The sequence below is a fragment of the Gavia stellata genome, chromosome 2, assembly GCF_030936135.1.
Source record: "Gavia stellata isolate bGavSte3 chromosome 2, bGavSte3.hap2, whole genome shotgun sequence".
NCBI lineage: Eukaryota > Metazoa > Chordata > Aves > Gaviiformes > Gaviidae > Gavia > Gavia stellata.
Window position 1 is genome coordinate 50,576,483 of NC_082595.1, and position 143,455 is coordinate 50,719,937.

At 41.8% G+C, this 143,455-nt stretch overlaps 8 protein-coding genes and 4 non-coding genes across 14 annotated transcripts; 7 read left to right on the forward strand and 5 right to left on the reverse strand.

The window, feature by feature from the left end:
• Window positions 1-42,395: 42,395 nt before the first annotated feature.
• On the reverse strand, window positions 42,396-42,477 carry LOC132322031 (small nucleolar RNA SNORD100). Its single transcript, XR_009485016.1, has one exon. It is a non-coding gene; the product is annotated as a small nucleolar RNA SNORD100 (small nucleolar RNA).
• A 289-nt stretch (window positions 42,478-42,766) lies between these two features.
• On the reverse strand, window positions 42,767-46,556 carry RPS12 (ribosomal protein S12). The gene is made up of 5 exons (XM_059835417.1): window positions 46,510-46,556; window positions 45,943-46,059; window positions 44,144-44,246; window positions 43,540-43,641; window positions 42,767-42,853 (listed from the first exon to the last, which is right to left on the reverse strand). Exons 1-5 carry the CDS (start codon window positions 46,521-46,523, stop codon window positions 42,791-42,793), a joined length of 399 nt encoding a protein of 132 aa, XP_059691400.1. The 5' UTR covers window positions 46,524-46,556; the 3' UTR covers window positions 42,767-42,790.
• Window positions 43,173-43,307, reverse strand: LOC132322029 (small nucleolar RNA SNORA33). The gene has a single exon (XR_009485014.1). It is a non-coding gene; the product is annotated as a small nucleolar RNA SNORA33 (small nucleolar RNA).
• LOC132322030 (small nucleolar RNA SNORD100) lies at window positions 43,710-43,796 on the reverse strand. Its single transcript, XR_009485015.1, has one exon. It is a non-coding gene; the product is annotated as a small nucleolar RNA SNORD100 (small nucleolar RNA).
• Window positions 45,136-45,207, reverse strand: LOC132322018 (small nucleolar RNA SNORD101). Its single transcript, XR_009485003.1, has one exon. It is a non-coding gene; the product is annotated as a small nucleolar RNA SNORD101 (small nucleolar RNA).
• A 6,211-nt stretch (window positions 46,557-52,767) lies between the features above and the next one.
• SLC18B1 (solute carrier family 18 member B1) lies at window positions 52,768-70,694 on the forward strand. Of its 2 annotated transcripts, XM_059835422.1 has the most exons (14): window positions 52,768-52,813; window positions 53,355-53,494; window positions 54,622-54,717; window positions 56,316-56,389; window positions 57,160-57,307; window positions 60,056-60,212; window positions 61,740-61,876; window positions 63,591-63,692; window positions 64,675-64,766; window positions 65,919-66,014; window positions 66,828-66,902; window positions 68,355-68,448; window positions 68,546-68,589; window positions 70,116-70,694. In XM_059835422.1, exons 1-14 carry the CDS (start codon window positions 52,768-52,770, stop codon window positions 70,186-70,188), a joined length of 1,374 nt encoding a protein of 457 aa, XP_059691405.1. In that variant the 3' UTR covers window positions 70,189-70,694. The 2 variants fall into 2 exon arrangements, with proteins under 2 accessions (XP_059691405.1, XP_059691406.1); XM_059835423.1 differs by lacking the exons at window positions 52,768-52,813; window positions 68,546-68,589 and having other exon boundaries at window positions 53,382-53,494; window positions 70,116-70,187.
• Window positions 70,695-72,585: 1,891 nt separating this feature from the next.
• On the forward strand, window positions 72,586-77,821 carry LOC104263034 (pantetheinase-like). Its single transcript, XM_009819599.2, is given in 9 exon segments — window positions 72,586-72,798; window positions 72,893-73,023; window positions 73,891-74,083; window positions 74,614-74,708; window positions 74,710-74,891; window positions 75,944-76,279; window positions 76,282-76,313; window positions 77,082-77,252; window positions 77,702-77,821. Coding segments are annotated over 9 exon segments (1,473 nt in total).
• Window positions 77,822-81,087: 3,266 nt separating this feature from the next.
• LOC104263031 (pantetheinase) lies at window positions 81,088-89,983 on the forward strand. Its single transcript, XM_009819595.2, has 7 exons — window positions 81,088-81,300; window positions 81,405-81,535; window positions 83,296-83,488; window positions 85,817-86,108; window positions 87,289-87,662; window positions 89,425-89,595; window positions 89,855-89,983. The coding sequence occupies exons 1-7, from the start codon at window positions 81,088-81,090 to the stop codon at window positions 89,981-89,983; spliced, it is 1,503 nt and encodes a 500-aa protein (XP_009817897.1).
• Window positions 89,984-92,810: 2,827 nt separating this feature from the next.
• On the forward strand, window positions 92,811-99,975 carry LOC104263032 (pantetheine hydrolase VNN2). 2 transcript variants are annotated; one of them, XM_059835540.1, is made up of 8 exons: window positions 92,811-92,873; window positions 94,293-94,448; window positions 94,553-94,683; window positions 95,761-95,953; window positions 96,554-96,845; window positions 97,849-98,222; window positions 98,390-98,560; window positions 99,856-99,975. In XM_059835540.1, the coding sequence occupies exons 1-8, from the start codon at window positions 92,811-92,813 to the stop codon at window positions 99,973-99,975; spliced, it is 1,500 nt and encodes a 499-aa protein (XP_059691523.1). The 2 variants fall into 2 exon arrangements, with proteins under 2 accessions (XP_059691523.1, XP_059691524.1); XM_059835541.1 differs by lacking the exon at window positions 92,811-92,873 and having other exon boundaries at window positions 94,236-94,448.
• Window positions 99,976-116,253: 16,278 nt separating this feature from the next.
• TAAR1 (trace amine associated receptor 1) lies at window positions 116,254-117,318 on the forward strand. Its single transcript, XM_009819598.2, has one exon. The coding sequence runs from the start codon at window positions 116,317-116,319 to the stop codon at window positions 117,316-117,318; it is 1,002 nt and encodes a 333-aa protein (XP_009817900.2). The 5' UTR covers window positions 116,254-116,316.
• Window positions 117,319-127,455: 10,137 nt separating this feature from the next.
• Window positions 127,456-128,492, forward strand: TAAR2 (trace amine associated receptor 2). The gene is given in 2 exon segments (XM_009811832.2): window positions 127,456-127,729; window positions 127,732-128,492. Coding segments are annotated over 2 exon segments (1,035 nt in total).
• A 12,091-nt stretch (window positions 128,493-140,583) lies between these two features.
• Window positions 140,584-141,608, forward strand: LOC104257136 (trace amine-associated receptor 5-like). The gene is given in 2 exon segments (XM_009811821.2): window positions 140,584-141,226; window positions 141,229-141,608. Coding segments are annotated over 2 exon segments (1,023 nt in total).
• The last annotated feature ends 1,847 nt before the right edge of the window (window positions 141,609-143,455 follow it).

The window sequence follows — 143,455 nt, forward strand, 5'->3', positions numbered from 1 at the left end:
CCTAACTCATTCTTACAATGTTTTCATTTGTGTCTTCACTTGCCTATTTTATGGAGCACACCAAGTAATGTATATATTTCTCTAAAATGTGAAGGAGATGAGAATGCAAAGGCATTGATGCAGATTAATATCTACCTTTTGACTCATATACAAAAGGAGGAAACTGAATATCAGGTTCTCCTGGTGCTCCCTGTCATCTGACATCATCATAACACAATGGCAAAGTCTGGAAATGGTATATAATCAAACATTCATACTGTAACAGTTTCCTTTCACAGTAAGACAAAAAAGTGGTGAACTAGTGAAACACAGTTATGATGATGTCCGTTTTGCAAAATTCAAACTGGTGTTCATGGATCTTGGGAAAAAAGGAAAACTTTGCTTTCGACCTTTTGGAAAAGTGGCAATCTTAAATCAATTCCGCTAGTTTTGTCTGAGAGTTGGCACAGATTTATTCAGATAACTTCATGCAAGTTCTGTTGGTTGGCCAAGGAGACCTTAAAGTTAAAAACCAGATAATCTAGTAAAACAAAATAAAAAGCCTAATTAGTGATGGTCGCTCTGGCCTCATAAGAAAATAATGTGATGGATTTGGAACACAGATCAGAGCACTAGCTCCACAGAAGTGTTATTCCAGCCACAGAAGGTCTTAAATACACCTTTTAAAATGTATAATATAATGCCAGATGGTTGAGCCACATCTGAGTTTTTCAGGGCATTCAGTATACGATCAAAGTTAGGTAATCACTGAAACAGAGTAAAGTTGCTAAGGACCTGGCATTATAGTTAATGTGAGCACTGATAAATTGATTCTTGATCTTGTTCAGAAAAACTCTTGGTGGGTGGCATTTGTGTGAAATAGGTGTTAACTGGAATAGCCCAGTTTCAGGTCACGTTTTTCAGCTGAAAATGTAGTTCTTTCTAGTAGTTTAATGAAATAAAATTAATATAAACAAATAGTTTGTCTAACTAATAGCCAAACTTCTGAATTCTCTTATTACAGCCAAAACGATGTCCAGCTCTGAATCAAAATCTGGGCAGTTTCACTCTTGAAGACAACCAATCCCTAGCTGGACAGTTTGGCTCCATCTACACTCTCTTTTGAAATCCTTATGTGAGTGGTAGTTAAACTGTTCAAGTTCTCTGATCCAGCACCTATCAATATTGCTGTCTTCAATCAACCTGTCATTTACAGGGGGAGATTCAACTTTATATTAGGACACGTAACTTCAGATATGTGCACGTAGGTGTTGAAACTGTCATTGTAGATAATGGAGATCTACTCAATGCCATCAACAGTGTCTGAATGGCAATTCACCTCAATCCAAACTAGACACTTAGGGCATGGTTGATTGCATTTAGGTGTCCCATATTATTTGAGATGATCTAGGATATCTGAAACACACCCACAGAGGAGGTAAAGGTGACACATGCCCCACAGGAGACCCGTGATTTCCTAGACTGGCAGCTAGGAGGTCTGGCAGGACACCCTGGAGCATCTTAAATGGTATCAGGCACATGTGCATGGACAGAATTCAGTGACTGGTCAACCAACTCTCTCTTTAGACTCCACAGACTGTACTGATGAGTTCTCCATTGACCAGATTTGGATTCAGACACCTAGTCCATGCATGGACAGACAGCTAAATGTAGAAGCCTTAATCTTGTAGAATCCTTGAACGTACCCAAGCTGTTAGTCTGCAGTGTGTAAAGACATATTCAATTCTGGGTGCCTAGGAGTTCGTGGTCCTTTACATGGTCTATATGGATCCCCCATAGGTAGGCTCCTGGGTTGTATTATACCCCATATTGGTTCCCTAACAAACAAATCCCACAAATATGGTTGATAAACACATAGGTGGCAGAGACAGGTGTCAAACAACTGTCCATCCAAAGGTAAATATCTGCTCAGGCCTGCATTAGGGGACAATGTGGGCTGAGATTCCAGATTCTTCCCCTTCCTGTGGGCCTTGAAGGTAGCCTCAGCCCATGTCTGAATACCAAAGTGCACCCATATGGTGTGAAGAGTCCCCACATGGACTCAAGCCCAAGCCCACTCTTGTTTCCCAAGATTATTTATTCCTCTATCCTAGGAGGCCACTAGTTGCACACAACACTGTGGAGTGGAGAGAAAATTCATGAAAAGCAGACAGGACTGCCATGGTATGAGGGTGACCATGGAGGATGTTCCTGTTCACCACTCCAGTGGTATAAAGGAGGAAGACAGAGGAGTTGTCTGGGGAAAAAAAAAAAAATCACTTAGAGCAGGAACATCATGAAGACCTTGTCAAGTGGTTTTATGTTGTCCAAGTTAAAATTGCCAAAACAGTTACCCTGGTAGAAAACTCATGTAAACAACAGGAAATAGCACCTACATTTAGCAAGTTACAATGAAAGGTAACAGGTATATTAACTAATAGGGATACAGGTATGGATATACCTTTCATAACAATAATAGACTTTTCCAAGTCACCAGTTTAAAAAAAATTGCAAAAGAACAAACTGTTTTGTCTTCAGGCCTTTATCCTTCCTCGATCACGGGTCAGGAAGCAACTAATGAGAAACCATTATTGGACAAGGAAATAGCTTGACGGTATGTTATTTATTTAGTGCCCCTGCCCCCCTGCTGTTTAGCTTGTAAACAATTGCAAACACAGGCTGATCAGCAGAGCAGGCACCGAATGTCAACTCCACAGCCCAGAGGCTGGGTATAAACATGTTTAAAAGAGATGTCCGACTAAATCCTCAGCAGGTGTCCTTCACAGTAGCTCCATTAAGGGCCTGGCTAATGCCTAATTAAGCCTCCCTATATGCCTAATCCCAATGTGGACTTGATTGATTGAAGATTTTTCTGGGCTTATCCTGTAAAGTCATGACTTGTTGCAGTTCTTTTATACAGCCCTGACATTTTGGTGGTTCATTAGTAGTAAACATAGTTGTTATAAAGTTATAGAAGTTATAGCTTAGGGCATGAAAAGCAATTTGGAAGGATTATCTGTTTATTTTTCACTCTATTTTTAATGAGATGTTTATAAAAGCCCTTAATATTAATTTTCCCCATGAATTCCACTTTTTAGTCATGCAAATGTGTCAAATATGTAGCTAGGACTTTTTTTATTTCTTTCTTTCCTTAATAGAAAAAATTTAAAATAAATAATAATGTTCAGTGTTCTTAGACTCTGTTTCTTCCCCTAAAAGGCATTTCAACTTTTCATCAGAAAATAAATACTTTTTTAGAAATCATGCTTTAAGATTTAAAAAAAAAAATTTACATTTTTAGTGAGAAGGAGGAAAAAAGAGGATTTCCTCCCACTCCAGCGAAGTAAAGCAAAGCTGCTTTATTATTAAAGGCTTGAAGTGGCTATGCCCCCCACCCCAGTAAGTTTTCTTAGGTATCTAGATTACTTGCTCTGGACACGCCTAGAACACTTGAGCCTTGGCAATGCTGAGCAGCTTGGCACCTGTGTCAGTGATATCAGGACCACTGCCGAGAGCACCCTGCAGGATCTGACCAACTAGATGGTCTCAGAGCACATCTCAGATTGGCCCCTGCACAGCACAGAGAACCTGGTACAGCTGCTATATCACCTCTTATCACTACTGGTTAAAAACGCCACTTACCTGCAGTATGGGAAAGTTGTTCCAGCTCTGTTTTTCCCAGGCTCTACAGTATCCAGGATTATGGTCCTCCCTGTCTATCCTCCTGAGGCTGTTAGACTTTTCATTGACTAAGTAATAACTGGCCATCGAAAAAGGGACCAGCAAAGCCCTAGCATCAAGATCAGTGGTTGGGACAAATACTTGGGAGAGGGGAGACCTATAATGGCTTGACCTGACTGATACTCAGGTCTCCTGTATATCACCGCCATTAGGTTCCCTAATTATTGCATTAAAAGTGCAATAGCTTCAATGAGAGGAATTAAAAAAGATCCCCATCAGAATGCTGTTGGGATGTGGCATTTAGAGAATTGGTCAAGTTGGAGGCAAATTCAGCTCCTATGCCAACGGAGGGCAAGGATGAAAGGGACTCTCCTCCTCTGGAGGACTGGCTGTCATTACCTCCCAGTGGCAGGCAGGAGCTCACACTCTCAGCCAGGACCAGAGACAGACATGTGCTTTCCACACAGCAGAGAGGACCAAGCCTGTGAGATGGGAAGGCTCTCCAGAAAGACCACATTTCACCGTGCTCTCTTCTGGTGGAGCCCCAACGCCAGTCACTGTGTGGTGAGGCTGCCCTTGCCATGCACCAACACTCCAGTTTCCTGGATCCAGCAGGTCTCTGGCTGTCTTAAAAATGTATAGGGCTATTGCCAAATTCTTCTGCTTTCCCACAGTCTTCTGCAAGCAGCAGAGCAAACTGGTGGCCACACTGCAGCTGCTTCAATCACACCCCTCTCAGCTCTGTGCCTCAGTCCATGCAGCTATACGCTACTTCTCTGCCCATCTGGAGAAACCATTCTACAGTCTAGTGGTACAAGGATGCAGGTCAGCCTGCACCTATATAATTTGCAGATATTCCTCAACATTTTTCTTCCTCAGGGCATTGCAGCATGTTTAATGAAGTCTGCAAACTTGCCAGCTCCTCGAGCCTCCCTAATTAGGCACTTGTGATATGACAAGCTTCTTAACAATATTACTTACTTTCCCTGAGACATAGCAAGGGAAGGTTATGATGTTTCACTCCCTGCAGAAACCAGTAGCATGATGGATGAAACTTCAGGAAATATTATACTGGTTGTTTAATTTTTAATATAAAACATATTTGTGTCTGGGCTGGACCTGAATTTTTCAGCAACCTGAATTCCTGTAAGGATATTTAAATTTCCTTCCTTTGATGCAATTAGGCTTTAAAATATTTCAGCTCTTTTGTTTTGCTAGGAAAGAAAAATCATTTTGTTTCACACAGCTCCTTTTGGTATTACGCTGAGATGTAAGAGGGGAGCCCTCTCTTCCACTGGTGGTGTTTTACCTCCAGCAAAAGGAAAAAAATCCCAAAACGATTCAACTAGCTTGTCAGCCATGTAAATGAGCGTACACACAATAACTGAAGGGGAAAGAGAAGAGGGCAGGTACTGAGGTGAGGAGACAAGCACCCTCAGGGGTGCCACCCTCTGCAGTGCATTCCTGTGAGGAGAGCAGAAATCCCCCATCTCTCCTCTCCCACCGCTCCCTCTTCCACCCCCAGCCAGCGCATGGTGCTGGGGTGCTGGGAACTGCCTTGGTGGCACTTCCCTCAGCAGCTTACATTAAGAACAAAGTGATGCTTTCTTTAAGCTGAGCGAAATGACGCTCTTCCCTGCAGCATCCACTTTCCTTAAGACCTGTTCAGCAAAATGAAAACCAAGAGGGTTTGGAGATGTCCTGGGATGGAGCCAATATATCTTCGACATCCAGTCCCTGAAATGCCAATAAACACAGCTACGGCATCTGAACCACAGCTCCCCAGTAAAGTCTCTGGAAGTAATGTGGAGCTGCTTCTTGCTTATCGAACTGACTGGCTCCACCAGTGCCAAGGAAGCTAGCAATACTCTGCTGGTCACCTCCATCACAGCCTTTCCAGGACTTCAAGCATCTGGGCATCACCTTTACTGTGCTACTAAACTGCTGTCATGACTAACAGCTTTTTCCAATAGTATTTTAATCTCAACTAAAATAGTAGTCTCAGGAAAAAGATAAAAAACCAAAAAGTTTACCACATTCCTGAAACCTCAAAAAAAAAAAAATCTTCAGATGATGAAATTCAGAACTTCATTTTACACCTATGGATCAACCTTAACATCAAGAGGTGCTGGGAGATGGCTTCTCTTACATTATTCTGGGGGGGAAGAAATGTATCCCAAGCAAATTTAGATAGATAGATAGATAGATAGATAGATAGACAGACAGACAGACAGATAGACAGATAGACAGATAGGAATTGCAGGGAACCTAACACTCTTCAAGACACGCTAATGAACCACCAGCCAAACCTATGTAGTTATTCAACAATACTTGGTTTCTCTCCTCTACAGCACCTCATGCCAGGGAAGGATTATAGCAATAGCAATTTGTTTCAGATTTACTCTGTCAGATCAGCTGCTGATAGCTTCAGACCACCCTAATCTGGGAGGGAAAATGAAGCTATCTGTTGACAGAAGAGTAATTTGTGATTTTCCTGAGGCACTTCATTGTTTATGTAAAAACATTAAGGAAGCCAGGGGTGATATGAGTTCAAACCCCTTTTTGAAAAGATAACCAAAGAGATTTCAGATTTACAATTCCGTCTCAGTTCTCCTCATGAGATATTGCAAGCTTCTTGACTCGGATGAAATGCAAGTCTAAACACCAATCATGACCACAGTGCCTGCTACTACAAAATATTTGGTTTCTTCTCATAGAACACTAAACAGTGGCTTAGCATTGGGAGCTGTAAATAAATGAACTGCATTTTGAAACAAACCCCAGAGTTTACATCACCTTAACTATAAACTGTAAATTAGGTGCAATGGAAGTTACATTAGATCTTTATATGCTACTTAAAGGTAAGGCTTTCAAAGATGTCTAAGGAATTTAAATATCCAATTCCTATTAATTTTAATAGACAGCTACACTCAGCTCCCTCAGGTAGTTTCAAAAACTTCATCTTAACAGACTCTGTTATAAACCCTAAACCTATTAGATCCTTGGAGAAATTCCCGCTGAGTTTAGGAGATTTGGATCAGGCTCACATCGCCTTTCCAGGACACGGTTCTCCTCCTCAGGCATCAGGGACCACAGCATAGCAGCAGGGCCCCAAATGCCTCCCTAATTGCAATCCCCTAATCTGTCATTGCAACTTTTTTTCCCTAGAAACAGAGTGAAAAAGGCCACTGTAGCGCACCAACAAACTTAGAAAGACTGCATACGACTCCTGCACCCACCCAAAGAGTCTGTAAATTTGCAGACTTTCTTGCTTGAGGAAGCCAGCCGCTGCTGTAGCCTCTTCGCGTGCCTGGAGAGAGCAAATCAGGCGATCTTGTCAGATGACGTCAATGCCAGGAGAGAGACCCGGAGGAGGGTATTACACTATTTTATACCAAGGCTGGCAAGACTGTCAAACAGCTTACATCAATGGCAAAACTCCCATTGCCTGCGGCTGTGCCGGATTTCCCCTGGCCAGAGTGCCTGAGCGCTGGGGGAATTGCAGACCCCCAGGCACCACAGGCACCCTCACGACTCAGGCCCATCTCTGCATCTTCTTACCGTAAACTCTGACTGACACAGGGAGGGTACGTCCTCAGGTCCGAGCAGTGCTGACACACTGTAGATGTGTCGCCTCCGGACCTTCACCCTAGGACCAAGCCCTGGCTGAGCAGTTTGTGTCCATTACCTATGGAGGGAGCTAGTTAATTCTCCATCTTTGCAGGAGCAAGCTCTTTTTCCACAGGACTCATTGGAAGCATAAGTTAAACTGAAGTTTCTTTCATACACAGGATTTAAGTTTGCTTTTTCATCATAGAAACAATGCTGTTTGAGAATCCAGATGACATAATGCTGTGTATTGCAAAAATGAGAAAATAACCACAGGTAATTTTAAACCGAACACAAAATTATATTAGTTGCACTTGACTTTAAAGCCAAATTTTGGATTAGGGCTCCATTTATTGGCAATTCTGGGAAAAGGTTTCAGTATAATCCCCAGTTAATGAAACCTTTGCTAGTGAATTTCCTTTGTCAACACTGCATTTAATGTGAGAAGTGCTTATACCTGCTAGATCATCAAAACCTGCAAAGCTAATAGACTCAACTGGAATGTAAAAAACAGGGAGGATTTTCATAAAACTTTAATAAAAGGTTTTGGCCTAGAATGGTGTAGGGTGATTCCTTTAAAAACAACTCTACTATTACTATTCTCCAGTTTCCAAATACTTTTTTGCCATGAAAATTGACAGACAGCTATGCTAAAAAAATATATATTGTAAAGTATTTCTTGGAAATGTTGCACAAGTAAAAGAAAAAATTCAATTGTAAAATCCCCAGAAACCTAGCCAAGCTGCCTCTGAGCTTTAGATCCTTTTGATCTTGCGCATTGCTTACGGAGTCAGATAGATGCCAAGACCCAAATAAACCGGTCAGAGAGAAAGGCAATCTTGACCACTGCTAGCAAGCAGCAAGAGGAGACACTGGTTTAGTTCAGTGAAATGCTGGGGCTCCCCTGCTGCAGTGCCGGGTTTCCCTCAGTGTCGGGACGCACGGTGACTGACAGGAGCCTGACAGAGAGGAGATCTAATCCGTTCTCCGTCCAGCACATCCATCCCACCCTGCCGCAGGGGCGGCCCAGTCTGGGTTTAGCTGGGTAGGGATATCTGCATTGGAGGCATTTCAGAAAAGCCACCTTTAATGAAAGAGCTGTAGGGTGGCTTTTCCCCGCATATTTTTGTCAGACTTCTGTGCCAAAGGTGAAGTTGTGGATTCTGTTTGTATGTCACTCAGAAATGCTTAGGGGCTATCTCTTCCTGGTAGCATTACTTACAGTTTAGGAAGAATGTTTCCTCTTTCAGGAATTCAGAATAAAAATGCTTTTGAACACCTCTACGTGACTCTCTCCCACAACTTGGAAAGCTGCAGTTTTGTAGTCAGTCCCAACACTACTTTTTTTCCCTTCATCTGACAAAATGCCTCTTGCACTATAGTGTCGTTCCCATAACTGGTTATCCACCTGAACTTTAGGTACTGCCTTCCTCCTCCGATATGAAGCCATCTGCCACAAGGGTTTGGGATGCAACAGTGAGACAGACTTTTAAAGAATCCTTCCCGCTGCATGTAGCATGTGCTGAGACAGGACTTTGGAAATTCAATTAATGCTTCCATGAACACAAGTAATGTGTGAACGTGCCTGTGGCTGTGTACTTCCCTATGAAACCTTAGAACTAGGATTAAAGTGACTTTCAGGTCAAGCTGGATGATTGCACTAAAAAAGAAACGCTTTATTTTTCCTTTAAAATTTTAAACTCTTCATTTCAACCGTGTTGACTTTGTGTTCACAAAAACAGGAATGCTCATGGAAACAGTATTAAAAATATTTTTAAATACTCGGGAAAAGCAAATTTTGAAGTCCTACAAAAAATATTTGCAGTGGAAATCTCATTCCCCTCATCCAGTCAGGAAACAGAAATACACCATATACACTGTACAGCCATTACAGCTGTTTGAAGTGTGCCAAGAACTACTCATAAATTAACTACAGACATAGAATTTTGTAAATAAGTTTGATTAATAACTAATCAAAATCTTCTCAGTGGCAACTCAACTGAAAAAAAGTGGAAACATTTGTTGGAAAATAAGGTATTACAGACTGCATCTCTAGCTTTTATCTGAACAACTGTGTTACTTTCTGCCAAACATATCCTGGCTGACTGGTAAGGAAAACTTTTGCTTTGTTTTTCTTCCCTTTTGCCTGCCTTATTGCTAGCTGACTTTCTCACGACAGTGCTGCCTGAGTGGGATATATGGGACTGCGTAGCGAAAATCCTAGGAAAACAGAGGAACTACCCTTCACCAAAGATGTATCCCTGGGTACAATCCTACACTAGCACACAGACCTCGTCCTGATTTCTCGCAAAATCCCCTTCTCACATTTATGCTTGAAGTCTCCATTTTGAAAAAACACCTATATGCATGCTTAAGTTTCTCTGTTTGAAATGTGCCTTAATGTGGTGCAGACCTGTGATGGACGTTAAGCATGCTGTAAGCTTGCTTTTCTATAGAAATGCTTTCCTGAATTTAAGCTTAAGCAGCCAGTTACTGGACAGAAAAACAGCTTCATAATCTTTTCTGCGTCTAGTTTGTTATAGTTATAATCACCATAGTGCAGCATTTTCTAACACTGTACAACTGATCATATCCTGAAAAAACTCATATCATTAGTTTGATATCAAACATTAGGTGAGAGAAAGTCAAAGGCAGGATATTTGCAGTCGGGATTCCACTTGAGCATAATATCACCCTTGTCTTCATTCTTCTAGAAGAAGAAACACAAGCAGAACAAGAGATTTCAGTCATAGATGGATGATGTGCACATCAAACTTCATACATACTCCTTGAAATAAGGACTCACCCAAACCCCCACCAAAGCCAGTTTGATGTCAATGAATTAGGGGGTTGAATTCCCCTTCAGAAGCATCACTCTCCTGGTTGGTGAGGAGAAATTAGCATCAAACCTGCCAGCAGCCAGTGCTACCTAAGTAAGCAAGGTTAAAGGAAAATTACTATCTATCTGAAATTCCAATGCTTTCTAAGTGCAAAAGTTCTCTTCCTTCCCCATGTAAAAAAAAGTTTTCAATGATACAGTAGGATTATTTTAATGACTTTCTACAGGCTGAAAGTTCAGCCATAGTGTAAACCTCCATTTTGAGTTCTGTTCTCATGAATAAAGGTAAATCAGTGACTGGACTAAAACCGAGGAGTAGTCACAGAATCAGTTTACATTTCACAAACAGGTAGAGTTTGTCCATCAGAAAAACTAGTTTTAAAAAGTAAGGAATGCTATAAGCAAAACTGGGAGGAGAAGAATAGATGGTAAAACCCGGAAGTGCTTCTTAGAAATAATTTATTACATTAAAAGGCCCAAGAACACTATTGCACAACCAAGGATGACAACTTTGGCTACAAATGCATTTTGACTCAATGGCAAAGAGGAGGAAAAAAACATGAATAGAGTCATAAATAACAACTCCAAGATAAAGACACAGCAAGCAATACACACTACAGACTGTGGAAAATTAATAGAGAAAGCCAAAGCTGTTCACCTGATCAGGCTGGTGATAAAAACAATCATAATAAGAGCAAAAGCAAACATAATGTAGAATGAGATGGCAGAGGTTAGAATATGTAATAAAAGTGCTGAAAAAGCAAAATAAATAATTCTCTTCTGTATTTTAAAGACCCAGAAAGATGAAATACTTTCCAGTGCATTTGTAATTCAGAACGTCTCTTACGGAGGAACATTTTACGCCTAGACGGATTGCACCCCTTTTCTTCAAGGAGACATTTTAAGTTGCCATAGGCGAATGGGTACATCTAGAAATAGGGGGTGCGGGTTGCAGACAGCAACATGAGAGTCGCAATCCTGGAAGGAACTGAGGCTCATGGGAACCGAGGTGTCAGTGTGGCTGACCCTGTGTGGTCCTCATTACAGCCACAGCACGAGCCCTCAGCCTGATTTTCTAGCAAAAGGGGTGAATATGGGGGTGCAGTATAACAGGGTAGATAAATAAAAAAAGCAGAGTGTGAAGCCACCAAAGCAGGAGGTACAAAGCGGATAGGGAGTAGGAGGAGGGAGTCCCAAGCTCTCTCCAAAGGCGACCATGCCCCACCAGGACAGTGAGCCGAGGTGGGGGCCCCCATCTCCTGCTTCTTGCTGCGGACAGAGACCTTACGGGGTGACGGAAGACACCGGGGCCAGGGAGTCCCCTGCTAGGTGCTATACCAGTTTGCAACAAAGACAGGCTGCCTATCCCATAAAGGTCGCGATCCAGGTATTGTCCTGATACTTCTTTTAAATACTCACCAGCCAGTCATTTTACTGCCTTTCTGGAGCCCACAAATCCATTTGTACCTCAAGTGGGATGCCCGAGCACCCTGGGGGGCTCACAGCTTTCCTCCACTCCCCCTGAAGGAGGCTCCACCAGTCCAGTGCCTTTTTGGCTGAGGGGACAGACCCCTTAGATTTACTTTCTAAACACTGGGATTTATTGTGATTTGCAGTGATTCAGCCCTCAGCACCTGAAATGTTTATGACATTTTAAAATATTAAGAAATATAATATTCACAAGTATAACATAAATAAATTTAAATATAATAAACTCCTCTTGCTTCCAGCCAACACAAACTATGAAATGAGAATCTCGGGGACTGTCTGCCTGAGGAAAAAGAGACTAAATACACTTATACACACAGAAGCCAAAGGATTTCTCCATCCTGGGAAATGTCTTGAGGCTTAACCCCATACGCCAAGAAAAGTTTTTTGCTCTTGGTTTAAAGCAATCTTCCTTCGGGCCCTTTTTCAGAAGCCCATCGCAGATGACCCAACTGAACCCTCAGACACCTCAGTAAACTGCTGCTCAAGACTTGACCAAGGAGGGACCTTTCCTAAGCCCTATGTTTTTAAGCACTGAGGGCTGACCAGCATTTCCCCCGCTCTTCTGGTATTCTCCACATTGGTGTCTGTCTCCCCATTTTATGCTTAGTCTGTAAACTCTCCACAGCAGCTACAGCACCTTGGTTTATGTTGACATCGCACTTAGCACCGCAGGACCATGACCCATGACCACCCTCTCTGGGTGCTGTCATAAGACTGGAAAGTAAAATCTGCAGGTGTAGTACTGCTACCACCACGTGCAGGCAAGAAATATAAAGAGCAAAATTAGTATAACTTGGATACTGGCTATTTCAGAGGCAAAGGTAAATTACAAATATTTAAAAGATCTGCCATGTCTCCAATAGAGAGAAATTCTCCAGAAAGATACATAACATTATACCAGTGGATAAGAAAGGGAAACACTAGAGTTAAAATTAGGGAAAAAATAGTTCTCAAGAGGCTGAGATATTAGTGTACAAAAGAATTTTCTAGGGAAGTAATATTGCCTTCAGCTTTTAGACTGTTAAGTACTGTATTGGACAAAACCATTTATAGATATGCAATAATGAAGAATCTTGTACTGTAAAAAAAACAGATAGATGATGCAGAATTTTCCTCCTCTGGAGCTGATAAATGTAAATAGCTATCTCCTTTTTCCTTTTAGATATAACATGATATGAACCTCACTCTCCTTTGAATGTACTAATTCTTCAGAAATATTGTCTAAATAGTCCAGAAGTGTTTTCAGCATAAAAGTTGCCTGTTAATGGTTCACGTTGACATTGTTCAAAAATAACAAGAAATTTCTTTGGCTCTGCTTCTATTTGAGGAAAACATTTTACATTTAGAAAAATAACAAATAAGAAATAATAATTCTTGGTTAGCTAAACACTCCACCAGATTTTTCACCCTTATATCCATGAAACTTGCAAGAATCACTGACATTTACATACATATTTTAAGGCACAGTTTGGCTCAAGGAAAGAAGCCAAACAATCCTGTCTGTTCACATGACATCATTCAAATTTAATTTTACTTTAAATTCTAATTTTTATTTTCTATAATCATGATTGTTTCCATTACAGAGAATTTAAAAAGAAACATCTCAATAACTGCAGTCACATCAGCAGGACATAGGAAAAGATATTAAACCATGTGTTTTCTGACTTGAATATTGACATTTGATACTTTTGGATTAAATTTGCATAGTACACACTTAATTACAGTCAAATCATTATTAAGTTCTTTTCAAAAAATCTAGTTTCAATGTTTGACAAGAAGGATTTCACCATTAGACTAGACAGGGTTAAGCTTGTCCATGAGCACAGGACTAGCACAGAGCCTAAATCCTTTGCCATCCTCTGAAACCCTCTGAAAGGGCTAGACTTCTGCACTGCAACCTGTGTGTCACAGAATTACCTGGTATTTGAGTATTTTTAAATTTGCTGGTTTTAAAAAAATGAAAGAACAACCCTTTATTACTTTGAAAAATGAAAGCGTTTATTAGTAAAATACCTTCTTGCAGTGCTCAAGCCCTTGAGTTCAAGTTCAACAATCTGAACTAACGCTCAAAGCTAAGAATGTTCTCGCAAACACCCAAAGAAGTGGTTTGTGTCTCTGGTTGAAAAGAACCTATGTAGTAGAGTGAAACCTAAGCCAAATTTGTTTTCTTCTCCAGCGAGGAGAAATAAAAATTAATCCTTGCATCCCTTTCTCCCAGTGCATAACAGTCTGTAAATAAGTTCTCATCACTTTATTTTGCAGAAGTACAAATAATTCTTCATAGGCGAGTTTCCCATTTATATTCACAATTGTATAGCGGCCCCACCCTCTTTCATGCAGCTGTTAGAATACTGAATCACGTCATTGTCCACTATTTACAAATTCAGAAAGAGGATGAAGTATTGCCCAGTTCTTCTAAATCAGGCTACTTGGCAAAAGTGGCTTAAAATAAAATAAAAAAGAAATAGAAACAAACCCTGGAAAATATCTTTGTGAAACCTGCAGAATTTCAAGGACAGTTCAGAATAAAATTATTTTATTTTTCCTATTGCAGAAATTTTTTCAATCAAAAACCAGGGGAGCTTCTAATCTGGAAACATATTCTCAGCAAAGATGACTTCACATTACAACAATAAATATATTAAAATATTGATTAAAATGACAGAATATATTAACAATTGCTTTATAAAATTTCATCTTTGTGAAGAAGGGATCTTCAAAAGAAATCAACTTGCATATGAAGTATTTTTACCTAGCTAAAATAGAAGGTAAAAACAAAGACATGTTGTGTTACAGCTGCTGCACTTATCAAGGGCCAGCCTCTCTGCCACTTTGGTCCCATCAGGTAGTACCCAAATTCCTTAAGTAATCCCACTGAATCCAATGGGAAACTCACAGAGTAAGGTACAACTATTGTGATTAACAGTGGCAGAATCTGACCTTAAGGTCACTTTAATAAGCATTCCGGGGACTTGCTATTTCCTAAGGACCCCTTTTCATAATACATTCCATAAAAATAAGCTCTAGAAAGATACGGTTTCTCCTGTTCCAATATTCCAGACATTTGGAAATCCTGATGAGAACAAAATACTGCCTGCTTGTCACGGTGATGGAAATGCCCAGCAGAACATCTGTACGCCGAGGGCCACGTAAATGACAACATTAAACTGTCCCCTGTGGGTCTGTCCTGGAGCTGTCCTGGCTTTTCACTGCCGACAAACCAAGATCGCAGGTCTGATGTTGTCCTCCTGGTCTGCACATCACAAAATTTCCTACCTGGCCGGCAGGTACCCGCTTTAGAGAAAAGGGAATAATAAAAACTAAAGGTGAGGAAGCTTTATTAGATCGTTTTGTTCACCATCATCCCAGGGCAAGATTATTCCCTACAGGATATTCTTCAGTACTTTGTCTAGTCTGGTTTAAAGCCTCCATGGCAGAAGGAGTATCGGCCAACACTGAGCAAGCTTGGCAAAACCACTTGGGGAAACTTACATTATCCCAGCTGCAAGCCAAAGAATATTAGTCCACCACTTTTAAGACCACAAAACCTACTGGCATTTTAAGCACTAGATTCACTTCAGCTAACATCAGCCCTCCGCACAGCTGCAGCCACGCCAGGGCCACGAATACCACACATGCCTTCAGGACCAGAGCTGGGCTGGGGAGTGGCCACACAGACAGCAGAGCGGGATTTTTCTTTTGTGTGTGCACGAACGTGAAAAAGTTAGGGAAAGCCTTTAGAAAAGCACAAAAGAGGTGTTTACTCTTCAGTATCAGGAAGTAAAGAGGACGTTAAGATACACACTTCGCTGCAGAACAAGCCGCACGGCTGCATTAGCAAGGTACTAGCTAGGCTGGCAGCCAGAGAAGCGATGCAGCTGCATCTGCTATGAAGCTCCTCTAAAGCAAGCAAATGCTCATAACGCAGAGACTGATTTCCAGCTCAGTGTTACCTTATGGGGTGGAAAAGATGCTGGTGACACTGTAGGCTTTGCCAGGGCAAAAAGTTTCCAAGTCCCTAACTTAGGGACCATTGCAGGGAAAGAACCACACGATCTCAGATTAACTTCTGCCCTTGCAGCTTCCCACGGCCGATGGATGGCTCCTGCAGCCAGCAGGTTCTGTTGGATCCGGTAACCACGATGGAGGACACCCACAAGGAATTAAATACAAGTTCCAAACATAACCATCCCCCTTCAGTATCTTTACTGATGTGTCTAAGCCTAAATACTGAAGTTTTTACTTGCTCCTCATTATCTAGCTACTTTTTGCCCAGTTTCATGAGTAAGTTTATACTCTGAGATAAAGGGAACACAAAAAAATGTCAAACTATTCCTTAAATGTCAAACTATTCCTTAAGTACCAATTTAAAGTTCTGGCATATCAACGAAAAGTGCCTTCCACAGTATAGAAATATCTTATGTAAACATAACTTGTTGATAGTATTTCCACAGTAGAAAATATAAATGTGGTGCATTCTCTCTCTGCATTATCTTCTAGCTATTGTCTCTGTGCAATAAGAAAATAGCACATGGTTTATGTACTGACCAGTCTAGCATAGAAAAAATGGAAAAGGCACAAATCAACTGGTGCTGTCGCTGAAAAAATACTTCGGGTCTTGAGTGCAAACTGTAATATCCTACAGAGATTAATATAAGCATGCCAGGTTTATGGTTATTCGTTATTAAGCTTCTGGGAAAATAGAACAATATATCCTGATAGTTTTAAATACATATTAGATCCTCTGAGTCACTGCTGATTATTTAGCCCATATTTCTGTCACCATATTTCGAAATGACCTGAGAGAGCGCATTCTGATTTTGTAAAGTTACAAGAAAAATTGACAAAAATAACATTTTTACCCTTAAAAAGGACACTTAAATGCTGACCATAGCAGACTCCCATCAAGACACCAGCCAGAAAATGGAAGGCAAGAGCAGGAGACAGCTAACAATAACTTTGAACTGACCCTCAAACGTCAGCTACCAAACAACGCTCTCAGGATCACACGGATTGTATTTCCCATAATGGGAAATAAAAGCCCATCCTGTTCTGCTCAAGTGAATTATTTCCCTTGGTCACAGGACTAAGAAGCTAAATATTTCTAGCAAACAGAGGTACTTACAAAGTCCTGTTTTAAAGTCTTGGCCTTGGGAGGGCAAGAGTAACCTGTCCCACTCCATTTCAAGTGTAAACAGATCTCTTCTAGGTAGAGAGGAAAGGCTAAATTAATTAGCCAGCTTTTCTTTTGTCTTACAAAGCTGTTTGTTGAGGTGGGGAGGAGAGGGGAGCGGGGCTGGAGAAACAAAACAGGCCTTGCATAAGAGCCTTTAGCAATACATCTGAGTAAGAAAAGATGCCAGCGAAATTCAGAGAAATAGCCCGCACACAAACCTGAGCAGAATTACAACACAATTTATGTTAACTGACATCAATTTTTATGCATATCAGAGGAGCACGGCATGGCCTGGCTTAGATCAGGCACTATCCTGATAAGTAGGGAAAACACTGCTGAGGAGTTCACGGTTTCAGTAGGCAAGACAGAGCAAGAGTGAGGGAAAATTAGTGTGTAAGATGAATTTTGCAATGAAAAAAAGAGGATTAGGTACACCACAGATGGGTGGTTGAGAGGAGGGTAAGGAGACCCGCACCAGCACATGTGATTTCCCAGCACAGTCTCCTCTCGCGCTGTTTGGGTGCCATGGGTTCAGCGGTGGTACCTGAGAGTTAGTCCCTTCTACAGACCCTGGTCTAGTTACTGGTGAAACCCTTTGGGCATGTAACCACCTCTGAAAGCCTGAGCCTGTGCTGCCCACAGACGTGGCTGCGGAGAAGAGAAAGGAACAGCCTGGTAACAGCAGCAGTTAAAAGGTAAAAATTTCATCATCTGTTGCCTTCGTTTTGCACTCACCCCACCTAGCCCATCTTCCCTGCTTCCTGAGGAAGATGTATCTGTGATCGCTAAAGAGCTGATGATTATTTTGTTTACCACACACAGCAGCTCTCACTGCAAGGACATGCCCAGCATCCCTCGGCTCCAGTTCTCCCGGGATTTGTACTGGTTTTATAGCCCTGAACCTCTCCTCTTCCTGAAGGCAGGACTTCCAAGAAGGACTGTATGTTTTATACACAACATTGGGGTTGCTAAAACAATCAGTCTACCACAGTTTTCCTCCTTCATGTATGCAGCTGATTAACCACCACAGCTTTAGGTTTATAATTCAGCAATTCTAACAAAAAAACAACCCAAAACCTGTATCAGGTAGAGGGCCACACTTTGAACTCAGCCAGTGGAGCACACCCAGTTTTATATAGCTGTATCCAAGATCAGGATTTGATTCCAGCATTGTCTTGAGCTTAAAACCTTGAGGTGGGACCTGCCAGTAACAGTGGGGGCTGAGGGGAGCAGACCTTGCTGGCTGCAAGTCTCCCTGCAGCATGCCCAACGTCCTTGGTAGCTCTTACAGGGAATCCTATGTTCAGATCTCCATCATTAAACACTCAGATCTTCTGAGTGGATATTGTGTGGGACCTTTTGACAACTGTTGATGTGCTAGCCACCAAAGAGAAGAGGACGAAGAAGATGAAGGCGAAGGTGGCAAAGGCAAAGAAGGAAGAAGGTGAAGAAGAAGAAGAAGGCGAAGAAGAAGGTGAAGAATAAGAAGAAGGCAAAGAAGAAGGTGAAGAAGAAGAAGGCGAAGAAGAAGGTGAAGAAAAAGGCAGCGAAGAAGAAGAAGGCAAAGAAGAAGAAAAAGCAACCCTGGGTTTAAAGTTTCTCAAAATTTCAGCCTGGAAATTGCACAGGGGCTAAGGATTCAGCCCAGGCCCCCCCTCCATCCTTGGCCAGATCTGCATCCAGCATTCCTCTGTATGTTTACAGCTGAGGAGAAATTGAATTACCTACATAGTATTATTTTAGCATAAACGAACAGGAAGACTGCACCAAAATTGATGACCCAGCGGGTGTTGCCCCTCCCTGACTGTACTGTATACGCAGAGCTTTCTAGACTCCAATTTATTGGTTTGTCAGAAACTTCAGTTATTTTCATCAAGTTGAGTTTTACATTAAACATTCCTCCACTTAATTGGAACCATGCGGATACATTTGGGCAGCATCCATATTCCTGCTCAAATAAAAGGGGTACTTTGTTACAAATTCAGCATACTTTGCTGTTAAATTATATTTTGCTAGCAATTACAATTAAATATGAAGTTCACACTTAATAGCAGACCTTGTAATCATGTGGGAGTAGTTCTCCTTCCGTGAACATCATGCGTGGGTGGGAGAAGGGAGAGCCCTGCAGCCTCATTTTAATAATGAAATAAACAGTTCTGCTGGTGAGTAATTCAGGGATTTTAAAACAGGGCAGTGGCAGGATGGAAATTGTTTAAGAAGCTTATTTAACCCTCTCACCTGCTACTTCTACTCTCTCAAGAATTACCCACCACCCAACTGCAGGCAGACAGGAGCAGCACCAAGAGATTTGAGAAAGGATCAGGGAGTGGGGCAGGGGGTTGTGTCATGCCTGGTTTTATTCTTGCTTTTAGTCCCCTTGTGCAAATTGTTGAGGATAGCAAAGTTAGATTTGCAGAAAGCTTTTAAAGTTCTCTTCCCCCCCCGCCCCCAATTGAATTCTAAATTATAATAATAACGTTTTTCTAAAAATGTTCTGCTTTTCTGGCATTTGCCTTGAAAAACAGGTAATGTTCCTCTGCAAATTGAGATTTCATTTTAGATTTCATTTGCGGTTTTATATTTTTACGCTTGTTCCCATTAGCCATAAGTGTGCCTGTTATGGAAAGGTATCAAGTGGTTTCATTAGAAGATGAAGAGGAGACATTTGCTATGGAAAAGAGGATTTGATACTTCAGTCAGTACAAAGCAGGCTCTTTCAATTTTAAAAATGGAATGTGAAATATTGCAACTATTACATGTTATGGTGGTATTTCTACTATCCTGAAACATTTCTACTGACATGTCATGGAACTATAGAACACAAATTACAATGAAAAATACAAAATATAAACCTTACAGGAAGACTTTCTCATTCTAAACCCAATTTTTATTTTTTTCTGAAAACAAAGCTTTAACCTTGGATTTGTACATGAGGAAAACTTCTGAAAGAATCGAGGGGACTAGGTCTGAGGAGATACTGGGATGAAATCTGCTTTACTAAAACAAAGAAAACCCAAGATTAACCTGATGAAAATATTTCTGCCCAGCTCAAGCTAATTTCCCAGTCTTTGCCCTTAAAATAGCTTGCTGTCTTGCAAATGAACCTAATTTTCATGCTGTCCATTTAGAAGCAATTGGAGCATGTCCTCCACGTACAGTTGATACTGCCCAGCTACCGTCACCCGTCATTCAACCCAAGGCATGCCCTGCTTTCCCTCCAGTAAGCCGATTCAGTATGTTTGAAAGACAGCTCCATGTGTGTCCAACTAAGAAGAAAAGCAGATGATGAGATTGATGCTGGGTCAGCAATTCAAAGAAACTGCCCTTGCTGATGATGGCAGCTGCTCACGTTTATGGTCACACATTAGTGGCCAGCTGGAGAGGTGCATGTATCAAGGGGGCTGTGGGGACACAATTTATGTCCCCAGACACACGACTTCCACACCAAGACTTGCAGCGCATACCACAGAAATCTGCACTGAGCATCTCCTCACTGCAGAGTAGAATTTAAAGGAGTGTTTTCCTTGTTTAGCCCACACACATATCCCATTTCTTTCCACCACTGTTGTTCCTGCATAAAGCGCACTTGGAGAAGCCAACTCTGTGCAGGCGTAAGCCTTTCAGTTCTCTAGGATGGGGGAATTAAATAGCTATGAGAGCTACAGAAAGCACCATCCTACAATGCTATCACCCTATTTCTGATATCACACCAGGGAATTAAATCCACAGCATCACACTATTCTCACTGTAGAGCCCATCTCACTGTTTCCCTGGAGCGAACTGCTGAACTCTTCTGGTCATCCCCAGAGCTGACATCTCTTTTGGGGGCTGGTCATCCACAGAGCTAACATCTCTCCTGGGAGTCCTGAGGGATGGTGAACTGCTTCCCCAGGTTTAGCCTCTTCTGCTTTTACCCCTCCTCTCTGCCTGTGCAGCTGCTACACCTGTAAATACTGGAAAGTCCACCTATTTCAACTACAGATGGGTGAACCTTGTGGTGTTTGAAGCACTGAAGATTCCTTGAAATACTTTGGGGATTCCCAAGCTAGTTCCAATGCAGAAAACACTTTTATTTGGTACAATTTAGCTCCATGTTTCTCTCACCGCACTGTTTTCCAGTTGCAATTTCATTTTAAGCTGGCAAAAAGATTTTCTTTACACTGGGGCTTCTCTAAAAAGATGAGAAACATGACTGCACAGACAGCACATAGAACTTTGGAATCCGTGATGTTTGACTTGTTTTGAAATTTTACAAAACAAAACAATGATCCTTAAAATATCCTAGAAGTGCCCCCGCTCTGTTACGAAGTCCTTATGGGTCCCAAATGACTTCCCTGGCCAGTGCTTCGTGGTTTATTTCCCAAAGATTCTCCGTGCCGTGCTCCAGCTCACACTTTCTCCAGAGTTGGCCAGATTTCCCCAAAGGCAGACAACACAAGAAAATTGCAGCTGAAGAGACAAAACCAGAAATATTCTACTGAACCTGAAGCACCGTATTTCTTTCAGAGCTTGAATCCAAGTCCCCAACATCCTGCAAATATGCCTGAAAAGGTACTGCACTGAAAATTACTCTGCTTTGCACTGATAGATGCCTTCTGCTCTTTAAACAAGTCCCCTTCAACAACACATATTCTCATCTGTGCATTTTTAATAGAAGCATAATTTTTGTCGTATGTTATAATGAATAACATACAACTAAACAGTGCGTATAAGACTGTAATTCCATCTGGGGGTTTGTTGACATTGACAAACCACTCGGGTTTTGCTTTTGTGGTTCATGCCATTACAGCAGCTCAACAGGATTACAGTCCTGTTAGGTATAGCTGGTTATAGGCATTATACCATATGATAATGACTGTATGTTTTATTAAAGAAAAGGTTTAAATTTAAATATGTAATTGAAAATTCTTATCAATGGTCTGATAATATGGTGTTAAAAATTATCTTTATGTTATTACCTGAGTGGCTTGTTTATTTTATTTAAGATTCCTCATCTCAGTCAATGAAAATACTTTAGTTGGATTTAATTATATCTATACTGAGGGACTGAAGCATTTCCCTTGTAATTTTGTGGCATCGCTACTTTTATAGGATATGAAAACCAGAACATTGCACTGCCCATAAAGGAAAGTGAACCAGACAAGTATAGTAATTTCATAGTCTAAACCAAGTTAAACAGATACACACAAAAGCAGATAAACAGTGAAAACTGTGGGTTTACTCTTTTTTTTTTTTTTTCATTTCCAGACACTAACAGTGATAGCAGTGGCACTGCTAGGGATTGTTTAAAATATATAATAACATTTTCCTTTAATTAGATTATAATTAATAGATCAGCCAACCCACGTGTGCATTTCCCTCAAAATGAAGCTTATGTTAAGACATATTTCCCTCTTGTCTGCAAGAAAAGCTATGAAACCTGTGTGAACAGGAGCTTTCATTCTTCTGCACTTAAGTCCCAGGTTGTTTGGATCACTACGGGATTTAAAAATTTCAGTCATACATCCTGTTTCTAGTGTGGCCTCACTCTGCTAATTGCCGTTTAGTTCACAGTGAAATAACTGCACTAATGACTTCAGCAAAGTCCAGATGTTCTAGGCTGGACAGAAGGGAAGTATTTCTCATCTGAATTTTTCTACTTGTACAAACCACTGGAAATGGCCACCGCTGCCTGACAGAAGATTGGGGGCACTAAGTCTGATGTCCTGCTATTTGGCTCTGCCCAGTGTGCTCTGTGGAAAGGTTATTATCTGTAACACCCCCTGTATTGGCTTTCCAGATTTCACCTTTTGCACCAAGTAAACATTTAGCAGCACTGGCAGGAAAATCACCGGGACGGGTGATGGCAGCCCACAGGCGCAGGGCACACAGGACAGAGTGCAGCTACACTCCTTCCCCTTCCCACTGGTGGCTTTATGGAGCCGCTGCTCGCCCAACGCCCGCACACCAGCCTCGGTGACCCGCCACTGCCCCCAGATGTTTGCTCTCTTCAGCCCCAGGCACTCTCGTATACTGGGAGAGAGCAGAGATACTCACACCATCTCCAGTCAGCAGAACTAGGGGAAGAAACTAGAGGGCAAGAATCCCCAAAGAGTCAGTGGAAGCTCTTCTGCTGGAGCCTGCATGCTCTGGATCATCATGTGGAGGCTCTGCAGGTGATGAGAAGCTTCCAGGCAGAGACATTTGCAAAGCATGTGCTCTAAAGGCCAAGCTACCATTTAAAGCATTAGGAGATATTGGGGTACATTTGCCCATTTATCCCAATTTCATGCAGTTTCAGATTCCGCCCTAGACTAGAAAAAATTCAATTCAACTTGCAACGTAATGGTTCTTCTACCCTGGGGCTAGAGCCTTCTCTGTAGTACAAGATCTTTGCAGACATAGCTTTCACAACAAACTCCCCAAGTGGAGATGGGGTGTATACTGGTAAGAGATTTTCACTAGCAGTGTTTATACCAGCTACCCAAATGACGTAAGTTATACCTCTCAATAGAGCTTTTTGCTGGTACAGGAACATTTACCAGAACTGACAATTTAATTAGTGCTATGTTTCTTTTCTTCTCTTCCCATGCTCTTAGCTGACAAAGCCGTATATGCAAAACTTTTGAATGCAGACAGACCTATTACGTATGGGGAAGCTGTGCAATGGCCAGCAAATGATTCTACCTTTATTGGGGGGGGGCGCGGGGCTGAAGCAATACAGCCATGACGTGCGGTGAAGCAGCCTTCTCATGGATCCTGGGCAATGTCCAACAGCAACACACAAAAATCTGGGGTGGGATTTAGGGCTGCAGGTTGCTCTTACAGAAGTTCTCTGGAGCCAAGATGGAAGGGAACAGAAGACAACCACGAATGAAGCTAGTTTCTCAGTGATTTGAGATGCCTAAATCCTTTCACTCAACATGTGTACTAAATTCTCATTAGCCTTAAAATATCACAATGATCAGAAAACCTTCAGTATGGCACCTTCCCACCGAATGCTGTCTTTGTCATCCAGATACACCTCCTCACTCGACTAACCAATGCAGATTTTTCCTCTGTTAACACCCTACAATTACGATGACTCCTGGGAAAGCGAGATGGAAAGAGAGAAAGGTTTGGGGGGGCAGACTCTATTCTCCCTTGCACGTCGTTAATAACATTGTCAGCTAAGTAATTAACTAATCCTCATCATAAATGCAACACAGAAAGAACACAACATGATTCCAGGTGGGATCCGCAGCACTGTCAATTTTTTAAAATATTGTTTAAAGTAGGCAAATTGGATCTGGATCCATTGTAAAAATAAATTTGAAGACCACCAGGTCATTTTTACAGAATCCCTTTTGTAAATGTAATGGCACTTTAATGGAAGTTCTACTATATACACACATAAACAAGAGAAAATTAGTGTATATCAGTTATGATAATGTTTTCTGCTGAGTACTGAAAAATTACTGGAAAACCACTTAATAACTATATAGTGTTTTATAATACTGTCAGCTGAGTGATTTCCTGCTCTAAGGGGAGACATGGCCCTGCAGTTAATTTCACCAGGTTGCATTCAGGGACTGTTCCTATGCATACAAGTGCTCTTAGTAGTTACCTGCTTATGATGACATAAAAAGGGGTACAGAACCCACCCTCTGCTCTGCCAAAACCCAGAGACATGAGATATAGTTTTGGTACTGTAGGCAGGAAAGAGAAAAGGCCATAGAGAAGTTTTCTGGTATTTAATTTTGAAGCTTTAGTTTTACCCCAGTCTGAGGGAGCACGAGCATCCCTGCCACAGCTGAATCAGGAGTGCTCCAAGCTTTATTGACAGCATCACTACTGTAATACAGCTAGTAATAATTTGTTTAGCTCAGGATTGACAGCTTAAATAATTCAGAAGAAATTAATCAGGAAGCATAAAATTAAGACTGGGTAACTCAGACACCAGGGCAGATCTGTGGCATGGGTACATCTACCAGAATTGTTGGGTGATTTGCAGTTGGCATTGCCGAGCGTAACTAGAAGATGGTGTCACCTGGAAGAGATTCAGCCATGCAGCAAACCCCCTTTAGCGCTTTCCTTCTTCTTCCCTTCATGTGGCTCACCATTTGGATCAGAGCTGCATCTTCCCTGTACCATGCTGATCTTGGCACTGATCTGGAGTGAAGAGTTTAGACATTATCTGTTCCACATTTTGTAGGGTCACGTTGTTTCCCATATTCAGTGAAAGCAAAATTGTGCATCTTTCCTAGAGTTAGACACGTTATATATTGCTATGGGTAGATACAATTCCAAGTCCTAGCAGCTGGTTTGTAAAAAGGTGAGCACACAGTTCTGATTCATTATTACAAAGTGGGGAGAAACTGAGTGTCCTCTGTGTCTTTCAAAGTTTTTCGGAGCGGAGGAAACACCCAGGATGGTATGTAAAACATACCATCCTGAATAAATATGCTGTGGAAGAGGTGGCAAGGATCTTCTGTTGTATTCGTGTTTTCATTACAAATAATTTTATTACTCAGACTAAAAAATCTCCAAACCTGATTTAAGAGTTTCCATATCACCTTCCACTGAAGCCAGTGAGGATGAAGGGCCCATCCGTGTACATCTACTTGCTAGTTCTTCCTTTAAAAGTAGGGGCAGTTACAGTGTGCTCGCATTTACTGGGATTTGTTCAACTGACTTTCAGCATACCTTACCAGCCGTGTGGTTTTGCAGTCTCATGGATTGCAATTTGAGCTTTGGGGTATATCCAGCTTGCATGGTAAGAGCAAAACTGCAACTTTGAACAGTTTTTAGGTGGTTGTGGTCAGGGCAAAGTGGCCATTTGGTACTGCATACGCACTATTTTTAAGCACTGACCCCGCCTTTGATCTCCTTCCAGTGACTTCCCCCACATACAGCTCACTAACAGAGCACAACACACTTCTGCCTCTGTGGGAATTCCTGTATTTTTTATTTGTTAAGGAGAAAGATTCTCCCTATTCTTATCAAATTTGGAGAACTGACAAATAATAGTGGCTGCTAGGTAGACTGCAGCAGAAAAAACATGGAAAAAGAAAATTAAAGGTCATTCAGCTCAGGCTTTTTCTGTAACATATGAATTCAGGGCCACTTAAATGGGAGACTCTGACCCAGACCTGGCCTGAGGTAGCTTTGTCCACAGCACCACAAGGGCCCATGCACCAGCAGTACGCAGACATCTGGGTCTGTCCTCAGAAGCTCCCTTTGCAGTTCCTGAGGAGTAGATGCTTCATCTCACTCACCATTTTAAATACCTACTTTAAGATGAGATTAAGCGACCCCCATTTTTTGTTTTCCATTGTCAATAAGGAGAGTCAGGGGTGATAACTGTACCGTGTAGATACATAGGTTTGATAAATCAGCCTTGAAGCCATAAACAGAGGCAACAAGGGAGAGATCAGGGCACTTACCAGAAGGAAGTCAATAGGATTCCTGCCGTTTTGTCCCATGGACTGCTTCTGCATTTTTCTTTGGAGAGCTGTTGAAGAAAAAAAGCCCCAAAAGAAAGTCCCAAGAAATTACTTGGACTTCAAGGATCAAACTTCGCTCTCCCCTTTCCCAGTTCAGGACTGTATCCACTGAACTACAGATGAGGATCTCTCCTGCCTCCTCTCCTTCTTGCCCCAAGACTTTAGCATTCCTGGCTACACAGGTCCACCTTCAGCAGGACAGGGGGGACACTATCTACATAGAGAGATTGAAAGGGCTGGATTAGTTCAGAAGAGAAATCAGTAGAAATGGCTGCTACAGAAACTTCCTAACACAGGAAACAGCTAATAAAATGGTCGGGTTTTTTGCTAGAATAAAAATACAGTTAAAGTATTGCACATTTAGAAATTCTTAAGGACTTCAGATTTTTAAGCACAAATGAGTGTGAAACTCTGACATCATTATTATTGAAGTCAAGAAACAAATGGGTAGAGATAACATGAGTATCTGCAAGTACACTACCTCCTTCAGGGAGGGAAACACATGCGTGTGCACATGCAGTGGGGGAGTCAGGAAAGGAAATAATTTTGTTTTCCTAGATTCCCCAGGGAAAAAAAATTCAGATTATGGTGTATTTTTCCTTAAATAAACAAATTAGAAGTTGCAAAATAACAATGCAGAAATTCCTTCTTTGTATCAGCACAGATTTCTGAAGTATTAGACTATAATGTATTTTATAATATGATGAGTTTGTAAATGTTTTCAAGAGTAAAACAAAGGATATTATCTTAATCTAATGGAATAATTTTTTTGAAATATAGCTAAAAGAAAACATTAACTGCTTGATGCAAATGGTAGCTGCTGTCTTGACTTTATGCATACAACAAATTAGCTCATGTTTAAAGCTGTAAGGATTTGTTTGGACTTCTCATACTCTTTCTGTGTGCCTTCATGTTACCCACCATACTATCTTCCAAGTACGGGAAGTTTACTTGGAAACGTTTACTTTTTTCAGTTGACCACAATATCTTGACATAATTGTTTTAACATTGCTCTTATGGCTGGGCTGTTTCAAGTCTATGTAGCATACCAAAATTATCTTGCGAGAACCTGTTGAATTTCTTTGTGAGTTTTCTCCCAGGATCCAAAACTCTTAAAATGCAATTCTTTTCTTCCCTGAGGTCATTTTCTGATGATAAGAGCTAGTGGGCTTCTAAGTTCTTGGCTCAAAGCATCTTCAAGGCATTTCCTTCCACCCTGTTCTTTGGTTTATGAATTTTCTCATGGCTACCCAAGTAATTTTCACAAAGGTTCAGCACAAAGTTTCACTAACAGCTGCTCAACAACTATCAATGAGCAGACTCTGGCTTTTCCAGGCCATTCAGATACTGCAAACAGCCTTCAGACCTGGGAACCGCTGCAGCCAGAAACAGCCAGTCCCTCAGAGACAGAGAACGTGAGGGACCACCAGGAATCCCTACAGGAACCAGGGAGACATCGCATGGGTGAGACTTGGGTGGGTCTGAACAAAATTAATTCATGATCCAGTTATAAATGAGCTCACTGCCTACATAAACATGTTTTAGGAAAATAGACTTGGTACACACTGACACTCTCTCAAACCCAAACATTATAGTAGTCACATCACAACCATGTATCTCTAGTCAGCACATCATATAACTATCCAAGTAGAGGATGATGGCAATTCATTTGTATTTTGGGGGACTCTTTACCAAACATTCCGTAGGTTAAACTTCCGTTCCATTATTGTCTGGGATTTTGTGTACAGACTTATCCAGGACTGTGATCCATGATACATACATCTAACACAAAACGGTCTATGTCCTAAAGAGCTTCCAAGCTCAGTAGATGAAACACACAGCAAAAATAAAAAGCTGTGCTACCCTCACTCTTTGTAGTCAGTGAGCTGAGGGAAGGATTTGCTCTAGGTTTCACAGTCATCACTGGCAAAGCTGGGAAATGATCCAAGACCCGTGTCCTAACCATAAAACCATGCTTGCTCTCCTGGCATAGAGAGAAACAGGAACATGCCAGAGATGCAAAGCAAAGGCCAAGTTGTACAATGGGCCCCTAAAGTATTTTGTTCCCTGGAGAGAGATTAAAGTCTTGCAGTACATATAAACACCTGCCTAATGATGACAGAATTGAATTTATTGCTTCATGCAGCAAAAATGCCTCAGAAATAAGATACTAGACTTACTATTGAGATCATCCAAAACATACCACGTGTTGTAGTTATCACAAACTTCAGGTGATCAGCCTAAAACATCTGCAGCACATGTACTATCTGGTGAACACTAAGGCACAGCTCGTAGAAACTCTGCCTGGGACCCTCCAGAGATTGTAAAGTAGCTGAGACATGATAGACTCGAAAGAACACCTCACTTCATGAACCTCCACCACTACCCCAGCATAGCAGCTCCAGTGGAAGCACTGCCAAATGCCTAAGCTGCGCACCCTCTCCTTCAGCTTATCACACTCCTAGGTTAGTGAAAACACATTTCTGAGGCTGGGATAATAAGTTTGAACAGAGACCTTAACACAGAACTGCTGCACCTTTTCCTTCGGGAATCAACTATCTTCCATAAGCACTTAAGCCCCAAAATATTTCTAAAAGAAGAAAAGTGGGCTTCAAAAATATTAATCAAATGCAACATTTTAAACAAATATTTCTAGTCCCTCTTGATAGATCCACATGGTCAAAAAACAAAGCTGTATCATAACCAGTACCTGTTGGAACAAGTAGTATCATGCCCATACAAAAAAACTTTCAGGATCTACTGGGTTTAAAGTTGGTATGAGTAAGGGTAATTTCCATTAAACTGCATATACTAAATCTGACAGTGATGTTAAATATGAGATACTGTAATTTATATATTGCTGTAATATGGCTAAAATCCTTGTACAAATGGCAAAACAATCTACACTGCAGTCATCTGATATTGTTGGATTTCTTTTCTCTTATGAAAAAAAAGTTTTCACGGCTTTTTATTGATAGAAGATGTAATCAACATGGTCACTCTTGACTGAAGAGAGTTAATCATGCAGGTTGAGGAGGAACCATATTTGCACATTGTAAATTAGGTGAAAAAGATCCGTGTTTATTTATTTTCATTTCTTCTCCTCTGGACAAAAATCCCTATTTTATTATCTGGAGCAACTGGCAAATATTTTAAAATACAGTCCTTACAAATTACAAATTTAGCTTCACTCCTCAGATCTCAGGCCAACAACAGCTAAGAGAAAGAAAAAAACAAATAAATCCTGGCCCCCACTCACCCTTTCACCACCTTCATGATTCTGTTCCTCTCAGAAAAACTTAAGAGAACTGGTGAACTTTGCAGTGTGCCAGAGAAGCCAGTGCACATGGGCTATTTTAGATCAAAGGGAGAAATGCCTTCTGAAGTGCCAAGAGCTCCCTCACTATTATACCAAGAAAGTGCCAGCTCACCTTTTCTGCTGGATGAAATAACACGGAGAGAGAAGAGCTGGTGTCTAATGTGGGCAGGCCTGGGTCATTAAAGACTCTGTGGAGTGGACAAAAAACAACCTTCAACTCCTTTTGGAAATAGCCCATCCTAGTGCACAAAGGCAATATACTCATGGGGCAACAGATGGCATATGCCAAACTCAGCCCTGGTCTGACTTCAGTTTCTGAGCTGGCTCCATAAGCAGTTCCAAGTGCAGTGCATCACAGCAATGTAATTCCCAAGATGACAAAGGCACAGAAGGTATGTCCACTGCAAAACCAGAGCAACCTCAGAGGGAAAAAAACACAAGAGCTTTTTATAGGATTACCTACAAGGATCTAGAAAGCTAACTGATTTAGGTATGTTCACAGTTCTAATATTCTCAACTTAAATGATAGTAAAAAGGCTTATTGCTTCTTTCATTTCTATAATCTACCACCCTGAGCCACCTTCAGTCTCTGCTAGCCTTCAGTTTTGAGCCAGCTGCTCATCGAGCAGATTCCTGAAAAAGTCTATCTTCTTGACTTCCGAAGAATTGAAGTAGCCACTTCCTCTTTGCTTGCCTTCTCTGCAAGTGCTAACAATTCCTTTTGTACCTTTTTATGGCTGTGACCATGAAACCAGAGGTTGTAGGCATCCATTTGGGCTCTTTTATCACTCTTGGGAACATGTCCATCTTACCTTTTCCTATCAGAAATGCCCCACAGGGTAAGACTACTGTCCATTGCCCAGTTTTCTGTCTCCCACAGTGGCTGTTGCAGAAGTTGCTTAGGGAGAGCATGTGAAACGAGCCACTACCTGAGGTCCAATCCTCATGCTCCTCCTGTGTCCTGCTATTAGATTTCGGATGTCAGAGGGAACATTGCTGCCTATTCCCAATAGTATCTGGTTTGCACCTTTTATCCATTAATTTGCCTAATCCATTTTGAACTTCTTGATGTGTTCTGACTCCACACTTTCTTGCAACAGCAAGTTATAGAAGTTTATCACATGCTTTGAAGAAAGGCACTTTTAAAAACCTGGTTTAAATTACGTCCTATCAGTTTCAATGCATGTTCCCTGATCTACTTTTGTAGGATTTGGTAAACAAATTTAGCACTTGTCTTCTGCACTGTCTTCTTGATTTTGTAAACCAGCTTCATCCCCCTCAGCCTTCTCTCCAAACTGAAATGAGACCATAAGCCTGCCATTACTTCCCCTTAGTAGTTTCAGATGTACTCTTCCATACCTTTTTTTTCTTTTTTTAAAAGAAAAAACTATGCTCTTCTTGAGGTGTGGAGACCAATTGTATGCAGTACTTAAGATGTGGAGGCAAGAAGATTTTCTAAAGTGGCAAAATGTCGTCTTTGGTGATGTTCTCAGTACCCTTCCAGATATGGGCAATTCTGGCTGCAATTGAACACTGAGCCAACGATGACAAAGAACTGCTACCTAAGCATGGCTTGAATTATTCTAAAGCACCACAGAGTTGTTCTGGAGACACACAGATTAACCCAGACAAGAGACTAGATCACACAACAACACAGGGTAATGCCATGCAGAGGTACTTGCTTAAGCCCTGGAGGATTTATAACTACATTAACGCAGTGTGTAGACTCCTCCTAGATTTGGCAGTACTTTGCCCCGGTAGGGTGCCTACAATCACAACGCATTGGATAAAACGGGCAGGCCAACAGTCCCTCCTGTGCATCTGAAATGTCTTCAGACAAGGTGTCTTCCCCCCCAAGGTGTCTGGAGCTCTGTATCCGATGTGAACAACACCTGAAGTCCATGTACTATAGAGTTAATAATTATCAATAAAAATCAGTGACTAGCAAATGCTCCCCAATGTAAAAATTGTTTTCAGTCATTGAGAAAATTTACCAGTACCCCATCTGAAGGCCAAGGCGTAGCTGTTATGTGACAGAGGAGGATGAAAAGTATGAACTACTTCCTCTTCACCCAGTGCTGCATGTCTTCTCCCTCCCCATGTACGCCACTGATGCACCTCAAAAAATATTTATGAGTTCTCATTCAAATACTTCAGCTGATAAATTTAATATCACATTCCCTGGGGTAAGCAAAAAATAAAATATTGCATTGGCCTTCGCACATGTGGAGATTATATTACTTTACAATGAAACCCAGCAAGCTGCACGTTACAGTTTTTACCACAATCTCCTTGGTAGGAATGTTTCAAATACGTTGCATATGTGTGAATACAATATAAGCATACTGAAATGCTTTGAACACTGTAATACATCAGACACTTGAGGCAGCGAGGGAAAAAAAAGCCTTCACCTATCTTGCCTGTTATCTGAAGCCTATATTGTCCTTTAAGTGCTTAATTTGACGCTGGTGTTCTCCAGTCTCATAGATGGTGCTACTTAAAATGTACAAAGTGAACTTCCAAATAACCGACTACTTAAACATACCCCCCGAACCTCTGTGAGTTTGTACCTTGATCATGAAATATCTCTGTGAAAGAAAGCAGAAGAGATTGCTTGCTCTGCGCAGTACAGCTCCGAGAAAAACAGATTAAAGGAGTCGCAGCTGTACAACAAAGTCCTTTGGTTTATGCAAACACGTTTCTACACACCATAAAAGTCTAAACATCTGACTGACTTGGATTTTACAAGGCCACGATACTGGAAAACACGCACAGAAATCGACAACATGCAAAGGCATTAAAGGGTTTCATTTCACGTTTGTTTCCTACGCCGCCAGCTTGCTGGGATCACCGCAGCACCTGCTCCCATAACCCCAGTCCCGGGGCGCCGGGCACTTCCCAGGCCTGGGCCCTTTTTTTGGCCACGGCGCTTTAGCTGCAGCGCGGGTGCCATCTCCTGCCTCGCTGGGGAAGCGCTGCCGGCAGCGGCAGGCCGGGCACGGCCGGCGGCGGGGCTGGGACGCCGCGGGGCTGCCCGGCTGGCCGCAGCCCATCCCGGCAGCGGCGGGGCTGGCGAGGAGCCGCCTGCCCAGGGCGGGCTCCGGCGGCTCCCCCGGCTGCCGCCCCGCCGGGGCCTGGCCACCGCTCGTTCTTGCAGTCCGCAGCGGCTGCACTGGGTGCAGCCCGCAGCTGACAGGCCAGCCGAACCCCCAAACACGTCCCCGGTAAAGTGCTTGCCAAGCGGAAAGGGGTTGGTCTTCAGCGTCCTCCCGAAGGGGATTATTTCCCCATTCTGTGCTTGGGAAATTGTAACACACAGGCTACGGGCACCCATCCATGCCAGTCTGAGACTCCTGCAAACTTCATTTTTCAGGAAAAAAGCATGCTCGGTAGCTCTCTGTGTTTAAACCAAAATGTCAGTAACTGAAGCTTTGGCCTTCCTACAGAACAAGGCACGGGCAAGTTTGTGCACCCAGAAGATGAAAAGGCACCATCAGTCCCCCTTTCTGAACGTTTCTAAGTGACTTACCGACCTCGGCATGGGAACTCAGTGGCAGAGGTAAATCTACATCACCGGTTTTAACCACAAAACCATAGTGACTTTTTTTTTAATACACAGCAGTCTTCCTCACAGTCGAGCCCTGGATCATTTTTAGGGTCTGCTGGTCTGCTTTGTCTTTGAGTTATGTAAGGCAATGCTAGAAACAGCATATGACTCTGTGTTTAAAGAATACATACGTGCCAAGAGACTTGATCAGGGTTGCACATGCAGCCTTTTTTTCCTAGTGTTACCTGGAGCTTTGTAAGCTGCCTTTGAGATGGCACATGCATGTGTATGTGTGCATGCATCTTCACTCCTCCACTGAATTCTTCTGCCCCTTGACAGTCATCCTCCCTATGGACCAGTGCTAGAGGACAATGAGAAACACGCTTTGCCACTCCTTTCATGGATGATTATTGGCAAGCAACCAGTGGTGAGACAGGGGCCTCATGAGGCTCAATGCCAGATTCTCCTGTGTCTCATTGACTCGGCCTCTTGCTATTCCTGCTCTTCCCCCACCTACTATTAATTATGTTGACCAGTCTGCCTTTCCTTTCCTATACATCCAAACCTCCCCCTTCACCCATCATCTGGAAGTGCTTCTCCTCTGCCCCCACTTTCCTATTATGTCTCAAGTCCATGAATGGAAACACTTGAACTTCCCAATGAAAAGATTTTAAGAAGTCAGCTGATGTTTAAAAAAAAGATGTAAATAAACCCCTACCAAACACCTTATACTCAACAAGAGTCTCAGAAATAGCTATGTTGCTTTAACTAAAGTTAAAAAATAAAAATATTTGAGATGGGATCCTCTACAAGGAACAATTTCAGGCCATGGAAAATAAGCTTAGCAAAGTTCTCAACAACATAATTAGGATCTTACGGGAAGGGCTAGCTAACATCATCTATATTCACAATCATACTAGCTCAGATAATAATATGATAGATTTTATCATAAGATAATGGAGACAGCCATACAAAGGGCACTGCAATTCCATCCCTGTTTCTTGGCTGTAGGTCAGTTTGGCTAGAAGTTTTTCTTCTCTTCTGAATATATGCAAAATCACTCAAAAGATCGTGTACAAATAGCATTTTTAGGGGTGTTTTCACACAGTTGCAAGTAGCAGCAGCACATATATTCCAACTAACTTTCATTTGAAGAAGGCATGTAAATAGGCTTGAGGGTCAGACAGAACAATGATGCTGTTCACAATGATTACAAAAGGATCAAGATATGCTGGTCTTGAAAGGAGATGTTAAAAGCTGTAATGCTGAGTTTAAAACAGATGGTTAGACAGACATGAGGGAAGAGTCAGAACCAGCTGAGATTTTGATTTGGATATAAAACATAACCATGGAAGGAATGGAAGGGTGAAAGTTAGTCTCTGCAGAAACAGGAATTGCATTTATATGTTTTTAAAAGTACAGTAGCTTACTAAATTCCATGCACATAAAGGCATTTCTTGTACATGTGCTGACAAACATTGTATCTTGCTGTCCTGAAAAAGCAAAGCTGAAGGGTGTTACTTGAATATTGTCCATTCAAATAAATGGATGAAAAAGAGAATATATACCATAGCTTGTATTGACATACAAACGCTTTCATATATATGGATATCTGAGGGTGTTTCATTTTTTTGTGGAGGGGTTCTACAAAACATGACCTCCATTCGCTTAAACACGTAGTCTTAAAACTAGAAACATTTCAGGTTTTTTCCCCCTATTTGCCTTCCTAAACCTGTCCTAAGCATCTGTATTATGTTATCCAACACACTGGCTGCTAACAATGCAATCAATATAAAAGGTTACTTAGAGGGCATGGCTTTTTTCTGTCCTTAAAATACAAAGCTTATTTTAACAGGGATTTGAACTCTTTCACTGTGGAAAATGTCTTAGAACTATTTGGGGGGAAAAAAAAGGGAAAAAATGAAGCATACTGGAATTACAATTTTTTGGAGTATGAAAACAGGAAATTTGCTTTAATAAATATTTTTCTGCATGTCAGCATAAAATATATTTTTTTCAGTTTCATAACTTGATTGTAAAATTTTACAGGGCAGGAACTTGGCATGCCAGGCACTGACCTAAATGCCTATTATTTCATTGCTTTTAGAAAAGAATATACGACTGCTTACGCATTGGTATTTTTGTAAAGTATTGACATACAAACTCTACCGTTGTGCTTCAAACAGTAAAACTTATCTTATAGATAGTAACCTCAGTCAGGCTACAGCAAAGATGAACAGATTCCTGACATTTACTGAGCTAGAGGACTACTTAGAGGTAAAAAACTTCCAATCAGATAAGCAAAACAACAGCTAAGTTGATTTATACATAAACATTTCCCCCCTTATGGATACGTATGTTTATATAACTCTGCTTTGTGCCTAATAATCTTTCAGCAATATGAAATATCAGGTGATCATTAAAAGTTTTTTTAAACAAACCAACCATGCACAAAAAAAATTATTGTATCCATTTGTAAATTGTGAAAAGTGTAGTTGTAGTTTACTCATAGACAGTATCCCCATTTTATGTAATACCGCATTGCTCACACAGGTCTTTTAGTGAAAATATTTTAAACACTTTTGCTCAAGTACTATAAAAAGTCCCCCCAATTGATTTGAATTGGAAGACGAGGAGAAAAGCTCCTGTAAGTCAGTGATTTTCAAATTAGTTTTCACTCATTCATATAATATTATGTGACCCAGACACTTTTGGAACTGAATGGAGGAAGCACAGTTACCAACGGCTGAAAGTTCAGATATTTGTATAGTGGTTTACTTACGTAAAAGATTAATCATCATCTACAACAGGTCAGCTACATGAAGCAGTTAATGTGGATTTAGGGTTTTTTGTAGGTGGACCTTCATTCAAAAATAAAGCCAATGCATAAGAAAATTTTGAATGCGTGTAGAATCATTATATACAACAGCATCCTAACCACTTCATCTGCTCAATTTGTTAAAAAGACTCTCAAAATAAACATTTACTTGCTGACCAATGGCTGAAAAAACCCTGTGTATTTACTTAACTGTCTAAAACTATTGAGAAAATAATTTGCTGAGTCTTCTGTTTTCCTTCAGGCTACATAAATCAAGCCACAACTGTGCTCATCCAGCATCCTGTATCTGGTTCAATGGCCTAACACAAAGTTAAAAATCCTGCTGAGGCTTCACATCCCAAACACATCCATCTCCAAAGGAGAAGACAAGGCTAACAAATGGGTGTATGTTCAGAGCTCCTTTACGACACTGGATGAGACCTTCGTGAGCTTTCCAGGCAAGGGAGCATGTTTTAGGGACCATGTTTGCACCAGCTTCAGTAACACGGACACAAGAGGGGCACTGGCTCGGCACTGGGATATCCAGGTTCTGTACGACAAACAAGGAATAAAACCAAACAGGTGGTGGCAATTCTAAATCAGGAACATTAGTCAGAAAATACTGGGGTTTATGCTTATTTGTAACAGTGTTAAGGATACTGTGTGCTTTAATACTAATTTTTTTTCTTCATGTGGGATTAGTGCTCACCCTCCATAAAATACTTTGTGTTAAGCAAGACTGGAAGATACACTTTTCTCTCGGCAAAGCAGGCAGAATAAATGCTCTCCAAAGGAACGGGTGGAGCCTGCAGAAGTGCTTGTGCAGCATAGCAATTCGCTGCTGACAAGCCCTGATCCCCTGACATTTGTGCTACTGCAAAACATATCAGCATATTACAGTGGGAGATCCTGATGTGAATGAGCTGTCCTGATAAGAAATTGCCTTCAAGTGAGCACTCAGGCTTCCACTACACATTACGAGCACACTTACTTCCTTCTTAATCAGAATTAGCATAGAGTAAGCATGGAGTAGCACTGCCGTTATCGCAGACTCCAAGGGATTGAAACGGTAAAACGGGCACTGTCATGGGAAAGCGTGGAGGGCAGGTAGAACCAGCTCCCCTACAGGAGCCACACTCAGGGCCAAAACTCCATCAAAGTAGGAGCTGTGCAAATACATGATGGTGGTGCTGTCCAGATGCTCGAGCTTTTACCATCTAAGGCAAAATGCACAAGACACAGAAAAGCACCACTGGCCAGGATAACACACAGGTGGTTCCAAAACAAAATGAGCTTAAGTGTTCTCAAGATACTCTTTTATTTTGAATCTCACATAGGATGTTCTTCCAATACTGTCTACAAGTCTGTGCTTAGCACCTTCGCAATGACTTACCAGCATTTCTTCAAAGCACTTTGTAAGCTTGGTACTTCACATGGGAACGTAAGAATTTAGGCCTGGTAAAGACTACCAATCCATGCAAAACCACTAAAAATTGATATTTTAGTCCAGAAAGAGAAATTCATTCTGCTGCTTCTGCCAACCAAAAGCCACAAAACATGCATCGTTGAGCAAACCATTCCGCATTTTCCCTGTTTCACAACAAGGAAAACCTGTAAGGGACATTAAATACGATCAGCAATAGAAGAAATGTTAGGGTAAGCCCTGGAACTCTAACTCCCAAGTCTTTAATTCCCGGTCTCATGTTTAACACTGTCTAACCACATCCTTTCAGGGGACAGGTAACAGGTACCTTTAGGGTGATGACTACAGATGGCTGTAATTTATAAAGTAATACAAAGTCTACTCCTCTGAAACCTTATCTGAAATCCTGCAGGACACATCATCATCAATACATCTTCTACAGCAAACCAAAAATACCATCTATCAAGAAAGTGAGAAGAAAACGTGCCTCTCTAGTCTACAAAGCAGCATATGCTTCGCTGAGACCTAAGTCTTCCAGTATGAAGAAGGATTAGCAATCACTTGTCTTCCTCAGCCAATTTGAATAAACTTTTACAAAAGGTGAAGCTTGGAGGGTTGTGATTAGTGGCACAGAGTCTAGTTGGAGGAGTGTAACAAGTGGTGTTCCCCAGGGGTCAGTACTGGGTCCAGTCCTGTTCAATATATTCATCAGTGACCTGGATGAAGGGATGGAGTGTGCCCTCAGCAAGTTTGCTCATGACACAAAACTGGGAAGAGTGGTGGACACACCGGAAGGCTGCGCTGCCATTCAGCGTGACCTGGACAAGCTGGAGAGTTGGGCAGAGAGGAACCTTATGAAATTCAACCTGAGAGTCCTGGTGAACAACAAGTTGACCGTGAGCCACCAATGTGCCCTTGTGGCCAAGGCGGCCAATGGCATCCTGGGGTGCATCAAGAAGAGTGTGGCTAGCAGGTCGAGGGAGGTTATCCTCCCCCTCTACTCTGCCCTGGTGAGGCTGCATCTGGAGTACTGTGTCCAGTTCTGGGCTCCCCGGTTCAGGAAGGACAGGGAGCTGCTGGAGAGGGTACAGCAAAGGGCTACAAAGATGATTAGGGGACTGGAACATCTTTCTTATGAGGAAAGTCTGAGGGACTCGAGTCTTTTTAGTCTGGAGAAGACTGAGGGGGATCTTATCAAGGCTTATAAATACTTAAGGGGTGGGTGCCAGGAGGATGGGGCCAGTCTTTTTTCAGTGGTGCCCAGTGACAGGACGAGAGGCAACAGGCACAAACTTGGTCATAGGAAGTTCCATCTAAACATGAGGAGGAACTTCTTTGAGGGTGGCAGAGCACTGGAACAAGCTGCCCAGAGAGGTTGTGGAGTCTCCTTCTCTGGAGATACTCAAAACTCGCCTAGACACAGTCCTGTGCAATCTGCTGTAGGTGAACCTGCTCTGGTGGGAGGGTTGGACGAGATGATCTCCAGAGGTCCCTTCCAACCCCTGTCAGTCTGTGATTCTGTGTAAATTTTTTTTGACAATAAATCAAACACTAGGGATAGTCTTAATTATAAGGTAGAAAGTATAGTAAGTATGAAGTAAACTGAGACTAAATCAGTTCTCCAACATTGACCCTGCATGGGTTCTAAGGTCACATCCAGGAAACAAAACATTACAGGAAAAAACACTAATTTGATACCCAAGCATTTTGATGAGCAAATTAAGATCTCAACCCACTCCCTTCTGGCAAGAATATTTAGGAAGTATTGGTTCTGTTCCAATGAAAAAGCCTTGGCATGAAAGGATCTGTCATTCCCTAGTATTAATTGCCATGTAAAATGATCAGGTGACTTATTTAAAAAAAAATCATAGCCCTGAAGTTATACTGAGGTATCATTCCATTGTTGCAAAAGACTGCCTAACAAACTTGCTCATGGACTACAGCTCTCCTTCCTTGAACCCCTTAAGAGTTAAGTGATCATACTTGATAGTGATTAAGAGGAAACATATCACCCAGCTACTGCTGAAGTAGCAATTCCAATATCCCATGGTATAAAAGAAACACAGAAACCATTTTGATAATGAAGATGTTATTTTCTCACACTGAAAATAAAAACACTTAAAAACTGTTAAATTAAGTAAAATAGACCATAAAGTTGAATAGTTGGAGTGTGCTGGACTCTTCTCAAATTGCTTGCAGGTTTAAAATACATAAAACTCCTTAAGGACCTATTCACATCACAATTAAGACTAATAGCTTGACCAAACATACAAATTCACAATGTTAATTTGTAAGTCTTATACAACTATTGATTCAGTGCGCATCTTTCCCATGTATGGTTTAAAAAAGACAACCAAAACTAAAAAACAACTCTTTATAAGGAGTTCCACTGCTCCTGTCAGAAGTAAAAAGCAGTATACTAACTCCAAATCCATGGAAACAGACATCTCACCTACCTTGAGCATGAATCTGAAACTGGTGCTGTTGTACTATTCTAGCCCAGCCAAATTAATGTAATTTTACTGCAACCTTCTTGTAGGTTGTGAATGCTCAGAGCATCTTTTTCTTTACCCAGCATACCCTATTTCTCTACATGTTATAGTTGGACAGGAAATCCAGTGATGACACTGGCATGCAGCATATTACTTAGAATCAGCTTTCTCCATAAATATTGACAGAAGTGCAAAGGGGAACAACTTCAGGTATTAAATACACAATGCAAAGTGAACAGCCTTCTGTACCTTCTATGGAGATAAAGTAGTAACAGCCAGACAACTTTTTCAGAATTTTATTGAAGCAACAGGTTATCAACATCATTTTTACTCATCCTTTTCAGTAATAGTTCCTTCTTCCTTTCACTTCATCTCAGAATTGCAATTCACCTGTTCAACGAACATTTCTTCCTTCTTCCACCGATATCCTATTTCCCTTCCCCCCAACAGCAAATCCTAAAATAGCCCCCCCTCTGAAACTTCAGTACTTGTTTTTATTAGTGCTTCACATCATAAGATGCCATTGGTAGATTTATGAGAATGTAAGTTGTACCAGCAGAAATTTTCCATGTTGAGTTGACCTCAAGCTAAATTAAGTGTCACTGAGAAGGGCAAATCCAATTTAAAAAAACAGTATCTAAGGTCTATTGTTTGCCCATGCTAAAGCAACAAAAATTTTTCAAAATAGCCCTAAAACCTTAAGCAGGTTAACTTCACATAATCACATACATCCAGAAAGTGTCCATACATTATTTACTTGCCTGAACTCCCTTTGTAGTCAGTGAAGTGCATCTGAATTAGGGACCATGTTCTTCTCCCTTCTGGGTCATTTTGCGTTAAAAAATAACAAAATGAAAAGCTGTATTTTAGCCAAAAAGCCACACATCTGGAAAAGCTCAGTTTGCTTGCACAGGCTTAGCAAAGACTTCCTCAAATTTGAGAATGTAAGTCTATAGATTTCATCTTTTTTAAAAATCTTCACCCACTACCCTGGAGGGTCTCACTGGATGGCATATTTTGTTACCCTGCCTCCAGAGATAAAAGGAATTAAGATGATTTTACTACTCCTAGCATGTAAAAAGTTTGGTAGAGAACCATGTCCAATTAAGAAACAATTTTTAACCCCCGCAACACACAGGCCATTGAACCCAGGTACTGAGCTCCAGTTTTGGATCCCAATTCCCTTTGTGAATTTAACTCCGATAAAACAGCCAGCCAAGGAAAAGCAAACCATAAATCCTGTTAGACTGCTAACACCACCACAATTTCAGACAATTCTTTCTCTAAAATATAGAGCAAGCAGTATAAAAATAGTAAGAACAAATAGCTTAACTATTTTATCCAAAACTCTTGGAAGATGCAGCTTCTTAAGACACGACAAAAGATGACGTGTGCTTTGGTGTGCTTCTGTATACAAAAGTCAGATACTCAAAATTATTAGCCAAACTCAACTGATGTTTTTCAATACTTAGTGTTTTTCAACTCCATTTAAAAAGGAACATTCTTACAAATTATCGCTATTCTCACTGTTTAGAAGCCTCCAATAGTTTAATGAAGATCTTCAACTAAGGCTCTTACCTACAGGAGTGAATTCCTGTAATTCAACTATATTCAAAAACATCCAAATGGAAAATGGTAACATTCATACCTTTGTGTTAAGAACTTCCCTCTATTTGTAGTACTAGCTTGACATTAAACTGTTAAAAGCTACTGTGTTTAAATCCTTTACCGAGAAATTCAGACAAGACTGAACATATACAAGTTCAACACAAGGATACATTTCCTGTTTTTAACCAGACTTGGAACAGGCAACTCCATCATTAAGTACACCTGAACAGGCTACTACAGAAACCTCTCAAAAATCCAAGTCACTCAGATCTCACTACTAGAAAGCTGTGACAGGGCAAAAACCAAGACACTTCAAGAGCTTTAATAAGAGCTGTATGAAAATGCACCTGAGCCCAGCATCTGGAGAAGATACCTGCCTCTACACTACTTGGATGACTGGGGATGTCAAAAAAGAGCTTACAAACTATAATGAAAACAGCCTAAGAAGAGATACACACTCCTTTCTCCTCAGTCTACAGGTGCCCAGCCCCACACATTCACATTCATGTCCTCCTGATCAGCGTAACAGGGCAAATTCCTTATGACTCCACTTAGAGCTGCTCCACAGAAAATATAAGAAATAAAACAACTTGCAGTAGAGGGAAAAGTAATCTTGAATTCCAGTCCTAGTCTCACCTTATTGTCAAAAAGCAAAAAAAGATAAACCCACAAGTTCTGTACACCATCCAACTACTAGGGAAACCAAGACACTGGGCAAGTCGAGTTCAGCACTGCCTAGTTTGAGCAGTGAGATCTCAACTACTTGGCTACCTTGACAACTGAGAACTCCTACAGAATCAGATCTAGAAGTACATTACAATACTTCTTTTTAAGCTAATTCTACCCATAATTTGCTTCAGAACTGAATGACAGGGGAAAGAACCCAAAACACACTTTGTGTCAACTAAGTTCCCTCAATAAACCGAGATAACATTTAAAAAATTCCTGCAACATCTCAGATTTGGGTAACGGTTAAGGCTGTTCTCCTCATTCGTTTCAGCAGAGGGAGCCAAATTTTCATCACAGATGCAGCAGTACTTCGGACATTCCCTGCAAAGGCAGTAATCAACTGTCAGAATTTTTGCAACTGAGAAGCTATACAAAGTTCTGTAAGCTGGTATCCTCTGGGGTAGGAACAGGAAACAGAAGCACCCTAGGATAGGAATGGCAGGGATTGCTATTATCTTTTTAGCAAGTTCACAGTTAACACACTAATAAACTACACTAAGACCTGCAAAGTCCTTTCATCTTCTGATGTTATCCTTTGCAACTCAAAGAACTACTCCACAGATACCCACCCATTAATCACACACACGCTAGTCAGGTTCAAAATTTATTTTCCATTTATTTCTTGCACTTGAAGTACTCTTCGATGACATCTTTGGCCTGAGATTCCTTGCCGTAGTCCTGTAACACAAGATAACCCATTAATAACATACAAACCCATTCAAAAATTTTTTAACCCATTTTTAAAAGGACAACTGAGATTCTGACACTTTTTCTCAAGGCATTCCCAAATATTCCCAAAATTCCATACAAGTAACATCAAGCAATCTGCCACCTGCTTTCCCTTCATTCTCTAATAAATGACTATTCTAATAAAGGACTATTCTATTTCATTCAAGTGTAACACTCATTGGTATGGATTCAAACAAATTCATTTCTGCTTAAAGAAAGCCAAGTAAGGTATGAAAACACATGCAGAAGGCATTAGTCTTTATTGTGAAGATGTAGCCATCTCTTGGGACCTCAAAGACAACAAAGTCTTCAAGGCTCGTACTGTGGCTTTACTTTACCAGTGTCATTTTAAAATATGCTCTGCAAAACATTTTCACGTTGAGCAGACACATTGAACTGGCATATTTTCTTCAGCAAAACTTCATCTCTTCTAATTAAAAGGCCTTTCCTTTAATGCTTCCTGGCAAATGGGCAGATACTTTAAGGACACAACCATTAACTCACAAAATTAACATGAGTATTTTAATTAAACATGAAAGGGAATATAACAGGGAAGCAGTTTACTCCCACTATCAAAAATGGAAAGCAACTGTTTTAAAAATAATCTAAGAAATAAACTAGAAATAGCATCTTACTTTGACAACCACACAACTGCAGCCCACTACTTTGCGAGGTTTTCCTTCTCTGTCGATCTTGCAGAGACCTACCCATTCACCCAATTTCTTGTTGTCATCAACCTGCGTAAAACATTGCATCACATTAGAACTAGCCATTTCTAACATTAACTGGGTTCAGCAAAAAAGCCGCTGTACTCTCAGAAGTATTGGGTAACGGATGGCTGCTTTCCTCACAAGTATCAGTAGAGGGAGCCAAAGTATCATCATTGTACAGCTCGTATTTTAACTCGAAGAAAAAGTCATATTAAGACTCCCCCCATGCTCCAAGACCACTGGCAGCATTCATTCTATTTCTTACTATACAGGACACAAAAATTCATTTTAACTTTGTAAAATACCTGATACACATCCTTTGCCATTTACCTCCAGTTTTTGTCCTGTTTCTATGACAATCAGAGGACTAAAACAATCTCTGCTGCTAACAGAAATTTTGCTTAGATAAGCCACGTACAGAATTACAGCATAGTGTTTCAAAGGTTCAGCTCTCTATATGCTGAAACAAGCAGCTTATATTGCAAGCAGGATAACTGTTGCCAATTGTGTGTGAAGTTCCGCCACTCACCTTTATTAAGTTGATCTGATGTTCTGCACAAAGTGCTTCAACTAACTTTACATACGTGGGTTCATCACAATTCGAAGCCAGAACACAAAGATGGGCTTGGCGTCTAAAAAACATGAAAACTGACAAATGTAACTTCAGACACTGTTTAAAACTTTAATAACCAGAACTGGGAAGGACAAAATTCAGCACATGCATCTCTAGACAACCACTTCCTAAGTTTAACTTCCGGTTTTGAGACACCATATGCTTTTAAAATACTGAATATACTTTTGATATGATCTACTACTTTTTATAGTTTTCGTAGACATAAGAGGCTACTCATACACTGTTAGCTTTATTATCAGATTCTATTCCAATTTCGGAAGCTTCTAAAAATCCCACTAAATGAATTCTCAGCCATTGGAAAAAGCTGTAATGACTGGATAAACACCAGGTCCCACAAAGAACTGGTGTCACTGTTAGAAAGCAACCAAGTCACAAACTGCTTTTTCTTGTTTACCTCAGATTACAATAATTTAACATTAGAATTGTAATTATTAAAAGCTTGAATTTCCATGTCAAGTTGTTGTAAGCTCTTCAGAACAATCTTTTCTACTTACATTCAAAGAAGCTGTTATGACAGGGCCCCAATTCTAATTAGGATCTTTGTATACTGTGGTACAATGTTAGGAATACCAAAGGGATACCTGACAACAGAGAGAGCTGTATAGGTCTTCTATGCTTCACCTAATGTAATTTGACCACTGCAAGCAAAGTCAGTTTTCTCTACAGCCTTCTTCACCATAAGTTTGACCAGAATGCTTCACGAACACCACTTCCAAACAAGAACAATCACACACAAATGTATATAAACCTTGTACATACATCATCCTCTTAACATACAGCATATGAAGTTGTAGCTGACCTCCACTCTTACAGACTAGTTGTCAGTCACTTAAGTTATATTTCTCTTCCATTATTTGGTACCTTGCCTTTGAGCTTTTCGCATACAGGTTTGTCAGACTGCTGTTCTCACTCATAAGAGTGAAGGGGTATCCGACAAATTGTTAAGTCATCACACAAACACTGTAGCATTACACTTACGCACTGTCTTAAAAGTACGTGCCTATATATAGACACACGCACACTCAGGTGTGTATGTATGTGCATATATAGACATATACAGTACTTCACCTTACCAAGAAGCCGTAACAAATTACCATGGTTGGCACATATATCGCAAGTTTAATACTGTTTTGACGTTGTAACAATGCAATTATTTACAGCTGCAACACAAGAAACAAAGCTAGCAAAAACGTAAAAGCAAGCTATGAATTTCAGGTTTTCTCTATAAAAACTAAACCAACTCTTGCAGCTTAAGTCTGACATACGTATTAACCCCCCCAATTACAATTCTTAGAAAGTTTTGTAAAAAATTTATTATTTCTTAAAACACAAGATTCTTGAGCCTCAGATTTCCCTAGCTGCATACTTCCAGCGCCATTCCATTTTCTTCACAAAACCAATGCACATGGAAATACAATGGCACTGGGATCACAAAAAGACAGCACCCAATACACTAAATGCTGTTATTCTTGAGTCACTGAGTTTAACATCTGTATTTTAATATCACAGTTAAAGACCCCAGAACACAAGATAGCAAAACCCAAAACTCACTGGCAGAAAAACATGGTCTTGCAAAAGCCTTCAACTAAACATCTAGACAAAGTGACCACCATACGTGTTCAACATACCTCATCACAACGTACCTCACCCAGCTTTGCTATTCGCCATAGACGAAATGGGAAAACAGCACTTACTTGTCCAAGGCTTTGGCTGCTTCACGAATACCACGAGCTAGGCCATCATGGATAAGTGCGGTCTTCAGCACTTCTTGCAGGGCGGTGTTAACATCCATTACACCTCCAGCAGTAATGCTAAAGAGAAGACAGATACTGCTCTGATTGTGCCAACACCTTACAACTATAAGCAAAAGCTTCCCGTTCACCTGCAAGCATCCCATCATTAAAAAATACAGAAGTAAAGCAAGCTAAAGAACTAAGCCACAACAGAAACTGAAAAAATAAAAACTTGAAAGGAGCTAAAGAGATTAAATCCTCCCAGCGAGCGAGCGAGCTAGCCAGCTGCGCTCTCTCACCAAGAAGGGGAAGCCACGCACACACCCATGCTGTCCGCCAGACCCCACGCCGAACACCAAACCTCCGCCTGCAGGAAGCACGCGGCAGCTCCACGGCGAGCCCTGCGCAGGCCGCGCGCGGCCGGAGCTACAAGGCCCGACACGGAGCGGGGCGGAACGTCGCGGTCTGGCGAGACGCGGCCCGCGCGGCCCCTCCGCCCGCCGCCCCCACGGCCCGGTCCCCGCTCACCCTTCCTCGGCCATGGCGCTCTCGGTGGGTGCTGTTCCCGCCCGGGTTCCTGCTGCAAATACAGACACAGGCCGCCCCGGTGAGTGGCGCCGGCCGCCCCGGAACCCCCGCCCGGCCCGCCCCCGCTGCGATGCCCCGCCGGCCGCGGGGATTCAGCCCGGCAGGCCCCGGCGCCATCACGGCTACTCACCCCGGCACCACCGCCAGCCGCCAGCGAAAGAGAGGGCGGGGCTTCCGCCTCACGCTCTTATAGCTCGCGAGGACCCCCAGCCCGCGCGGGCGCGGAGGCTGTCCGCGGCGCTGCCTGATCCGCCACCTCGCCCCCCCCCCCCCCCCCCCCCAATCCCCCCCTCCAATCCCCCCGCCACACCCCCCCCTGTAGCCATGGAGACGGCGGCGGCTGCCCCGAGGCCGCGGGACTTCCCTCCCTCCCTCCGTCCCTCCCTTGGTGCCAGAACAGAGCAGGCCCGGCCCGGCCCGGCCGCAGGGAGCGCGGCCTCCGGGGGGAAAGCCAACTGCAGCAGCCGGCTGGGTCCCACCTGCGGCTGGGTCCCATCATCTTCCCTGAGGCAGTAAGTGCACCTGCTGCTGCTGAAGTGGTCTGGCTTCAAACGGCACTTCCTCAATACCCGGCAGCCTGGAGGAAGATGGGGAACAAACTTGTCTTAAATCTCTGCCGCCTTTCAGTGGGGGTTACAGGGCCTAGCTGTACCTCAGAAATGGAAAAAGTGCAACTGCACATTCCCCTTCCCGTCAGTTGCGCACACAGGTTACCTGTGGCGCGCGCGTGGGCAGCACAAGGGATTCAGCTCATCTGTGGATGTGCAGCGCGGCCATCACATTTCAAAGGTGTTACTTGCTCAGGTGCTGTCCGTCTGACATGGGACTTTGTCCATCCTATCTGCTTCAGACTTCACAATTGGACCGTTGGGTGGTCTACATACCAGCATCTTTGTAAAAAATACTTAGTGAAACAATATAAATAGGTAAGAAATATTGATAGCCATGGTTTGTAGCTAATGCAGTTGAACACATTTGTCGCCAACATTGGGGCAGACACTAACCAGAGCCCTTGGAAAAACAGCCATGGAGACAGAAGTGTAGTATGGGGGCACTCCTCTCCCTGCACTCTGAACTACCAAGGGCAAAGCCAGTAGGAACAACAGTGCCCATTACTCATGGTGACAGCCTCCAAGGTGCATATGGCCACCTCCAATTACTGCCATATATTGCTTGAAACCCCAGTTGCAATACCCCAGTGGGTTGCAACCACTGCAACCCCATGACAGCTATTCTCATTTAGCAGCTCCTGTGGGACATTTGGCCATGACTTCTCCCTTCTCCCTTCCTTCCTCCACAAGTAGTGGGAACATATAATTTCCTTCATACTGCTCAGACCCCATAAAGCACGCAAACACACACAAATTATAATGCCCACCTTCTTTCACTCCCCTCAGGGACAATGTTCTTCCCTATATCCATCTATCACTTAATCTTCCTGCGTGCCTTAAAAAGCCCAAAAGACATCTAATCTATAGAGGAGTTTTTGTACGGAGTGGAACAATAAACCATTATCTCCCTCAAGGTCATCAAAGGATAACAAGAAGTCCTCAGCCAGCCATAAGGCACATCAGTATTGCTGGATGAGTGCAATATATATTCTCTCCAGGAGATGGAAGTATGCACATCTGAAAGATTTGTATTACAGCAAAAGCGATAGTCACAGTCAAATTATAATCTTCTAGAAGTAGAACATGCAAAAATAGTTTTCCTAGCACAGTTGCAAAAAACCAAAGCTGCACTAAGATAAAAGTTATGTGTGTGTAGAGGGGAGGTTTGCATTGGCACTGAACTCTGCTGAAATGTTGGTATAGCATAGCAGGTGAATGTATTTGTGTGTAATAATTAATGGAAGTGAGTGATCCTGTTTGAAAGTCCACTCCACTGCACAGTGTTAATGTGAGCTCAGCGTTCATGTGGGCACTCTGCACGCTGTTGACACTGCTCCACCTGCTTCACCTTTCTGTCCAGATTCCCACAAGGAGTAGCTAGTTTCTTAACCTCTGTATTTTCTCTTGGAGTTATGATGTCCATTTAGCACCCTGCAGTTTAAATGCTGGCACACAGCCATGGGGCATGACACATTTAAAGCCAAGGATTGCAGTCCTGTGCTAATAGAGTACTTCTAGTGCCCTCGAGGGTGAGTGAGCTGGGTAACAAGCAGAGTGCTAGAAAACGAGGAGCTGCCAGATGCAGTGCAAGAGCCTGCCTGGGCTCCAGAGGGCTGAGGTGGTGTCAGGACAAACGCTGGCCTGGTGTTTCACTGAGCAGCCAGCCCCAGCAGAGGAACTCGATCCTCTCAAGATTTGCCTGTATTATAAACAGCATAAGAGGTTGTCTATAAACTTGAGTTTTGGTTATAGCTCTGTGCTCTCCATTCAATTCCTTGACTCCCCCTGACTATTCCCCTTTTCCAGGGTGGCAGCCTTCCTCTTTTTTCCCTCTATGATCAAAATGGCAACTGAAGTTGGGGGCTTTTTCAGAACAGCGGTACTGCAGTGAGGATATAATGGTTCACTCTGTCTCAGCCCTCCTCTGCCTGCTCCTTTTTGCTTTCTCTCTTTCTCTCCCTGTCTCTTGCTGTGGTAACCTGTACCTTCACCCTGTGCTCACCCTGGCAACCATGACACATCTTTTCTTCAAAATGCCAGACTCCAGTGATAGCTTAAGTGCCACGTTGTAAACTGTGGAGACTCAGGAACTGAGTAATGAGTAGTTCAGACAGCAGCACAGTATGGCGAGGCAGCCAGGTGGCAGGCGAAACTGTCAGGTATTACAAACTCCCAAGAGAGGTCCACTGCTAAACTCTGAACAATCAGTTCTGAATTTCAGTTCTGAACAATCCTTACAAAACTTACTTCCCTCTGACATCTGTTTCTAGAAGTACAAAACACAGGCATGTGCTATGATAAAATTTCCAATGTCACAAGACAGGATTATCTCATTTTCCTTCTGAAACAGACATGATTTCTCAGTCTTATGGAATGAGTTGGAAGCCTTCTTGCAAATAACACGAGTGAACATTTCACCCTACTCTTCCTAAACAATTATCTTATTTGTTTCCTGGTCACACAGTCCAAAAAAAGGTTCTGCATCATAAAGATGGGAGGCCAGGCTATTTTTACCGATTTTCTTGCCACAGAAGTCCTGCTCACCAGCCCGGAGGGGAGAGATGTGTATTTCCAAGGGGAATGGTTCAGAACAGCTAACCACGTGCTGCTACTCAGCAGCGCAAGAGATGTCTGCGTCAAGTTTCAAGTGCCTGGAGAAAGTATGGTGAGACCATTCTGGGATCTCAGAAAGAGGACAAGCTATGGCATTTCAATAGCAATTTGAAAAGAAGACAGACCTTGATGTCATGATAACTGAACAAAACAGTTTACTGGTTTTCGTTGACTTCCGCAGATCTGCACTAGACTCTCAAAGGATGTAGTTACCATGCAGTTACATTAGAGCCATTTTAAACTCTTTCCAAATACCTGTGTGCAACCACTATGACTTCTGGCAAAAGAAATAGTAATATGATGCAAATAAGCACTGGCTAAGTGATTCCCAGCTTGTAATGCGCAAAGCATTTCTAAGATCTCTACAAATATACAGAACAATAATAAAGGATATGTATTCCTACATGTGCTGAGCATTTCAGAATGTCCTGGATGTCCACGAAGGAAGCTGCTCTTAAAGCAGTTGTTCTTAATATGTTTTTATCTTGTGGACATAAGCAATGGATGTAGACTCTATTTGTAGTATATATAGAGGGCTAGTGCTCCAAGGCTTGAATTCTACATATGATTTGGGATCTGAAAGGAAAGATGCATTTTTTTAAAGTTGCTGCAGACATAAGCAAGAAAGGCTTTTAAAAAAATTATTTTTCTTAGACTTCAAAAACTACCATGACAGGCTGGTAACAAATTGTGGTTCAAAGGTTAACAAATATTTATAGCTTACGAAGAATATGTGAAGAATTAACAAACATGTTCCATCAACCATTTTATTCTGGAAATCATGAGCAGTGCATGAATAAACTGTATGTACACACAGGGATTTCATAGCCCCGTTTCATAACTGGAGCCATCAGTCATGCTGATCACTGTGCATCACTGCTACTTCCCACACTTCAGCCTTCTACTGCACACATAGACTGTGGAAATCTGACTCCATAGGCTTTACTGGACTACTCATTACTCACATGTAATTATTAATGAGAGGAGAACTGGGTTTTGAAAGTAGTTGGAATCTGTTGAGTGAGAGTCTAGACAGAAAAGAGCAAGTAGTTGGAGTGAAAACTATTTCACCTCCTGAACATAATTGACTGTCTAGCCACAAAATGAAAGCTTTACTCTCTCTTGACGGTTTTAATCTCTCTCTACAACTTTCTCTTATTCGCTCTACTTGTGTGTCACGCTTTGCCTGTATTACCTATTTCTTACTATCCTTTTGCCGAACTCAGGATGACTTGCAAGTGCTCGTCCTCTTTTTTTTGGGGGGTAAGGCTGTTCAAGGGGCAGTATCTATGAAAAGGATTTAGGTTTCTGTATTTTTCTGGAGGCAGACAGGAAAAGATCAAGGCAGTTCTTAGGGAATTTTTTAACTTCCGAGCCATAATACATGCCACACACAATATATTGTCAAATTAGACTTCACCAAAGGAACGTGTGGCTGTTGTTCTTTGTGGCTGCTAAACAGTTTTAAAGTTTCCTAATCTTGTGATAAGAAAGTAATTCTGCTTTTTCCTGTCACGTGGAGTGTGGGATTCTAAAGTTAGGTACATGGCAACATTTGCTCTGAAATGCCTTAGCATGCATCTTAATATAAGTGGTGACTAGATGGAATACTGATGGCCTAGTTAAAATAGTGCTTTTAAGAAGTAATTACGGATTTTTCTCTTCAAGCAATAGGCGGTCTGTCTTTTATTAGATTTTGAAGAGGGCCCCAGCTCATGCTTCATCTCCTTCCTCACTTTCTTCCCCTCCCAGTAGGAACTTGTGTCAAATGGATTGATTGTATCACCTCTTCCTCATCTCCAGCCTGAATTTACTCCTGGCCATTACTGATTATATTATATACATAATTACATTATATATAATGTAATTATGTATTATATACAATAACTATATTATAATTATAGCTATTGATTCTTGTGACAGCTTTGTCACTCAGCTCTTCTGTTACTGTTTTACGGCTCCTGTAACTTGCTAGAGGCTGTGTAGATGATCATCAACCTTGCTTGGTCTACCGTTCCTAAGAAACCATCCTGAATCTCCCTTTGCTACGGAAGACAGAGACGTTCCAGCTCTTTTTAAAACAGACGAATGCTCATGCTTACAAGGCAAATCCGCAGTCCTACAGTAACTGCCAGCCACCCCTGAGGCATCTGAGAGGGGGAAGCTGGGCCAAAGGGGTGAAGTGTTCATGAAATGCTTAGTCAGCTGTAGCAAGGCGAAGTCCCTAGGACCGATCCCTCCTTTACCATCCAAACTTCCTTCAGGCGCTAGAAGTGGGACGTACCTCTTGGGTCCCTGACCCCGCTCCCCCAGTCCCTAGCAGTCACAGCGACGTAAGATTCATAAGCTCTTTCAGCTCCTGTTTTAACACGCTTGGGAGTTACACTTCCACTGTGAGGCTCTTCTATAATGTGTATCGTTCGGCTTGTCAGAAACATCTCGCTGATGTCCAGGTGAGGTACAGTTGTATTCAGCAAACACCCGCTCGTTCTCGCCACAGCTTTGTCCGCCACCCCGGTTTTCACCCGTAGCCCGTCGAAGCCGCTGTACCGTGAGCACAGGCTGCGTTTCATCTTTTACCAGGTCCAGTAAGCCAGCAGTGCCCCTGAGCCGGATGTGCAGCGCGCCCTGGAAGCCAGCAGGTCGTTACCAGACTGCCCAAAGCTCGGCGCCGGCTGTGGCGCCCGGTGGTCTCCCGGCCCGGGCTGGCAATCCCCGCCGGGCGCAGCACCCCCGCCCGCCCCGCCGCCGCGCTCCCGGCGGGGCCCGAGGCGGCCGGCAGCGGCCGGCGGGGCGTGGGGCGCGGCAGGCCGGCCCCGCAGGCCGAGCATGCTCAGTGGCGGCGGCCGGGCCGCCGGGGCTGGCGGTGGCCCCGCTGCGCTGCCAGCCCGCGGGCGCTGCCAGGCGGGGCGGCGGGGAGGTGCCGCGCCGCACCGCGCCGCGCCGGCCATAGCGGGCGCGGCGCTCCTTCCCCATGGGCAGCCGGGCGGCGGACGGCGCGGGGAGCGAGCAGCCCCCGGGTGGGAGGCGTGGGGCGCCCCGCGTGTCTCCGCTGGCGACCGGCGGCACGACCGGGGCTGGGGTCGGGGGGCAGCTGGCGCGTCGCAGGCTCTGCCTGCTGCCGTCGGGCCGGCGCTGAGGGGCCGCCCCGCAGCGCCGGAGCCTGCGCTGGGAAGGGGAGAGGGCGTGCAGGGGATGGGGGCAGGTTTCTCCCCGGGGTGTAATCCCGCAGTGCCGCGTACCGGCGCTGCCGCCCGGAGGTGTGTGCTCGCACGCCGCGGTACGCGTGGTGCCGGGCCGGGAGCGCGGCGGGGCAGCTCCTGCGAAGGCCCCTGGGCTGAGGGGCGGCTGCGGGCTGGCACCGCGCGGGGAAGGTGCTGCTTTTGCGGCGAAGTCTGCACTCCTGCATGAGGAAAAAAAGTCGTACGGCTTGATTTAATTCCCCAGAGCCGGCAGGGTAGAAGTTTTGTGCGGATTTTAATTTTCAAACCTGATTTGCAAGACGTTTCCCTCTATCAGTTTATAATACTTTTTTTTTTTCTTTTTCTTTTGTATTTTAAGAAGATGGCGTGCCAGAAGTTCTTGGTGAGGAATCAAGAAGGCTTACCAGAGAACAGCTATTTACAATGGCTGCAACAGCTTCTATCAACTTCAGTTCAATGATATGCTATTCAATCCTGGGACCCTTTTTCCCTTCAGAGGTAAACAAACAATTTAAGCAGTTACTCTTTAGGTTATTTTTTGCATGTTGAAACTTTTAAAAGGATCTTGAACACCGTGGGACCTTTATGCCTCTTCTGTAAGCTCTCAGTTAGACTCTTCAGTTGTAGGAATTCATAGTGGTAGCCTGATGCTGGCTAAAATAGATTAGAGTGTATATAGTGGTAACCTGGATCCTGTCCATGGACTAATTTCATCTTCCCTGTGGCTGCAGAGGAGGCAGCAAACTAATGATATGAGATAGAGGTTGAAATGGATGCTTGGAGAAGTGAAACAGTTTTTTGCCCAGTGTTGCACAGCAGTTTGGTAGTAGAGCTGAGATTAAAACTCTGCCCATGTCCTGACTTGCATTTCAGTGCCTTAGCCACTCAATGACTTTTTATTTATAAATATATATAGCTATTTATAGCATGTTAACTCATGCTGGGCCATCATTCACTGTGTTAAACTTCCTGACCTAGCAACTGGAGGGGGAAAAATAATCTCTGCTTATGTTGAGTGAATGCAATGTTTAAATAGAGGATGAAAAAAAGGGTCACAGTGCCTTTGAAGCAGAAGTCCATTTCTCTCATGACCAAGTTGTTCCCATGTATTAACAAAGAAACGTTAAGATTATTTTTGCTCTAAATATTCTTATGCACTGCTTGTACCCAAGTAAGTGTATTTTGCTAGTTGGATAAGTCAAAAATTTGCCTGGTGCTTGTTATGGGGAGGCATGATACAGTGAAGATAACAGATATCTCTGTTCATTGCCCTCTCACCGTGCAAGGGATCAAAGCTTTGTAGCTAGCTCCGTTGCACACCAGCTGAAGCCACCTGTATAAAGTCTGATAACCTGTTCAGTAGTTCAGCAAGCAGCACAGTGTTTCCATCCACTGAGGAATGAACGTTGCTTTTCCCTTGATTACATATAGCTTAAATATAAGTGCAACATGCCTTTTTAAATTGCTGTGTTGGTTACCTTATGAGCCCCTACTGCCTTTGAGAAAGGAAATTGCTTTGTAACTGCACTAATCGAGAATTAAAAAAAATTAAATGTGTAAGGCATGGTTGTTATTCACCTCAAGAATTTGCCTCCGTCTTTACACAGTTGTGATCTTTTTTGCAGGCAGAAAAAAAGGGTGCCAGTAACACAGTTGTTGGCCTGATTTTTGGATGTTTTGCTTTGGTCAATTTCTTCACTTCTTTAATGTTGGGAAATTATGTAAGTATAATTGAAGCTGTAACTTACTTCTGTGGTGACACAGGTTGGTACATGAATACAGTTCTCTAAGGCTGAGGAAAGAGATGTCTCTGCAGTAGCACTCCTGCAGGCTTTTGTGTCTGCAGTAACTGGAGCCTGGCCAGTCAGTCTGAATCTGGTTTAAGTCTTGTCAGTACAACTTAAAAATTACTCTTCCGCAGTTCTTGAGGGTAGCATAGGGTGGTGGACATGTAGCTGTTTTGTTTCTCTGGTTAATTGTTCTCTTTGCTTCAGAGTAATCTGCTGATCAATTCTCCTTTCTATTACCTTCTTTCTCCCTGCCCCCCATTTTATTTATTGCACTTATATATTCTGTTTGCCTTTGGTGATGTTCTTAAGGTGGTTTGTTTCGGGTTTTTTTCTTTAGTTAGCTGTACCCCTACTTTTCTGGTATGTTGTCTTTTTTTTAGCATTTCCTCCTATTATGACTCTCTGGTGCTTAACTTGGTTTCCCCTTCCTCTTCACCATACAGCAATATGCTGGAGAAATTACAAATAAATTATATAACGGTTTGTTTGTTTATATGCTGGGGCACTGCTGTCTATGCATTTTTGGCCAGGGCTGCTGCAGGGTCACAGTCTTCTCTTTCTTTGGCTGGGCAGCCTCTTTGCTGACCCCATGGTGAATGATTTTCTCTGGTGGTGAGGTGGCTCATCAAGGTGTCACACAAGTGTCATTGGTAAGTCCAATCCCAGTGCCTGGGATGGCATTCAACTATGTCACAGTCCTCACCAAGTACTTCGCAGAGGAGAGAGAGAGTGAGTGCGCCATCCTCACTGCAGACAGGTGAGGTGAGCACCAGTGAGGTGGACAGTCCAGCAGTCAGAAATCCTGAGGGTTTCAATGAAACTTGGCAAAATATGGGCTTTAGTAGATATGGCTGAAATGCAGGGACTTTGTCCAGGCCTGAACAAGAAAAGAGTCTGAAATACCTACTGTCCTTAGGGAAAGTTACGGCATGGAGTTAGAAGCTCAGATGTACTTTGTTACTGGACTGAGTTAGCATGCCTCTTGTCATCCTTCAGCCTGGTGATGGAGTCTGAAATGAAGGAAGGTGGGGTCCTTTCCCTGGTAATGAATGGGGAAGCCTGAAGCTATTGTGCTTCCTATGCCAAAGCTTTGTGCTATTAAAGGTCGTGATAAATTTGCTTTAATATCAGCTTCCATTGACTCTCCTTAGCCATATACGTGACAGGTATTGCTGACTTGGCTTCACTGATGGTGCTGGAGAGGGAATGTATTACTTTCTGTTTGTTTATCCTGAGGAATGCTGCTGTAACCTGCTGTTCTACAGAAGCTGCAGCATGCCGCTGTGAAATGGTTAACTGCACCATTGTCTTACCATTCTGAAAACTGGGTTAAGTCACTTAACCGTTTAGAGTATTTTTAGGTTCAGTATTGCACGGAGGAACACCAGCAGGAGCAGCGTCTCCAGATCTTTTAGTTACATATGCTATAAAGTGCCCGTAATGTTTTGATTTCTTAACAGTAACTTACTTTGAAAGATTTTTGAGCTGGGCTTGAAATAATAACATGTAAAATGGTATTTAATTTACAGCTTACTCATATTGGAGCAAAATTCATGTTTGTGGCAGGGATGTTTGTTTCAGGATGTGTGACCATTCTGTTTGGGTGAGTAATTTTTGTTGGTTGGTTTTGTTGCATTTGTCTCCTAATAATTTTCATCCATATGAAAAGATGGACACAAAACAAAACTGGAAACTCTTGGGCATCTTTCGGGTGTTGGTTAGGTCACCTAACTTTTTGCATCTTTTTTATCTATTCCTTGTAAAGCAGAATGAACACTCCTCCCTTTCAGTAGTTTCGAAGCCTGTTTACGACTTCGAAAGCCAAGGAAGAAGGTTCTATGTATTTAAATAACTACTATAGTTCATGAACAGCAAGAAGTCTGTTGAAGTGCAGCAGTAAGGGAACTATTTATGCATAATGTTTTAATTATTCTTTTCTTAAAAATATTGAGTGCAAATGAGAAGCTTTGCCTGGCAGGCGGAGAAGCTAAGCCACTCATTTTAGCAAAATTAAAGTTGTATTAACAATGAAGGAAGATCTTATGAGGTAGTTGTAACTCATTGTGTCAGACTTCTTGCACAGTTGCTTGGAAAAGCTATGAAATACAATAGAAGATGGCATTGAAGTTTTTCACAGATTAGGTTTTTCATGCTCTTTTCACCACCAAAGAAAGAGGAAAAGGAGGAAGCTGCCAGAAATAGTTTGGTAGAGTTTGAATGACTTTACCAATGTGATTCAAAAAGATGTGGCAATAGAAAGCATTGACTGTCCTGTAACGGTGTCCTTTAATGAGTAAGAAATGATGCTCCAGGGCCATTAGTAGATGACTTGTCGCATCCTGAGAGATCTCCATTTACTGTTGTTTTTTTCAGAATGCTGGACAAGGTGCCAAGTGGACCGATGTTCATTGGTTTGTGCTTTTTAGTAAGAGCAATGGATGCAGTAGGTTTTGCAGCAGCAATGACAGCATCGTTTTCAATCCTTGCAAAGGCATTTCCCAATAATATAGCTACTGTCCTGGTAAGTGCAAAAACCGGTGTTACAGCTGAGTACCCGCAATATGATAAATTGCTAGTAGGCAGCCTAAAACCAGGAGGACATCTGCTGTCTCATGTACAGGCATATTTGAAATCATCACATAATGTTTGCTTGTTTGTAATCTAGAATCACAATCCTGGAATAAGTTTAGACCTTAGCATAACTCCAATTAGATATAACTTAAGCAGTATGTATTAGTTGCTTATGTTTTGAAGACAGCTGACCATTGTTGGCAGTAGTTATGTCTTCAGTTGAAATCAGACTATTAAAATACTAATACAGCTTTTAGTGACTACTTCTACATGGATAGTAAGAATCCATGTGGATTGGTTAAAGAAATTTTGATTATTTCATTCAAATAGATTTAAATGACTGAAAGATGCAAAACTGGAAACAATTTTGGTTTCATTTTTCTAATCAATTGATGAAAGTGATGTATGAGAAGAGGAGAACTAGAACTACTTGAAATCTGGAGGGCAGTATTTCTGGTCATCAATGATTCATTTCAACCAGAGATACTAGCCTTATTTAGTCAGTTTTATGGTCTTAGGAAAAAAAAAAGTTTTGTATTTAATAAAATGCATCTTTCTCTTTTTCAATAAATTCTGGTTTAAATTCAAATATAGACTGACAGAAATAAAAATATGGCCTCCTAACTAGCAAAAAACTACTAAATTGTATCAGCAGTGAGGAGCTGGCAATTTCTTTGGAAAGCAGGTTATATATTGTAATCATGTTTTGGATGTATTCAGTCAATAAGGTTAGGGTTTCCTGTTTGCAAATTTTAAAACGTAATTTAAATAGGTAAGTAAAGTAACCTTGACTTAAAGGGACTTAGTTATCTATCTTATAATCAGACTTAAAAATAAATTAAATTCCATGGTGGCAGCACAATAAACATGATGCATAGCTGGAAATGGTACGTGGTGATAAAGGTCACCTCAAGACCACAACCAGAAATGCTATACAGCTGTGGCTTCATAGCTGCCTTTGTTTAAAATCTAGAAAGAGTGCTGTCAGAAGACAGATCCCTTTTAAATGTTGGTCTGTTTGCCATATTATATGCTCTAATGTCTTGTTCTGCATGAGTACAAAAGCTCTTCAGATTAATTCATGTAGACTTACTGTCCTTAAATGGACATAATGGAGAGTTCTTGTTACTGGGAGCTCTGCTCATGGTGGTGGCAGAGGCAGGAGGCAGAAGAAAGAGCTGGTTCATTGAAGCAAGGGGCATCCTAGGGTAATATCAAAAACCCTGAAGGAATGGATGAGGGATTTTTAGCCTTGCTTTCTGTTACCCTTCTTGATAGTGATATATACTGAAAAGCAGTTTTCCTATCCTTGTCCTTTTGGTACCAGTTTTCAGCCCACTTTCTACCCATTGGGTACCCTAGGGAATTTATAGGGAAGTTATTAAATGTAGGTATGTCAGCCTTGTTGAAGTGGGAAGTTCAGCATCTGTCAACATAATCCCTCTGGTGGAGGAGGTATGAACTTCAGAACATAAGCAATTATCACTTTTCTTACAACATCAGGTTTACCTTGTCCTTCCCTGATCTGTAATAATGCAATGCCTCAGCTCCCTCTTACCCCCCAATAATTCATTAATTTAGAAGGGCTAAATGATGTACAGCCTGATGTGAACTGAAGTCTCACCAATCGTAAATATTTTTGATGGATGGTTAGCAATACAAGTAAGAGCATTATTTGGATGCAGTTATGTTAACTCTTTGGCATTCCGTGTGTTGAATTTTACCAAAATGTCTCAAATCTATCTAGAAATTTTGAAGACTTGCTAGTCATATGTTGTTACTAGTTATTTCCTTTGCTAGGAAAGGGAAAAGCTGCAACCCTAGGCTGACGTAGGATAAAGAACTTGGCTATTGCTTTCTGTGCCCGCTTTCAGGCCATTTGACCACTCTGACTTGTTTCAAGTAAAGTTAAAGATGAGGATGCATCCCTAGACTATGTTTCTGGATCCCAGAAGTTAGCAAAACTGTAAGCAATTATTACCACCAGCTGTTACTGGTGGTCTAAGTATTGATTAATCAAGTGTTGAGGCAGATGTTGACAGTAGTGACTATGGTGTTGTAACACAAGATTTAAGTGTAACTGTATGATTGTCCTTTTAAAAATTAGTATCTTATAAAAGATGCCAGATTATTGAATTATCGCCAAAATAATCTGCGTTATCCCCATTGCAATTTCACTGTTATTTCCTACCCCGAATCAGTGAATCCAAACAGTCGGCCGTGGAGAGAAAGCTTTAGCTTAGCACATGTATCTCGTCCCATGAGATAATGACCCATCCAAGTAGGCTTGTTTGGGTCCTCCCCCTTAGGCTGGAGTGTAACAGCAGGTGGGAGAGATGATCACTTCAGCCTCAGTTGTCCTACAGATGCTTTCCATCACTAGAGCATTTTTCTTGCCTCAGGACTGGGTTCTGTTAAGTGACACCAGAGTGGCTAATGCTGGAGTACGGGTGGTTCCCTGTAGTGAAGCAAAAAAGGTGATGGCTGTCACGCAGACAACTGAAATTCCTTTGCTATCCCACTTTGTGAAGGTCAATGCTAGCCATTATCATACCCCCTTAGTGATGCAGTGCCTTTTTCTTTTCACTAGCCTGACTATGATGTGCTGGTCCTCAGACAAATGGCTTGCTTTTTATTGTTAGATTGGAGTTTCTCAGCATACTGTCTTTTTTTGCTTGCTTTCTTTTTCATCCTTTAGGGCAGCCTTGAAATTTTTACAGGACTCGGACTGGTGCTGGGCCCGCCTTTAGGTGGCTTTTTGTATCAATCATTTGGTTATGAGGTCCCTTTCATTACACTGGGATGTGTAGTGTTGGTCTTGGTGCCTGTGAATATGTGCATATTACCCAAATATGGTAAGCATCCTTCTTCCTGCCTCCTTCACTCACCTTAATTTCTCATGTATTTAACTGTCCTTTAAAAAAAATCAGCTTCTGGAGACTGATCCAACTCGGGGCAAAGCTCCAGCTGAATTAACTTGGGATCTTGATCAGGCCCATGTTTTAATGCTAAGCTAAATTAATCCTTTCAGATGGCCTGGAATGAATCCAACACCTCATGCCCATCTCTGCAAACACTAAGAACTCTGTGTGGAAGTGAACTGAGATATATTTTTGTTTTCTTTTGTCTCCTTAGCTTCAGGGCTTGTAAGGGATCCGTTGTGTCTGTTTAGTATCAGCTTGTCATTGTAACTAGTTGAGGAAAAGCTGGAGATAGGTTTTGCCTAAAACAAGACAACTTGACATGTTTGAGGGGTTAACAGTGGGGGAAAAATCAGAATTACAGGGAAAACAAAAGGGGTTTATTTGTGCTGAATGACGCAGGATCTGATTAATGTGAAAGAATGGTTATGGAATAAAGTTAATAAATGAGGGGTTTAACTGAAGTGCTGGAGGTCATATAAATTTGATTACATTTTAAATAGTCCTGCTTGGACAGAAAGCTAACTTAAAGATAAGTCTTCACACAAGACTGGAATTGCAAGGTTATAGTTCTGTTAGTCTTTTCTAGAAAAAACCTAGTAACTTTAAAATACTTATTTTTTTAAAATCTTTTTTCCTCTTAAATATGCAAACCTTGGAGAATAACTTCATATATATTGGCTTTTAGAAGAAACTTACAGTGGTTAACCATGTGCTGCTACTGCTGGCTTCCCCCCCACCTCCGCAAGCTCTGAAATTGTCTGGAGTCATGATATTACCAACCATTTTGAAACTATGTTAAATAAATGATAGCTCTGAGCTGGTGGATGCTAATGAATGAACTTCTAGTTCTATGTATACTTTGAGACCACATTCAACTATTAAAGCACCAACAGCATCAGGAAGGGAGCCTGGCTTAGAAATTACATCTACCCATGGCATCTGAAAGAAGCTTCCTGTCTGGAGTACAAATTGAACATGTAGGAGACCCGAATGACTAGTTGCTTAAAAATTCGGACAGATCTCAACTGATAAATAGCAATCTTCTTATTTTATGTTCAAACTGTGTTTCTCTGATTGGATATGAATGGTTCATGCATGTGTGTGTGTTGTTTTAAGTTGAGACGTATCCATGAGATTTTCATTGTATAAGGACTAGCGGCGAAGTAGCTATATTTTCACATAATTGGAATAGTACATGCTTTTGTTCTTTTCAAATTGGGGATTTGCAATGTTGGGATCTAAATTGTGTACTTTTCTTCGTTTCACCTATTCAATTGGATTTTTAATATAAAAATAGTATAGTGCATAATAATCTACTATTTACTTTCATTTGTCAGATAACAAGAGTAATAGGGCTATAAAAAGGGAAATACGATTTCTTTTCTAAAGCAAGAGATCAACTGTGAGCTTATGCTGCTGAAAATAATGCAATTTCCCCCCCCTTTTCTCCTGAAACAGATTCGATCCCTAGCAAGGAATCCTTTTGGAAGCTCATTCTTCTGCCGAAAGTCCTACTACTCTGTCTTACTATATTTTCGCTAAGTGCATGCTTGGGCTTTTTGGATCCCACAATGTCTCTATTTATCCTAAAGAAGGTAAGTGCTGTTAACGTGCAGGGAAGTATTGACTGGCTAAATAGTAAGTAACTGGTTATAAATGTGGTTTAAATATCCTAAACACAATTAAGCCTTATCCAATTACACTGCTTTAATTAACTGTTAATAATATGATTTCCAAATAACTTGATTTCCACGGTACTGACAAATCACAGTTTCCATTGACACCATCTGCTGCTGCTGGGTCTCAGTAACTTTGAGAATGAGGAAATGTAAGGCCTTTAAAAATGTGGGTTTTCCACTTCATTGGCTTTCAACAGCAGAGTACCTTCTCTGAACAGGGCATCGGAGCTGGTTTTGTAAATGAGGGACTTTCTCCTCCTTTCTGAAAGCAAATTCTGTAAAACTGCAACAGTTGCTGACAGTGTTCCATCTTTTGATGTGAACGTTTGTTTCCAGGGACGTGATGTCACGGCTCTGTCTTCTCTTACAGCAATGCCAAAATTAAGCTGATTGCAACTATGTAGCCTGCCAGCTGACTTCTACACTCACTCATTAAAAAGGCAAATGCCATTTTATTTATTTTTTTATAATTTATTTTAATATTTATTTATTGGTTTCCTACTTAATTTTATTTATTTATTTTCCCCATGGTGTTTAAGGTAATGAATTCGAAGTAAGCAGTTCTGTTCCCGTGTGAAGTTAAGCAATGTTTTTGGAGTCATTTATTTATTATTGTTTTTCCAGGGAATAGCATTTCACAGGTTGTTGTGCTCCTACTTTTTGTCTGTCTACTGCAGTATTTAAAGCACTCATTCAGGGTCGAGGAGACTTGGTGCTAACCTTTTCCACCAGTGGAGACGTGAATGTGCATCTTCCACCACCCAGGAGGGATCTGTAATTATCCCACCGTAGAATGCTGTGCATTTGTGTGGCTCTTCTGCTTTCCCTCTGTACTTACAGATACTTGCTGTGAAAGGGCTGTAGCCTTCTTGGCAGGTGTCCTCACCACTAAATTAGAGTTATTATCATGTGCTTGCATATGGCAAGGAAATAGTGAATATTTATGTAGTCTATGCCACATGAAAAATCTTGGAATGCCTTCTAACTGGTAGTTACAGCACTAGTTTGAGAGACTAGTATGCTTTTGGCTCATTACACATTTTGTTTCAATACAGAAATGTGACTCTGCATTAGTAAAATGTAGACCTCAGGGTGTTTGCAAAAAGCCTCTTACTTATTCTCATAAAAATCCTCCTTTGGCTGAAAAGCCAGAGTTGTGTTTTGTAGCACTACTTAGTTTTAAGATGCACTGATTAGCAGTGGATGACTACAGTATTTATGCTTTTCTAAGTGGAAATAAAACTGAAGATTGGAGAGGTAAAGACTAAATCCATCTAAATTTCAGTGTCTGAACTGTCTGTTTCAAATGTGCCAGATATTAATGTTAGAATCTAGTGTGCTGGTGTAGGAACATAGCATAGTGTTTCCTCCTGAGATTGTTTAGGCTTTATCTGAGTACAGTTGTGTTAGATGTTTTCACTCCATGCTTAGAAATGGAAGTGGAAGGAAACTGGAGCCCTGCTGATGACTACAAATACTTGAAAAACCTCTGTATGGTATCAGTAAAATACTTAAAATCATGCATTTCAGTATTTTGACCTAAAATATAATTCTTGGATTGTCCTTTAGTGAATGTAGTGTATATGCTTTGATATTTTGGTTTTTGTTTTATTTGTCTTCCTTTCCATAGTTCAAACTCCCAGCTGGTTATGTGGGCTTGGTATTCCTTGGTTTGGCACTCTCGTACTCCCTGTCTTCTCCACTCCTCGGACTCCTAAGTGACAAACTGCCAGTGAGTACTACCCTGCTGTTTGTGCAGGGTTAGTAAAGCACTCTGTGGGTTTAGTTAAAACTGGAGGTCTTACCGTATTGAAGCGATGGATGTAGGCCTGGTGCTGTAAAGGGATTGGTCTTTCAGGACCTTGCATGTGCACCGAATACTGCTTACTTGAAGGTCTCTTTTGCAAGGTCCAGGTAATGCAAGACTGTCCAAAATAGTAAAGGATGTTGGACAAGTATCTCGTAGTTGAAACATGTTGAGCTTTTCTGGTGGACTGAGCACAATCTATTTCCAGCCAATATGGAATAGACAGTGGGAAAATACGTCCCAGTTATCCATGCCTTTGATCACATCTAATTTTATCAGCTTTTGAGGAGAAAAGATGTGCTGGTTAGCTGTACTGACTTTATCTCTTAAAAAGTGTAATATCCAAATTAGATCAACACACCGACTAGCTATGGTTCTCTAGCTCTTAACTGCACCATAGAGAAAGACTTTGACAGTGATGTACGGAAAACTGCCTGTTGACAGCCTCTGCTAATCGATCAAGAGAACCTACACTTTGAATCCTGTGCATGAAGGACAGTGCTAGTTTTCTGACACTGTTTTTTCCTGACACAAACTAATAATGGCCTTTGTACATGAGAATTACATGCAATGCTACATGATATTTCTTATACTAATGAAGAGTAAGACCCAAAATACTTTGCTAACAGAGAAGCACCGTTACTCAGTATGCTGAAGAAATCTCTGTATTAAGCAGCTGCTGCCAGTGATTGCTTTGGTGGTAAGGAAACATGAATTCGGTGTTTCTTGATGGTGTTCAGAACTGGCAGAGAAATTGTGAATTCCCAGTTTGTGTGTAATGATAGTCTCTACAGGAGCCGTACTTACCAGGAGATGAAGATTTAGAAGAGGGGTACTAGGAAAGGCAAAATAGTTACATTACAAATTCACATCTTTGAATTACATACCTCTCCCTTTTCTTTCACAGTACCTCAGGAAGTGGCTGCTGGTATCCGGAGGCTTAATGACAGCAATGTGCTTTTTCATGTTAGGACCTGCTCCTGTACTGCACATTGAAAGGTACAGAACTACCTCTTCTTGAGCCTGTCCCCTTATGTGATGTGTTTGTGATAGCTATCATGATCATAGTCATTTATGTCCACAAGCCTCTAATTAGCACCTCTGACTATGAAACAGGTTTTTTTAACTTCTAACACGAGACTATGAATGTAAAGCAGTAGAAGCATCTGAAAATGGAGATTTTACAGCTTTGTAAAATAGATCCTTTTCCTTTGCTTTTTACTGTTACTGTGTTTGCTCTTGTTAATGTGTGTGGTGGGAAGAATGCTTCTTTTTATTTTCCTTTCCTCCCAATTTTGTGGCATTTCCAGTGCAGCAAAACAAAGTTCTCTTTCTGTCTTGTTTTTCAATTTTCTCTATTTCATCAGTATCTTACCTATGAGTTTTATTTGCATGGCTGTGCAGCAGTATTGATTTTTTTTTTCCCTCTCTCTGTATATAGCATACTGAGGAAAATGCCAGATTATAGCTTTGTTTTCAGCTAGCTAAGTAAAGACAATGTCTGTTGCACCTGAACACTGCATTGCCGTATGTCTAAAGTTAATTCACAGCAAAACACTCTGCTGCATTTACAAAACAACTGTATGGTCCTTTTGTTGTAGGTTATATACTCTGTTAAAGATGATGATAGGCTTGCTAATGTGCAGAATTAGTCAATTCCTTCCTCCTAGACTTCTAATTTTTGAAGAAGATCATATGTTTGAGCTGGTGAGAAAAAGAAATCAGGAAAATTTTCAACATTTTTTTCTTTAGCTAAGTCTGTTTGGTTATAGTGTATTAGGCTACAAAATTTTAGCTGCAAAATCCTTCACTTGTGCAACAAACCAAGCCTGGAGCTTGGACATATGTATTGCTGAGTTAAGCTCATCTGTCTACCTCTTTTCTATGTGCTCCTCTTAAAATTAACTGCATTTGATAAGGAAATACTTCATTTGAACACAGGATTTTCAAATTGTTTTACAAAGTCTTTTTGTAAGCATAGAACTGTTTTTTCAAGTCTTGGTGTTCAATTAAAGTAGAGTTCTTTTTGGCTTCAAGAAACCTAGTTTTCTGGTCAGTCATGGAGAGCTGATATAACAGCCTTCAGTCAAACGGGGTCCTTACTTGAAAAGAGTCTTCAGCAGCTAACTTCTTTAAATGCCTCTTTTTCAGTCAGCTGTGGATGTTTGTGCTAGTGCTGGTTTTGATTGGCTTTTCCCTTGGCATGAGTGCTATCCCAGTGTTTCCAGAGATACTGCACTGTGCATAGTAAGTAACTCAGTCCAACGCATCTTTCATGCTACTAACAGTAGGAAACTGCAACTAATTTTCAGGGGTGAATAGGAAGTGGGGTTTTGATGTGACTTCTTTCCCCCTTTTTGAGACAAAGGCAGCGAGTAACACTTAAATGCTTCCACTACTCTTTTGTCTTACACTTTTCTGACTGAGCACCCCAGTCATTATACTCGAAATATAATTTTGTAAATATGTACTTCAGTACTATGAACACACTGAAGTCCATCAGACTTTGGGTCTCAGAACATGGGGCGACCTGTGTGTGGTTTCATATACATAGGATTTATTTCAGCTTCTGTGGACGGTTAATAGCGAGCAGTTTTCAGTGATTTTTCAGACTACATTGGCCTTAACAGTTGCACCTACAGGAGTCACGTCATACTTGCTCAAAGTACAAGGTCTGTGATGTGGCTTGGCAGTAATGACCTAGAAGGGTCTTGATTTACTCTTATTAGTATGTTCTTCTTGGAACAAGGTCTTTCCTTCTTAAAAGCCACCTGTCACTGTTTTACACTTGCTGTATGAAACATGGAATAAGCGATGGTGTGATGTTAGGAATCTTACTCAGAAGATATCAGGGATGAGGAGTAGCACTGCAATCCTCCAGAGAGGCAGCAAAGAAGAAAGTACTGGGTAAACAGACATGATTCCACTGGACACTTTTGCTTGTTAACTATTTTTGTTGTGTGTAAATTAAAAGGAGGGAAAAAACTCTCTGTAGAGGAAGGCTGTAGACTGAGTCACACTAATGTTTTGTACTACTCTAACTGGTCTGTCTTTCTGCAGCGAGAATGGATTTGAAGAAGGTCTGAGTCTGCTGGGACTGGTGTCTGGGCTCTTCAATGCCATGTGGTCCCTTGGGTAGGTATACAGTCACCTTTTTGTAAGCTTTGAGCATTTGGTTGTTCTACACTACTGCCACACGAAAGCCTGCTGCATTACAACCAGAAGTCTTGCATTGCAGTCATTGTCTTGACCATGATTCAAAAGGTTCTTGCTAAACAGGTGCCTGGTGGACATGTTAAAAGAAAGCTTTTTACCTAACAAAGGGAGTGGACTCTGAACTTGTCTTCCTTGAAGTGTATTGCCTTGTATATCAAAAAGCTGCAGTGATAAAGTGGATGTTAGCTTGTGCTTCTGTGTGGTCACTTTTGTTGTCACTGAAATACTTAACGCTTGATACAGAGAGAGGTGGACCTTAATTTTTTACAAAGCTAAGTCCACCCACACAAAGTACGCTAGAAGGTATCTGCTCCTGACTAATTCTGTTTTCCCTTTTTCATTTTCCCCATTTCTTCCTTTTGTCTGGGGTAGCTTAGAGTAGAATCTTCTCTCCTCTTTCAGCCACAACCATTACTTAAGGTCTGTGTTTGTGTAGGTTAGCAGAGTGCGTCTGTTTATTACCCAGTGGTCGTCACAGAAATGAGTGAAAGGTGCTACTAGCTGAGTGACCCTCAGAGTTGTCACTCAGTGGGAAGTGACAGAGTCCCCCTGTTGACAGCGACTTCCAGGATGTGTTTTTTAATCTGTCCTTGTAGTCCTCTGTGACTGCAGGTGGGTTTCAGTGGTACGAATGTGCACCATTTTTTCCAAGCTAACTGAAGTTCTAGCTGTCCTGTTTATTTGGCATAGGGTTTAGTACAGATATAAGTTACCAAACCCCAGTATTACGCTGTTATCAAACCTGGTTTCATTATGTGACTTGCTTCCAGGAAGTCTCTCTAGTTTTACAGTTTTGTCCCTTTCTGTAGTGAGAGACTATATCATGTAATACCTTTCATAAAGTGACAGCAGCTGCATGACCTTTGATGGCATTCTTGGGCATGAAGGTGCAGGGTAGTTGCATACAGCTCAACCTTGCAAGGACTGCATCTGTCACAATGTACCTCCCCACCTGCCTATATCCATCAGTCTTTTGTCTTGAAGTTTGGAAGGTTTACATTTTGAAGGATGGGAGTTTAAATGTCTTTTGTGATAGAATTGATCAGTGTAGATGCCCTGTTAGAACATGGTCCTTAATGGGGCCTCTAAGCCATTCCAGATACAGAAAAGAGTGCATTCAGCTTTCTAATGTGGATCCTATTTCCAGCTGAGGACATAACTAGACAGGTTTATTGGGGCCATGGCAAACAAAGAATTAATACTTATTGTGGATTATAGGAAGGTTAGGTCTATGGAAGACAATGTCTTTGTTGACAAAGGAGAGACAATCAATAGAGGGAGGCCACAAAACGCAATAAAAGAGTTATTTGAGAATATGATATGTTATCCTTTTTGTTTGGGATGCCAATACCTCATTTTGGTTTGTTGCAGGGCATTTGCAGGTCCCACGCTGGGAGGATTTCTAAATGAGAAGCTGGGTTTTGAGTGGGCCTCGGCCATCCAAGGAGGATGGGCGCTGTTAAGTGTAAGTAATTACACATTTTTTGCTTTCTATATCTATTGCAATTTTGAGATACTGCATAAGGTTATTATTACAATTGTAACTGCCTGTTTCCTCAAAGGGTCTTGCAACTGGAATATTTTATATCATTGAGGCAACAAGAAGGTACGCTCCATATTTATTCTTTATTTTACTTGCAGCCATGTAAAGGAAACCTTTGAAAGCTGTTCTTCCATCTTTTCCTCACTAGCAACCTGATAATGAATGACAAGATGAGCAGTAAAAATATTGTTTAAATATTTTTATATTATATATATATATTATATATTTTATATTATATAGTCTGTATGCTTTCCTAAATCCCTACTGACCTAAACAGAGACCTAAACCAGGCAATGCAAGGAATGGGACTGTGGCATTGACAAGCAAACCCTACTGATGGTTCCTCCAGGAGGGTATCTGTGAGCTGGAATTGGCTGGATGGTTGCATCCAGGGAGTAGTGGTCAGCGGCTCAATGTCCGGATGGAGATCAGTGATGAGTGGTGTCTCTCAGGGTTCCATATTGGGACCAGTACTGTTTAATATCTTCACCAGTGACATAGACAGTAGGATTGAGTGCACCCTCAGCAAATTTGCAGGTGACACCAAGATGAGTGATGCAGTTGACAAGCCTGAGGGACCAGATGCCATCCAGAGGGACCCGAACAAACTCGAGAAGTGGGCCCGTGTGAATCCCATGAGGTTCAACAAGGCCAAGTGCAAGGTCCTACACCTGGGTCAGGGTAACCCCCAGTATCAATACAGGCTGGGGGATGAAAGGATTTAGAGCAGCCCTGCCGAGAAGGACTTGGGGGTACTGGTGGATGAAAAGCTGAACATGACCTGACAATGTGCACTTGCAGCCCAGAAAGCCCTGGGCCGCATCAAAAGAAGCGTGGCCAGTAGGTAGAGGGAGGTGGTACTGCCCTTCTACTCTGCTCTGGTGAGCCCCCACCTGGAGTACTGCATCCAGCTCTGGGGCCCTCAGCACAGGAAAGACATGGACCCGTTGGAGCAAATCCAGAGGAGGGCCACAAAAATGATCAGAGGGATAGAATACCTCTCCTGTGAGGACAGGCTGAGAGAGTTGGGGTTGTTCAGCCTGGAGAAAAGAAGGCTTCAAGGAGACATTACAGTAGGCTTCCAGTACCTGGAGGGGGTACTGCAAGAAAGCTGGAGAGGGACTTATTACAAGGGCATGTAGAGATAGGACAAGGGGTTATGGCTTTAAGCTGAAAGAGGGTAGATTTAGGTTAGATATTAGGAAGAAATTCTTCATCATGAGGGTGGTGAGGCACTGGAACAGGTTGACCAGAGAAGCTGTTGATGCCCCAACCCTGGAAACATCTAAGGTCAGGTTGGAGGGGGCTCTGAGCAACCTGATCTATTTGAAGATCCCCCTGCTTATTGCAGGGGGGTTAGACTAGATGAGCTTTAAAGGTCACTTCCAACCCGAACCATTCTGTGAAATGATAGGTGTGAAAGCAGTAGTATGTGGTTCTGTGCAATAGTGGGGAACCAAATCAAGCGATCCACATAGCTCTTTCCACGTAATGTGTGGCTTTTTTGCTATAATGCTGGTATTGCATAGAAGTATCTAGAGAATATTAAATAGGTTTCTTCCCTCTTGTTTTTTCCCTTGTGCAAACAGTTCCAGTTCCAGCCTGCAAAATCCTCCTGGTAATAATGAAGAAAGATCTCATCTGATGGGCAGTGAAACATAGCCAGACATACTTTCAATTCTCTGTTTACTATTGTGGTTTAACCTAGTGTTGAGATGAGTGGACTTAACTCATTATTCTGGAGCTGGGATACATGATCCCTTAGGGAACAACCAGCTGGGGTTAGTTGTAGCTGCATTACTGTTTTGAAACACTAACCACTGACTGCCTTTCTTTTGGAAGACCTCGTGTAGATTGGCTGAAGAGATGAGTAACCCTCAGATGTCAGCCTCTTTAACTGCGTTCCATATACAGTACACCACTGTATGTGAAAAGGTGTGTTTTCAAATGTCTGGTTTCTATATTTAAGCCTGCTGTGCATTATTCTTGGGTAAAGCTACTATTTTGCTACCATGACTTTCTGTATTTTTTTTAAAGAAAGTTCATTACCTTGTAATACTTTAACTGGTAACATAAAATGTTGAAACAGAATTTGAAATGACAAAGCATTAAGCACAATATTGTTTTCAATAAAGCAACTTTTTTTCCTAAGTTTTGTGAATTTTCTTAGACAACAAGAGTCTAAAAGACTTTGTGTCTACAAGCACTTGTATTATCTTGGAAGTACCTGAAAATGGGAGGTAATGAAGAGAAGACGCTTAGCATCTCCACACAGAACTAACTGATCTTCAGTCCGGGAGGAGACTTGGCATCATGTGTGTATACATACACACACAGACTTATGTATGTTTGTATTATATATAAAGACTCAGCTTGGTGGGTGTGAGATCTATTTTACTAATAAATACCAGCTGGAATGTTTGTACTAATTGCTTCTGCAACAGTAAATCTATCAAAAGTCTAGGGCTACTATTTTCCAACAATGGGAAAAAAAAAACTCCATCTCCTCCAGATGCTCGGTGCAAAAAGGCAAGGGGAACTGAGACAAGGGCATGCCTGGCAAACTCACACTAGACTTCGTGACGTTGGTTGTGGCAAAAGTATTTTCATTTGTCCTTGAGCCCAGACCTGGGTCCTAGAAGGGGTTCTCTGTGGTACCCATGTTTCCATAAATAAGAAAAATGGTCCAGTCCTAGCAATTTCCAATCAGTTTCTCTTGTGAGTAACTACTGGAATTTACATAAATACTTCTTTCTCTGCCAGAGCCCTTTTTGGGGCATTAGCAAGAAAAACTGCTCTGGTAGCCTGCTGAACTGTGAAGCATCAGGGTACCACAGGGCAGACTTCCCCTGGGACCATCCTGGCAATAGCTCCCTTTCCTTTTGTATCAGGTATTAGACTTTACTGAAACCAGGAATGTACACCTCAACCTATTATCAAGTGCTGACACTGCTAGAGCTGATGGTGAGGCAGTTGAGAAGGAGCTGAGAGGACTAGAGGTAGATGCAAGGTGCACAAGATGCAGGTCTGTAGACATGAGACTTAATTAGCTTCCTTTGTGGAATGACTTGTTCGCTTACCTGACTTGTGCTGTTAGGAGTTGGAAGTGGCCGGGATTACCAGAAGGAGCACAAATGTCATAGAAATTAATGAGCTGTCCTGCAATGCATGAACTTCACCAGAACTCCAGTAGAAACTAGACGGGCTTAACTAACACCTCTAGTTTTCTGGCAACACATCTTTTCCCCTCTTCGTTCTTTCATGTACACAATGGAGGCGAAAGAAACCTGAACAGGTATCCTGGTTTCCAGGTTTGTTGTTCAAATCAACTCACAAGCATGTTCTCCCACCATGATTATCCAGGGGTCCTGGACACACAGTTAAGCAGAGCAGTGGGATCTCCTATGGGAAGCTCAGCAGCCCCCTGGCTAGTGCTGTGCTTGTCTCACGTGGTGGCAGGTCTAAATACCCATCTGCTGTTACTAACAGAGTTGTACAATCTGTGAAGCTGTGGTAAGCAGGGACTGTGCCAGGTATAGCCAAACTGTGCTCGGCTAGATCGGAGCAGCCCTGAGCTGGGGTGGCACAGGCAGTGCCCATGCGGTGGCACCGACCTTGGGGAGAGCCACCTGCCTCCTGCAGCCCTGCCTGCACCACTCGAGTTTGGGCAGGAATGTGTCCGTGCTGGTCTTTGCTGAGATTTCCCAAACTCCGGCTTGTTTTTCTGCTGTGACCTGGGCTTGCCTTGAATTGCATTACTACAGCAGTGCCATGCCTGAATCATTTGCAGGTCTGGCAGGCAATGCCTTTCTTCGTCTGCAGCGGAGTGGTGACTTCTCCATGACTTCTCTGCCGGTGGTGTAAGGCAGAATTGCTCAGTGCTGGCAGCTCTCTTGCCTTTGATGTTGTGAGACTTCCCGGGCAGGCTGATTGCATCTCCCGGTGTCAGCTTTCTGCCACTCTGGGGAATTCCCAGGTTTTGTGCAAGACTTTCACTTTTAAAGCCCCCTGCCTTTGCTTGCCCCTGTCCTCCTCTTGGGTGACTTCCAGACACCAGAGATGGGGCTTCCTAAAGCCCGTGTCTCTGCTGTGCTTTTGGTGCTGTTTGCTCTGGAGGCCTGTGCCCCGGACGGCTACGTCGCAGCCGTCTATGAGCACAGCGTGGTCTTGTCAAAGGATGCTGAAGTGCCGGTTTCTCCTGAGGAGGCCTTGATGCTGAGGGACAAAAATATGGCAATTTTGGAAGCGGCCATCAAAGAAGCAGCCAGACAGGTATTATGACAGAGTTAAAGACATTCATTTTGGTAAACACTGACCATTTATTAATTTTCTTAATGGTGTTTTTGGGTTTGTATTTTGGTACCAGGGTGCCCATATCATTGTGATTCCTGAAGACGGCATTTATGGCTGGGTCTTCACAAGGGAAACAATATACCCTTATCTTGAGGATATCCCAGACCCACAGGTGGACTGGATTCCATGTGCTGATCCTGGAAGGTATCATCCCTCCTATGCATGGGGTAATGGTCCGATGGGCAAGAGGGCTACCTTTAGGAGTGGTTGTTGATAGTTTTAAATGTCTTGGAACAACTGCTGTGAAATGAAGGCAGGTTAGGCATCACGTAGTTGCCATAAATAGCTTCAGACAACTTACTTCATTTTTCTCTGTTGCTTTTTCTCACTATAATTCTTCTGATTTTAGTTAGTATTATTTAAAAGTAAACAAAATCTTACAGAATCTACATTTCAGTAATGTATTCCATGCATGTTGTAGAAAATGTTTAAGATACAGGAATATTAGGAATATTTTTGAATAAAATAACAGCTACTACTGAAAGGATAAACTGCGCAATTTCAAATTTATATTTTTGAATCATGACATGGTAGCCTTTTTGTTCTGTTATTTTCCTTAATAAATTGCATCATTTTTTGAAGCTGCAATATTTGGTGAAAGATGACAAAACACACCGTAGAAGAAACAAATCCTAAGTTACCTCAGCACAGCAGCCAATTTGAGAGCTGAAGCAGAATGGCTGAGATTAGCCCATGTGTCAGTGTAACATCAACGCTGTGCCACACGCCGGCAGCAGAAGGGAGACTTGAAGGTGCGAAGATTTGCTTTCACTGCAAGGAAACCCCTGTGTTCCTCACTTAGTTAATGTGAGGTGAAGCCAGAGTTTCAGCACACTAAGCTTTGAAGCACAAAACCACTGCCTTCTGTGGCATAACAGAAAACAACTGTCTCATATTAGATTTGACTAACTTAAACCTATCATTCTTGTGATCTGTAGTCTTAGTGTTGGCATTTAAACCGATTGACTTGTTTTGATGCTTTATTTCCTTTCTTCCTTCCCTGCTGTTTAGGTTTGCTCCCTCACCCGTGCTGGAAAGACTGAGCTGTCTGGCGAGAAATAACTCCATCTATGTGGTTGCGAATACGGGAGACAAGAAGCCGTGTAATTCCAGTGATTCAAGGTGCCCAAGTGATGGTCGCTATCAGTATAATACCAACGTTGTCTTTGACTCAGAAGGGAAATTGGTGGCTCGTTATCACAAGGTAACGGGATTTTACAATGTTCGGGAAGTGCATGATCCTCGGTTGATTAAATATGTGAAACAGAAGCTGCTTCCCAGGCTTAAATGTATTTGTACATAGAGTCATTATAGAGCAGGTGTCAGAGGGCAGGTGAAAGCCACTACCTTAAGATGTCTTCATTCCTGCTATTCTAAATTTAATAGCAAGTAATTAATTTAAATTAATTAAAACTCAATAAGCCCTCTACTTTTACTGCTTCTCAATAGGAAGTGACACATGAGACACTAAAACATTCATGTCCTAAACTCTTGCTAACTAAATACAAATCCCCTTCATTGGTATAAATCAGAACCATGGATATTTGTGCTTGACTCATCTTGCAGTGGTATGAATTCTCCTTTTCAAAATTAAGATATAGCATGCTCACAAAACATATTCTCCATTACTTGTATTTAAGTGAATGAGTATTTTATTCAAAATTAGTCTGATTTAAATGGTTTGATTTCTTTTCTAATCTTTTTTTTCCTCCATTCTTTCTTTTCCATGAACAGTACAACCTTTTTGTGACAGAGAAACAGTTTAATTACCCCAAGGATCCAGAATTTGTGACTTTCAACACATCCTTTGGCTACTTTGGCATTTTCACTCTACCATGACCCAGCTGTGGTCTTGGCAAGCAGATTTCAGGTTGACACCATTCTGTTCCCAACTGCTTGGGGTAACACTCTCCCACTGTTGTCAGCGGTCCAGTTTTACTCAGCATGGGCGATGGGAATGGGCGTCAATTTTCTTTCAGCAAATACACGCAACTCCACTTTAGATATGACAGGTAATGTGATATTGCTCTAATTGATCTTGTTCATGTTGGCAACATTTATATCTATGTAGCGCAGTTGACCTAACCAGAAATTCCCATCAGCTTTAGGCATGCATGCGCATGTCGACAGGATTAGGACAAGAGAACTTGTACCGATAAAAAGGAAATCAAAATGTGATATGTAAGAACTCAGAAATTCTTAAGTTGCCTAGAACACCTTTAGTTGTTTGTTAAGTGATCAGTCCTGAGAGTTTATGCATGTGATTCTTCATCTTCTGACCCTGGACCAAACTTTTGTCATGTGAAGGACCAAACCTTTTTTTTCTCCACTAGGTGGAAACCTAACTCAGAGAAATGTTCTTGTGAGTCCTGCAAACATTGCTTCTGGGCTGGAGACCTTGTGACAAGTTTTATTTGCAGGCTCTGTTTTCACTGTATATTTTTCCTAAGCAGATGCTGGAAGTCAAGCACAAGTTTTGTGGGCCTGTGCTTGCAGAAGTGAGAGAAACTGGTGTTGCTGAAATGTAGCCCTAAACTTTGCCTAAAATCTGCCTAAAAGCAGATATGAGCCATTCCTTTAGTTCTCAGTCATTGATGACCCTATGTCATACAACTCATATTCTTTATGGGTAGGTTTTACTCTGGGCTTTAAAGATTTATGAGAGCTTGCATAAAGATGTGACTTTTGGTAATATCTTTTCCTTACAGAATTTTTTTGACTTGGTAGCGCTGCCATTCATTTTAACCAGAAATACTGTTTTCTAATGCAGCTAAACTCAATGAGGAACATATAGCTTCAGCCACTTAAATCATATATAATGGCATATAATTAGCATAGTAATCTTGTCACTTACAATACATGAAACATCAGAGTTTGGCCTACTTTCCATTGATTGCAAAATGCATTAGGTTAGGATTGTAGTCTGTGAAGACTTAATTTAGTTTCAAAACAATCTGGTAAACATTAGAATAAAATTTAGCACCTGTTTAATTAGTGAAGACTGCTTAGTTGTCCCATACACTTGCTTTCAGATTAAAGGCTTTCTGGTGTTATGTGTTTGCAGGGAGTGGTATTTATGCCCCAGACGGTCCAAGAGCATATTATTACAATACAGAAACGGAAAATGGTCACCTTTTGGTGACAGAACTGAGTTCATGCCCACGTCTCTCTCCTGACTACCCTGCTGCTGTTAACTGGAAGTTGTATGCCAGCAGGATCAAACACCTTCCGTCAAACAACTGCTATTTCAGTGGGGTCATTTACCATGATCTCTTCTTCACGGAGCTCACTGAACCCGAGGGAAATCATGCCATTTGCCAGCAGGACCTCTGTTGCCATCTGAGTTACAAGATGGCAGAGAAGCAGTAAGATGACATTTATGTTCTGGGTGCCTTTGATGGGCACACATTGTTGAAGGAGAGTATTATTTGCAGGTAAAGGTTTTCTGTTCTTATTTGGACAGTGGGACGGCTGCAATACTCTCTTTGCAGCCCATTTGCATTTGTCTCTTTTTTGATTGAGGGGGTTTAAGAGGAGGCATTTTTTAGGCCCCTCTGAAAACATTGGTTTTCTTCATGATGCATTTTGACTTCATTAGGGATGTTGATCCTGCTTTTCTCTCTATGTTACAGATGATGAAAGTGAAGATCCTGAGTTGACCCTGTGCTGTAACACTTCAAGGAGGTTTCCATATATGTGTACAAAAGGGAGAGAAGATTGTAGAGTTCTCCCTGTCTTCATAGGGATGCTCTTGTCACAACAAAAAGCTGTTTTCTGCTCAGTGCTTTTTTTAATGTGCTATATCTTTATATCTTTTCTCTATATCTTTAGAGTATTCCTACTAGAGTAGGCAAGTAAGTATGGCTTCAGTTTTTTAGGAAACTCTGCCAGAGCTGAACTAACTTCCCTAGGTCACAAACTATGCCACATCTATGACTAAATGCATATGCATTATGCATGAAGGCACACATAACTTATAAACACACGTGTGTACACACAGACATAACGCTTTGCTGTGGTGCTGGCAAAGAAACGTCTTTTACAAAGTTTCACGTGCCACCCACGGATCCTCTTGGCCTAAATAAAGGAATAGATGTATTGGATCATTTCTTCATCATGACAGTTTTTCTTACAATCAAATCCAGCCCTTGATTGTTGAGAGCTTGGCAGTATTTCACCTTTCTGTATCCTCCTCCCCACAGATATGCACGCTGCTCAAGAGCAAGAGCACAGACCTGAACACATGCGGGCAGCTGGTGGAGGCGGCTCAGACCAAGTTTGAGATGCTCTCCCTCAGTGGCACCTTTGGCACCAACTACGTCTTTCCAGAAGTCTTGTACAGCGGGGTGCAGCTGGCTCCTGGGGAGTTTGAGGTAATGGGAAACCCTTGTGAGTTGTCAGACTTGTAACACAAATGGTCAAAAAGCGACTACAAGACACAGAAGCAACTTGGTAGTTATCAGTGTCCTGTATTTCAGTAACTGGCTTGAGTTCACAGAATCACTAAGGTTGGAAAAAACCTGTAAGATCATCAAGTCCAACCATCAACCAAAAACCACTACCATGCCCATTAAACCATGTCCAAGGCAGCTTTACTTCTGCCTGATTTTCCTGGTTGCATTCATACAGCAGGTCCATTTTGCCGATTCCCTTGTTCCCTGTCCCCCCAGATCCCCTAGAACAAGATCTTGCTCAAGACAGAAGTGTAGTTTTTACCACATCTCTCAACTAGGTCAACATTAATGAACATACTATTTTATGTTTGTTATACAATAGTACTGCTTTGCTGATGTTCCTGTTTATTTTACTTTTCCATAACTAGGTGCTAACTGAGGGACGTCTGATAAGTCGGACTAGTACATCAAAGCTAGTTTTGAGTGTAACACTCTTTGGGAGGTGGTATGAAAAGGACCCTCCACACACACAGCAAGCTTCACCATGATTTCACTGCAGACACTTTAAGATCTCATCTGCTTGTTTCTGTAATGCTAATTAATTGTAATTACTCATAATGTTAATGTTAATTAATGTTAATACCTATAATTGGAATGGCATTCTATTTCTCAAATTGCCTTATCTAACAGCATAGTCATTGCACATTGATTTGTTGACTTGATTTTGCAGCAAAAATAAATTACTCTGCTGGGCAGTTTTATACGTGTTTTTGTATGATAGCATTGATTGTTACCGGCTTGACCTTGACACTGGGGACAATAGGAAAGAAATTCCTCTGACTTTAGTGATGTAGGATTCAGGCACATAGCAGTGGGTTGTGGCCCAATAACAACCAATTTTTAATTCTTTGAAATTTTTGGTGGAGTATTAGAAGTCATTTCCACAACATTGTTCTGCTGCATCTCTGAACATACACTTTTCTAAACCAGAGATTAACAGAACCTTTGAAGGCTGATGGTTGAACTTTTATCATTTACTTTGAAAAAGAAAACAAGCCTCGAAATACTGTTGTTTCAAAAACAGTTATTCAACTCAGCACACAGTGTAACGTGTTATCATGCCGTGCCCTAACTTACAGTTGGAGGAGTCTACTTGAATCTTTCTGGCTACAGTTTTAGGGTGTGGAAAATTTCCTTTCCACAAAACTATTGATAACTGTGTCGCCTTTTTCAAGTAGTCAGGTGGGTCCATATCAAAAATTCTCAAAATGAACAATTTTGCAGGTGCATATCTGAATTCCTGTGAAATGGTTGCTCATGCTGGTGCGAGGGAGAGTCAGGACTGTGCAGGCACGTGTTCGGAAAGGCTAGTGAGCAGCTTGAACAGATTGAACGCACTGGCACATGTGCGGGTGCAGATCCTGCAGACTACTTTCTAAGCAAGTGGACTGGATTACTTTGCGTGGCGCAGCTAAGCTTTCTATGTTTGGTTAATTCTGTTGTTTGTTCTGCAGGTTTGTTTTGAAATGAAAACATTGTTCACATTTAATCGGACCAACATCACAAAAAAAAAGACTTGCAGGATTCAAAATACATTGGTTTTGAGCAAAATAAACTTTGTAAAAACAAGACTTTAGTCTGTAAATGACACTCTACTTGTTTGTGGAGAAAAAGTACTGTATCTCTTTTATATCTGCGCCCTAGGACATGGTGTCCGGTTACAGCAAAGCAACATATCTCTGTGCTATTGCTAAAAATGAGCAGCTTCTGATTTCCTCACCCCGCCCGCAAGTCCTCATTGCTTTGCAGTGATTGCATGGTTGCAGGTGTGACCCTTCACACAGGCTCCTCCACAGCAAGATTAACCCTTTAAATAAGGAGTAGTCTTCCACGCAGCCTCTCGTAGCACAAGAAAAGGAGCAGGACCATGATCTGAAGACGGACTACCTCTACAGCTAAGCTGATTTAGCATCAAATCGGATCCTGTTTCACAAAAGTGAGTCCTCAGATAACCGCCGTCAGTAGCAGAGACGGAGAGGGTGCGGTAGAGGGGTGAGGAGAATGGACTGGGAGGATGGAGGTGTGAAGGGTAGAGGGAGCTCTAGGATAAACTCCCTCTTACATTGCCCACAACCATGTATAGCCTGGACCGCTGTAGTTTCGTTGAGTTTTATTCAGTGGGTTGGTTTGTTCAACCGGAGTTAGTTCCTTGTTCCTGCATGAGCTCCCAGCTCTGCAGGCAGTAGGTGGTGGTGCCTGCTGGTACAGAGGTAGACAGGGATGCCTCCATCCCACGGTACTGAGAAACCCCCCTGTCCTGGCCCTGTGACTTGAACTTTGCAGGGCAGTGCCCCAGCCCCTGCACTGGTAACTTTTTCTGCTCTGCCCTGCCAGGGTAGTCACCTTTCTGGGCTGACTGTTGTCCTAGCTGTTGCTAAACAAGGGAGCATTTACTGCTTCCTCCTTCAGACTTCTGATTGTGGTTAATGTGACTCAAGCCATATTTCATTTCATAAGAAAAAGAGGTGGGGGAAAAAAGGCTTCCAAGCTGCATTACTTCAGTTATCACCGAAATCTCTATTGCAGCCTCTTAAAGGCTCATATTTAAGGCTTCTGAATGAGTATGCTGTATCTAGCAATGTATGTAGAGAAGTACTTAGAGATGAATGTTACCAGATGCAAATCAATGTTCCTAATGGTCGAAACCCTTGGTCAGCGCTACTCTTGCAGGGAACTCTCTGGTGCTTGCATTCACCCACATTTCTGTCTTTTCTGAGACAGGTCTACAATGACAGTCTGCTGTAGCTGTGGGCAGGCAGCCGCTTCTGCTTCCCACCACTCAGAAAACTTTTTCCAAATGAGAATACTGCAACTACTAGAAAGTAAAAAAATGGAAAATGTCATAGCAAAAAACACATTTGAACTGAATTGAAGTAAAAGGTTAAAAATTAAGGGTTCTTGATAACAGCATGTTCCTGGGGACAGGAAAGATGAGCAGAGGAGCAGGCATGGCACTGTGCCTGGTGAGCTCCCCTGCCCTTCTGCTTCAGGTAAGTGGCAGCCAGGCAATAAGGTACTCGATTAATGGCCTGGCTGGTGGCTTACCTGCCTGATTTCAGAGGAAAACATTCCCTCCAGATGCAAATTTTCTGGTGGAAGGCTGTTGGAAAGTGATGTACAGCTAAACAGAAGCGACTGGGAGAGCCACTGGGATAAATGCAAGGGACAGTGCTGTCGCTGGCACGTTAAATGTATTACGTCTAACTTCAGTGAGATGCTGTGTAATGATTTTGGTCTAAAGAAACTCTGGGAAGCAAACTGCACATAATGGCACATACCACAGGAACTGGGGAATATGAAGACACTGGAATAAAGCAAACAGTTCTTAAAGCCCTCAATTTTGCCTGTCAAACATCACAGAAGACTAGCTCCGGGGGTGACACATCCACCTTTCACCTGGATATCAGAGTTGAGCCAACATAGATAGTGAAAGTTTATTGCAATCAACAACAGAAAAAAAGTATAACAAAAATTGGACCGTTCTTTCTAGCCATGTGTTTAATAACATGTTTTACTATTGCCACAATTACTCTTGGCATTGCCCAGTTTTTTAGCCTCGCTGAGTTGCAACATCCTTACTGTGTACTGTTATGCTTTCGCATATGTCACCAGTGACCTTTGATTCCAAGGTGATGCTTTAACAGATCAGCACTTCCTCCCTCCTTCAAAGTTAAACTTTGCCCCTCTTTTATATCTGTGTGCCTTTTGCACTGTCCGTGACTCAGAGCATTCTAGGAGCTGCGAGGCACCAGCCATGCTCCCTTCCCAGCCTCTCCTGCACGCTGCGGTGTTTGCACTCACAGTCCTTCAGGCCCTTGCCTCCGACACCTTCATTGCAGCCGTCTATGAGCACGCGGTCATCCTGCCAGATGTGACTGATGACCCCGTTTCTCCCAGTGATGCTTTGGCCCTGATGAACAAAAACATGGATGTCTTGGAAGGGGCCATCAAGGAAGCCGCCCAGCAGGTACTAGGTGTATTGTGAGCGTTGTTAACCAGTGTTTTCTTTTCCTGCTGACCCTCCTGGTTATCTGTTGATGGGTGAATTCTTAATGGAGCCTGTTGTGACAGGGCGCCCACATCATTGTGACTCCTGAAGACGGCATTTACGGCTGGCGTTTCACAAGAGAATCCATCTACCCCTACCTGGAGGATATCCCTGATCCGGCGGTGAACTGGATTCCCTGCACCGACCCCACAAGGTGATTTCTTCTGCAGTGATTTATGTGATTTCAAACTAGTGTCTCATGGAGTCACGAGCTGCTCCCAATAAATGCCTAAGAACTGCTAATGCTTTTGACATGAGGTTAAGTTTCAATTCAAGTTGCATGTGAAGGTAAGTTACATGATAAAATATATAGCATGTCCGTGACTAATTGACTAGGGAACCCTGTTAAAAAAATTGGATTTTGAATTATACACTTTAGAGAGAAATTCAAACCATGTACAGAATTCGGGTTGTTAAATGTAGAGGAAACTTCTTTTTTTTTTTCCTTTGGAAAAGCTTTGATGCCAGAATATGCTGCTTCTCATTCTGTTTTCAGTATTTTCACACTATTTTGAATAGAACTGATTGGAAATTCCTAACACTAGTTTTTATTTGCTTTGTTGGTTTGTTTGTTTTTTTACAAATGCTATGTTCATATGTAGAAAATATAGCATGCATAAAAGCACACATACCATTTTTGTGGACAGCCAAGCAATAGTTCCTGAGCAGCTAATAATGGAGGTGATGAGCTCAGTAGTCAGTCCAAATCTCTGAGTGATACAAACCCAGAAAGTTTTAATTTTAGTTTTTCACAGTTAAGATAAAGTCCGAATTGCTAGAGTCTCTGTGCTGTGGAACATGGTCTGTCATTCAAATGTCATGTTCCAGCAGGCACATGATAACCTATAGCTGAGCACTGGACTTCAGATCCATACAGCATGAAATAAGTGCTCCGCCATGGAACTACAGCTGTGGTCTGCCTTTCTCACTGCTGCTTTCTGCACCGTCTCGGTGATGAAGTGCTAAGACCATAATATTACATCTGTGACGATGTAATTCCTCAACGGTCCTGAGAGGAAGATTCACAACGGGGAGAAGTGCAGGATGTGCAACTTTTTACTGAGACATAAGTAGCTAAAATATACAGTCTTTCAGTGAATGTGGGGTGTGGGGTGGCAGCATATCTAAGCAGGTCTTTATTCCCGTTCTTCACACAGTTAGTTTTTGTGAAGGTGATCTGTGTGTCTCTTCACTGTTCTAAATCAGGTTTTTCATTAGTGCCTTGTAGGAATATAACGCCTGCCATCACAGTCTGGCATGCCCTATTCTTTGGTGCTATATATGTATCTTGCATGATGGTCCTCCTGTATGGCCCATGCACACCTTGCAAAAGCATATGCATTGCCACTTTACAGAGGGGGATGTCTGCTCTCTTTCTGGCCTGATGCAGGTGCTTCAGAGGTGCTGCCAGTTTATGGCACTGGCCTGTCACAGCTTGAAAGGAATATCCCACATCTGTTCATGCCATGTCTAGAGGACTGTGTGCTCCTGTCCGTTCCATAGCTCCTTGGTGTGTTGAGGGCCCAGAGCTACGGTCCTCAGGTGCTGCTGTGCCAGATGCTAAGATACTCTCCTGTGCAACACCAAGTTAGTCTCTTCTTCTGCCCAGCGATTCATCTCCTGCCCTTTCCCAGCTCTAGGATTATCCGTTTGCTGCAGAACATGTTCTGGGTGCCGAGGGACGCTGGCAGGCAGCCCGAGGGCAGCATGTCCCTCTGGACACTGATGGGAGGTCTCCAGGACCTGCCCCAAGGTGTGGGAAGCAACCTGAGGGAGTGCTGCAGCCACCCTGCTATCTGCATGCCCTGCCATGACTGCAGGGTCAGAGGTGCTGCCGGCATGCCCTCAGCACTCCAGTGATGGACGCCACTGACAGCACAGATTTTCTTAGTCTTTTTTTCTAAAATACATTAGATTTGCTCCTGCTCCAGTGCAGGAACGACTCAGCTGCATGGCCAGGAATAACTCCATCTACGTGGTTGCAAACATCGGGGACAAGAAGCCATGTAACTCCAGTGATCCCAGCTGCCCCAGTGATGGTCGCTATCAGTACAACACCGATGTCGTTTTTGACCGGGAGGGGAAACTGGTGGCTCGTTACCACAAGGTAAAGTGGCCTTGGAAAATCAGGAGCTATTTTTCCACTACTTCCAGAATGTCTCCATTTGGCAAGAGAATTAAATGCCAGTCATTGTCCCATGACAGATTTTTCTTCTCTTTATAATTTAAAAGAATTATCTCTGTTGCTGTGAAGTGTTGACTCCAAATTTGCGTTTGCTGTCATGTTTCTCAAAACAGACTAGAACAAAAAATGATTCCTCAGGTCCAATTTAGTGGCGTATGTTTTTGGTTGACTTCCTCAGTTTGTTAACTCCCTATTACTGGAAACCCTGCTGCTTGAGAAGCTTTACTTTTCAATGCCAGCTTTTCACCAGACTAACCCTTCATGTTCCAGGATTTTAAAATGTTCATCTGCATCTCATCTTACATGAATAGTCTGGTTTAAGGAAGACAGGCCCTTTCCTATCGTGTTTTGGGTTTTTTTCTGATCATGTTTCAGCACAGTTTTTGCATAATGGGAATTATCTGGACAAACCCATGCTGGGTGTAAAAAGAGATGAGGGCATTGAAATTCCAGTTGCTTTTACTTTGTTTTTTCTCTTTTTTTTTTAACCAAGTACCTGGGTTTCTGAAAACAGGTTGAATACAATGCTATTTCTGCCTAATTTTTGTCTGGATGTGCTTTGGACAATCCATCAGAAATCCAGAAGAAGAGAGAAAAGAGGGGAAAGCAGGAAAGGTCTAAAGAAAGCCTGAAATCCAGAATGGGTAGGGCAGACTGTGCAATGGTTTAACAGAAGTGGAGGTCAGAAAGAACTGTCACAGTTGTTTGCCTGATGGCCTCTGTGCACTCAGCCGGGGAATGCCCTGTGAAGCACAGTACCGTCCCTCAGGTGAGACCGCACCTCGAACACTGTGTTCAGTGTTGGGCCCCTCACTACAAGAAGGCCATTGAGGTGCTGGAGTGTGTCCAGAGAAGGGCGATGAAGCTGGTGAGGGGTCTGGAGCACAAGTCTTATGAGGAGTGGCTGAGGGAACTGGGGTTGTTTAGCCTGGAGAAGAGGAGGCTGAGGGGAGACCTTATTGCTCTCTACAGTTACCTGAAAGGAAGTTGCAGAGAGGTGGGTGTTGGTCTCTTCTCCCAAGTGACGAGTGACAGGACAAGAGGAAATGGCCTCAAGTTGCACCAGGGGAGGTTCAGGCTAGATATTAGGAAAAATTTCTTTACAGAGAGAGTGAAGCATTGGAACAGGCTGCCCAGGGAAGCGGTGGAGTCACCATCCCTGGAGGTGTTCAAGGAACGTGTGGACATGACATTGTGGGACATGGTTTAGTGGGCATGGTGGTGTTGGGTTGATGGTTGGACTTGATGATCTTACAGGTCTTTTCCAACCTTCATGATTCTGTGATTTTGTGATTCTGTGAAACATTCGTACCAAATCAAAGTATCTTCTTTCTCATGTGCCTACCTGCAAGGTTCATCAAAGTTGTTTGGGGGTCGTGTGCTGGATAGCATGTCAGTGTGGCTAGAATGAAGTCAGTTGTTTATTTAATGCATTTTGGTCCCAGTATTTCACCTGGTTCTTTGGAGATTATGCCAAGACATTTGTTTGTGAGCAAACTGGGTGAGGTGGACACTGATACTGTGGAGGCTGGTTCCCTCTGCATCAGCCTGGCATGGTCCAGGCACTGAGTTACAAGCTCAGTAAACTTGAACCTACTTTTCAGCTCGGTGGCATGTGTTTATTGTCCAGGCCACCTGGAGATTACAGGACTCTTTTAGTAAAGGTGAATGTGAAGGAAGAATGAAAACATTGGAAAGCTGAGAATGTCGCAAACTTGGATTTTTCTGTTGGCTGAGATCATCTGCCTTTCCCACATCACCACCACCCTTGTTTTCTTCTCCGCCCTGCAGTCTCCCTGTACTGTCTTGTGCTTCCTGCTGTTGCTGTGTGCTCCAAGCCCTTCTGTGCATCTCCACACCAAGGTTACCAATCCTGTCTCCTGGCACCAGATCCTCTGTGCTCCTCTTCATTATTATTTCTCTTCCGTGTGTCTTTCAGGTCACCAGAATTATAAACTAGGTGGGGAGACCGGAGAGATTATTTTTATGGGAGTTGCAGGTGGCTGACACCAACAGACCTGCAGATAGATGGTTGCTTTCCTAGCTAGATGCCAGGGGATTTGGTGTCTCCTCATGTCCACCTTTTGGGCACTACAGTGATCATACAATTTTAGCCTGACTTCCTAGATGTGAAGGCTTCAGGCACAGGTTGAAAAACTTCTCTCGTCATTCTGAAAAATTTCAGGGAATTATTCCAGGATATTGCAGTAAGTGTCTTTAACTGGTTTCTCTTTTTTCCTTCCCCTACAGTATAATCTCTTTATGTCAGAAACTCAGTTTAATTACCCTAAAGAGCCAGAAGCCATCACCTTTGAGACCCCCTTTGGGAAGTTTGGCATTTTCACGTGCTTCGACATCCTTTTCCGGGAGCCTGCCGTGGTCCTGGTGAGCGAGTTACAGGTGGACACCGTGCTCTTCCCGACAGCTTGGATGAACGTCCTGCCGTTTCTGACTGCGGTTGAGTTTCACTCTGCCTGGGCTATGGGCATGGGTGTCAACTTCCTAGCTGCCAATACCCATTATACCAACTTGTCTATGACAGGTAACTAATTCTCACTGTCTGAAAAATCTTTATAGCCATGAATCTTTATTCCCTGTTCTGCAAGGTGATTTTGCAGAGGAATATAATATATTTATTTGTAAGGTGAAAAGTCTAGTCACCAAATCTTAAACCTGACAACCCCTGTCCCTACCGGTGCTATACAAAGCACAGCAAAACTTGTGGTGTTTTCTTTTCTTCTTCCTGGCTTCTTAGGATTTTCCTTTCTTTCTTTTAACACCTCTAAAGAAGTAGCAAGTTACTGCTGCTTCTATATGAGTAGAAGCTTCTGAAACTTAGGTTCTTTTCCTCTCAACTTGTAAGTCTGCAACTGAATGCCGAACGATAAATATACTTGTAAACCCAACACATGGCTCCATTTATTATGGCCAAATGAAAGACTTATTTGTAACTGTATTTAACACAGTTGTGGAAAAGTGTTAAAAACAATTTTTCAGACCTGTTGCAGTAATGCTGCTAAGAAGTCTGCATTTTCTTTTAAGAGTGTAGCACTGATTTTCTAGAGCTTAACTTATGGGATAGCATATTTCAGCTGGACCAGTATCTTCACTGAGCTGTGAAACCACAGTCTTGCCTTGGGGCTTCTCATTTGTAATGCCTGACACGCTACTGCTCTTGTCCATTTTATGTGGCTCTTCAGCAGTGATGGGTATGACAGGTCTTCTTTGATTTCCCTCTGTCAGTTGTCACTCGTCAGGTGTGAATTCCCCACGTGGGAAGGAGTTCTCAGCCGGTGTAAACGGGCCTGGACACCTGCTATCACCTTCTGTGTTCACCAGGACAGGCCTGTAATACTTGCCTGTGTTGTGTTTTGGATGGTCTCAATCACTAGGTGGTCCTTTTACATCAATTACCAAGAATAAAAGAATTCTCAAGCAACTCTGTTGCATACAGGAGGAAAGAGAACCGTCGAGGCCATAAATACAACCATAACATAACATCCTCTGCCTTTGTCTACACTGAGCAGACCTCACCCAGGGAAATAAATGCTATTCTTTGCCAAAGCATGAGCTCTATGTACTGAGTTGCTAATGGTCACCTTTGGTGACACTAAAATTTCTGTAATATTTATGAAATAGTGGATAAGCTAGCAATAGGGACAATTAAAAGGACAATATGAAATTTTTTATTCTTTTTGGACTGACTATTGTGCTCTCCTCAGGGAGTGGTATTTATGCACCAGACAGAGCCAGAACATACTACTACAATATGAAAACTGAGGATGGTCACCTCCTTGTTGCTGAACTACATTCACACCCTCGCCTTTCTCCTGCCTCCCCGCCTGCTGTCAGCTGGAGATCATATGCTTCAAGTGTCAAAAGATTCTCACCGAATGACCATGATTTTGGAGGACTCATCTTCCATGACTGGTTTACTTTCACTGAGCTCACTAAGCCTGAGGGGAATCTCACCGTTTGCCAGAAGGACCTCTGCTGTCACCTGAACTACAAGATGGCAGGGAAACGAGAAGATGAAGTTTATGTGCTAGGTGCTTTTGATGGGCTTCATGTTGTTGAAGGACAATACTACCTGCAGGTAACAATTCTTTGGACGGGGAGTACTTATTTTAGGAAGCTGCTTTACAGGGAGAAACCTTCAGTTCTGTGGGGGAAAAAGACAATTGCTTTCTTGTATGCTGGAATCCTGGTGTCCTATTTATTAGCAATGGGAAGTAGTTGCTAAGACATCCAAGCCTGCTTACCTTTAAATCCAACAAATGCAGTGGAGAGGTCTCTAAACCTCTTTTAAGTTCCCAGAGTATGCTCACTATTTTTTTAGGTGTGCACTATTGACTAAATTTAGGTCCTCTTTTGTGACTATCTGCAGTAAGTGTTCTGAATCTCCTGTGTAATCTTCATCAAACAGTTGCTGTTAAAAAAATCAGTTGATCATATCTATCTTTACGAGACGCTCTAAGTCACAGAGATGTTAATTTTTTGTCATTACTCAAATCGTAGCAATGAAGTTTACTGAAATGGCGTATGACTTTTACTGGAAATGTCCACTCTTCCTCTTTTTTAATTAAATGTTTGGGAAGACAGTGAGTTACATCCTGGTTGAATTTGCTTAAAGCCATATTAAAAAAAATTCTTTGCCTTCATAAGTTATTGTGCCAGCAAATTATTCTGTTTTTAGTTACTTACTTCCGTCTGTCAACACGGCCTTTGCATATCAGCTGGTACAGACTCCAGGATATGGGGGGAAGTCTTAGCCAGCAAACAGCTCATCTAATACATTTAAGAAGGTGGCTTGAATAAATTCAGTTCTTGGTGAGCTCGCTTGGAAAATTTATTTCAGTGATTGTGGAAGCTGCCAGATGGTCTCTACCAGTACTGAATTTTTTAGAAAAGACAGAGATTTCTACTCTTCCTTTTTCCCTCAGTATTTTTTTCATTTCCTCAGAACATACTGAGAGAATTTTATTCTTTATTTCTCTGCTTATTTGCATTTCAACACAAAACCATATTTGCTGATGAATAATACTTCTGATGTTTACAAATACGCTGCTTCTATCCCCCAGTATCTCACACAAATAGAAAAACTCCTCCATCACCTGTCAGCAAAAGCAGCCAGCATCCTTTGAATATCTTCACAGGAGTGCTAGCCCTGTTTCGTATTTCTTCATGATGTCCATAAACATTTATCAGCTGGATAATTAAATTAACTCTAAGGACAAAAGGAAAACATTGCCATTCCTACTTTCCTCTGTGTGCTGCAACTACTAACACAAAACTGCCACAGCGGATGCTAACTTCATCACCTTCACGTATATTCACCAGGATTTGGATGGAGAACATCAAATTCAGATTTCCCATGGACTACCAGGCCATTTAATGAATTGTCGTTAGCAACATGTACAAATACCAGCAAGAGGACCTGTGTGTACAGTTGTACAATGTACCCATGAGGAAGACTTTGTTTCATTTGCCTAAAATTTCCATTCACAAACTCATCTTTCTAAGACATGTGGGAAAGGAATCTTCAAACAAGAGAACTGGCAATTGGAAAAATTAGTGGAAGTGAAAGGCTTGGGCTTCAGGTATGAAATAAGGTGCTCTGGCAGCACTTACATCAGAAACTCATTATTTCTAACTACTAGGGCAATGCAGTTCTGGACTACCCCCAACCAGATCAAGGGGTGAAAAAATAAGCTACAACTGGAAAGGAATTGCTTAAAGATTATGAAAGAGATCCTGTGATGTTCACCTGCTCTGACGCACACTAGCTGTGATGACACAAGGCTTTCCTACCAGCGTGTTTCTGTCTTGCTAAATATGTTATCTTCTCCTCCCTGCAGATATGCACACTGCTCAAGTGCAAGAGCACAGATCCGAACACATGCGGGCAGCCGGTGGAGACAGCTCAGACCAAGTTTGAGATGTTCTCCCTCAGCGGCACGTTTGGCACTAACTACGTCTTTCCAGAAGTCTTGTACAGCGGGGTGCAGCTGGCCCCCGGGGAGTTCGAGGTAATGCGACACCCTGGAGCTGTGTCATGCTAGGTTCTCTGTGGGATAGTAATGCAATAAACTGTCTCAAAACAGCCAAAGTGAACTTGATCATAGTGAATAATCAGATCTATTGAACACCTTTTAATGAAGTCACTAGCTTCAGTAAGAGATATGGTCTGACATACCTTCTTCCTGTTTTGTCACATCTTTCTGAGCTCTTATCCTGTTCATACAGGTACTCCTCTAATCATGTCCTTCTCTTACCTTTTTCGATCAGGTATTGAATGATGGGCGCTTGATAAGTAAGACGAGGCCAACAAAACCAATCGTCACTGTAACGCTTTTTGGACGGTGGTATGAAAAGGATCATCTGAAACAAGACCCACAACCACCAGCCTTCCCATGATATTACCATAACTGAAGCTGTACGCTATTAATCTTAAGTCCAAATGAGATACAGCATTCTCTACTACAACAATCCCAATTATGTTTCTTATTTCCAGTTGCGCAAACTTCTTATCAATGTGCTTTGTTTAGTAATAATGCAGCAATATTGTTTTATTGTTACCATTTATTGAGAAGTATCTATTTCTATATCATAAGATTACTAATCTTTTATTAGTGCAAAACAGCAGTTGTGTTTCTCTCTCTGTTTTCTGGATTTTTATTTTTCTAGCCCTCAGAAAACCCATATTGTAGGTCAGAGGATACATTCTTATTAAAATAGCATTGCATATTTTGTAATTGCAGGTTATTATGAGACCAGTAAATAAAACAGTGAAAGATGTGATTTGTGGCAGGTCTACACAAAAAAGCTCAATAATGCTTTGTCTGTGATATACAACTACTTATGCTGACCTATGCAAGTCTGCCCTTTTACCTCACTTTTACACATTTTTTTTCCTATTTGTGTTGCTTTGGTTTATGCCATCGGTGCATATCGTGTGGCACATGGTAGCACAGAATAGCACATCATGGAGGCTGAACAAGAACTCCGATCAAAGAGCCAACCCTTAAACAAAACCTGCCACTGCTTCTTGGTCAGAACTCAACATGAATCATCATTTCTTTGAAATCTCTGTTGAACCGGAACTTGGAATTGAAACCTCAAAATATTCTGCTTGCTGGTTCTGAACAACAGCTTGTCAGCACCTGCTGGCTGCACTGGATGCTATTCAGTGCTGAAACTGTTTGCACCCAGTAAAGAGGTCACCGAGTGACCTGGTATCATAGAGCAGCTCCTCCCTCCCATCTTCTCTATTTCTGTCTGGTCACATAACGCCAACACATATGAAATAAGCCTTGTCCTTTGCTCCTTCATGATAATGCTGGGTGGTGCTGCCTTGCAAATTCATTTACTGTAGGAATTAGGTGGTTTAGATTTCTACTTAAGACCAGCTACTGCTGGTGAGAAGGCACTGTTTACAACTTTGCTTCCTCTTCTCTCCCAGCGACCTGTGCTTTGTTGCTGCTGCTGGACCCTAGTGACCTTCCTTCAGCGTATCAGTGTATAAAGATGTGCATGTTCTGTGGCTGTGTCTTTAACAGTGGCCAGCGATCTCTATTAGGCTAATTTCTCCTTCCTTTTCCCCACCGTTCCTGGTCTCAGCATGGTGCTCTCAAGGTCCTCAGTCACTACACTTCGGTTATGGAGCTGGTGAGATGTTGGGAGTGCAAATACTACCCAAACTCCAGCACTGATTATCATTGCCATGCACCATATGACCTTTTCTGTTTTCAAATGTAAATAGAAACTCAGATGTGACATAGCATAGTGTCATGCTTAACATACGACATGTTTATCAAAATCCCCAGACAATGTACTCTGACTCGTGGAAGCTCAACATCAGTGCTGCCAGAGCCACGCTCTCTTAAAACCTTGTTCACTGTTGGAGTCAGTTACTGTCTGACCACAGACTGATCTCAGTCCAGCAGGGGATTATCCAGTGTGACCTTCTTCCTATGGGTACAAACTCAGTGCAGACACTGTACTTGTCCCTCAGGAACCTAGTGGGTGATACTCCAACTCTCTCCCGGGGAAAGGATCTGGATTTAACGGAGGCTATGGCACTCAAAAAGGTCTTACCTTGCAGTGCAGAAGGAATTCAGCAGGAGCATGTGGCCAGGATTTAGTTTGAGGCCATTGTTATCTGGCTTAGGTATATTTGTACATTGAATATTTTCCTACAGAAGACTGGCATAAGTGATCACGGCACTAAATTTTTTTTGCTACAAAGATTACATAACATTTGTAATTGTGAAATGTGTTACTGTGTGAAGTGAGTCAAGCATACAGAAAGTAATCCTATGCAAGTCTACCCGTTACTGACATAACAACTCACTCTGTATAAAGACAAGGCTGCCTGTAACCACTGACAACAATAAACACCAGGGAAGTACAGCAAAAAAGCCTTTCATTAGCTGACAGCTGAATCAGAACCAAAGAAGGTAAGAAACTTGGGCAAGCAGATACAAGGGATTTTTGGGAACATGCAGCTTTAGCTTCAAGATTTCTGATCACTTTCTGATGGGGTGATCTGTAGACATAAGACAGCAGGTTGCAATAGGCAAAATTTAGAAATTGTGGCTCCTATTCATGATGCTTTCCAACAGAGACCTTTGGGGACCTGAGATCTTCAAAGCTCAGCTCCTGAGCGGTGTGATGATGGGTTTGCACAAACAAACAGCCCGCCTGGCAGCCCCTCGCGATGTGGAGCAGCCCCCAAAGGCCACACAACTCTGAGCCGGTGCTGTGCTGAGCTGGGGTGGCACAGGCAGTGCCTGTGCGGCGGCACCGACCTTGGGGAGAGCCACCTGACTCCTGCAGCCCTGCCTGCACCACTCGAGTTTGGGCAGGAATGTGTCCGTGCTGGTCTTTGCTGAGATTTCCCAAACTCCGGCTTGTTTTTCTGCTGTGACCTGGGCTTGCCTTGAATTGCATTACTACAGCAATGCCACGCCTGAATTGTTTGCAGACCTGGCAAGCTACGTGTTTCTTCAGCTGCAGCACAGTGGTGACTTCTCTGCCGGTGGTGTAAGGCAGAATTGCTCAATGCTGGCAGCTCTCTTGCCTTTGATGTTGTGAGACTTCCCGGGCAGGCTGATTGCATCTCCCGGTGTCAGCTTTCTGCCACTCTGGGGAATTCCCAGGTTTTGTGCAAGACTTTCACTTTTAAAGCCCCCTGCCTTTGCTTGCCCCTGTCCTCCTCTTGGGTGACTTCCAGACACCAGAGATGGGGCTTCCTAAAGCCTGTGTCTCTGCTGTGCTTTTGATGCTGTTTGCTCTGGAGGCCTGTGCCCCGGACAGCTACGTCGCAGCCTGGTCGTTCTACGAGCACAGCGTAGTCTTTTTCAAGACATTTAGAATAGAATAGAATAGAATAGAATAGAATAGAATAGAATAGAATAGAATAGAAGACTAGACTATTTCAATTGGAAGGGACCTACAATGATCATCTAGTCCAACTGCCTGACCAATTCAGGGCTGAACAAAAGTTAAAGCATGTTATTAAGGGCATTGTCTAAATGCTTCTTAAACACTGACAAGCTTGGGGCATCGAGTGCCTCTCTAGGAAGCCTGTTCCAGTGTTTGACTGGTCTTGTCAGAGGACACTGAAGTGCTGATTTCTCCTGAGGAAGCCTTGATGCTGATGGACAAAAATAAGACTTCTGTGTGAAATTACATAGTGAAGAGGAAGATATTGTCAGGATGAAGAATATATTCCTTGGTTTCTTATGGAGCAGTAAATATGATTAGCCAGGTCATGTTCCTTTGCCCTCACAGACATACCACATGTTCTAACAAAGGGGTTTTTTTTATGAAGCACCTGAAACTATAGTAGTAATATGCTATTTCCAAAATACTATGCAAAAATTACGTTCCAGAAGAAAAAAATAGCTTTGTATGAGCAATTTCAAATTGCTTATTGTGTAAAAATTGCTTCTCATAACAAAAATAGCAAAAAAAATCTGTGTTGCTTAATTCTTTCTCACAAAACAAGCGACTGTGTTAGCTCTAGGCAGAGAGATCAGCACAGTTCAAAGGTTAGTTTATATTGCAGTATGAGCCTAGGAGGCAGGACATTCTTAGGGCACCTGCTACAACTATAATAAACCATTGGCCAAAGGCAAGAGGCATGGCAGGACCACGTGTGTCATAAGTGTAGATGGATCAGCTACACTCGGAAGCATGAGGGCTGTACTTCACGCAGGTGGTCTGCCTTCAGCACTGGCTGAATTTTTAACCGATGGCAGCCATGTGCTATAAGGTTATATGGGGTAGTGTACCCTAATCAGGGAGTCTGGGCTCACCCCGAGATGGATTTGGAAGCCTGGAGAGGGGTGTACAAATGGAATGTGCAAGTGCTCCTTCCATGGAGTCCCTCATAGATCAGCACTGCTTCTGACTTGCTGTGTTAGCCTTTTGTTCACCTTTTATTTATAGCACTTCGATTCAGAAACAAAATCCGATTCCTAGAAATGTTTCTTTGACTTCTTACTATAAATGAATGTCCTGATTGTTGGCAGAACTATACTGTACCTCCCCAGATTACTCAATAGAAGATTATTTCCAAAGCAAACTTGTTAGTCTTTACTCCTCCTCTTTCTATCCGGTTTATATTCCCCATGCCTGATCCAGGAGCTGCGAGGCACCAGCCATGCTCCCTTCCCAGCCTCTCCTGCACGCTGCGGTGTTTGCACTCACAGTCCTTCAGGCCCTTGCCTCCGACACCTTCATTGCAGCCGTCTACGAGCACGCGGTCATCCTGCCAGATGTGACTGATGACCCCGTTTCTCCCAATGATGCTTTGGCCCTGATGAACAAAAACATGGATGTCTTGGAAGGGGCCATCAAGGAAGCCGCCCAGCAGGTACTAGGTGTATTGTGAGCGTTGTTAACCAGTGTTTTCTTCTCCTGCTGACCCTCCTGGTTATCTGTTGATGGGTGAATTCTTAATGGAGCCTGTTGTGACAGGGCGCCCACATCATTGTGACTCCTGAAGACGGCATTTACGGCTGGCGTTTCACAAGAGAATCCATCTACCCCTACCTGGAGGATATCCCTGATCCGGCGGTGAACTGGATTCCCTGCACCGACCCCACAAGGTGATTTCTTCTGCAGTGATTTATGTGATTTCAAACTAGTGTCTCATGGAGTCATGAGCTGCTCCCAATAAATGCCTAAGAACTGCTAATGCTTTTTAAGCTATTAAAAATCCTAACCATAGGAATGAGATGCATCAAAAAGCCCTCTTAATTAAATGGCAATGGGAATATGCAAGGCAAAAAGTATTGAGACAGTCTCACTTCTAAAAATTGCAAAAGGAGGAAAATGAGAAATTTTAGGCAAAATCAATATTTTTAAAACATGTAAAAATTTATCACTTCAGATTAATTGTGAAAATCTTCTGTAAGTATAAGCTAGTTTATTATCATGTCGGATGCATAGATTAGACAAGGTGATTCAATCCTCAGCTCATGTGCCTGGGTGATTTCTAAAGAAAATTGCACAAAATATTTCTTCAGATCTGAAAGAAGTGCCTTATGGAAATCCAACTGCTTGCACAGTCTGCTGTGTTACAGTGGGCTGCTCTGCACATGTGTCAACAGGGGACACCAAGGGGACCAGGTTCCTGTCTAAGCTAAGCTTTTGTATTCTTCTGTTCTGAGGCTTTGTGAAGCAAGATTTCAAGAGCCCTCAGCTCTGTAAATGCTGTGGCCACTTTTTACTAAAGGCTTATGGGCAGCTGCCTTAAACAGACTGGAGAGTGTTAAAAAAGACTAAAATGGTCTTTTAAATCAAGATTTAGGTCTGCCTGAAAATTTATTTTTAAGTTATTTTAAATTTATATTTGTGTATTGATTTAGTGTCTCTTCTGTTTTCTGAAGCTGTCCCTACCTCTGCATGTGTGTTAGCTGGGAATTATATCCACGCAGAAAATAACATTGTTAAGGGTACAGGAAAGAAGAACATAGGGAGACCATTTTTTAAAGCTAAAAGAGACTGGCAATTTAAAACGATGTTATGAACAGAGAAGAAAATGAACAGAAATTATGTTTTGATCTATCCCTTTTTCTGCACCTGGGGATATGCAGTTAGTGGAATAGTAATTTTGAATGCTTTTCTTCCACATCTGAACTTGTAAAATTTTTTGGTTTTTTCTTTCACCAAAAATACACTAGATTTGCTCCTGCTCCAGTGCAGGAACGACTCAGCTGCATGGCCAGGAATAACTCCATCTACGTGGTTGCAAACATCGGGGACAAGAAGCCATGTAACTCCAGTGATCCCAGCTGCCCCAGTGATGGTCGCTATCAGTACAACACTGACGTCGTCTTTGACCGGGAGGGGAAACTTGTGGCTCGTTACCACAAGGTAAAGAAGCACTTCAGCATCACTCTGTAATTGCTTATCAGTATACTTTTCATCTCTCTGGCATCAATTTCAGATGATTTATACAATAATTTTACATAATTGTAGAGCAACAACCAATGCAGGATGATCCGATGCAAGGGTCTTATGGACAGAAAGAAAAGCAGGCAAGTGCTTGATCGATCAAGCATTAGTCCCAGGAGCACCACAGCTGCCAGAGCGCGTGCCAGATGCCAAACACCTAAGGGCTACATTTATGATACTAAGCAGGAAAGAAGCAGTGACAGAGTTTTCCATTCAGTAAATGTTAGATGGTCCTTGGCACAGTTTTATCCAAGCCAGGTAGGGCTTTTGCAGATGGACGTCTTGGCAGGGTTTAGCAGTTAATATTGGCTGGACATTGCTTCCAGGAGGCAGCTAGGGTGCAGCCACCCCATTTTGCAGGGAGAGAGGGTCAGCTGGATGGATGCAAACCCACTGTGCTGGCCAGCTCGGGTATCTCAACCCCCAGCTTTGCCTTAATGCCCATCTCAGACGCAAAAGTAGCTGTTCATAATCTTGCCTTATATTTAGATTCTAATATGCCATTTTCTTCACCTGCAGTACAACCTTTTTAGAAGAGAAACTCAGTTTAATTACCCTAAGGAGCCAGAAGCCATCACCTTTGAGACCCCCTTTGGGAAGTTTGGCATTTTCACGTGCTTCGACATCCTTTTCTGGGAGCCTGCCGTGGTCCTGGTGAGCGAGTTACAGGTGGACACCGTGCTCTTCCCGACAGCTTGGATGAACGTCCTGCCGTTTCTGACTGCGGTTGAGTTTCACTCTGCCTGGGCTATGGGCATGGGTGTCAATTTGCTTTCAGCAAATACTCACAACATCAGCTTGGCAATGACAGGTGAGTTGCATTTGGAAAAAGGGAAATTGTCTTCAGAGTACTGGATTCAGAAGCAGGCAAAAATGTTTTACAAATAGTGAAGCCACTGGAAAATAGTGTTTCAATCAGACTAAAAATATTCTTGATGTTGTATTGAATGTAGTAAACAGCTTCAGGCAAGGAAATGTTGAATGTTCTGGGAGAAGTAAAATTAAAAACTGCATGACATGAAATTTTCATAATATAGAAGTGAAATTTTATTTCAAAAATAACACAAAGTTTCACTTAAATTTTCAGCCTCTCATTTAGAAGCAGCATTTTTTGTTAAAAATTCAATCAACAGTTCAATGGAGGAAAAATGTTTTAGACAGAACTTAATAACCTAAAATCAAAAGGAGGATTCCTGTTGTATATTGAATAAAACATTTTCAGGGTTTTTTTTGTGGCTGCTGAAGAATTAGAGATATTTATGTTTCAGTTTGATCTGAATAGATATTTACTGCCAATTTTTTTTCTGTAAACTGAGAAAACATTGCTGTAGCTTCATCTATAACTCTCCCCTGAAGCCGAAGCTGAAGCCACAAAGGAACATTTTGGCCTGCCCTAAATAGACTGAGCTGAGTTTAGGCCACAGCCCTGGGTTGTAATTACCCCCATCGTTTCCTTCTTTGGCAAACATGCCACTCTTAGAGCTCTGATTTATATTTAAATTAACCTAAGTTCTTAAAAAAAAAGGGATGGTCATGTGTCAAATTGCCATTTAAGGCTCAGATTCAAGATCCAGTGAGGCATAAAACCTGTGAAGGTCATGTTTAACCTGTGAAGTTTAGGTCATGTTTTTACACTATGGTGGGTATTTTAGCAGTTCTGCACTTTAAATTTCTTCCAAAACGCTCCATAATGTGTTGACTGAAAACAGCACCACTGGAAAAGCCCGCCGGTGTGGCACAGGGTTGGCTGGGCTCCCTGCTGAGCTGTGCTCTGGGGTGCCGGCTGACCGAGGGCTGGTGGGTCTCCTCGGCAGGCAGCGGGCTGTTCACGCCAGAGGGACCCGTCGCCTACCATTACGACAGTGGGACAGAGGACGGACATCTCCTGCTAGCGGAGCTGAGCACACACCCCCGTCTTTCTCCCACCTACCCTCCTGCCGTCAACTGGAGCTTGTATGCCACAAGCATCAAGAAATTTCCAGGAGAAAAAGACACTTTTTCGGGAGCTGTCCGGCGGGATATATTCACTTTCAGTGAACTCAGGCGAAAAGCTGGAAATTACACGGTTTGCCAAAGAGACCTCTGCTGTCATTTGATCTATCGGATGTCAAACAAGAGCAAAGATGAAATTTATGTCCTGGGTGCATTTGATGGGCTTCACGGTTCTCTCATAAAATACCATTGGCAGGTAATCGGTTTTGTAGGGGTGAGCGTGGGTTGTATGTACCTACATCCCAACCATCCCAAAACACTTGTCCATTCCTGCATTGGGAGAATTTTTCTTACAATCAAATCCAGCTCTTGATTGTTGAGAGCTTAGTGGTATTTTGCCTTTCTGTATCCTCCTCCCCACAGATATGCACGCTGCTCAAGTGCAAGAGCACAGACCCGAACTCATGCGGGCAGCCGGTGGAGACGGCTCAGACCAAGTTTGAGATGTTCTCCCTCAGTGGCACCTTTGGCACCAACTACGTCTTTCCAGAAGTCTTGTACAGCGGGGTGCAGCTGGCTCCTGGGGAGTTCGAGGTAATGGGACACCGTGAAGCTGTTTGATGCAGGTTTTCCAGGCCATGGTGCTGGAAAATGATATGGCAGCCAAGTCCCACCCAAGAACCACTTTCTTTGGTTCTGCAGGCTGTAACTCAAGAGGACATTTAAATAGATGGATTAAATTATTCCTTACTGATGAGAATGTAGAAATGCTAAGGCCAAGAATCTGTTCAGTGTTTTCTTTAGCAAATATGCCTTCCCACTTCAGGTCCCAAATCTGTAAATGGCAGCTTTCAAGAAGCTATTTTCTACAGGTTTCTGCTGATGGGCATTTTAGGAGGAGACAAAGAAATCAAATACTCTGAGAAATTGTCCAAGTAAGAAAAATTACTAATGAGTGTCATGCATAAGAGCAGACATCCTATGCAGATAAAAATGTTACAAAGTATTTTTGAGGGTTTTGTAGGGTTTCTTTTTTTTATTTGAAACTTCACCATATATTTTTGCCAAAATATGTTTTCATTCATAAACCTTAGATTACATTTCTATAAGAGGCTACATGAAATCTTAATTGATTTAGAAGAGGTATTTAATAGCTTACAAGAGACAATGAAGACAGTGAAAAAGACTTGTAAAGTTTTAGAGGAAACAAGGGTGATTTTTTTACAAGGTAGAGAATGGAAAAGCATTGCTCGTCCTGCGTATTTGTTTTGAATGGGACTTCTGTATAAACACACACATCAAAGGATTTATTGGTATGCTAAAATATGATCATGGCCTAATTTAAAAAAAATATTTTGTATTTTCTTAACAAATACATGCTTATTGTTTGTTACAGTTGCAGGTGTTCACAGTCTATGAACAACAGTGATTTCAAATTGACCTGTAAAAAGTAACTAAGAAAAGCAGAATATGACCAGTACCTTGAAATGCTCTACTTGCATCTGGAAATTGTTTTGGTGTCTACAAATCAAAAAATATTTCAAATTACTGTCCTAGATATATATATAACCTTCATCACAATGTTTTAGTAACTAATGCGAATGTAACAAATCAATTATTCTCACTGTCACCTACTTATGAAGTGGAGAAAATGATCTTTTTTTTCCCAAAGAAGGAGCTGGAGGAAGTTTTAAAGACCTTCAGGTCCAAGGAAATGTGGGAAGGCTATGACAGAGCCAGAGAGAATTTTGGTTTCTTTCATTCTCATGATTGTCTTTTAAAAGTGCTGCATCAAAATATTCAACATCTAAGGCCCATCCTTTCTGTACCATGCAAAGCTGCTACTCTGTTAGTGGACTATTAGTATAATTCTTTCTCTTTTCAACTAGGTTCTACGTGATGGACGTTTGAAAAGCAAGCATGGTACATCGAAACCGCTCGTAACAGCGACGCTTTTTGGAAGGCTTTATGAAAAGGACCTGCCGCATCCTCTGCGAACCTCCCCATAACATAACTCCTTAGCTGTTACACAGTCACCATAGACAGGTGGGGAATTCCCTGCAGTGATCCACCTCGTCATGAGCCGTGGCAGTTATCCTGTATCATTCTTGTTCTGCAGTCTTGCTCAGCAGCCGCAGCAGTTGAGTTTATTTAGAAGAAGGCAATGTGATCACTCTGTTCTGTACCTATATCAGTGGTATATTTTTTTAATAATGCTTGAGCCAGTGCAACTATTTTTAGTATTAATACTCTGTCAGATGAAATCTTTAATTAGAAATGATTGTTTTCCAAAGATATCATGTAGGTTGCCAGGATAACAGTAGAAAAAAGACTGATACTGGAATGTGTGAAATGTGAAGTTTGCCAATTTGCTGCAGAGCAAATCTTCGCCAAGGAAGCCTTTTCGTCCCTTTTGCCCCTTCCTGTTTTTTAGACTGTATAAGCACTAAGTGTCCATGTTTCTCAGCCTTACACACCAATCAGTAGGGCCTCCCTAATGCTCAATGGGCCTTGGCCCCATTCTGACCAAGGGACTGTACAATGAAGAGAAAACCAGATTTGAAATGGGTTTAGGAGCAGCCTTAAAGAGAGAAAGTAGTCCTCCACCACCCACACAGGCGCTGAGTCTGGCTGAGCTCCATAAAGCATCTTCAGTTCTGCAGTCCCTCTGAGCTTGCACCGCTTTGTGCATGGCAGATGCACGCTTGGTCCAATGTATTTCAGATCAGACTTACCATATAAACATAGTATCCCAACACCTTCTCCTGCGTATTTGGAAAATTTCTTCAAAACTGTGAAAACACAGGAAATAGGCAATGTTTTGGTACCTGAAACACATTTTACCATGTAGTATGAGAAATAGGCATTATTTGGGACTTCTAGCAATGATATGTAAAACTTGGCAGTCCTGGGCCTGATTTCTGTCTATCGTGTTCTGCACCAAACAGGCCTCATTCACACCACATATGCCTTGGAGTGGTCCCTGCCTCAATGCTTATCCCATAGTCTTTTGCGTCTACTGCCCTTCACATCACTGGCTTACAGCCTGCACCACGCTTAGCACTGAGCTGCCCTAAATGTGGCACATAAGAAACACTCTGTGGCTTCCCACCCCATGCACAACAGCGTATGTTATCCAGAAGTTGTTGAAATCACATGATCCCTGGTTTCCCATGTGCTGCTGCTTCTCAGCACACAACTTTGGAGCTTCCTTCCAGGACTTGTTTCATCCTGGAAATAAAACAGCTGAGATTGTACTCAGGGGAGGGACTGTACCCCTTGATCAAGAGAGATTATGACCGACCACATGACTGTTGGGTGTGTAGTGCATGTAGGGTCCAGAATTTCAAGACGCAGATGGTCATGCTGAAGGGTGGGAGCTGACCCATCTCTCTGAGCCTGGCTGGTACGCTCCAGGAGCCCCTTGTCTTGCCCATAATGGGCAACAGTCTGGGAAGGGCAAAAAACTGGGCACGCTGGTTATGAAGGTCTGCAGTGTCATCCTGTTGACCACACAGGTCCATTGGTTTGCACCAGGGCCAGCACAGTCAGGCACATATGGTGGAAAGTGTCTCTGCGGCAGAGCAGCTGGGAGCTTTGCTTTGGGGGTGGTCCCCACGGTGGTGCTTCCCCACCCATGCTCAGTGCTGCTTGCTCAGCCATCTGCCCTGGGAGAGCTCAAGGAAACGCTCTGAGAAAGGCAAGAGCTACCCTGACTTGTAAACTCCAGTACTGAAAAAGATCCTAAAACGTTTTTTAACTTGAAAACATAATTCTCTCTGCTTCCCCTGAACCCTGCTTTTTCCCTCTCTACCCCAGAGGACGTGCCTCTGACATCTTTCTGTTCTAGTCTTGGTCGCTCCTTGAGACAGCTCAGGCCTTGGCTCCAGCGGGATAGGGCTGGAAGAAAGAGGGAGCCCCGCTGGGGGCGACGGCCGCTGCCTCCTGCAGCCCTCTGACCTCACAGGCGCTGCAAGAGCTCCAAACTCAGGCGGGGAGCCAGCCCCGCACCTCCTTCTCACGCCCTGCTGCTCATCTCCATCTCCCCCTTGGCTGCCCTTCAGCGAAAAATGCTTTTATTACCTAGCCTAGATTTGCTCATGTGGAAAAGAGAAGAAAAAGAGGAACTGCTACTGAAGTGAACGCAATTTGACTTCTGTTTTTGTTGTCGCAGTCAAATCACCTGACTAAAATCTTTTTTCACTGGTTGGCATCAATAGCTTTACATGCTAATCCACAATAAAGAAGACTCTAGGGACATTTTACAGATAAATGCCTCACAGATGCATCAGTGGCACTCTTGAAACAAACAAACACTTTGCAGGTTGCTGGTACTCTAAATCCCGAGTATTTCACATACTCCAAATGGACGTGGAATTCATGAAAATCTTTCTGAAACTGAAGAGGAATACAGTTGGGAGACCTGGATTGAACAGAATTGTAGACATTCGGTTTATTATTACTAGGTTTATCTTTCTCCTATTAGGTTAAACTTTCCAAAAATATCTGTAGCAGTGGAGTCAGTGAGAGTTCATTACTGTTAATGAAATTGGGCCCCTGGGAGATAACTAAATTTTAAAGAAACATTTTTCTTTTATTCAAGGGTAGATTTCATACCACGTTCTGCTCCCTTGTCACTATTCAGTCTGTGATAGTTGAACATAAAAATCTCTCATATATCACTTGCTGGCATTTCTGGAGTACTTCCCAGATACATACAGAGCTGTCTGTCTTAGGCTGTCAGAGCTGGAAATGGGTAGGATACAATTGATACTGCTAGTTAAGTAGCTTATAGGGTATCAGGAAAGGACTCTCAAACCTTATCCACTAGGGATGCAGAAGTCCATGATTCTTTGAAAATGACACTAAAACCAAATTTGAAGAATGGTTGACCTGTAGTTTTCAAGATTTGCTGCACAGGTTTCCTCTCCTTGAGAGGGTAACGAGGGTGCCATACAATGGACCACTAAGGTGTTTATTAATCCCTTTCTCATTTCTGATGATAAAGCAAGAATTTAACCAAGCAGAGGATGAAGTTACATGGACCGTTGCAGCAGTCTCAAAATAGCTCCATCATTTCAATGTGCAATAACCATGAACACTGCTTTTGGGTAAGGGTTCCCCGGAAGGAGTGCAAAATCCAACCAGATCTTCAGCTGAGGAACTTGGTGGTCACAATGACTAAACAAAGTTCAGTTTTAGGAAATGTGAGTTTTTATAATAAAGGCCAATTTCAAATGATGCAAATTACAGAAACATTCGGAATACAGAATCAGAGAGATAATGAACGACCAATGCAACAAATCACATTCACCTAGTTTCTGTTGAATTCACGGAAAGTTAAGCCCTTAAGCACTTACTTTCCTACCTGCTAGGTGGGAGTTAGAAAAGAGAGAATGTTAGCTCATCTTTAGGGAAAAAAAAAAAGGCCTCTTCTACATTTTCCTTATGGGACAGAATCTGAGTTTCTGAAAGAACAGGAGTGTTTACTAACTCTGGGACAGATATGCCAGAGAAGAAGAATCAAATTAATTTATATGTAATTCACATCAATGACTCCACCTCAAAAGCTACTCCAGATGGTATCCTAATGAACCCCATCCTTTTCTGAGCTGGAAAAGCCTGCTCTTCACACGTCAATATTTCTTCCTTATACCTTGATGCCGGCCAAAGCAAACAAGACCCACCTGTCCACGGTGCCTCTGATCACAAGGAGAGAAAAACAAGTCCTTAATAGATTTTATTGACGCAAGGCTTCAGATGAAGGTAGAAAAATACTGCATTAAAACAAGTTTGATCCAAACCTTACAGCTGACTTAAGTAAGACTGGTAACAACTGTAGTGAAACTTTAACTCTGAGTAAAATCTAATGTACTTTATTGTATATATTCAATTAAAGAAAGCAGACCTTGAGCAAAAATAGAGTGACAGAATCTTAATAATCTGTTTTTTTTTAAAGAGAGCAGGACACTACAGCCATGTCCTTGTATGCATATTTTAGTCACCATGACCTCAAGTTATTCATTAAATAACATGGAACAGCAAGGTTCAGTCAGAGATTGGGCAACTATTAGACCCGGTAATACAATACTAAATGTTTACGAACAACTTGCGTTATCATAGGTGAATTACTGGCAGTATGGGACACCGTTCCTAGATACACAGAACCAGTGCAGGTATAGTGAGGGATAGACAGAATGACCATTACCTGAGTTTGAATTGAAGAATTCATACATTTGTAATTAACCAAGAACCAAATTATAACCCCACCTCATCCAGACAATGTTTGCAATGTCACCGTCCACCATCAGGGCAGGAAAGCTGAAAAAGAGAGATAACTTCCACTTGTCAATAAAGGCAGCAGGAATTATTATAAGGCTTACCACAGCTAATACAGGAATGCTTCTCAGTGGCTTGTGATGGACTATGAGATGTCATGGAGCCAAACAGAAAAATAATTTCAATATACATTCTAAAAATCAAGCCACGGATGAGCATAACAGTATTACCCAGTGTTGTCTACCTGTGGATCAGACACAGCTACAAATGATCAGTCTTGGTGAAACAGAAACTTAGCATGTTGACAACAATGTATTAATCTCACTTTCAGTTTAGAAAAGAATTAAGAATTAGCAGAAGCACTTGTAGCCTCCATCTGTGAATGTATTAAAATGTTTCTTGTAGCTATTCATTACTATGAAGTTGTAAGTGAAATACTCCATTGCCTGTTCAGATACTCTCATGGCAGCAGCAAATTTCCACTACAAATACGTACAATATAAGGAATGCATTGTAACTACATGATTTTAACTTTGCCTATATCCATCTTTACTTGCTGCTTCTAATGTTAAAGTTAATTTTGATGAACTCATAGTCTGGTAGCTGTGATGGTGTCAGGATGCAAGAGCAGCAAGGAGTGTAGCAAGCAGCAATATCTTTTAATGTTGGAAAAAATAGCCAATCTTTAGGAAAGCCCTTTGGAGAAAAAAAGGAGAGTAAGTATTTGCATGCAGTTGGTTGCCCAGCTCACATACTGCAAAACATTATAACATAAAACATTAAAAAAAGAGTACTTTAGAGATAGTCCTCAAGATCAAGTGATGACTTTTGTAACAGAAATTTTTTAACACTTACTGTTAAATGAGTGTTAGGAGTATGAGACATACTTGAATTTATCAAATACCTAGAAATATTAAGGTCAGTTTTTGTAGGATGGTTATTTTTCTATTCTGCAACTCACCTCGCTGTGTTTTCCAGCCATTTGAGATTTCTTTTTGTACACTGAAAAAAGACTATTCAGTTACAGTTTTGAGGTTCTTTAAGGAAAAGACATTGTTTTTTTCTGACACAACTTTCTTAGCAATTCATGTCAAATTTATGAATGGGTTTGGAAAAATCTAAACCTCATTCTGCAACATTCATGAAAATCTTAGGCAAAATATAATAATGATAAGCAGTTTTAATGCCTTAGCATCAACTCAATTCAGTTGAGCAAAGGTAGTACAGTAAATTTTAGGCCTAAGCCATTGCTAAGTTACTTACAGACTCTTTAGGATACACTCCCCCATACTTATTAGAGCATTTATTACTGTGATGGCTAAGTGCTGCTATCTAATACCTAAAGCTCTCTCTTTTCTTTTTTTCATTTTGTCTCCACTAAAAGCCAGAAATCTTGACGTAATGCTCTTTTCATTGAGGTCCAATAAAGTCAAATGGGGACAGTGAGTTTGCTATACTACTACTAAAGTCAATGGTGGTACATCAGTTTGCATCTGCTGATCATGCATCTGCAGAGATGGAGATGTTCTACATTTAGTTGTGATTTCAAACAGTCGTATTCTGTGGGTTTTTTCAGTGCACCCAGCATGGAGGTTCTCACACCACTTGACTGGGTTTGATTGGGGCTGGAAGTCATCGGCTCTGCCCAGTAGAGTTCATAGAGACAGTGGTCCATATAGCTCCCACCTTGGCAGAAGTTAGGTGCACTGGCCCTGTAATATCCCCAGTATCTTGGTTTGTCACCCAGCTGACAAACTGTACAAAAATGGATCAAAAACGTACAAAACTTTGGTTTTTTCCTATCCCCTACTTGGTCAGTAGTCGTCTTCTCCAGTTTTCTCAGAGATGTTCTTACACTGAGTTGGCTGCAATAGCTAACCTAACCAGATTGTGAAAACACATTATAATTCATTCATTGAAACTTACTGTTCAAAAGAAGAATTATGCTTGCCTAAGTAGAAATCAAATATGTCTGACACTGAGATATAAAAGGGAAGAGCAAGCTGTAAAAATGTGGCCATTAATGGACAGTGGTGTATTTCCTGGTAGCTAGACTGAAGGACAGAAAGCGTTGGCAGGTGTGGTTAAAAATACATATGTGGTGCCTTTCATAATAGATGTCATTTAGCTATACCTCAAGAGTATCAGGTGTATAAGGACCAGAGCTGTAAAAAAACCCCTTAAGTTTGATCGATCGTCATTACCTAGCAATAGGCTTAAACATTCATTTCGTTGAAGACTTTCTGAGCCTATCTTTAATGTTACACTAGGCATTTTAGATTGTTTAATCATGTTAACATTAGCCTCTGTTTGCAGGGATTCTTCCAAGTTGAGCATTAAACAAAAAGCAGGCACGAAACCTCTTGAATTTGAGGGTTGTGCAACACTTAATGTAACCATTCTGTTTTGCCAAGGGAGTCTTACAATGCCAGTTGTTTTCTGCTGAGTCTTTCCTTACAGATCATTGCTCTTGAATCACTAAGGATGCGACCCATACCCCTCCTTGATTTGCCAAGGCTCACCATTAGGTAATATCTTGATGTCTTACGAACATTTGCAATCACAGCACTTCCATGAAGCTAAGAGTAATTTTTGTCCTAGACTATAGATGAGGAGATGAAGTGCAAAGAAACTGATGTCTACAGTAGACAATAATTTAGGCAGGTAACTTGAGATACCAGAATAATTCATATTACAAAAATACTGTATATAGTCAAAACATGATTGTCACTGGCTTCAGCTGCAAGTGCTGACTACCTGTAAAAATCAAGTCTTGGCATGCACCCAGAAAATGAGGAGCACATGTTCAGTGAAAGCTTCAAAATCTGTGGTATGAAATGACCCACCTAATATCATGTGGTAACAGATGCATATACAGCATGTTAGAAAGGAGGGAAAGGAGAGAAGGGACCTGTACAAGGGGGTCCATTTAGGGCATTAGTCAACGTGGGCAGCTGGGGCAACAAGGCTTGCAAGGCACAGAAGGAAGAAGCAGCAACAATTGCAGATAAGAACAAAATGGACTGTAGAGGGGGGGGAAAGAGGAGGGGGAGAAGAAAAGAGAGAGATATTTACTTTCTCTTCACCAACCCTCACCTGCACGATCGAAAAGTTATGCAGGCTGGTAGAAGCACATTTAAACAGCTAAACCTCCTGTTGCTGCCATCTGTTCCCTTTCAGTCTCACAGGTATTGTGCAGGAGATGGCTAGCAAGCAGGAACTTGATAACAAATAAAAAATCAAATTCAGACTGACTCCAGTGCACCCTTACCTCCCCTTCAGTGATCCAAAAAGCATATTCAAACGACATACAGAAGCTACTGAGAAGATAAATGAGGGTCTTTGCTGAAAAATCATGCTGCCCAGGCATGTCTTCCTGAGACTGAGCAGCGGAGAGTGGGCACGAAAGGGCACAGCCTCTGACACTGGTAGTTTCTGCACGAGTTGAGTTGCTGTTCCTGCAGTGCCACGGTATCAGCGATGCTCATGCAGAGCACTCCCTCTTCCTGCAGCAGCAAACAACTGTGGAAGGAAAGGATGGCACTGGCAGGTCCCCCCCTTAAAAATGGCCCAAAGTGCAGCAGCACTGGCATCTGCAGTCTCTTGGGCTTGCAAATGGACAACTAGAAACAATCAAACTTATTCAATATTTCTAGGAAAACAGCATGTGCCTATTGTAGTCAAATCCAGCATTTGCAAAAGGCAACAGAGAGTAGTCCATCAGAATGGAGGCTCCAGGTGATTGCTCATGACATATAAGCCTTTATTGGCAATTTTAGGTTTCAGCAGAGTAGCCACACCTCCAGACCAGAATGTGACATTTCAAGACCTTCATTTCACCAAGAGTTGTCCTTCTTGTTCAGCCTCACATCCCCTGTGCCACCTTGCCAGGGCCATACCTTCCTATCCCCCAATCCCAAATCCCCAGTGCGAAGTTGCAACCTGAGCCCCACAGATCCTGCTCAGGGCTCCGAGAAACCTCAGGGAAGCAGGAGCTGGAAGGCATGGCTCTCCACCAGTGCAGCCCAGGCTCTCCACCAGTGCTGATGCACGCAAACTGACCCAAAGTAGGTCAGTTCATCTCCCCCCTGGGATTACTTCTTACTGGATGGACTCTCTTCCTTGGGCTCCACAGCAATACTAAAACCCTTACTGTTTGAAGATGCGGATGCTGGTCAATGAGCTGCGCTTTAAAAAGCAAGTTTGCAGTTTGGCCACTGCTGATTTATAATTTGGCCACATTTAGGTATAGTTCCCCTGGTATGGTAAAAAATATATAAACAAGCAATCAACACCTCTTAAGTCCCTCTCAAGTCCCTGCTACAAAGCATATAAACACCAGAGCATCATAAATAAAAGACAAGCAGAATTTTTTCATTAGGAGAAAACAGTATCTTTTTAATCAGTCTTGTTCTCACACACTGTTGAAGTGTTGTGGTCTAAGCCAGTCTGGGTTAGTCAAATCAAATTTTCAAAGATAACTGAAATTGCTAAAGTTTGGCGACATTACACAAAATTGAAAGGAGGGCGAGAAACATCGGGCTATCTTAAAACAAGTTCAGTGCTGTTAGCTCCATCTGTACTTTGACCATAATAAACATTTGTCTTTATTTTGTATGCTTCTTTCTATGAGCCTGGCTTTAACTTAATTCAAATGCAGTCATCTTTGCATATGCTAGTGGCTTGTGTCAGAATAGATTTATTATCTGCTTATCTTTTCTTTACGTCATCCTGTTGATGAGATTTTTCCAGCAGGCTGTAAACCAGAGTCAGACCAAGTGTGCAGCCTCTCAGCTGTGGGATTCATGCGGGATGAGTCACTATTGCGCTGTATCCGCAGGCTGCACCGGTTCACGATGAGAAAATAACTCCTGAGCAGGTACTGTCTCCGTGTCGCACAGTCTGAAATACGGTGAGCTGATAAAACGCTAGTCTGGGATATTATTTTGTTTCAAAGATGAATCTTCTGTGGCTAGCACTGAAGGTAATAGTTGTTATTTTGTATAGATCACTGTGTTCTTTCCGTAGTGAACAGCAATAGCACCAACAGCAATAAGGTTTTGATGTTGGCCGAGAGGATGACTTAAAAAGCCATTCATTCCCAATAGCTGAAAGAGAAGCATAGCGAGGGGGCAAAACTCTTTTCAGGCACAGCTGTGAATTCAGAGTAAGGCTCTTTACTTTCTGTGAAGTTATTCCGGGGCTATCAGGGTGGAGAATGACGAAGCTGGGATCGTACCTGCTTACTGCTCACTGCTTCCCTCCTCCATGTTCGCCTTCGTATTGGAGGTGGTGTTCGGAGGTCACCAAATAGCTACAAACCAGCCACAGTCCTAAATTCACTCCCGTGGGATTGGTGGGTGCACGGGAGCACTGGAGAGGCACAGGGGACCTGCCTGGCTGCGTGGGTGCCTCCGCACCCGCACTACAGCTCGGGGGGTTTGCTCACCCCGCCGGGGAGAGAGCTGAGGGGCTGCTCCTGCCTTCCAGGGAGCCCTGGTGCTGCTGTCTGCGGGAACAACTTTTGCTACCAAGCAGAGGCAATGGGCTGTGTTATGGCATTATTTAGCAGGGCTATCCACTGTTTAGAACCCCACAGACACCCTGTGCAGACATAGCTTTTTGGCTTTGGATGGATTGTTTTGCTTTGCTGTAAAAACATTATATTCTTGGAATCTCTTAGTCCTCTGTGCATTTCAGAGAGTTGCGTTTATCATGGGGTTTGGATTTATAGTCCTGGTCCTAAGCACTACACTTTGAGAAAGAGCACAAACATTGCATTACTCTGTATAAACAACTATTTTTACTTGACAAGGAAAAGTGGTGGTTTCCACTGAAAAATAAGAATATAAACCATGGGAAAAGATCCAGAGGTTAATCATCTCATCCGTTCTTCTTTAAATTCCTCTGGTATAAATCTGGGCTAATTTCAGATTGTCTTCAGTGGAATTGCACCAGGTCTGCAGCAATAGCATTCAGATTAGTAGTTGTCACATCTTCTCATTTAACTCGTACAATGAAATATTTATTTTGAACTAATAGCTCATTGGGAATTTGTGCATTTTCCCCCAGATTTCAAACATATGAATGGAAACTTAAGAAGAAAATTTTTTGTAATGCTGTGTTTTTTTTCCCAAGGACTGCATAAATGGTGAGTGGAGTTATATACCTTCAAAATTCCTCTCCAACCACGGGGCCACCTTAGACCCTCCAGTAGTTTTAAATCCATGGTTCCCCTCGCAGACAGCCAGTTTTTAAAATGAACTATATGAAAATGAGAAACTTTCCTCTCTCTAATGGATACTGTAAAATGATATTTTCTGCCAAGTGACCAAAATGTATCCATAGAAATCCAAGCGAAAAGAATCACAGCAGAAATCAATGCTGGTAACAGTTCTCATTCCCGAGCCCCATACTGTTCCTTCCCATTTCCAGTGTCCCTTTCACAGCCTTGCCTAAGAAGGACAGAATAATTTTTCAACACAGCGTTCAAATGGGTTTGGTGTCTGGCAAAAGTGCTCTTTCCATTCCCTTCTGTGCTATTTTCCATTTTAATTATTTTATGTTTTAAAAACAAACAAACAAGTATAGATGACTCAAGTTATGCTAGACAGCGTGACAACATCACTTTTTCTTGGTTTTCCAACAATCTGAAAACTAATTATTGCAGAAATATAATTTTTGCAGAAAAAAAGCCACAGCAATAATTTTGTAGACAAGTTTTTACTTTGAATTTTGACATATAACTGCTTTACTACATTACAGACACAAAAGACTGTTGAACACTGACAATTTACAAATGCTCTGAGGTCTCCGAAAAATAGAACTTGACATATTTCTCTTTGATATTATAAATAGCAAGTTTGAGAATATTTTCATGATCCACATCAGCATTAAGCCACAAGAAAATGCCTGTTCGAAGCATCTGCACCAATAGCATGAAAGCTTGTTACCGAAGTGTTCCTTGTTGCTCTAAATCAGTTGACAATTTGGCCTGCTTAACTACTTAATTATCTTGATATCTTATAAACTGCCACTTTACATTCATTTCAGTAAACACACCATTAAATACCACCCTTCCCATGCTCACAGCTTCCTCTAGGTCTATGGTTCATTCCTTTCCAATGTGTATGGGTCCTGCAGTACAAGCTGGTGCATTCAGAGATAATGAAGGTTAAGTGCTATGCCTGTGGGTTGGTGTTCGGTAGAAGAGTGAAGGCCATCTCCAAAAATAGTCTATACAGAGACATCCTGCTGTGCCCTCCAGGGTCTCTGGCTGTGGGCAGTCTCCTGCTGCCGTGGGGCAGCCAAAGGCACTTGCTGGACTCCACACCAGTCCCATCCCTGCCACAGGCAGTCACAGTCACCAACCAGCCCCAGCCCACTCTCTCTTCTATGCTTGCAAAGCACATGGTAGGTGTTTTGCAGCCGTTGGCCCCAAGAGGATTTTGGTAGGAGCAGGAAGGCTGCCAGCCCCACAGATGAGTCTTTTCTTCTTTAGAGGTGCAGTCAAGGTGAGAGCCCAGCCACGCTGATATCAGGGACAAAATTCACTGTTAGTGTCACCAGGCCCCTTCTCTGCATTTTTTCTTTTAAAAATACATTTAATTATTTCAAAGTATATATGCATTGCCGGTAGTCAGCTAGAGAGCAAACATGGCCTGCCCCAGGGACCTGTGCTCAAGCTGGCTGCCCTCAGATTTGTTATTTGAACTTCTCCTCCACCAGCATGTTCCAGTGATAAGTGCACACCGCAGGCGCAGTGCAGGCAGACAAGGTACGACTGTCAGGCAGCCATCTGATAAATATAATAACCCTACAACATACTGTTTTGCATCATCGGGTTTTGACTCTTCCTCTTCATTTTATTTCATCTCCCTGAGGACTCCTAACCCTTCCAAAGTCCTCAGCAGGCTTAAAAAGCAGCAGGTTGTCTCCTGGAGAAATGTCACACGTGAGAGGAAGAATGGCAAGTTGTTCTTGCGTTTTACTGCAAGTCAGAAACTGGAGAGAAACACTCCCTGACCGGACTCAAAATCTGGTCGTGAAGGGAGGCAGAGCGAAAACCCACACTTCACAGCTGGCTGCTGCCTGCCTGCCTGCAGCGGAGCAGAGCTGTTCAGGGCAGGACAAGGCTCCCCAGACTCTCTGCCGTGATTCTGGTAGCACGGGCACCCCAGAGGGTCCCCCACAGGTTCAGCTGGTTGCTGCCAGGCAGCTGTTTCTGAAACAAACACTTGGAGCAGAGCTGCCTTTCTAGATCATCGCCTTGAGATTTGGCCACCGAAGGAGGGGCACGGCAGGAGAGCAGTGCGTGTGCGTACATGGAAGTCCTTTGACTAAGTCCCCATAATGGGCTGGACACCAGACTTCTTTATCAGTTTTGTACAGAGTAAGGAAACATGGATTCGTTCCCCTAGATTTTACCTTCCTATAAAATGTGTATGTCCAGATGGTAATTACCAAGGCCTATACCTTCACTCCTCAAAGAGAAGTGCCTGGCTCCAAGGAAGGCCCATAGCTATGAATCTCAAAAGGGTGAAGGCCTCTCTCAGAGACCAGTATTTGGCCTAACATCTCTCTGACATTTCCCTGACTCTGAGCAATTGGACCTGATGCCTCTCCTCGACATACCCTCTTGACTCTCCTCGAGTGGTTTCTCACTCAGCCTGATGGTTGTTTCTGCACTTTTTTTAATTGGCAAACCCTCTTCGTATAGCAAGGAGAATCTTGCATTGCTACACCCCAGTCCCTCTACGAGGGCCGCCTCAAGAAAAATAAAAGAACTGAGTTGTTTGCATTCATTTTGATTTTAGTGAAGATAATATAATGAAGCAGCTAACCCAGGTCATGCAGCATAGTTTGCAAGAAGTAGTATCTTAATCTACCTTGTTGCCTATGTCCCCGAGGCACCCAGCCCATAACTGGGCTTTAGCTGATGGTCACCATATTAACAGTCTTTTACGTTCAGCAGTATCACTGTTTTAAAAGGCTGCATGGTCCTTTGTGGAGCAAAAAATTGATGCTCCTCATCTGTGACTCCAGTACAGCCAATAATAGGTGTTTACTTTAAACACCTTTTTAGTAGCTTTATCTTGCAAATAGCTGTTAACTGATTAGGCTGTAAGATTAAACCTGTTTTTTCAGTAGAGTAATCAGAACTAGGCTGGTAAATACACATCATGTCACTCTGTACACAATATACCTTTTCAAGGAAATCTTACATGCTGCTGTAACCTACCTATACTTACGTATTTTGCTGTATTTTAGAAGCTTACAGACGGGAGACTACATGACGGTTTTTGTTCTGCACCCAGATAATCTCCGGCTGCTCACAATGTAACCACAACATTCAATCAAACAAGTAAACGTACTTCAAATGAGTACAATTTACCTACAAATAAGGCCCATTAAACAAATATGACCATTACAGTCATGATTTTGTTCTTAAGTGGATGACAAAATAAACCGTTTGAGCTACTATTCACATTGACAGCTGCTCCTGAGACAAGGGGCCAAGAATGCTACGTATTGCACCCAACATCCTCCAGCAATGTGCCAGGGGCTTCTGGAGGCTGCTCTGGCTGTGGATTAAGTGCCTGTCCTCTCAAAATTACCCAGAACTGTTATGATGGTGAAGAGGCTCAGCTGTCTTTTGAGACGGTCTTTAAAAGGAAGGAGTGCCACTCAATGAGCAGAAAGCAAATGAGCAGACTTCTACCCAGCATGAGGGGAGAAAGGTAGGAGGACAGGTTTTTAAAAGGATGCTTCTTCATATTTCCATTTTATTGAATTTTAAACTTTGTAATTAATTATGGAAGAGAAGTGTTCTGCTTTCCTGTTGAAAACTTCTTCGGTATTTAGCTCATTTGGACAGTTTGACACACGAGTTTTGATTTATTTTGCTTCCATTTCATGCAAAGCCACACACTTGATTTCAGTTTGCTCAATGTTTTGCTTGGAGTTTCTTCTTTCTGTTTAATGAAAAAACAAAATCTCCTGAAAATAAGATTTTTTTTTAAAGCAAAACAGTTTCCAGGGGAGATCATATTTCTTTAGGCTAAACAGTTTCTCTGTCAGAGAACAACAGGGAAGTTGTTCATCTTTTAAATAGGAAAGAAAACTAGAGATAGCACCTTAATTCTTTTTGATTGGCTTCATAGCCTGTTTTACCGTATTTGATTTATTTACACATAAAACAAATGAAGGCTGAAATTTATGTGACACATTTATAACCTGAATGAGCTTAAAACTTTTATAATTATGTCCAGTACATACAGTTAAATCGGTGTTTAATTCTTTCTGCTGTGAAAATTGAAGATTTGAGTTAATGAAGATCCATCTGGCTGTGCTTCCTCTATCTGGGTGTAAATACACCAAAAGAAGGAATGACAGGAAGGAAAAGAAACACGAAGAGGCTGACCAAAAGTGAAATACATGAAGTGATAGTTAAAGTGAGGTGGAAAAGAGCGGAGATGGTGTTAAACATTAGTAGGTAGAAAAAGGGGGAAGCAAGAGGCACCCCAAACAGTAAATAAATACACTCAGACTGTGTCCTGTACTCCTGAGAGTGCCTCTGGATGCACCTCCTCCCTGGCACTCGGGTGCCGCTGCCTGGCAGTACTTGAAAATCCCTCTGTAAACACAAGCTGTTAGTTATAAACCTGTAGCTGTCAGGGTTTTGCAAGCTACAGTTTACCATCTATATTCAGCTTCCATTTAGCATCTAAAGGCACGGGGTGCTTGTAATAACATTTGTTTTGATATGGGGAAAAAAATTATTCTGTTGTGTTCTATCCAGAATAACCAGAGGCAGCAAGGTCCTGAAGCAAATGGGTTAAATTAGTATTGGCTGAATTGCCACATCAGTATTTTTCTAACTTAAACAACCACGTTATACCATCATAATAATGATACTGAATAGCATATGTTCTTTATTTTTCACAATAATACCATTTTTCTGTTAATTAAAGGAAAGCCAGCTCTTTCAAGAATGAATATTGCTTCCTAAATGCTTAAGTACTTTAATGAAATGCTTTTGTAAAGAGACTAGCAAAAGGGACATGTTACTGCATACGTGAGAGGACAGCCAATATTTGTGTCCTCGGTTGCAGACTAAACCAATATTCAGAAAATGTTTCCCTCCATGTTTGTGCCTTGGCTAAAAACAGTATTAATATAATAAATATACAAAACAATGCTAAACTACTAGCACTGAAATAAACTAGAGCCCAACAGAAAAGGTATTTGCTTATACAGCAGCTAATGCTTCAGATTAGTCAGGCTCTTCCATTATATTTTGGCAGCAAAAGGTCAGAAAAGGTTTTTTCTCCTCTTAGATCTTTTCCTTACACCTTTCTTTACAGCTAGAGCCTACAAGAATTTTGCAGTAAGGCTTGATCTGGTCAGGCAGTGCCATCTGCCTAAAAACCGAGGGCTTGTGGAAACTCTTTGCCTTTGCCAGGCTGCACAGCGGGTTCAGTTATCGCTCTCAGGAGCGGGCTGGAGGAGAGGTCGAGCACGGGCTCCTCAGCTTTAGCCTTCTGTTGCAGACTTGTCGATCTTGGACTCATGAATCAAAAAATAAGTTGAGGGAGCTTCAGAATCTCAAATTACTGATTTTCAAGAGCAAAGTGAGGGATACAGGACTCCAATGAATTTTGATGAAGACGACTAGGACTGTTTAACCAGAAAATAACGAAAAGGACTTCTCATCTGCCCACTAGGCAAGACATTGCCCAGTGCAGGCCTCTGGGAGCCACTGCTGTTCTGGTGTGAGGACACCCCATTATACAGTTTATTTTCTCAAATGAGATTCCCATTTCAAGGGAAGTCTAATGATAAAAGTGTCATTCTGTTAAAAATACAATTACAAAATAGTTTCATCCTTCATAAATAATGAAATGTGAATTTCCTACACATCCAAATAAATGAAGGTGTTTACAATTGCCCTTTTTTTTTCCCTCCCTGCAGCTCTCTCCATATAGAAAAGAAAAAACCAGTTGTTCCTCAGCATTAGGAAAAAACGTACCTGTGCTGCATACCTACGTGGATTTGAGACCTCAGTAAGGATGCAACTGTGCTGTGAATCTGTAAATGGCTCTTGCATAAGGAGCAGCTGGTCAAACAGTATCCGTGTTTCCATGTATATCTTCATGGTTTGCATTATTCTGGCCACAGTGGTTGGAAATTTGACGGTTATCATCTCAATATCACATTTCAAGCAGCTCCATACGCCTACCAATTTCCTGATACTTTCTATGGCTACAGTAGACTTTCTCCTGGGATTCCTCATCATGCCTTGCAGCATGGTGCGCTCTGTTGAGCACTGCTGGTATTTTGGGGAGCGCTTCTGCAAGATCCACACAAGCATGGACATTATGCTGAGCACAGCTTCCATCTTCCATCTTTCCTTCATATCCATCGACCGTTACTATGCTGTGTGTGACCCTCTAAGATACAAATCAAAGATAAATACTTTTGTTATCCTGGTCATGATATTCATAAGTTGGATGGTCCCTGCTGCTTTTGCTTTTGGGATGATCTTTCTAGACCTGAACTTGCAAGGGGCAGATGAGATTTATAATCATGTACATTGTGCAGGAGGATGCTTTCTCATTTTTAGTGAAACTTCAGGTGTTGTGGCCTCCGTAGTGTCTTTTTACATCCCTGGATTTGTTATGCTGTACATCTATAGGAAAATATACTCTATAGCCAAGAGGCAGGCAAGATCCATTGATGCAATTAGCCAAAAAAAGATGCGATTTGAAATGAAGCACCACATTTCACTCTGCAGAGAAAGGAAAGCTGCCAAGACGTTGGGCATAATAATGGGAGTGTTTCTCATCTGCTGGAGTCCATTCTTCTTCTTTACAGCAACCAATCCATTTATTAATTATGTGATACCTCCTATTCTCATTGATGCTTTGGTTTGGTTTGGTTACTTAAATTCTACATTTAACCCAATTGTTTACGCATTTTTTTACATGTGGTTTCGCAGGGCATTAAAGATGATTCTATTTGGAAAAGTTTTTCAACAGGACTCTTCCAGGACTCATTTGTTTTTAGAGTAACATGCTTTAAACGGTTGGATTCATGGCTTTGAATTTTTGCCAGGAGGCTGAACTCCTTGATGTAAGAGCTGAAAATTAAGGAAACACCTACTTGTTTACTCATTTACCAAATCTGTTTCAAGCAGATAAGCAACCATTGCGCTTTACATCTTCTTTCATTCCAGATTGGGATTTGTATGTGGTGTTTTGGTTATAGCTATTTATATGCAATGCACAAAAGAGCAAGACTTAAGTTTAAAGAAACTTACAGCACTTAATATCCCTGCTCTTAATCATTAAGAAATTACTCTGATACAACAGATTAATCTCTTGAACAAGGTGAGTTTATATTACAATATTTATTTATTGTCCTCTAGAAAGAGCAGAAAACCCTTTCCTTTTGAATTTCTAGACATCTTTGAGTAATAACCCAAAGCTCTTAAGTTTTGTCCCTCCTCTTCAGTATGTGTGGTCAAAACAGTATGTCAGAGGTCAAAACAGGCCCATAACCAGCCATATCAGCACACTCCATGGAGGGAAGATGGGACAGAGAAAAGTCATGCTGCTCCTTCTGTTTCCATTTCAACTAGTGCTTGTCATTTACAAGTTTGTCACTTAAAGGCTTTGCTGCTTAATTAGATCAAAAGCATGTTTAACAAGGTCAAAGACAAGGAAAAATACAATGTATGGAATGAAAAGCAATAGCGAAAAGCAACCTGACAATGCCAGAAAATGATGCTTGTCTGATGATTGTTTTGATGTAAAATATTTGCCAATTTGCATCTTACGTAACTTTTTTTTTTTAGCTTGGACATACTGTTTTTTTGTCTGATGGCAATGCTGTGACAGCTGATGAGGAAAGCATATAGACAATTGCGAAGATGGTTGGCCTGAATGGAAAGTGAATGGGGCAGAGCGGCTGTGGAAGCACCAGGAGAAGTGGCAGAAGGGCTATAGGAATGGCTTGGGGTGATGGCACCTGGGTGAGCAGGCTGCCGAGGTTACATCTGTGGGCAGCTTCTCAGGACACCCTGATCGGGGCATGAAGGACAGGCGAGTAAGTCAAAAACTAGCACATGGTCACCAGCTGAAGAAGACCCACAGGCTGTGATTTTTTTAATCTATGACCTGGCTTTTCTAGAGTTAACATATTACCAAACAGAAGGAAATAATACCTCTGTCCTGATCCTGTGACATCTGGTTGGACTATGTAGGGCCAGTCCTGGGAATGGGCAGGAAAGGATTAGTACCTGAGAAGACACTATGGAGAGAAATTGACTCTGTACTGAAGTAAGAGCTATGCTCAGCAGTAAATGATGTCCTCCATTCATGTTGCTTGTGCAAGTGCACATCGTATGTGTATTTTGTCTTTCTTTTCTGTGCTTTGTAGCCCACTGAAGCACTCTATGCTGTAGAACATAAAAGCTGAATGATGCTACTTTTCAGCAGAGCAAAATAACAGGATCTGAGATTGTCTCTTTTACTGCTTCATTGCCATCTTGCAAGTTTGCACTCTCCAATATGACACAAAAAGGAACAATGAAATATACACCACATCGGCACTTGTGCTGTGGAAGATAATCTTTGTTAGTGACAATATGACTACTTTAATACTTTATCTCACAGAAATAAAGTAAGTTAAGATTAAAAAAAATCTATCTTTCTGGTAAATTAATGCATCATTCTCTTCTTCCTTCATCCCCATTGAGGCTGGCCTGATGTAGTTAATGTTCTCATGCTCAGTGTCACCTTCTGAAATGAACTGTGTGATCACTTGGACATCTTGATGTCTCTTGAAATAGCAGTTTCAGAAGTGCTGCCAGGTGATACCTCCTTTCTTCTGGTGGTGTTACAGATTGAAGGAAAGTGATCTTTCCTTATGAGGAATGTTGCTCATCTGAGGCTTTTAAAGTGTATTTAGTAAGTTCAGCACATATTAACATAGTCCCTTCAGGAAGTCAATGGAGAAGTTGTTTCTTTCCCCTCACCCACTGTCTATCTATCTCCCTGAAAATCTGGAAACATTACCGTGTTTCCAGATAATTTCAGCTCTTCCAGAGTTCACAACTGGTCAGTCTCTCTTCATAACTTGTTCTGGCATCTTTCTGGCATTATTTTCTGGTTGCAGGAGGAGTTTGTGAATGAATATCACCCCAGCTTGCTTGCAGGATAGCCTCTAGTTCAAATAGAGCACACGCCTCTGCAATCTGTGCCTAGACCCTAATGCAAAGCTAATCCACTTAAAACCATAAAAACCAGACCCACACTCCTGAAGGCTGATAGCCATCTAATCTAAATTTAGATATCTAAAAGTTAGGCACTACATCTGCTCTAGTCATTAGTAGCTCTCTTTACACTCACTGTAGAAAAATAGGCATCTTCACAGGGTGTTTTATCTCACCAGCTTATCCATTTTCAGGTAAGATTAATTGTTCCTGCAGATATTCTTTCTCTTACTACCAAGAGGATCTTCCAGTCACTAGAATAGATGTTTTGATGATTTTATATATAATTTTTAGGTAGCTGAGATGAGGATCACTCAGCATAGGTGAATCCCACACTATGGAAAAATTGGGATGATCCTGGGACTCCGAAAATGTCAGTGTCAAAGGCCAGTTTTCTCAACTAGCAGTTAGATGTCATCTCAGGACCAACTCTTGACTAGCAAGAGCCCTGAAATGAGATTTTGGATCTAGGCAGTGATCCATGAAGCTACTACTGAAGATTTGCCTGAATAGCTGCAGCTCAGAGACGGTAGTGGGACGGTGGATCGTGAAGTCCCAGAGGCACACATGCAATTCCCTACGTCCTGTCCTGGAACAGATCAGGGGGGAAGCAGGTTAAAAATTGTCAGCAGCCAGTAGGTCATCCTGCGGACATGACCTGTCAGGGAAGGCAGATAGGGGAGACCTTGAGTTAGGGGAGTCTCAGCCATCCCATGCACGCTGTGCAGAAGTTTGGAGGGTGTCATGGTGTAACCCCAGTAGGCAGCTGAGCCCCACACAGCTGCTCGCTCACTCCCCCAGTGGGATGGAGGAGAGAATCGGAAGGGTAAAAGTGAGAAAACTCGTGGGTTGAGACAAAGACAGTTTAACAGGTAAAGCAAAGCTGTGTGCACAAGCAAAGCAAATTAAGGAATTCATCACTACTTCCCAACTCCAAGCAAATCTTCAGCCATTTCCAGGAAACGGCTCCACCATGTGGAACGGTTACTTGGGAAGGCGAACACTGTAACTCTGACCGTCCCTCTTCCTCCTTCTTCCCCCAAGGTTTTATTGCTGAGCACGACATCATATGGTGTGGGGTATACCTTTGATCAGTTGGGATCAGCTGACCCATCTGTGCCCCCTCTCAACCTCTTGTGCACCCCCAGCCTACTTGCAGAGAAGGCCTTGAGGCTGTGCAAGCACTGCTTAGCAATAGCTAAAACAGGGGGGGTGTTATCAACACTGTTTTCATCACAAATCCAAAACATAGCACCACACAAGCTACTACGAAGAAAATTAACCCTATTCCAGCCAAAACCAGTAGAGAGGGCATCCCAACATTGTGGCTGCACAAGATCACCACAATCTATTTAGTGTAAATGGAAATAGTAGAAGAAGAAATTTTCAGTGTATAGACCAGTAACTCTCCTGCAAGCTACTCTAGCCAAGATGTCACCAATATTTATTCTCCGCAGAAGTAACACAGGGCTTCCACACACAGACTGCTGGTGACCTTCATCCACACATAGAAGGCAGTTGTCCTTGTTCTTAATAACCTACAAAATAAGTCAGCTTTGTGCACAGCCCAACTCAGAAAGTTTCAGAAATAACTTTTTCCTCTGATGTCCTATTACCTAAAGGTGGCACTTTCCCAAAGAGCCTCCTTGCCTTCTGTTTACAGAGTGCCTTCTCTAGCAGAGCAACATTAATGAAGTCCCAGGTTATTTTCTCTCATTAGCTCTAATCACAGGCAGTGCAAAGCTATTTCTCACTGTGGAGGGGATGTACAAGTAAGATGTGTTAATGAGGCCGCGGGGACTCTATCTGAACCCAAGATTTTGATGATAAATTAGGAGAGCACAAGAAAAATGTCTCATGCTGTTGTCCGATCAGATTATGCGTTAGGTCTGGTGAAGCAGAACGTACTCGACTGCAATCTCAAAGTGTCATCATGTAAATGAAGTGCCAAGGGTATTGTTAAATCCCTTATCAACACATTTAATTAGTGACCTTATTAAACACTTCCCAGATGGCTACCTTTTTCAAAACAAATGAGTCTCCAGTGGGTGATTTCATATGTTTTAACTTCCCTGAAAACTTGTGTAAAGCAATTACTCCAGTGTGATGAAAGGCTCTGTTTCACCAGTAAACCTACGTCTGTTCATTTTGCCACCAGTGAGAACAATTTGCAATGTCACCTTCCTCTCATGCTTTGTACTGACAGTAAATTTCAGAGTCACGGACTGTCACCTCTCTCCTCTGCCTTAGTGCTTGTAGCTCGTGTTTTGCGGTTGTAACACGGTGCTGGAGCCTGTGGGCTGCCACTTGCTATGGCCTCATGCACAGTGGTCCCACCTGCGGCCAAGTCTTGTGGTCTGCCCCTCAGACACCAGATGCAGCAGGACGGGGGAAGAGGAGGAGCACCAACTGTCCAAGCAGGACCCTCTAGAAGCCGCACAAGGAAAGCCAAAATGGAGTATTTTAAACTGCTAGATAAAAAAATACATTAGTGCAGTGTTCAAACAGAAAAATTGAGCTCTCAGACTGTGTAAATATTGCAAAATGTATGGCTTTCCTTAAATCATTAACTCATCTAGGTTGTGCACACTGTGCACTCTCTGTCCTCTTGTGGAATAATTGCTGGAGGTAATTTAGGAATTAAATTTATATTAAAGGTACAGCATTGAAGAAATCTTCAGGGTGGAATGTGGCAAATATGCAAGGAATCCATCCCACAGAAGTTCCCTAGGCAACCTTAGATGTTGGCAACACCAGGGGAGCTTGGTGCACTGACTCTAAGAGAAACTACATGGAGGGTGGAGCGGAGTGCAGACACCGCAGCCAGGCTCTGTGATAAGACGGGAACTGGAAGGTACTATGGAACTGACAAGCTGCATATTTACTACCCTGAGCTGCATATTTACCACCCTGAGCCAACAGTCTGTCATTTTTTGTCAAAATACTATCCTTTGGGTGAACTTTGCTTATTATAATCTCATTACAATACCAGAAAACACACCTCCATCCCAAAGCTACCCACCTCCAAGGTGCAACCACCCCTCACTGAGCTTGCGCTCTGAATTTTTCTTAGTCTATACCTTTAAAAGTAAACGAGAAACTTTTACACCAATTACAATAGAGGTATGTATGACTAGAGTCACTCAAGCTCCACCTGTAAGGACAAATAATATAAAAATGGCTTAAGAGAGGAAGGATGCCAGGGAAGATACCATCGCAGACCACCTTTGACACCTGGGATCAGTCGACGGGCTGAGCCTCTCTTCCCCCTCACAGGGACGCCTTTGGGTAAGATTCGAACACTTGGTTATACCGAGTGCTTCCCCGGGAAACTTAGAAATCTCTATAGAGTTGCTTTATAACTTAACGCATTTGTAGCCAGGCTATATTACTCATATTCTTGGTATTTGCACATGCTTTGTATGTAGGCAGTAATTTTATCACCGGCAATCCAAAAGAACTTGTGTATCTGTTGCTTCAATAAACTGCACTATTCACTAATCTAGCCATTGAACACCACCAAATCCCTTAAGTGTGGCCGTGCTAGTTCATGGAACGCGACTAGACTGAAAGTGTGCAGTGTTACGAGTGTATCCGTAATCGTGAGAGTTCAATACATTGAACGCTACCGGACTTGTAACATCCTGATGGTGTTACGAGTGTATCCGTAATCGTGAGAGTTCAATACATTGAATGCAACCGGACTTGTAACATCCTGGTGGTGTTGCGAGTGTATCCGTAATCGTGAGAGTTCAATACATTGAACGCGACCGGACTTGTAACACAGAAAAATTGGGCATCACTCAGAATCTAAGCCTAGCCACCCCCAGCCCCTCTGATATCTGAGGACAAGCTGGAACGCAAGGGGGTTTATTTTCTGCCAAATTGCCTTGCCCTTTAACGCAACACCTCTACAATGCATTAATATACACATTCAACACGGAAAAAAATACTAGATACAGTCAAGCGTAAGATACTTAGTGTTCCACAAAAGTCTTTTACTTCTGTAGTTTTTCTGATCATCTTCTTAGCTATCATCTGCAACACTACTTCCACACTACTGCATCTAAAGAAATAATTCAGAAAAAGACTATGCCTATCTGTAAGGACTTTTTGGCTAGTCTGTTTCCACTAGACAGAGCCTAAATTTTATAAACTTCGATGATGAAATGACTGGCTTAGTAGATGAGGGGAGAGCAGTGGCTATTGTCTACCTAGACTTCAGTAGGGCTTTTGACACTGTCTCCCATAAGATCTTCATAGATAAGGTAATGAAGTATGGGCTGGACGAGCAGACAGTGAAGTGGATTGAAAACTGGCTGAACGGCCAGACCCACAGGGTGGTGATCATTGGGACAAAGTCTAGTTGGAGGCCAGCAACTAGTGGTGTACACCACGGGTCAATACTGGGTCCAATTCTGTTCAACATCTTCATTAATTATCTGGATAATGGGACAGAGTGTGCCCTTACAACCTCAATCATTCTGTGATTCTGTGATTCTATGAAATTTAATTCCCATAATATTTACTGAGTCTTGCATAATGCTATGTGTCTTGCATAACTAGATTTTCCCAACTAAATTTAATTTCCTATTTTGTAGGTATTTTAATATGATCTTTTCACCTTCATGCTACCACTGTAAATCCAACCAACTGCATGGGTAATTGAAAATGTTTCTATGTAATGACTATGCAATAGCCTTTGTAAAACAAATTCATTTCCTAAGAGACCAGATCCACAGGTAACTTAGGCAGTGGGAACTCCACAACCCACTCTTATATGTCTGGACTTGTTATTTCTCACAGGTGTAGGAAAAGTCAATCTCCTTAAACACTGAGTACTCATAGCATACTAACTAAAAGATACCTGTCAGTTAAAGCGAGATCACTGAAAACAGAGTGCGTCCTATATCCTTTGGACTTTCTCAGTTACCAACAGGAGAAAACAATTCTTTGAGAAAATTTGAGCTTGTCTTTTGCTCTCTATTGCTGTGATTTCTGCTTTACTGAAACCAGCCCAGAGGAGTAAGAGCAGTTAGTAATAAGTAACCAAATAGTTATCTCCAATAAATAATTAAGAACAACATGGAAATGACAAGGTACAACATGAAGGAAACTCACAGGTTGTAACAAAACTAAACTGTTTTATCAGTGAAAATAATGATTACATAATTTTCTCTCCACACTGCCTTTGCAGTAGAGCAGTGCCTAGTATGACTAATTCTCAGACAATTTCTAAGGTCTTTTCTGCAGTCTTGCTTTAACCCAGTTAAACAGTTTCTTTTATAAAGGTTTCAGTTTCTGTAAATTTGTTAGGAGTTTTTTAGACTTTTAATTTCTGTAAGGTGAGGTATCAAACTGCTCCCCCATCATTGTCTTCTGTCCCATGCTGAAAGGTGGACCAATGGTAGGGCACATGGGATGCTGCTTTCTGAAGGTAATGCTTTTTGAAGTGTAGCCTCTATCCACAGATTGATTTTTTTTAAAAAAATCTAATATAATTGTGTCTGCACAGATTTCTACATGGATTTAAGATTTAGTAACTTGTTTTAATAAAGGATCATCTGTGTGAAGCTTGTATACCTCTCACTTGATTACTTAAAGTTACTAGACATGCCTGCCTCAAAAATACAGACAGATCTCAAAGGCAAAATATTTCTGCTGTACACAATGGCAAAATTTTGCTATTTTTGGTGTCTGTAAATTATTTTGTTGTAGATAAACCCAGAGATTTGCATTTTATTTCCAACAGAAAGTTACCTTGTTTGTCTTTAGAACATAAAGTAGACTCCTTTAAATGTTCTTACTTTTCCCTTAATTCATTTTAAAAACCATGTTTATTTTCTGCCCTGTTCTTGTGACATACTGTATATTGCATTCAATAAAAATCCAGTCTTTGCTGAACAGCAGTTATTTACCCTTGGATTTGTAATGCATCTTCAATATATCTGCATAAGGGTCAGCATTAAGTCTGAACATCCACCTGTGACCTCATACTCCATTTATTCACATTAATAGTGAATTAATTTTGTCTTTTCTTGTAAGAAAATAAATACTACCTTTCCATTTTTTTATTTGTTTATAAATAATAGATTGTCCAATAACAGATGATAGATTGACCTAAATTAACACTTCATCTGTTTCTGTAATGTACGGGGAAGACTTTGTACGTTATGCGAAAGCTGCAGATATAGCCAGCATGAGAAAGTGCTGTTGCAGCCCATTAAATTGCAAAATGGTAATCTTCTTTAAGGTTATTAAATATTTCATTTCTAAGTTTCATTAGAAATGGTAATTATTAAAAAATGTGAAAGATAGAATGTATTGGCCACTAAAATAGATAACAACCGGAACATCTTTCCCTCACCTTTACCTTTTGCCTCTCCTTTCAAAGACTCTTTTTGATATGACTTGTATCTATCTTAAGTCACCAAAATAGCTCACCTATACATGAGGGTAAATTAACTAATAGAGCAAACAAAAATAATGGTCTTGGGAATACAGACACTTGGTTTTGTTTATCTCCTGTTCATGTAAACCCCTAAATTATATGTATATTTTTAACTCAAAATCTCCTGGGACTTAAATGTAATGTCATAAACGAAAAATAAATTCCCATATTTCATTAATCTGAGCCAAGTTACAAAGCAGGTCTGCCTTTTACAGACATTGCAGTTTTGCAGGACAATAACAAAACAGGAAAATGTCTATGTAAAAGAATCTACTGGTGGTATTACTAAAACAGATGCAGGTAGGGTTAGCCTATAAAACTGACTTCAAAGCATTCTTTTTAATCTTTTGATGCTCTGTTTCTGTATTTTCTTCATTTCAGGGTGATACCTATTGGAAAAAGTCAGTGGACCAAGCTGCTTCCCAAGTTCCTTTTAAGTGGGTTAAATTGCTGTGGAGAAGACTATGTCTTTCTGCTTCTATTTCTAAATTTGCTCTTAGACCCAAACAAGTTATCTTGAGAAGAGGTGGAAGAAATGGGTCTGGTTCTCCCCAGATAAATGAAGGGAATTTTTTGACCCTTGAAAATATTCACTAGTGTATTCATTTATAACTACTGCAGCTGGACCACAGTCTATTACAGGAGACAAGACTCAACTTATCTCCACTCCCTTTTGGTTAGTGGAATTATAATGACCAAAACCAAGTGTATATGTAGGGAAAGAAAAGAATATTTCTTATGCCAATTTTACAACTGATTTCCATCAGATGTGTTCATTGCTAGTACTTCATAATCCACAGAAGGTGAGTTTAGAATCATAAATAATTTGGAAAAGAGGATTTTGGCAGCTTATTTGTAACTCATAAAATGAGCATTTTGGGAGAATAGCTCGTTAACCGAAATCTGGAAGAAAGCTGAGGTATGTGAGCTCCTATAACATCTCTCCTATGGAAAAAAGATCAACATTCTAAGATTGAGGAGACAAATAAATCCTATACAGTATTTATAGACTGCAGTGACTTGAGAGGTTTCTTTGTCTATAAATCTTTTTCTTCTAACACTTTAAAATTACTAATATTATGAAGTATATAAAATACAAGAACCATATTTTACAAAATGCTCCAGATACAATAGAATGCACAAAATAAAATTGATGTTATCATTGAATTTAGTTAGTTTAAGAGGTAATTAAGTTTACTTTCAACTGCTTTGTTTTAAATGTTATTTGCAACGAGTTTTATAACAGCTTCCAGTTATCAGATTTCATGTACCACTTCAGAAAAATAATGGTTGTTCCCTATTTAAGCCAAGAGAAAGTTTGCCTCTGAATTACTGCATTTCACTCAGTAATTTAATTCATGCTCTTGACTTACTTTATCTTGTATTCTTATGTTAGGATTTGGAACCTTTTGGAAACTTGTGAAAATTAAATCTGCCTATGGAACAGCATCTCCGATAGAAAAATCTAATAAAGGATTGATTATGCTTTCTCCAAATATCTCGAGGGATTTGGCTGATTGCTCTGAGTTTGGAAACAGAACCTGTCCTGAGACTTTTAGGTCACCAGGAGTACGAAGGGTAATGTATCTATTCATAACAGCAGCCTTCATTCTCACCATCTTAGGGAATCTGTCCATAATAATTTCAATTTCGTATTTCAAGCAGCTTCATTCTCCAACCAATTTCCTCATCATATCCTTTGTCGTCACGGATTTCCTACTGGGCTTTGCTATTACGCCCTACAGCATGGTGAGGTCTGTGAGAGCTGCTGGTATTTTGGGATGACATTCTGCAAAGTTCATTACAGTTTCGACCTGATGCTCTGCTTAGTTTCCATTTTCCATCTCCATTCCACTGCCGTGGATTGGTTTTATGCAATCTGCCACCCTCTGCATTACGCCAGCACCACGACTGTCGTGGCCATAAAACAAATTGTAACCATGTGCTGGTCAGTGCCCGCTGCTTTCGCTTTTGGTGTGGTTTTCTCAGAAACTTATGCTTCCAGAATTGAGGGCTATGAAATGTTGGTTAAATGCTTGAGCTTGTGCCCTATTGTGTTCAACAAACTGTGGGGGGCTGTTTTATTTACAGTCGGTTTATTTGCTCCTGCTTGCATTATGATAGGGATTTAGGTTACAATTTTTACAGTCTCCCAAAGGCACATATGTGAGTTGAGCCAGGCACACAGGCACACAAAAAGTGGTAAGAAAAATGAGCTTTCTAAGAATAAAGACATGAAAGCTGCCAAGACTTTGAGTATAGTTATGCTGGGTTTCTTAATATGCTGGCTTCCTTGTTTTTTCACAATCTTAATTGATCCATTTTTAAATTTCTCTACTCCTTTACCTTTGTTTGATGGTCTAAACTGGCTTGGGTATTTAAAGTCTTTCTGCAGTCCATTAATATATGGCTTTTTCCATCCATGGTTTCGGAAAACATTTAAATATATCTTAAAAGGCAAAATATTTAACCCACATTTTCGTACAATAAAACTTTTATCTGGAGATCAGTCACAGTAACAGATTCTACTACTGACAGCAGCTCTAGAAATTAAAAAGAAACAGTGGATTACTGGATATTCATGGTTCAGTAAAAGCCTGAAACGCACAATATGAATTTTATGAGTCAGTCTTTTAGAATTATCTCATCAAATATTTCTTTAAGAAAATCAGACTCATTTTATATGATATTTATTTACCACTTGTGTTCACTCTTAATACCTTGATAGTGTTTCAGAAGTTTAAGTCTTTCTAGAATCTCTTAATGTATTGGTTTTTTTCTTAATTTCAAAAAGTATTTACATACAGTCCATAAACTTTCACCTAATCTTGTATGCATGCAGCTAATCTTTCTTGAGGTTCACCATCAATAATCTAAACTGAATATATCCCAGGCTAATATGGTGACAATCTTTGCCACCCTTTTGTGACTGGGGCATTAGCAGATGTATAGTCTGCTGTTATTTCCAAGCTTTCCCCTGAAAATAATAGAATTGGGTTTTCAGCCCTTATCCTCCATGTGCTTCATGCTTGGGGAGGAGTACTTGGGAACGAGAGTACTGCTCACACTCCGGTATGTGCTTGTCCTTTGTTCAGACGTCAGGATCCAGATGTTACAAAATATGCTTGCTGACAGCCCACCCCATATTCACCCCATCACACCTTCACACTGAACTGGAGCCTCTAATTGAGGTCCTTGCCATGCTGAGCTCCCTCTGACATCAGTAAGAGTCACTGACAGAATTCACATCAGTCATGTGCTTAAAATAAGGTTGGCTGAGTTGTCATTACTGAACGCAGCTACTGCAGTCTTTTTATTGTGAATTGTACCTCTGACTTACCTTTCGCGGTATGCATGCAGTGTATACTCTACCCTTATTAAAGTCTGACTACCAAAAAGCCACCCACGTGTTTATTCACTTCTTGGCTTATTGCATCTATATTAGTATGGCATGCCAGTGATAGCTGCTCATTTACTTAGCTGAAAACTTTTTAATGGATCTGTGATAACATGAACATGTTCTATTTTGTATCTGGAGAATCCTAATTTCACCCCAACCCCGAAACACTTGAGACAGCAAGGAGCTGGAAGGTCACAGATTTGTCTGGGCTTGTGTGTAAGGCTGTCTCAGCTTTCGTAATAAGAAATGTAAAACCTAAGGTCTTTAAGTTGATACAAACACTCTTCCTGTGTACAATTGCCACTAGCTGAACAGCCAGAGCAGGGAAGAGGGCAGGGCTGGATGCAATAAAGATTTTAGGCACCTAGAAGTTGGACAATACATTGTCCCATATGCATGCCCAGGGAGACCCCTGGATTAAACAGGAAGGCAGCGGGAGCAGCGCTCAGGGAGAGCAAGAAAACTGAGCAGCAGGTTGCTTGCGGCCAATGGCCCAGCTCTGGAGAGCTGGATCTCTAACACATCCCAGGCCTGACTTTCGGAGCCTGTGCTGTTGCCTCATGTTTGTCTAGACTCATCTTAAACTGGTTTTGCTCCTGCAGTGCTTTCATGGGGGCCAGCTCTCTGGAAGCTCTGGTGAAGCGGAGGGCAACCTTTGTACACATTTCACATGACACCTTACTGGCCAGGTTACCATCTGGGATGCTATCAGAAACTTTCTGCTTCTCCTTTTGGAGCTGAGCCACATGAAATACACAGTGTTTGGGGGTGATACGGAGAGCCCACAGTGTGCCGGTGCTGGCAGGGAGAGGGGAGCTCCATGGCAGGTGATCAGGGATGCGGCAGAGACAGCGTCACAGCCAGCTGTGCCAGGTCATGTCTGCATGCGGCTCAATGTGGCTTCTTCAGAGAAACTTGCATGCCATCAGATCTGTCTTTGTGTTAAAACTAGCCCATGAGGCTTTTTTATTGGAAGCTAACAAATGCTAAATGCCCCTGACAACCTTCCAGCAGTAAAACCATGAGTCAGATGATGGGCCACAAAAAATTAGGTATAACACTAGACTTGGAGGCAACTACAGATCCTTTTTAAGTGTCTTTACAATATTTGCTGCCAGCAGTACTTGCCACTGTACTCAACTATTCTTCAGTGCGAGTTTTAATCCCTTCTGTTAGTTACACGAGAATGTGTTAAGTTATTGTTAGATGTCTAATTAAGTCTCTAAGTCCACATTTAGGCATTTCTGAAAATTCTTCTGTGCACTAAATGTCTAGCTGGTGACACATGATGCAATTGGAGACATTTTAAGTAATGATTAAATTACTTCATTAACATATAGCATAAATCATTTAGAGTCAGCCCAATACATTACATCTGCTACAAAGACGACATTTCTTCCAGACTGCAAACCTTCAGGGAACAATTTTGCACTATCTGTGAGGCTTCAGTGTGTCATGTCCTTGTGTGTGTCCAGTGTGTGCCCTTAGATGTTAAAGGAGTATCTACTTAGTCTTGCTACCCAACTTGCAGCCTGCAGCTAGATCTTCTTTGGTAGTTCTGGCCAAGGGCACTTGCAGATCTGTCAGACGGTGGGATTTAGCTCCTGAACGACTTTGTGGCATGCCATGCTATTCCACCTGCTGTTAAACTTGATGCTGGTGCTAAACTTGGTGCTAAACAAAGCACTGCTTTGCACAAAACCTAGGGCATCAGAGTAACAGGGACTTTTTGTGGACCACACCTGCTGGTGCACAGGAGAACCTGAGTGTCTGTGCGTTTTGCTATAACATACTAACCACATTCAGTTCAGTGGGGTACACCGTTTATGTTCACATGCAAGCACTGCAGATCTCTTCATTTATTCCTCTCCTTAAATATCATTATAAGGTTTTTTGTATTATTTTTTCTGAAACACATGCTCACCCATTAATCTGTTTTTCCAAACTACATAGTGAACTGGTTTAGCATGAATTCTGGTTTATATCAAATCCAGACCATGTTGTTCTTCTCAGGGCAGCAGCCAGAAGGGTTAGGACTTCTTGTATCTTTTTTACTGTGAATGATTCCAGCAAGTGCCAACGTTGCCCTTGGAGGATATGTTTCCAGTCCTGGATTCAGGAGGGAGTTCAAGCTCCTACATCCAGGTAGGCAGCTCAGTCTGAGAGCACCCCCATGGTCGTCTTCCTCTCTGGTACATCCCAGTTTGAACATGCAGGACAGCAAGACATGCTTAAGAGCATCCCAGCCAGCTAATCCACACTCAGCCTCCCTCTTGCAACGCCTCTAACAGCAACATTCAGAGCTGTCTTCAAAGCCAGTGATTTTTATTCAAACAATTGCTATATTTTTATACTAGAATGGCTTGTGGTCAGAATAGTTAAGTTCACTATTTTTTTTTTCTTTTGATCTTTTCTGTCACAGCCTAAACTGTGAGAAAGGATTTCCTACCCCCTTGTGGAGTCCACAGGTAAAGGCAACTTTAAAGAAAAAAGTCGACAACATCTATTATTAAGACAAGGGTAAAAAAAAATGTTAAATCCTTGGGTTGCAAGAACACCAGCTGAAAACTTTTTGAGAAATAGACTGATTTATTTTTGCAAGCTCTGTGCTGATTTTTATTTTATAACTTAATACTGCAGAGCACCCCAACAAGTATTTAGCATGAAGTCACTGATATAACTGGTTCTGAAGGCAGGTGTGTTATGGAGGTGAAGGAAGTAAGCAATAACATAAAACTTCCAAATGGCAATTCTCTGGAGACACTGCAGTAGCATTTCCAAAATAAATTATTCAAGATTTAAAGTAAAGGTTTTGGTTTACAGGCATTAATTTTTCTATTCAAAATGAAAATATGCCAAAGAAGTCAGATAAGTTCAGGTAAATTAATGCTCAATAATCAGTGTCCGATTTTCAGTTATAATGTTTTTTGACCAAAAAACCCACAACATTTTAATCAGCTTTAATGGAAATTAAGTAAATGAAAGCAACTGTTCCAAGAAACTCCTGACAAAAGGGCATAGATAGCTGTAACTGTAATATATTAAAATTATTTATTTATTCTTCCATTTATGTAACCTAATCAAATAATCTTCCCACTAGATCGGTTGTGTGTCAGTCTCCATGGCTACAGCAGCAACAAAGCATCGATGAAGCATTACAGAGAAAACTGACATAGAAAAGGATGTGCAGTTTCTCAAGAGGCAGCCATGAGTCTTTTTAGCTATACATAAACCAAGACCATTCCATTTTTTCTTGAAAGAAAGGAGGAGTGCATTAACTTGCATTTTTAATTATGCATTTCCACCAAAATGCAGGATGGAGAAAAATAGCACTCAAAGCAGCTTTGGATTTTAATAAGAGAAAGGATATTTAAACACCAAAAAAATTAAGCTGGTAGTGCTCTGGGGTGTAGACCGGAGCAAGATGGAGAGCCGGGGGAAGGGAGCCTTCTGAGGCAGGAGGGAGAGAGGAAAACAGGCAAATATTTGTTTGACTCTGATCGGGAGCAGCCTTCTCTTGCTCCGTGCCTGCAAGCAGAGGCTGCAGCTGCAGCAGCTCGCAGGCGAGGCCAGCCGGGACAGGGGCAGCTGGCCTGTGCCACCAGCCCGCATCAGCATTTTCATACCGGGCAGCCAGGGACATCTGCGCTCCACCTGGAGCTTGGGATCCTGCTCTGGGACGCTTCAATTTCAGAGCCCGTGCGTGACCGAAGTACACCGACATCAGCGAGGCTAAGGGCCAGATTTTGTCCCCTCACCTTTCAGTTTGGATGCGGAGTGACAGAAGGCACAGTCACAGCACTTGCCACTGTCACATTTGTCTCTAGACCTGACGTAACACTGTAATCATGCTCGTTTAAAGATACTACTGAAGATACAAAGATACGTTTTAAATAAATTGAGAGGCAAGATTTGACCCAAAGAAGGGATTGCGTGCTCAACATCTTTTTCCCAAAAAAACTTTCCCCTACAGATCTTGTTCTTCAATATTTAAGCAATTTTGTTATATCTGTTTTTCCTCCCCAGAACTGGCTGTGTTGCAATTACTTCATGCTGCCAAATCATGACTTCATCCAGCTTCTGGAGCTCACAGCTGGTGTAGTATTGCTTTGACTCTGTCAAGGTTTTAGGGCCTAGAAATGCAAGATATAGTTAACAATTTAGGTCCCAGAAATGCAAGGCATGGGCTCTGCCCCTGTGTGCACACGCACGCAGGTGGAACCGTCCTGTCCAAAACGGGGGGAAATATGTCTGTGACTGCTTCCATCCATCATCTCCAGCAATCCACTCTCCCACCAAGTTTCTGGTCTGCTCAATGGTCAAAACTGACTTTTCCTCAGCGTCATGTTATGCCTCACAGCACAGCCAGCTCCATCAAATCACGGTGGTACTTTGGGGCTCTCTCCTGCAAACTCTACACATCTTGTGGTACAGCTGAGTAGCGTCTCTCCTTTTTGTCCGATTTCTCTCTCTTGACTGTAATTATACCATCTTTGACCCATTGCATTACATCACCAAAATGAACATCCCGACGATTGAAGTAATTTTCTTAGATAGCTAGTCAATTTTATTTTTGTTTGCCTTTAGCATGGTTTTCTCAGGGTTAAATACTGACATTTTTGAGGAATATATGGCACCCATTGCCTGCAGCAATTTCTGTGGTTCTCTCATGCTTAACAAATGCTGAGGAGTGCTGACTTCTCCTTTTGCTTCCTCTTTTCCAGGCACAGTGGTGGTAGAGATACAAGTCCACATATTTTCTGTAGCAAGAAAACATTGCAGAATAATCACTAAAATTCTCCATGTGTCACAAGAATCAGAATTCCTTCAAAAACATAGCAAAGTAATGGAAATACCATGCACAATCATGGAAATTTGGGGGGTTTTTTGGTTGACTAGTTGGTTGGTTTTGTTGTTGTTGTTATTGGCTGCCTTTCTTGCAATACTTGATCTTTTTATTAACTTCTTGGCACCTAAGGGCTTGTGCAATGCCACCTTCTGGCCAGATTATTTCAGCTCTGCCTGCAGCCCTATCATTTACATGGTTTGTTTTCTCATTTGTTTCAAAAAAACATTGGAAATTGTCATGGCAGGTGCAATATTCAGACTCTGCTATTTTCAGTGTACTCTACTGCCTTCCTGTAAAAACTTGTTAACTAGTCACATTCTTTATAAATGAATTAGCAACTCCTGGAACTACTTTCAGAAAACTTTGCAAATATTCATACGGGTTCTTTTATCTTTACAGTATTTGCATATACTATCAAATACAATAATAGTAGTCCATCTATGGGTGGACTTACATTCAGCAAGATAATACAATATCCTAGGAAATGCTGTGGCCAGATGCTAGGAAAGGACCCAGCACACTAACAACCTATACAGGATACATTATCCAGATTCTCTGCTGTACACACAGAGACACAAGCTATGTGGCCACGACACCAAAGAGCCATTGTGTCCAAAGGCCAGTGTGAACTCTCAAGTTTAAGCCGCATGAGGTAATTATTTATATATCATTGTCTGAAAATTAGCAGCCTATTCATCCCGATCTATTAGCCAAACTTTCCAAAAGAACAAGGGGAGCAGAATGGAGCCAAAACACTTTTTCCAGCTGAAAACACTCTGTCGTCTTTATCTACTCACAGGACCCCAGATACAATCTTACAAGCGCTGGTAAACTGACCTCAGCCTGCTTTTGTAAATGTAATTTTTCATTTTGTAACTGAAAAATATTTTAAATATGGGTTGATTTACAGTATGACGGTCTGGCCTCTCAACAACTGTCTCTCTGCCCATGTGCTGCCCTGCACGGCTTATGAAAATAAGTTGTCATCAAAATAGTCATCTATGAAGGTGAGTACATTCCCTCAGAGGAATTAAAGGTTAGATTTTTAAAAAGGGAGTAAATCAAATATCAATAAAAATCTCCATCACATTTGTTGAAGGTTTCATGGGCAAATCTTCAGTTCTGTCTTCCCACTGGTCACTGCACTGTGTCCCTTCCTCACAGTCCAGACACCAAAGTGACGGTCGGCTGCTGCCATGCGCCTGCTCTGTTGTGTGAGTGCAAAAGGAGCATGCTCCTATTTGGGGAAGCAGGACATTCCAGCGCATCTGGCTTTTCTAATATTATTATGGGCAGAAAAGTGATTTTTATTCCTTGTTGTAACAATTTAGCAGGAATCAGTATCTCATTCGAGTAACACTACCAGCAGTGCAACATCGCCAAGTCAGACAGGAAGAAAGTGTGTTTCTACAGGGTTTGAAAGTGATGTTTGATGCCCACGGAGCAGCCCTTGACCAGAACATCCCCTCTAGTCTTGCAGGCCCCACATCAGCCAAGCAAGGAAGAAGTTGTGTGCAATTACATCAGCCATTTCTGCTTCCTTTGGTGGAAATTGCAGGAAGTGAGTGGTATCTGCCCGGTCTGGGATCAGCGGTCTGGCTGCGGGTCAGTGCTGTGCAGGTACCTTAAACCAGAAGAAGATGGGCGGTGGGGAGGTCTACTTTAACCTGCTGTGTGCTCTCCTGCTCCTTGCGCTACCCAGGGCGGCAGGAGCTGCCCATGCCCAGGGGAGTTTGGCCACCTCTGCCCACTTTGTGCCACTAAAAATTTGCCCAGTATAAAAAGGCAGCTTTGCATGGGCCACATCCAGATGGTTGAAGGCTATTTGATGCTTTTCACAGGCTGGACTACTTGGTGGCTTATATTTCAGTACTAACTCTTCATTCATTTTGTTCTGCCAGTGCTGTGCGGTACAACACCTTACTTCTCCTTCTCCCTTCCCTTTTTACCAGCTTGAAATATCTTAAGCTTCTAATTTTTCTTCTGAAATGTGAACTAACAGGCCCTATTAACATATTGCCTGTTTTGGTTAGATTATTCCCAGCTGACATGTGTTTTGCTCGCTGCAAACAACAGCAAAGGGAATCAGGAGCCCTGGGGAAGGGCTATGTCAGCTCTATCTGAGGCCCTCTTTTGCAGTCTTGGGATTATCTTTAACACCTGTTATTAATGAATTCTTCTGCAGAGAACTCTTGAACCAGAGTATGTCACATTCAACTTTTTTCTCTGTGTATTTTGACTTTTTCCGTCCTATCTTTCGCAATTCCTCTGTGGCATCACTAAACACTAAGTTCACTAAAAACTGCACTTTGGGGTCATGTTCAAAAAAAGTTTGGACAGAAAAAAATTATGAGAGGGAATGTTTTGAAGATGATGAACTATTGGGATTTTTCGCTTTATTACAGTATTATTAATTTCAAATTTGACATGAATGGAAAAAATGGGGAGACAATAAAAGTGTAATGAGATCAATAAACTGAAAGAAAAACTTTTTATTTTGGGTTAAGACAATCCTAGACTGAAACAAATATATGAGTTATTAATTCCAAAGATAACAGACAAAATATTTGCATTTATTAATTCTTTTTATTAACTTCCTGAACTAAAATATCCTTTTTTTACTCCTTCTCTAATCCACAATGTCCTTGGTTTTAATCCTTCAGCTGACTAATTTGGACAAAGATGCTACAGATGGGGACCACGCAAGTGAGTTCTTCCCTCTCCATCTTCACTCTCACTTTTAACACGGTTTAAGCTGCCACTGTTAACTTACAGAGGTACTGCTTCAAAAACTGCTCATATAGGTGTGTCCTATATGAGCTCTTGAAGGGACAGAACACGGACCAGTGTAACCAAGAGCAGGAAAACATAAATGCGAAAGTTACATAACAACAGGATGCAGCAGGTGGAACAATTTCATGTGAGTGCCGTGGACAAGAATTCTCCTTCATTACAAAACTGAAGGCCAAATGCTATTTGTGTAAGAAAAACGAGGAAAAAATACATACCGCACCCTATGGAGACCCCAGTCTGCACGGAGGTGGGGTGCCCTACATCTAGCAGAATTTTAGGCTGGACTGGGTGAGTGTGTACTCCACAAACATTTCCACCACTCTGCAGTAATGATAAAATGCTCATATATGATATGCCGTCTTCTTTAAAGATGATCACTGCTTACCACTACAAGGGAGAGCAAAAGGCTGCACTATAGGCTATATGGCTGTAATACACGTGATGGAAGATTTGAGGTGTAGGTTCGCTAGCTCAGCGTAGGTCGTCTTAGTGGGCCCATGGCCTTCTCATGCTATTATATTCTATTTAGGGATCCCAGACTGACTCTTTTGGAAGCTGTGAGGAAAAATTTCATGGCAAAGGGGCACTGATGACGGCCCTCTTAGAAAGTCCATAATTCTTTGAAATGGCCTTGTTCTATTTTAAGGAACTCAGACTCAGAGGTTACTTAGAGGAATTTAGATCTTAGAGGTTATGTGAAGCAGTTTCAATAAAAAAGATATTGGCTACCCATGTCTTTGCTGCAGGAGATCAAATCGTATCAGATAGTAAATTTTTCCTTTTTTTTTGTGTGTTTTACCACTGATTACTAGGTCACACAGTAAATTCACAAAAAATCAGCTTGAGATTATATCCAGCAATTTTGTCTGAAGAAGGAAGGATAAAGAGAAGGAAAGTCTTGAGAATGATTGGCATTTTTAATTTTACGATAGCATTCTTACTTTCGAATTTGATACACGTTAAAAAGCTCTTCTCTTTCCAAAGTATTAAGACCTACATTGACACTATTTGAGCCTTCTCTTAATTGTGAACTGGTCTCTTTTCCCATGACCAGATGAGAAGCGAGGGGAAAAAATCCAAAGCGATTCCAACAAGTAATGTGTGCAGGAACAGTGAGCTGAGATTGTTTTGTTACATGTTGTTCCCGTTAGGAGTGGCGATCACTTCAGAAGCATCACGATAGCTAGCTAGCTAGCTAGGGTAAGCATTTCGACAAGGACATGATTTTACTTGGAATTTGAATGACGAAGTACTTGTATGAGAATGATACTTTATTGCATACAAAATACAGGAAAAATGAAAACTAATGAAAATGTCAGAGTACCAAGGACAAAAAACCTACTGTTAATATCAAAAGCTATCCAAAAGCCTCTGACAATCTTAATATAAATGATCAGTTATTAAAATGTGGAAACAGGAAAAGAAGAAACAAATCTCAGAAGTTTTACGGCAAGTCTCCAGCTAAGCACAGTGTTTCAGAGAACTATGCCCAATTTATACGTTTTTGCACTGGGATTTTTAAAGTGTGGAAATGACACCTTAAATTCTTGTTGAAGCAAACCTGAAAAAAATAAAAACATCTTGCTCTTGTAGTAGTTTTTAAATCCCTATAGTAATAGCTGCTACTCATGTCCTGACATAAAACAGAATGGGATGGCAACTGATGCTGACTTTAGCTCTTTCTCGTATTAAAAATTCAGTTTAAAAAATTGCCTCAGCCTTATTCTAACAGTGTCCCTGCTGGGCGTCAGCAGCCTTTGGCACAGAGTGGCTCAAAAACATCAAGAGGGAGGGGAGTGGAGCTGGACAGTGGGCAACTTCTTAGCTGGGCAACTTCTTAACTGAAGAAACTCAAAGTAAGGAAGATGAAGGATGGTGGTCATGTTGGAGAGCTTGTAAAAACCTAATTGCAGCGCAGGGAAGAAGAAGCCAACCTTTGAGAGATATACCATCGGAGTCCCTTCAGGGTCTGGTATGCAGTTGCCCTGACAGCAAGAGATAAGAGTGAAGGATCTGAGCACCGGGAAAATTTTCACTGAGAAATGAGAAGCTTGTTTTAAAACCCTGTATCCTGTCTAGGATGAAAAATCCAGGACTTTCCTGAGTGATGTTTGTCTCTACACTGTCCACATTAAAACAGACCATTCCACTGCATCAAAGAAATATCACAAAATCATCCAGGAGGCCTCTATGGGGTGAGGGTCACTGATACCCCAGTATGAGCTGGCATCAGCTGCATCTTCTTGCAGGAACACCCGAAGATTCACAGACAAACTCTGATATAAATCTTCAGAGATTCAACAGCAGCTGAGCATGTGTGCATTTAAACTTCTTCTTAGAAGATGGCAATTTTTGCCAAATACAAAACAGTCTTTCTACGCCCCTAAGGTATATTAGTCTCCTATAGGGACTCTCTCCATCTGGTTTATATGACATCTCATGCTTTCCACTCAGGCAGTAGACACATACTTAGAAAAGGATTTCAGTGCACTGCAGTACAGCTCCCATTCTACAAAAAGAGATATTTTACTGTAAGTATTACTGATTTAAAAGTTTATGGAAATACAATTAAGAGAGATTTGCTATTATGTTTTATTGCTGCTGGGAAGGATGGGAAAGGTGGGAATAATTTCCAGCTATTATACCAGTCATTTCAAGAACAAAAATACACATAGAAAAATGTCATGTATTTAACTGTAGTTGTCTTACTGTTAAAAATCATACTGTTCAGTTATCTGATTTATTAAAAAGACTACTGGAATAATCCATTATAATCCATTAATATCATATATTTCTTACAGCTCAAATCAAAAACTAAGTAAATTAAAACTTAAATAGGAATTTCATAAGTAAAATGCAGAGGCAATCTTTAGGGCATATAACAATATTTCTGTTTGCCTTGCTGAATATTTATGTCATCAACACAATGGATATCCATATATAGCCCCATAGCCAGAACACTATAAAATGAACAATTTGCCCTGAGGGGTTTTCCTTTGCAATCAGATATTACTTTTTTTATAATAATCACTTCACAGCTTCTACTTGATAAAAAGAATCATAACTAAATTGGAATTTCATTTCCAGGGAAATTCACAAGAACCAGTATACCATTATACTAGAGACAGCTTTCAAATCCCTTAAGGAGCTTTGGCTTGCAATGCCTGTTACTCAGCACTGGTTTTTCTTCTAAGGCAGAACTTCTCTTTATTGACTGTTTGCTCACACACCTCTGGATTTGCTGCATTTCCTGCACTACTTGCAGTATTAGTTGAAAGAAAACCAAAGTATAACATAAAAAATGATGCCACAAAAATTGAACACGCTGATCTGAAGCTCCTTTACTTCAATAGAGATATAAAACAGATAAATCAGGCTCATTTTTTTGCTTGAAATATGGAAACTGTCTGATGGCTTTAATACAAGTATTTGATTAAAAGACATCTCTCCTTCTAACCTGCCTTTTTATTACCTTTTTGTCAGGTTAGTCATTTGGCACGTCTGCTAGAAGGTGAATCCTCTTCCCATGGCAGAGTCGAGGGAGGCAGTGGGACCTGGGCAGGCTGGCATGAGCTCAGCCCAGGGCCCCAGTGCTGAGGAGGGGATGCTCGTCACCTTGTGCTATGAGGCGAACGGCTCCTGCTACAGGACCTTACGCCCCTTTGGGGTCCAGCTGGCCATTTATCTGGCCTGTGCCTTGGGCACGCTGATCACAGCAGTGGGGAACCTGCTTGTCGTCGTCATCGTTTCCCATTTCAAAGCCCTGCACACCCCTGCCAACCTCCTGCTCCTCTCTCTCTCCCTTGCTGACCTCCTCCTGGGGCTAACCGTGCTGCCCGTCAGCACCATCCAGTCTGTAGAGAGCTGCTGATATTTCAGAGATGACTTCTGTAGGCTGCACACCTTTCTGGACACACTCTTTTGCTTGACCTCCATATTTCACCTGTGTTTCATTTCCATTGATTGGCACTGTGCCATCTGTGACCCTTTGCTCTACCCCACCAAGTTCACCGTAAAAGTGGCCTGGATTTACATTGGGGTGGGGTGGGCAGTGCCTATGGCTTATGCCTCTGTCTTCCTCTACAATAAAGCAATTGCAGGACTGGGCCATTTTTTGCAAGACATGCCCTGTGTTGGTAGCTGTCAGCTGCTGTTCAACAAGCTCTGGGGGTGGTTGAACTTCCCAGTATTCTTCTTCCCTTGCCTTGTAATGTATTGTATGTAAAAATATTTACTGTGGCTAACAAGCAAGCCAGGCTGATAAACAACATGAGTAGGAGTATTGGGTCTCAGCTACACGTAGGAGCATCCAAGAGTGAAAGGAAAGCAGCAAAGACTCTTGGGGTAGCTGTAGGAGTCTACCTCCTGTGCTGGTTGCCCTTTACTATTGACACCATGGTAGACAGTCTTCTGGATTTCATTATCCCCCCAGTTCTGTTTGACATCCTGATTTGGTTTGCTTACTTCAATTCGGCCTGCAATCCCTTGATCTATGTATTTTCCTACCATTGGTTCAGGAAAGCTGTGAAACTAGTCTTAAATCATGGTATCTTTTGTTCCAGCTCATCTACAGTAGACTTGTACCAGGAATGACCAGAGCCTTCACATGCACTGTAGAAAATATTGTAGGCTATATTATAACATTTCTCATTAATATTCTTCAACATCCACTTAGCTAGTATTTCTCTTTTTATTTTCTAATTATTTTAGAACAGCTGGCTTGGGCAGATCCCCAGTTTAAATAGACATGCCATTCTGTGACTCACCTTCCACAACATTTGTCCCAGCACACACACCTTATTAAAGTCTTGCATTTATTATGTGATGCCAACAAGTGTTTGAAAATTGTCTGTAATCAGCTCCAAAGAGGACTATTCCTTGGGTATCCTGAAATAGTTGCTGCCTGTTTCTGAAGAGACTTTCTTCACAGGCAATTGTCTAATTTTTACACAAAGCAGGTGGTGCTGATTTACAAAGTTACGTAGGGTGTATGTCAGTTTTAAAATACAAAAAGGCATAAGGATGCAACTACAGGTGAGATGAAATGTCTGCCTAAGCTAGTGGCCAACAGCAGATGAAAGAGCAAGGTTATACCGATATTTTTTACATTTTTCTAGCCCACAGGGACATGCCCCTGAGCCAAAGGCTACATATGGGAGCTACAATCCTGAATTCCTCAGTAGTGTCCACTGAAACCCATGCAATCTTTGCCTGTTTGATCCATGTGTGCAAGGTGGCTGCTCCATACCTCTAAACACCTTTTTTGCCTTGCTCCTTATCTTTTCTACTCCTACTGCATAAAGGGAGTTAGAAGAAGGAGGAAGAGGGAGGACAGGAACTGCACTGGGTACTCCAACTCCAGATATCAATAGGTATTATGACATTTTATGTTTTGTTCTTTTAATTTCTTTTCCCTGACAATCCTAAGATTCCACATGCTCTTTTCTTTGCTTGTTTCCAAAGAAATAAGTAGGTCTGCTTACAGACATGATGTGTGCTTACATCCTTGGGCTGAGCAAAAAATGTCAGCGTAGCTTCTCAGTTTTCGTCAGCTATGTTTATGCGCTTTCGTGAGGCGAATTTTAAAACTGTAGATGCTGATAAGTTGAGATCTCTGTTCAGCAGCAAGCTGCATGGTAAAATTTTGTACTATTCATAAGGAAGTTATTTTCTACCTCATTGTTATGAATATTTTAACAGAAAAAAAAAATAAATTGTAGTAAGAAGTTGTAACTCTTCCATAAAAAATAAACAAACAGCTAAATAACAGCTCTAGTAATACTGTCTTTTTCTGTTGTATGTAAAACTATTATTAGGTTTGAAGGTTGTTCAAATTTTTAGTGCCTTATAAAAAAAGTCATTCCATCCTATAGTCAGCTGTATATTTTCTGAGTCAAAAACACTCAATGAACAAACAGCTACAGGAAGCATGTAACTAATAGTAAGAAACCAGCAGATGCTCCATAGCCTACTGAAAAGAGTGGTCAATTTTTCACTAAATGCAGTAGGCAAATGAATCAGGCCCTACATGTGTAAGAACAAAAGAAAGGAATTGCACAGCAGATATTCTGTAGGAAAACAGTGAAATACAGTGATTGTTGTAGCAGCTGCATATTTTAATGTATGCAATAAACTAAATGGTGAAACTCTTTTCCCTCTTTTTTACTTTATCGTTCTGTTTTTTTGTATGGCAAGAACGGTTTCCTCTACTAGTACAAATGAGGTACAGCTTTGGGATATTGTAACCTGTTCTGACATTTGTTTATCTCAAACCCTTTTTTGTTCTGTCCATAACCTTAAGACCTCAATCAGAAAAAATATCAGTACTCAAAATATTTAAAGCTAAAGCATATGTCTGGAGGAAGGAGAAGAGAAAGAGGGCTTATGTGTTATTTTCAGGGATGTCCAGAATAGAGAGTGACCATAAAATCTGGGTGCTT

Coding starts and splice junctions, on each gene's coding strand:
- LOC104263032 (XM_059835540.1), top strand. CDS start 92,811: ATGGGGCTTCCTAAAGCCTGTGTCTCTGCTGTGCTTTTGATGCTGTTT. Junction 95,954..96,553: donor TTGTGGCTCGTTACCACAAG/GTAAAGAAGCAC, acceptor CTTCACCTGCAG/TACAACCTTTTTAGAAGAGA. Junction 98,223..98,389: donor TCATAAAATACCATTGGCAG/GTAATCGGTTTT, acceptor TCCTCCCCACAG/ATATGCACGCTGCTCAAGTG.
- SLC18B1 (XM_059835422.1), top strand. CDS start 52,768: ATGGGCAGCCGGGCGGCGGACGGCGCGGGGAGCGAGCAGCCCCCGG. Junction 60,213..61,739: donor GTGCATATTACCCAAATATG/GTAAGCATCCTT, acceptor CTCCTGAAACAG/ATTCGATCCCTAGCAAGGAA. Junction 63,693..64,674: donor TCCTAAGTGACAAACTGCCA/GTGAGTACTACC, acceptor TTTCTTTCACAG/TACCTCAGGAAGTGGCTGCT.
- LOC104263031 (XM_009819595.2), top strand. CDS start 81,088: ATGCTCCCTTCCCAGCCTCTCCTGCACGCTGCGGTGTTTGCACTCACA. Junction 83,489..85,816: donor TGGTGGCTCGTTACCACAAG/GTAAAGTGGCCT, acceptor CTTCCCCTACAG/TATAATCTCTTTATGTCAGA. Junction 87,663..89,424: donor AAGGACAATACTACCTGCAG/GTAACAATTCTT, acceptor TCCTCCCTGCAG/ATATGCACACTGCTCAAGTG.
- TAAR1 (XM_009819598.2), top strand. CDS start 116,317: ATGCAACTGTGCTGTGAATCTGTAAATGGCTCTTGCATAAGGAGCAGC.
- RPS12 (XM_059835417.1), bottom strand. Junction 43,642..44,143: donor ATCAGATCAACTTAATAAAG/GTGAGTGGCGGA, acceptor TGTTTTACGCAG/GTTGATGACAACAAGAAATT. Junction 42,854..43,539: donor GCAGTTGTGTGGTTGTCAAA/GTAAGATGCTAT, acceptor CTTGTGTTACAG/GACTACGGCAAGGAATCTCA.